Source organism: Girardinichthys multiradiatus, chromosome 19 (genome assembly GCF_021462225.1).
Source record: "Girardinichthys multiradiatus isolate DD_20200921_A chromosome 19, DD_fGirMul_XY1, whole genome shotgun sequence".
Classification (NCBI taxonomy): Eukaryota; Metazoa; Chordata; class Actinopteri; order Cyprinodontiformes; family Goodeidae; genus Girardinichthys; species Girardinichthys multiradiatus.
In genome coordinates this window covers 38,684,546-38,794,982 of record NC_061811.1, presented here as the reverse complement: position 1 = coordinate 38,794,982, position 110,437 = coordinate 38,684,546, and the positions used below count along the sequence as shown (strand labels likewise).

Below are 110,437 nucleotides of genomic sequence, written 5' to 3'. Positions count from 1 at the left end.
CAGCCTGCCACCGGAACTGCCTGCCATTGCCACAAATTGAGCTTGCTGTCTCTCCTTCCTGCCCACTAAAACTGCATAGAAATCTCAACAAGTAAGCAACAATTTTCCATATGAGCTCCTAACAAGGGCGGACTGGGACAATCCAGGCGGGAATTTGATACCATCCCAGCGCACCACCGGCGAATATTAAAACCACCAAGACAGAGATTAGCCTAATTGAGCACACTTTGAATGCACGATGTTTACCCACAAAATAAATGTTTCTGCTGTGTGCTGAAATCACATAAACTGAAATTATGTTCACCTACATCATGCTATGTAAACTAACAAGGAAGATGACAATCAATCGTAGTATCATACAACAAATGATTTGGAATTATTCTTTGATTTTGGTGGTACTAAAAATATAAACACAAATACTTGGGAGTGAGGGCAGGAAAATGATCAAATGGCTTCTCTTGACTTTCTCTTGCTTAATAAAATGATTTACAAATGTGTCCTTTAATTGTAAAAAAACAACAACATTTAAATCAGAACTTTTATTAATGTATTTTTGTTCAGAATGTTAATGACTACCAAAATTAAATACATATTTTCAAATCATCAGCTAATACTGAGTGAAGCTGAGTATTTCCGACTACATTTGAAAGCAGCAGACAGTCAGAGCACGGCTGGCAAACGCTGATTGAGTTTAAAGCTCACCAGTAGGCAGACAGTCAGTTTACGCTAGAGGCATCTCTAGTTTATAAATCGGGGATAGATAGTGAGCTGGAGTCGGGATGAACACGGAGGAGACTAATGTCGATGTGGAGGATGCTCAGACCATCAGCGTTGAGCAAAAAGACGCTCTGGATGCAGCTCAGGTCGCTGTGGATGCTGATGCCACCGAGGCTGATGTAAGCGAGGCCGATCTGGACCAGGAGGAGCAGGAGAAGCAGCCGATGACCACCGGCGGAGACCGACCAGCGGTAGCTCCGCCTGAAGTGATGGAGGAGGTGGGAGCGGAGAAAAACGGCTCCGTGAAGCTGAAGGTCCTGGATGAGGCGGAGGAGAAGTTCACCGGCCTGAACAAGGAGGAGCTGCTGCGGGTGGCGGGGACTCCTGGGTGAGGACACTCTGTACAGACACACGGGCTCATTCACAGGTGTGGCCCTGCCGTCGGGCAGAAGAGCTGGATAACTGCCTTTATGTGATAAATTATGCTGGGAAAAAAATCGAATAAATATGTTTTTCCAGAAATACCTGTTTAAATAATAAACGAATTATCAGTCGGAAATAAAATGATGTTTTAATGATGTGAAAGAACACCTCGCCCTGTTATTGCACAGCATATATTCCATTTGGTCCCCATGTACAGGTCCTTCTCAAAATATTAGCATATTGTGATAAAGTTCATTATTTTCCATAATGTCATGATGAAAATTTAACATTCATATATTTTAGATTCATTGCACACTAACTGAAATATTTCAGGTCTTTTATTGTCTTAATACGGATGATTTTGGCATACAGCTCATAAAAACCCAAAATTCCTATCTCACAAAATTAGCATATTTCATCCGACCAATAAAAGAAAAGTGTTTTTAATACAAAAAACGTCAACCTTCAAATAATCATGTACAGTTATGCACTCAATACTTGGTCGGGAATCCTTTTGCAGAAATGACTGCTTCAATGCGGCGTGGCATGGAGGCAATCAGCCTGTGGCACTGCTGAGGTCTTATGGAGGCCCAGGATGCTTCGATAGCGGCCTTTAGCTCATCCAGAGTGTTGGGTCATGAATCTCTCAACGTTCTCTTCACAATATCCCACAGATTCTCTATGGGGTTCAGGTCAGGAGAGTTGGCAGGCCAATTGAGCACAGTGATACCATGGTCAGTAAACCATTTACCAGTGGTTTTGGCACTGTGAGCAGGTGCCAGGTCGTGCTGAAAAATGAAATCTTCATTTCCATAAAGCTTTTCAGCAGATGGAAGCATGAAGTGCTCCAAAATCTCCTGATAGCTAGCTGCATTGACCCTGCCCTTGATAAAACACAGTGGACTAACACCAGCAGATGACACAGCACCCCAGACCATCACTGACTGTGGGTACTTGACACTGGACTTCTGGCATTTTGGCATTTCCTTCTCCCCAGTCTTCCACCAGACTCTGGCACCTTGATTTCCGAATGACATGCAGAATTTGCTTTCATCCGAAAAAAGTACTTTGGACCACTGAGCAACAGTCCAGTGCTGCTTCTCTGTAGCCCAGGCCAGGCGCTTCTGCCGCTGTTTCTGGTTCAAAAGTGGCTTGACCTGGGGAATGCGGCACCTGTAGCCCATTTCCTGCACACGCCTGTGCACGGTGGCTCTGGATGTTTCTACTCCAGACTCAGTCCACTGCTTCCGCAGGTCCCCCAAGGTCTGGAATCGGCCCTTCTCCACAATCTTCCTCAGGGTCCGGTCACCTCTTCTCGTTGTGCAGCGTTTTCTGCCACACTTTTTCCTTCCCACAGACTTCCCACTGAGGTGCCTTGATACAGCACTCTGGGAACAGCCTATTCGTTCAGAAATTTCTTTCTGTGTCTTACCCTCTTGCTTGAGGGTGTCAATAGTGGCCTTCTGGACAGCAGTCAGGTCAGCAGTCTTACCCATGATTGGGGTTTTGAGTGATGAACCAGGCTGGGAGTTTTAAAGGCCTCAGGAATCTTTTGCAGGTGTTTAGAGTTAACTCGTTGATTCAGATGATTAGGTTCATAGCTCGTTTAGAGACCCTTTTAATGATATGCTAATTTTGTGAGATAGGAATTTTGGGTTTTCATGAGCTGTATGCCAAAATCATCCGTATTAAGACAATAAAAGACCTGAAATATTTCAGTTAGTGTGCAATGAATCTAAAATATATGAATGTTAAATTTTCATCATTACATTATGGAAAATAATGAACTTTATCACAATATGCTAATATTTTGAGAAGGACCTGTAGAGTGACAAACGTGGTGTTTTTACAATGTCTCAGCTTCAGTCTTCATCCTGCTAATTTGCACAGAGGTTAGAGGTAGATTAATATATTGCAGAGTTTTATTAGGATAACTTTGTAACAAAAGCTCCTTTTCACTTTATTTTTGCCCCAAATGATCAGCTAACTTCATCTCAGTAAAGTCATCATTAGCACAGGTAATCTCTGAAGAGTCCAGCTGAAATCACTCCCTCAGTTTAATTACTAGATGTCTGGACAGGGTCCTCGAAAGGAAAGTGTGCAGTCATCATTGCTTTGCAGCAAAATGGCTTCAAATGTAGGAAAAGGATACTAAAAACAATTTTCTGAATCATCAAGGATTTCAAGGCAAGAGCTTTAGCTTTAATGAAGAAGACTTCAGGAGGTTAAAGAGTGTCCAGCAGGACATGCATAGTAATGTGCAGATTTTGTTGCTTTCTGACAAAAGTGGGAGCGAAGACCCACTTTTTACTAAGAAAAATATCAAGGACAGACAGAAAGTCTGCATGAGGTACAAGAAAGGACAGCAGAAAGCTGGTGCAAAGTTATTTTCTTTGATAAATCCTCTCCCTGATTGTTCGGGACACTTGAAGAATCACTTGGTGGAAGACTGTGTGGTGTCAACAGTAAAGCATTCTGATACAGTCTATATGTGGTGTCACTTCACATTCATGGGAGTGGATGTCCTCCCAGTTCTGCCCCAGAATACTGCTATGAAAACAGAGTTGGATTTAAGTTGCAATATTAGTTAAGGAGTTTAAGGATTTGAATTTAAAAAGCAGTGTGAAGGGGTGGTGGCCCAAATACAGAGGCTGTTAGTTCTCAATCTGAGGTTCCATTGCTGAACATGAAACCTTGCCACCCCAGCCTTCTCTCTGTTCCTTTCCTGTCTGATTACTGTGAGGAAAGGCCACAACCACCACAAAAACTATTTATTTAAAAAAAAAAAAAGGCTGTTTGCCAAGGGGGGGAGTACCCAGTGCAGTTCAGGTTTTAGACACAGTAGATTAGGTTAAAGATCAACTTGTGACCAGAAAAACAGACATGTGCTCTTGTCTAAATGAGGATGAAGATCTGACAAGAAACTGCCAAAGAATGGGACTGAGAAGAATAACAACCGTTATCAGCTAAATAACCTATCCCATTATCAAAGGGATAAATATTAGCTGGGAAAATCCATGTTGTGGTTGTTTCCGCCAGGTCAGATCTAAACCATCCTCAGCTACTAGCTCTGCTGCCCAGCTTCCATCTCTGCCAGCTGGTTCAGGTGTGGGGTTCTGAGTAGAAAGCAAGAATATTAGAAAGAAATACAAGAACGTAAGACAAGGAAAAAATTGTAAAGATGATTGTATGGTGCTATTATAAGTCTGGTTTTGTTAGTGTAGCTGTGGGCTGGAAGGTTTTAGTCTGTGTTGAGTGCCATTATTCTGAAAGGTTGAAAGTCAGATCTGTAAGCAATACATGTGTATAAAACTGTACTTGACATTTTCTTACACATAAACGGGTGTGCTCTTAAAATGTAAGCAAAATTATTTAGATCTAACCCCACAGATTCCACTCTGTCATTCTTTTTTAAACACAGATGGTGTGAGGTGACAGGGCTGAGTTTAGGTTAGATCCAGTTCCTGTATAAAGCTCTTCATAGTTAGCGTTAATGGAAAAAGGTACAGAAAACATATCAGCATGAGAGAATAAAGCAACTCCTGCCAAATTATGCAGCCAACCATCCATCATCTTCCGTTTATCCAAGATTGGGTCATGGGGCAATAGGTCCAGGAGGGAAGCCCAGACCAGCAACATCCTCCAGTTTATTCTGGTGGGTCCCAGGATGGTACCAGGTCAGATGGGATATAAAGTCCCTACAGTGAGCTCTGAGTCTTCCCCAGATCAGATTCCTGAACCACCTCAAATGTCTCCTTTTGAAGCAGAGAATAAGTGGCTCTACTTTAAGCTTCCTCTCACTATAGAGGAAACTAATTTCAGCTGCTTGTATCCGTGATCTCGTTCTTTTATTCATGATCCATATGTTATTATAGTAGGTGAGGGTCTGGGCAGAGGCAGAGGGGTAAATTGAGAGCTTTGCTTTTTTGGCTTGGTTCTTTCATTACCACAACAGACCAGAGCACCATCTGATTTACTGCTCCCTTTCGCCTCTTGGGCTCCTCTGCTTGAAGCTGAGACTGACACTCAACCCAGAGTTAGCAGTTCACCTCGTTTCTGCCAAAACATCCTTTCAAAAATTACTTATGGTGAAATCTAAACATGTTTGCTCTTTAAAATTATAGTGCTTGTGCATTAAGATCACTATCGTGCATGTTTCCTCCTGGTAAGATCAGAGCTTAGGAGAAAATACAAAAGGAAGGGGCAGTGATTAGTGGCCTAAACCATCTGGCCACACATGCCTGAGAGCAGAGGACTAGTTGATAACTGTTAGTAAACTTGTGTAAATAAAGGAGTAAAAATTGTTAAGCAGAATACAATACACATGTGAAACAAGAACATTTGGCAGTATTAGTGTCAGGTTCTGCCATTTTGGTCTTTGTTTTTGTTTACTTTGCCATGTTTTCCCTGTTCTTCTGATTAGTAGTCTTACTGATTAGTTTACTTTTGTCTAGTTAACATTTGTTTAGATTATTTAGTCTAGTTTAGTTCCTCGTGTCCCTGTTTTCCCAGTTAGTATTTTGATCCATGTATTAATGTTTATACTTTTCCTTAGATCTGTTTCCCTGAGTGTCTTTAGTCTAGCTTCCCCCATGTCTCTGTGTTCCCCTGCACCAGTAACTTAATTCCCTCAGTTCCCTCAGCTGGTCTTCACACCTGTCATTAATCATCTGATTACCTGCCTCCCTTCCCATTGGTTCACATTGCACCTCCCTCTGTATATTAACTTACCGGTTCTCCTTGTTCCCTGTTGGTTCCTCCGGTTATCTTCCTGTGTCTCCTGCTCCGTGTCCTCGTGTAAGTCATTTGTTTATTTTTCATTAAAGAAGAAGATTCCTAAACTATGTGGCTTCCAAGCTTCTGTCTGCATCCCGGTCCTGACCAACCACAAACTGTGACAATTAGATTATTAATAACACACAATAAATAAATTTGCACAGGACATAAAAGAAGATCTGACCAAAGTTGCTGAAATACTCCAAACACCACTACTTATTTAAAACGTTATTAAAAGTGACCAAAAAAGTTGTCTACCAGAATGCTGTTACTTCAGAATCAAACATGTTACCAAAGATCAAGACCACAATTAACAAGCAGTGTGAAATGAGCTCTTACTTCTGTAGACTCAATAATGATCATTCTAGTTGAAACATTTTCAGGCCTTATGGTCGTTGAAGCTCCACTGAATAACTTTTTTTTTTCTCAGCTGGGTGAGAACCCGCTGGGCGCTCCTGCTGGTGTTCTGGCTCGGCTGGTTGGGGATGCTGGTTGGAGCTGTCCTCATCCTCCTTCAGGCTCCTGGCTGCAGAGAACTGCCAGCCACCAGCTGGTGGAACGAAGGCCCACTGTACCAGATTGGAAACATCCAAGCATTCACTGACATGCACAACCTGAAGGGTGAGCTCCTGATTATCTATCTATCTATCTATCTATCTATCTATCTATCTATCTATCTATCTATCTATCTATCTATCTATCTATCTATCTATCTATCTATCTATCTATCTATCTATCTATCTATCTATCTATCTATCTATCTATCTATCTATCTATCTATCTATCATCAAATTGGTCAAAAAATAAAAATGTAAAAAGAAATCAAAAATTTTTTAGCAGCTAAAATATTTAAAACATATGCCGAAGATAACCAAAAGAGATATCCATTCATGGTTCCATTTTCCTTCATGGAAGGTCTGGAGCAGAAGATGAACAGTTTGTCCCAGCTGAAGGTGAAAGGTTTGGTGGTTGGACCAATTCATGTTGCTCCACCTGATGAAGCCATCAGCTTGAGGTTTGAGGAGATTTCTCCTGATGCTGGAAACCTTGATCAGTTTAAAGGTGTCATCCAGGCTGCTCGCCGAAAAGGTGAGAAACTATTGTGAAAAATGTTTGTAAGTCAAATGTTTCTCAGAACCATACTTATTTAAGAAAAGACATTCACAAGTTCCATTTTTTTTCTTTGGTTCAGTCTGTTTTTCATACAGATGGAGATTATATTTACACCAAGTCCCAAAAAAAACAAAGACTCTTAATATTACATTAGATTTGATATTCTGTTAAACATAAACACTTGGTAAACCCTGCAAAAGTATAAAAAACATCAACTAAAGGACTTCATTAATACCTGGTGTTCTTAAATGAATACAATCCATAAAAACTGATGTCACCTTTTTTTCTCATTGTCTGACATAAAATCAGATCTGGTTCTTCCTTGGGTCTATTCCAGAAACCCGAAGGTCCCACCTTCGTTTGTTCAAACAATTATATAACAATTATATAAGGATAAACAGCGCAGGAACGTCCATCAACGTACGGTTAAGGAAGGAGACGGGTTATGTATCTCAGAGATGGGTGTGTTCTGGTATGAAATGTGTGAATCAACCCCAGAGCAAAAGTTAAAGACCTTCTGAAGATGCTGCTGAGACTGGTCAAAGAGTCTCATTTCCAAAGTTAAACAAGTCCTGTACCAACACTGGCATGAAGGCCACTCAGAGAGGAAGACGTCACGACTCCAAAAGATATATAAAAAGCTAGATTAGAGTTTTTGCAAATTCTACCAAACTAAGGAAATTTATGTAAACCTCTGAATATAAATAAATAAAAACTTCAAAAAATGTCTTGCTCCCATTATTTTGGCATTTAGCAAATTCTTTAGTTTCCTAACTTTTTTACTTTTTACAGAAAAAGTAAAAAAAAAAAAATAAATTTCATTTGATTTAATGTCAGACTGTGAGGAAGAAAGTGTCTTTTTTACACAATATGTCAATATTCGATTTAATTCAGTTCATTTATATCACACAATAGTTCAGCCTTGAAGTAACAAATACATGGATTGTCACTTCTGGACAGGATATTTCTAATTCTGGCAATATTCTGGAGGTGAAAAAGGAAATACTAGACACCTGCTTAATTTGAAATCTATATGACTTGTCCTGGTCAAAAATAACACCAAGGCGTATTGCCAGAGGCCAATTAAGTGACTGACTGAGCAGTTTCCATTTCAAACACTCTAAACCAAAGATGACAACTTCTGTCTTGTCTGAATTTAGAAGCAGAAACTGTGAATTCATCCAAGTTTTTATGTCTTCAAGACATGCCTGTAGTCTAAATGGTTGGATTCAACAGAAGTTATGGATAAATGTAGCAGAGTATCGTCAGCATAACAGTGGAAATGTTTCCCATACTCCGATAATTTCATCAGTTGGAAACATATATAAAGAGAATTTCCCCAAGCACTGAACCTTGTGGTACTCCACAAGTAACCATGAAGTGTGAAGAAGACTGATCATTTACAAGAACAATCTGGAATATGTTGATATAAACCAGCCTAATACTGCCCCTTGATCCCTACAGCATCTGCAAGCGTTTCTAAGAGTGATATCTGGTTGTTTTCTGTTCTGTAGGAATTTCTGTGGTTTTGGATTTGACTCCAAACTACCAGGGATCATCTGGACCCTGGTTCTCCAGCAACAGTGTAACAAATGTAGCAGAGAGACTGAAGGTAATGACTTACTTCTGTAGCCATTTGTGGACATGCTGGAAACCAATATGACCTAAAAATAAATGAAATTAGAAACATATGGTAGAAGTGAGCTGAGACATTCACTCTAAACTATGCTAAAACAATAACGAGCTATAGGTTCTTGCTAAAGTATTCTCACTCAGCTTGAATTTTGACTAAATATGACAAGGTACAACCACAAACTTCAATGTCTTTCATAGTCTAAAACTTAAAAAGTTTGACATACATTTGTATTCAGTCCCCTTTACTCTTATACCCCTTAGATAAAATCCAGTGCAAACAATTGCCTTCAGAATCTTAAGGACACCGCAAACACTTGGAAGAGGCCACCCTGGTCAGATGATACCAAAATTTAACTCTCAGGTCTACATGCAAAACATAGGTTTGTAGTATGTGTGTGTTAACAGTGGGGATGGTGTGTTGAGCACATCTCTCTGAACGCACCATCCTCATAGTGAAGCATTGTGGTGGTAACATCATGCTATGGGAAATGTAATTTTTATCAGCAAGAACAGGGAAGCTGGTCAGAGATGATGCAAAAATGGATGGAGCTAAATATAAAATAATCCTGGGAGAAAGGTGGTAAACAGGTCCAGACCTGAATATAAGTGAGAATCTGTGGGAAGACATAAAAACTGAAGTCCACAGATGCTCTCCTTCCAATATGACTGAGCTTGAGTGTTTTTGCCATGATGACTGGGCAAAAAATATTGGTCTGTAGATGTGCAAAGCTGATGGCGACATACAGGTCCTTCTCAAGAAATTAGCATATTGTGATAAAGTTCATTATTTTCCATAATGTCATGATGAAAATGTAACCATCATATATTTTAGATTCATTGCACACTAACTGAAATATTTCAGGTCTTTTATTGTCTTAATACGGATGATTTTGGCATACAGCTCATGAAAACCCAAAATTCATATCTCACAAAATTAGCATATCATTAAAAGGGTCTCTAAACGAGCTATGAACCTAATCATCTGAATCAACGAGTTAACTCTAAACACCTGCAAAAGATTCCTGAGGCCTTTAAAACTCCCTGCCTGGTTCATCACTCAAAACCCCAATCATGGGTAAGACTGATGACCTGACTGCTGTCCAGAAGGCCACTATTGACACCCTCAAGCAAGAGGGTAAGACACAGAAAGAAATTTCTGAACGAATAGGCTGTTCCCAGAGTGCTGTATCAAGGCACCTCAATGGGAAGTCTGTGGGAAGGAAAAAGTGTGGCAGAAAACGCTGCACAACGAGAAGAGGTGAGGAAGATTGTGGAGAAGGGCCGATTCCAGACCTTGGGGGACCTGCGGAAGCAGTGGACTGAGTCTGGAGTAGAAACATCCAGAGCCACCGTGCACAGGCGTGTGCAGGAAATGGGCTACAGGTGCCGCATTCCCCAGTCCTGGGCTACAGAGAAGCAGCACTGGACTGTTGCTCAGTGGTCCAAAGTACTTTTTTCGGATGAAAGCAAATTCTGCATGTCATTCGGAAATCAAGGTGCCAGAGTCTGGAGGAAGACTGGGGAGAAGGAAATGCCAGAAGTCCAGTGTCAAGTACCCACAGTCAGTGATGGTCTGGGGTGCCGTGTCAGCTGCTGGTGTTGGTCCACTGTGTTTTATCAAGGGCAGGGTCAATGCAGCTAGCTATCAGGAGATTTTGGAGCACTTCATGCTTCCATCTGCTGAAAAGCTTTATGGAGATGAAGATTTCATTTTTCAGCACGACCTGGCACCTGCTCACAGTGCCAAAACCACTGGTAAATGGTTTACTGACCATGGTATCACTGTGCTCAATCGGCCTGCCAAGTCTCCTGACCTGAACCCCATAGAGAATCTGTAGGATATTGTGAAGAGAACGTTGAGAGACTCAAGACCCAACACTCTGGATGAGCTAAAGGCTGCTATCGAAGCATCCTGGGCCTCCATAAGACCTCAGCAGTGCCACAGGCTGATTGCCTCCATGCCACGCCGCATTGAAGCAGTCACTTCTGCAAAAGGATTACCGACCAAGTATTGAGTGCATAACTGTACATGATTATTTGAAGGTTGACGTTTTTTGTATTAAAAACACTTTTCTTTTATTGATCGAATGAAATATGCTAATTTTGTGAGATAGGAATTTTGGGTTTTCATGAGCTGTATGCCAAAATCATCCATATTAAGACAATAAAAGACCTGAAATATTTCAGTTAGTGTGCAATGAATCTAAAATATATGAATGTTAAATTTTCATCATTACATTATAGAAAATAATGAACTTTATCACAATATGCTACTTGTTTTAGAAGGACCTGTAAATGAATGCCACATTTTTCAGATTTTTTTATGTAAAGGGAATTTTAAAACATCTATCATTTACCTTCCACTTCATGATTATGCACTATTGTGTGCCTTTGTATCAAATACAATACAATAAAGTTTGTTGTTGTGAAGTCACAAAACTTAAAAGTTCAAGGGGTAGTTTTATGTTTTATGGGACTGTATGACTAAATTTTGAGGAAAGACTGTAGAAATTAAAGTTGAAGGTGAAGCATATATAGGTCAAATTGTCTAGTTTTACATTTACGTCACTCACTGTCTCCTACTGATTTCATCTGAGGACAGCATGAAAAATAATTGTAAAGAGAATATTAAAGTATTCAATAATAAGATCTCAGAGAAACTGTGTGAAATGTCTGGAAAACATTTTCCAGTAAAATGTGTCCATGTGCTTTCAGTCTGCCCTGGTATTCTGGCTGAATGAAGGTGTGGATGGAATCCAGCTCTCAGGAGTGGAGCAGCTGGCCAACATGGTTCCATCTCTCTGGGCTGACATTCGGGCCATCATCCACAACGGAATGGACAAGGATCCAAAAAGGTGCAGGATTCATCTTTAACCTGTAATCTCTGATAGGATGATCCCTTTTTTTCCAAATATAATTCTGTTTTCACATGAATGGAGCAAATTGTAATGTTTCCAGCTTGTTTTGCTTTACATGAATGGTTCAGAGCTGTTATCATTATCTTCCCAGATCACATGTCTGTTAAAGGAATCTATTAATGATGTCCAAAATTAAATATTAACCTCTGGTTTTTATACCAGTAAATAAATATTGTCTTTTTATATCAATTCTGATCTAAATATTTCAATAAGAAATGAAACTGTCAGGTTTAAACAACCTAAAATACTTATAATCATAAAAAAAAGAAGAGAAAGACAAAGAATTACCGTAGTTATTTTACTCGCTGCGAGGAGAACGGACAGAGACGTGCTTTCAGTTACAAATCTCCTACCGCTCTGAAAACCATCTGTCCGTACCTCTCTTTTTATTATCTTTGGGGGTCCCTAGTTACAATAAACGTTGCTCTCTAAGGATGGGAAAAACAGCTGCAACGTATACAGGTCATAAACACCATTACCTTGTAACAACACACTTCCACAGTCTCCCCCCATCTTAAGATCAGTGTGTCTTCTGTTCAGCACAATCAGCCATCATCTTTATGACCTCCTCATCTGTGACTGCTTCCTTCTCAGCTCCACCTTTGATCCTTGCCTGCAGACAAACTCATCACATCCTTACTCACACATACATCATGAAAGGTTATAAAGATCAAATTGTAATGTTAATAGAAAAGGAAAAAATATAAGATAAATCTCTATACAATTATTCCAACAGAAACCACAAGATAAGGTGGCTGAGAATGACTCTTTCTGTTGCTCTTTTTAAACTCTGAAAGATTCAGCCAAGAATAAGCTTGAACACCTCAAAGCTTTGCAGAATTATGTATTTTTGAAAACAGTTTCATCATCTGCAGAGTCAGTGAGATTATTTCCTTAGGCATGAGAGTAATGACCATTTTTGACATTGGCTCAACATCTGTTTTGACTCAAAGTTTAAAAATACATCCAGTAGAAAAATATGGTGCTTCCCATCTAAGTTCTGGGTTTGCTAAGTGAAGTTGTGGCTGTGTTTTTCAGAGTTCTGCTTGGTATCACAGAAATCTCCTCTGCTGAAAATGTGTCTGCCCTTCTTTCCTCAACTGGAGTCGACCTTCTGATATCTAACGTGCTGACATCAGGTGACCCTGAGCCCACCCGTTTCGCTGAGACCATCCAGCATCTGTATTCTAACCACAGTCAGACAAAGCTGGCCTGGAGTCTGGGGGGACGAGTTGAGGGTCACTTGGCCTCATTAGTTAACCAAGCTCATGTCAAACTCTACCAGCTGCTGCTGCTGACCCTGCCAGGAACACCTGTCTTCAGCTATGGAGATGAGATTGGCCTGATGGATGGGGTGAGACAAGTCCTAGTTGATTCAGCTACAATCAGAGGAACCTGTTTTTGAGTTTTTGTCTAATGTCAAATAAATTCTAAAGTTCTTTAAGTTGCAATAAAAGTAGAGTCTCTGACTAATTGCTGACTGGTTTTGAAATGGAAACTTTTTATTTTTTGTTCCTATTTACATTAGGATTCTAAGTTTCCCAAAATGCTTTGGGTCTTTGAAGAGGAGCTTAATGGGACTCTGCAGGTAAACAACTTATCTAATACCTATACGGTGCACACACAGCAGTGTAGTTTCTCAGATCTTCTGGGGGTTTGTCAATGATGAAATTCTTATTTACTTTTCTTCTTATTTTATTGTTTTAAACTTAACTTAAAAATCAAGGCTCATGCCTAAATTAATACAGCTGGAGTATTAAGCCGACTGGTGTCTGCATGCAGTTCTGGACACAACCTGTAGGAGTGGACATTACCCTTTGGGCTCATATTTGTCTAAATATGTATTTAAAATCTCTAAATCTTTAAAACAAACAATCCTATCTCTTGGCTGGGATTGAGGAAGTTTTCATCAACATTTGAAAATGTATGCAGGAAAGCTTGAGGTACATGTGTATTTAATATAGAGCAAACAGCACAGGTCACACTTAAATCCCATTCTCCTCTCTCTGTTCCAGGAGGAGCAGACTGAGCAGCTGTCATTTCGCAAGTTCTTCTGCTCTGTGACCGAGTTGCGGGCTAAACAGCGCTCCCTCCTTTATGGAGATTTTCTCCTCCTGTCCAACTCCTCTTCCTCTCTGGTATATCTGCGGGTCTGGGATCAGAATGATCGTTACCTGGCTGCCTTTAACTGGGGGGCAGAAGAGGAGACAGTGTTGCAGATGAACAATCCAGGACTACCCCGGCATGCTGCAGTAGCCCTCAGCACCAACAGTAGTGCTCTGCCTGAAGGTAGCAGTGTGGACCTGATGAACTTGCGGCTCGGTCCAGGGCAGGCTGCACTCATCAAGCTTCCCTATACTGGATAGAAGTAATGCTTACAATGTTTAAAATCTCTTTATTTCCTTATTCATAGTGTTAAAAGTATCTCTAAAGCCCTGTTAAGACAGGTTACCAACAGAGAATGAGGTCATAGAGCACTGAATTAGGGCCAAGTTGTTGTTGTGACTTCTGTGTGTTGTTGCTAGATCACCATTTCTCTAGAAGAGTAACACTTTGGAGCTGACAGTTCTGCTATTGTAAAGAGATCTGTGAAAGTTGTTTCAGCTATAAACAGGAGCTGCTGTCTAATCATTGTATTACTTGCACAAAAATCTATCTTATGTAAAAGTATATTAATAGACAAACAGGCCACTGATTAACAATGACCATGGCAAAACAAAGTGAGTTTATTTTGAGTTAATGAAGAGAGGACAAGATGATCTGACAGCTGAGCTTCACCTGAAACATCTCAGCACAGGTTAGACTTTTCTTCTGAGATGACAATTACCACTAAGGACCCCTCTAATACTCCCACCCCCGACCCACAGATGGTACCTTAAGAAAAAATAGACAAACGTATATCAATAGCGAAGTCGTGTTGATGGAGAGTGATTTGAGGTTGGCGCAAGGAATGCAGAGGATGAGTAGGGTGAAAATGACTAGGAGGATGAATGAAAAGAAATAAAGATGGTAAATGCAAAGGCATGAGAAAGTTAATGAATGGGATGAGAAAGGGTAGGGATGTAGAAGATGAGTGGGATGCAGAAAGGTCAGGATGAGGAATGGATGAAAGTTCGAGAGTAAAAATATGGTCAAGAGAAAGAGACAAACTACTATAGCAAGGCTGACAGGAACTACTGAAATCACTTCAGCTCTGTCCTGTTACTGATCTGTCAAATAACAAATAGGCTTCCTTGACTTCTTTGGTCCAACCTCTCCGGGAGGTTTGTGGGTAAAAGGTGAATCTTGTCTGTATCTGTAACACACTGTGCACTTATGTATTGCATTCTGTGAAAAAATAAAAATAAAAACATGAACTGATTTAAGGCAAACAGAGATTCCTGATATCTAATATTTATAATTAGAACACATTTTATCTAGAGGCACAGCCTCTTGCAAACGGTCTAATATATCAAGATGTTATAAAACCGATCTGGTCATTGCCAGGTTCTAAATTATTCAAATCTAACCGTAAGTGCGCAAAACACAAACCAGTTTCCACACATCATTTTATAAGCAAAGATCAAACCAAAAACGATTACTCTCAATTTATAGAGGGATGTCAGCTCATTCTTTGGCACTAACGGCCTTTATTTTTCATTTTTCGACAGTAGGTAGACAGGAAAGAGGGCAAAGACATTTGGTAAAGATCGCCGGGTCTGGGACTCAAACCCTGGACAGCCACATTGAGGACTATAGCCTCTGCACATGGTCGCACACTTAACCCCTACACCACCAGCGCTGCGCCGAGCTCATCATTCTTTACAACATTGCTTTAGTTCACTTAAGTTAATCATTTATACTGAGCATTTTAATAAGATTTAAATTTCTCAGTTTCTGTAGCTGCAAAACAAGCTTAAATCAGTTGGTATAAACTGATTGTGGTGGCATAATGTGTTTAACTGTGGTCTACTATGGTCTCCTCTCTGAAAAACAGACCTAGAAGTGTTGTGGTTCAGTCAGGTCCAACTTTACAAACGTTGCTCTCAGGACTAAATAATAGGTTCCGCATTAGATGATAAAAGACAAGTTATTAGATTTAATATATAATAAAAGGAAAGTGTTATTTAATAAAAAAAAAAAAAAAGGTATTGGTACTTTTGGTGTCATTTTCTTGTGAAAAATCATAGCAGTTATTTAATAAAAACTAATAAACTTCTAAAACATGCATTTGTTATTAGTTTTATATATAGAAACTGTTGGTTCCTCATCATTTTTGCCCAAGTTATTAAAGCCATCTTGGAAGGTCCGAAGAACCACTTGCAACTCAGGAGCCACAGGTTGCAGACACCTGGCCCAGATAATCAGACCTCCTGACTTTCTTGGATCTAAACTTCCCAAATCTCCCTTTTTCACGTTATGTCGCTCATGTGTGCAGTGCTGAAAAATATTCTCATTTCCTGAAATTTCCAGACATCCAAATTATTTAAAAAATGAAATTCATTAGAATTCAAAGACAGCATATTATTTTCAAAGTTTGAGACAATCTTTAGTTACAATCAGATCTAAAATAAATACACAAAATAAATCTAAATACAAAAACCTTACAGGCTGTTTGGTGATGATGAAGTTATGTTCGGATAACAATGCATCAGTCCAATGGGAAAAGGATGTCTCTAGCACTGAAGAGCTCTGCCTGTATTTTAATTCTTCATGCCATGTTGTTCTGAATAGTGTGGGCCTGATTAAAACCAGACTATCTAAGCTCAGTTCGGATCTTTAGTTAAGTGACCGTACCCTTGCCATTAGATGCAAGTGCAAGAGGAATGAGCAAAGGTGGAAAAAGAGGAAACTGCAAGTCTCTTTTGAGATTATCAGAGCTGTTAAAACTGTTAGACCTAAACATTTCTCTGACATCATTGCTGCTAACTCTCACAACCCCTTGGGTCTGTATAATACAGTTGATGCTGCTCTTTATGCTAATGAACACGTCCCTCTGGAAGCTTCCAGAGAAATCTGGGATGAATTTCTTAATTTCTTTGTGGACAAAGTGGAAAATAACATGGCCGCCTCCCCATGGCCCATCCATATTGGTCCCCTGCCCGCTGTCTTTGATAACTGGGATTTGATTTCACTTTCCTCTAGAGAAACTGGTTACCAGTATGAAACCATCTGGCTCCCCCTGTGATGTTGCTCCTCTACATCTTCTTAAGGATTTTTCCCATCTATTGGTCCCTTTCCCCTAATGTTCTCAACAGTAGTTTGGTCTCCTGAATTGTGCAGAGTACTTTAAAACATGCAGTGGTGCAACCCTCGTTAAAGAAATCAGGCCTTGATCCTTCTGCTTTATCAAACTTTAGGCCGTTCTCCAAGTTACCTTTTCTGTCCAATCTGAAGGCCTTTCTGGATAAATCTAAACTTTTGGAAGTGTTTCAGTCTGAGTTTAAATGTAACACAGCACTGAATATGCTCTTTTACTAGATTTTAATGATATCTCTTTAGTGATTGAGGCTGGGAACTGTGTTCTACATTTAACAGCTGCTTTTGTTCAATTCAGTTTATTTATATAGCGCCAATTCACAACACATGTCTCAAGGCAATTCACAGCAGACCATGACATTCTCCAGAATGGACTAGTGGGTGGGCATCACTGGCTCAACTCTGCTATAGTTTAGGTCCTACCTCTCTGACAGGAGCTTTTGTTATGATGGATGGTTTTACCTCTGCTTCTCCTGCCCTCTCCTGGGGGTACCTCAGGGCTCCATTCTGGGTCCTCTTCTGTTCTGTCTTTATTTGCTGCCACATGTTATTTTTTGCCATTTAATTTATATGCTAATGAATGTCAAGTCTATTTCCCTGTAAAATCTCTTTGATTGGCTTGTTGACATCAGGAGATGGATGGCACTAAATTTACTTAATTCTAATGTAAAAACAGGTGACGTCATGCTTTTTAAATTCAGTGACTCCAGCTGTAAACCTTCTTTTGACGTTTCCCCTTTGGTATTGTATGAAAAATCCAGCATCACTAATTTAGATGTGAATTAGAACCCCAGCATAAAACCCGGCTCACATGTCAACACCATGGTTGAGTCCTCATTCTTTAAGTTGAGCTGGCTGTTAAAAATTAAGCCCCTCCTGTCTAGATACCACCTAGAGACACTGATCCATGCTTTTATCAAGTGAGAAGATATTATTTAGTAAGGCTGATTTGCTTGCTGGTAGGTGAAGGAGTTCAGTCCGGGACGGAGGGTAAACGGTTGGAATCCGGGAGCCTGGATGAGGCGCTGAATGATGAGTGTAGTCAGCTGTGGGAGTTTGTTCCTCTGAGGTTGAGGGATTGCCAGTAGTGAAGTTAGTGGTACAGTATTGTGACCCTTAATGGTGGTTTGCCGGAGGAGGAACTTGGTGGGTGGTGTGGACATCGAAGGGAGAGCAAGGTTCGGTTCCGGAAACCAGTGAGTCCAAAGAGGCTTGAGGCTGTCTGCTGGAGCTTGAGTCGACAATGGAAACTTGAAGATTTGGAAACTTGAATCATCAGGAGAAGCTTGAGGGCTTGAACCGGGGATTGGAGATAACCTGAAAGGAGTACACGAGAAGGTCAGTAACTTTAAGTTATCAGGCAAGGCTTAGGACTTTGGCCAATTAGTTACCATGAAGGCAAACACTCAGGCGTTGAAGTGCTGACAGTCTGCTGCCTTTATACAGCACTGGAGATGAGATAATGTGCTGCACCTGTGCTCCTCCACACCGCGGCTCCGGTGACCTATAGTGTCCAAACAGAGTTAATAGCAGCCAAAACAAACAGAAGCTCCCAGACCCCAACACTGATTGGTCTTGCCCCTTCCTATTTCTCTGAGCTGCTACACATTACACGCCAATGTGTGCTTTTAGATGGGCTGACACAAAGCTTTTGACTGTCCCAAAGACATTTTATAAATCTAGAGGAGTTTTTGGCTCTTAAAATATGCAATGAGCTGCTGCTACAGGCCAGGTAGACTCCAGCCCGTGCTGTTTTTAAAACACATTTTAAAACACACTTTTTCTCACCAGCTTTTACCCCAGTGTGAGTTGTCATCTGTGTCCTAATCTTTTACCCATTGTATGTACCTGTGCTATTTTAACATTTGTATAGCTCCTATGTATTAACTTAGAGGGGATTTTGTTTTACTCCTGTTCTCTCTCATATATTTTTTGTACAGCATTTTGGTCAACTATGTTTTTCTTAAGTGCTTCAGAAATTAAGTGGTATGGTATTTTACTGTAAACCGTTGTTCAGGAAAGCCAGATCAATTAAACCTTTATGATGGAATTAAAACTAAGGATGCCCAAGACTCCATCTTGCTGATTAATCCACTGCTATCCAAAATAGTTGGAGCATTGCTAAAAAACTTGATTTTTCATTTGTGAATTTAAGAAGCTGCTACAAAGCACAAAGTAATTATGATGTATTTGTTCATATTTACATGCTTTTGTTTCTTAGCTTTTGATAAATCCACAATTTTACCTCATCTACAAAAAGATGAGTTATTGACAAAAATGTTTTACAATGCAAAATCGTTCACCTGTTAAATAAAACTGTTTTTCATCATACCTGTGATTTTGTTTAATTATATTATCTTATAGTGTATTACGGCTGCACGGTGGCGCAGTTGGTAGCACTGTTGCCTTGAAGCAAGAAGGTCCTGGGCTTAATTCCCGGCCGGGGGTCTTTCTGCATTGAGTTTGCATGCGTGGGTTCACTCCAGGTACTCCGGCTTCCTCCCACAGTCCAAAGACATGCCTGTTAGGTTAATTGATCACTCTAAATTGCCCTTAAGTGTGTGCATGGTTGTTTGTGTGTTGACCTGCGATGGACTGGCGACCTGTCAAGGGTGTACCCTGCCTCTTGCCCATAGACTGCTGGAGATAGGCACCAGCTCCCCGCGACCCACTATGGAATAAGCGGTAGAAAATGACTGACTGATATTATATTATATAGAATACTTCATATATTCATTCTGTATTTGTATTGTAAGTGTAAAGGGTCTGACCCTCGTTGGTTATTACACTGATTGGTCGTTTTCCACAAGGTGTCACTAAGTCAACTCTTACGATACAGCTTGCAACATTTAAGAAGAAGAAGAAGAGAAAGAAGGAAAGAAAGGAGCAGAAGTAGTAGAATAGTCATGGTGATGATATAAGTTGGCCCGGTTTCTCTCCAAGGTGCCAACACGTGTTTTCTGCACTATAACCACAGAGAGGGGCAGAATATTCGGCTTGTTCTTGGTGGTTTTACTGGTTCACAATGAACTTCGGTGATGCCAGGATGAAGCTGCGAGAGCTGCTGAGCACGGTGAAACCCCCAGAGCTTCCTAAATTACTGGATTGGATGAGAAACTCAGGTAAACACCTGCATATCCTCCCTCCTATTTCTCGCGGGACTTAATTGCTGTTAGCCTTAAATTGTAGTTACACATGGTTCTGACAACATGAATGACCTGTGATTATTTACTTGATCAGTACATTAAAAAAGGTTCTGCTGCACTTCAAAACTCAGTTCAGTACTTTATAACAGGTAGGACACTAAGCACACTGTACACCAGTCGTGCTTTTATAGAGCTTCATAACCTCATAGCCAGGTCTAACACTGTGATCACAAAGTAAAAATCACAATAGTTCGGATAGGGAATATGGAAGCAAATCGTTACCATATTTATGGTTACCACCATAAATGTGGCTGCATTATTTGACCCATAAATAAAATTAGTAATAAATCATCCTATTTGCATTTTATGCCATAATCAAAAAGAAAACAAAGCAGACATTGCTTTTTCGTTTTCGTGGTCTGCCCGCAAAGTACTGCCCAGAACTCGAAAACGAAAAAGCATTCCGAGCGGCGGGCGCAACAGAGTGACGTCAGCAGCCGCTGCCACAAATTGAGCTCGGCCCTGCTGTAATTCAATCAATTTCTCGGCACGTTTGCAATGTAATGCAATGCAGACGTGCACAGCGCCCCCTACCAAACAAGATGGGTATCTCAGTCAGCAGGGAGCTGAGGAAGAGCGGCTGCTGACGTCACTCGGCTGCGCCCGCCGTTCGGAATGCTTTTTCGTTTTCGAGTTCTGGGCAGTACTTTGCGGGCAGACCACGAAAACGAAAAAGCAATGTCTGCTTTGTTTTCTTTTTGATTATGGCATAAAATGTGCAGTCGTGAAGAAGAAAATGCAAATAGGATGATTGATTATTAATTTTATTTATGGGTCAAATAATGCAGCCACATTCTTAAAATGAAAAAGCATTTCTGGAAATGCTTTTTCATTTTCATATTTTACATTTCAAATTGAATTTTGGTATCTATTTGCTGGGGTACATTTTGAAAAATAAATCTCAAATGTCTTTTTCATTTTAATTAAGTGAAAGAATGAGCAGTCTTGTAGAAGAAAATTAAAATGCAAATAGGATTATTGATTACTAATTTAATTTATGAATCAAACAATGCAGCCACATTCTTAAAATGAAAAAGCATTTCTGAAAATGCTTTTTCATTTGAAATATGGTAACGATTTGCTTCCATAAGGGGAAGGGGATGAAAACCTTTCGGTCCATTAGGTTATCTACCATTAGTCAAAACATGACATGTAAAACTATTAAAATAAATTTTACTGAAATGTTCTCAGGCAGTCTCACAGAAAATATCAAATTATCACAGAAAAATGAAATGTCCCGTTTCGTCAGTTAAGTCTGTACATGTCCCACTAATAGTCTATGTGACATAAAATACAAATGAACTCAGAAATTATACAGTAATATAGTGTTTTCAATATAAACAAACTGCAAAAGAGCAATAAAAACATTTACTTGACCACTACGACAATATATAGCCAATATATGCCAGGTAGCTCTTCAGAAATATCATTTCCACTTTTTCTTTTCCCTTTCAGTCGTGTTCAGGCTAGTACACATAATCTGTCTGTGGTTTTACTTGGTGAGGGTTTAACTGCACTACAGTGATGCAGCTGTCAGAAACAGCATTCTTTGTGTCAACAATAGGACACGATCAGTCATGACAGTTAGTTTTCTTGCATGTTTTTTTGGCCTTAAGTGTCACTTCAAGATAATGGCACAAAAATAGTGGTTGGAAGGGAAGTCAATATATATATATATATATATATATATATACGAATGTTCGTTCGTTCGTCGTCTTCCGCTTATCCAGGACCGGGTCGCGGGGGCAGCAGACTCAGCAGAGACGCCCAGACGTCCCTCTCTCCAGACACCTCCTCCAGTTCCTCCAGGGGGAGCCCAAGGCGTTCCCAGGCCAGCCGAGAGACATAGTCCCTCCAGCGTGTCCTGGGCCGTCCCCTGGGCCTCCTCCCGGTGGGACGTGCCTGGAACACCTCCCGAGGAAGGCGTCCAGGAGGCATCCGGTATAGATGCCCGAGCCACCTCAACTGGCTCCTCTCGATGTGGAGGAGCAGCGGCTCTACTCCGAGCCCCTCCCGGATGGCCGAGCTCCTCACCCTATCTCTAAGGGAGTGCCCGGCCACCCTACGGAGGAAGCTCATTTCAGCCGCTTGTATCCGTGATCTCGTTCTTTCGGTCATGACCCAAAGTTCATGGCCATAGGTGAGGGTAGGAACGTAGACCGACCAGTAAATTGAGAGCTTTGCTTTTCGGCTCAGCTCTCTCTTCACCACAATGGACCGGCACAGCGCCCCCATTACTGTGGCAGCTGCACCGATCCGTCTGTCGATCTCCCGCTCCATTCTTCCCTCACTCGTGAACAAGACCCCGAGATACTTAAACTCCTCCACTTGAGGCAGGAACTCCCCTCCAACCTGAAGAGGACAAGCCACCCTTTTCCGGTCGAGTACCATGGCCTCGGACTTGGAGGAGCTGATCCTCATCCCAGCCGCTTCACACTCGGCTGCGAACCGCCACAGCGCATGCTGTAGGTCTTGGCTAGAGGGGGCCAGCAGGACCACGTCATCCGCAAAAAGAAGAGACGAAATCCACTGGTCCCCAAACCAGACCCCCTCCGGCCCTTGGCTGCGTCTAGAAATCCTGTCCATAAAAGTTATGAACAGGACCGGCGACAAAGGGCAGCCCTGCCGGAGTCCAACATGCATATATATACGAATGTATATATATATATATATATATATATGAATGTATATATATATATATATATATATATATATGAATGTATATATATATATATATGAATGTATATATATATATATATATATGAATGTATATATATATATATATATATATGAATGTATATATATATATATATATATGAATGTATATATATATATATATGAATGTATATATATATATATATATGAATGTATATATATATATATATATATATATGAATGTATATATATATATATATATATATATATATATGAATGTATATATATATATATATGTATATATATATATATATATATATATATATATATATGAATGTATATATATATATATATATATATATATGAATGTATATATATATATATATATATATATGAATGTATATATATATATATATATATATATATGAATGTATATATATATATATATATATATATATGAATGTATATATATATATATATATATATATATGAATGAATATATATATATATATATATATATATATGAATGAATATATATATATATATATATATATATATATATATATATATATGAATATATATGAATATATATATATATATGAATGAATATATATATATGAATATATATATATGAATATATATATATATATATATATATATATATATATATATGAATATATATATATATATGAATGAATATATATATATGAATATATATATATATATATATATATATATATATATATATATATATATATATATATATATATATATATATATATATATATATGAATATATATATATATATATATATATATATATATATATATATATATATATATATATATATATGAATACAGCTTGGAGGAGTGTTTGGGGTCATTGTCCTGTTGAAAAATAAATGATGGTCCAACTAAACGCAAACCGGATGGAGTAGCATGCCACTGCAAGATACTGTGGTAGCCATGCTGGTTCAGTATGCCTTCAATTTTGAATAAATCCCCAACAGTGTCACCAGCAAAGCACCCCCACACCATCACACCTCCTCCTCCATGCTTCACGGTGGGAACCAGGCATGTAGAGTCCATCCGTTCACCTCTCCTGCGCCGCACAAAGACACGGTGGTTGGAACCAAATATCTCAAACTTGGACTCATCAGACCAAAGCACAGATTTCCACTGGTCTAATGTCCATTCCTTGTGTTCTTTAGCCCAAACATGTCTCTTCTGCTTGTTGCCTGTCCTCAGCTGTGGTTTCCTAGCAGCTATTTTACCTAGAATGCCAGAGAAGACAAGGTTGTCCCGTGTACCCCGAACCTGTATATCCAGGATGGTCTCCTTAATTTTTTGTTTTCTCCAAATAGCTGCGTCATTCTACCGGTAAATGTTTCCATGTTATCCCTCAGTACTGTGAGCGAATCGAGTTGTTCCTGGCTAAACTCCAGAGACTCCCTCAGAGCTTCAAATTCCCTGTGGAGAACTTCCACCAGGGCGAGACGAGCATCCAGGCTGGTTAGCTTCTTGTCGATAGAGTCCAGGACATCAGCGTAGCTTTTCTCTGGGGAGATAGTGGAGGTGCTGGCCGAGCACTCTGAATGGGTGCTTTTTGATGTTGGTGTGGCCATGAATGGAGATTTTTGTGGCTTGCCCAAGAGAATTTAAGTACACCCTTTCATCAAACTTTTTGACAGGTGGGTGGGACTTCCGGTGAGGGCGGGATTTCCGGTGGGGGCCATGTGGTTGCCATGTGGGCAGGAGGTCACGTGGTCAAGCAGGTGGTGTGTTCAAGGGGGCGTAACAGTGGATGCTGATTGGTTGTCGTCATTAGGGGCAATACCTTAAATGAGTCAATTAAAACACAGGGGTGTGTTTGTTATAAATAGAACAAGACAAATATGGTATTATCGGAAACTGTTTGGCATCAGCACCAATTAAAAATAGAGGGGGTGTGTTTGTTAGCATCGTTAAACCTCGAATAACCCAATGAAAACAATAGGGCGTGCCTTAGTGTTTACTTTAAATACAGAGATAAAACTCTGCACTTTACATGCAGCATTCGTTGGAAAAAAAAAAGAACACCCGTTCAACAATGGCTAGAGTTAAGAGAGTTTATCGTCAAGCGGAGGAGAAACGCAACGCGTGCCAAGATGATGATGATGAACAAGCAACTGCATCATATACTTCCTCAACGGAGATACCTATCGGAATTCCCGTCGTGACATACTCTACCGATGATGAGGATCCAACATCAACTTCAACAACCATGGTTGAAAATCAGACCTCGGTTCGGCCAAGAGGTATGTCAGTTCTGTGCGAAACCCCAGTGACCGTCTACCAGTATTCATCCCGTGAATTGAATGCTCCTAAGAAATCAACATACTACATCTGCAGGGTACAAAGACCCCCGTTCAAGACTCTGCAGGAAGAATGGTCTTTGGAGCCATATGGCCTGGTTGGCAGCTGGGGTTATATTTTCATGTATGAAATAGGAGAGCTTTGCCTGTATCAATTGGATCAAGATGAGGTATTTAACGGATCACTGGCTCTGTGTACACTCACCCACAGCGACTGGGCTGTGTTAAAGCTTGCAATCCCGCACCTTAATGATAGCCCTGAAACAGTCTCAAGGCAGGAGAGGGAGGAAGAAGAAGAAGAAGAAAATGAACTGTCTCCTCGACCTGTAAAACGGGCGAGAATGTTTCATATACCATCCGATGTTGAAATAGCTGAGAGAGAACCTCTCTTTAGCGCAGTGTGGGGGTCAAAAACCACAGCAAATGGCCGCTGGTCTTTTCGGGCAAGCAGACGCAGGAACAACCGTACGAGTCCCTCAGATCTGTTTGTGTTGGAGGCTTTCAATCAAGACTGCGGCGTATTCAAGACAATGCTGGCTCTGCCGTTTGAAGCTTGGGCAGAGAAGATGAGTGAAATTGGACATCGTCTTTCCGACCTTTTCCAAAAGTCACGAAGTTGGATCGATGTCATGTCAGTGAAAAAAACGCTGACGTTTCCTGTTTTACGTTTAGAACGAACCCTCTTCTGAGGACACGCCCCTTCCTATGATATATATACGGGGGGATAACTGCAAGCTCACAGACACAGAATCGTATCATGAGAATGAGTGGACCGACACCATACAGGGATCTCTACAACCACCGAGCAGAGATCCACTTCTCTCCTGAGCACGATGAAAGCTTCAACATTGGACCATATCATCCGCCTTCCCCTGACCTCTTCTCACCATCCACCTCAACATCCTCATTCTCAGAGAACCACTACAGTCCTGCATCACCTACAGGATACAACATGAAATATCTACCGCTTTCTCCAGACCTCTGCTCACCATCACCGCTATTCATGGCTGAGTCTGTAGACGCGAATGTCCTGCCTGAAGACATGAAGGTGGTCGTGGAGGAGGAGGTAGCCACCGGCTACTCACCCTCTACCGAAGCCCCTACACAAACCCTGGAACCGATGGAGGACCCTCAGCCTTCAGCAGAGGATGAGAGTAACCAGGAGGACGAAATTGACGGTTGGTTCTCAACCACCCTCATCAATACGGTGAAAACAGCGATACTTCATTTATTCAACATAACCTCTTTGAACTATCTCAGAGAAACCTGCTATGGATGTATAACGAACCACCCAAGCCAGCGTCAACACCATTGCCTGGAGGTACTGGGGGAGGATTATTACCAAGTCAACTTTCAACGCATCGTACGACGACTCGTAACCCCCAAACTCATTCCTGCTATTCAGAATCTTCTGGTACTTCGAAGCATACAAGCGGATGACTTCAGAGTGAAGACGATTGCCAAGACGGTTTTATATGAACTGAAATCGGTACAAGGCATCCACAGTGCAATAGCGCACGTTTATGATCGCATGGTCGATGAGAAACATCTCAAACAACTTAACTCTGTTTCAGAGTGCTATGGACTGACAAACTGATCTCACATGTTTGATGACTTGTTGTATCATTTTTTTTTTTAGTATTCCAGTACTTTAGTTAATCTGCATTATATGATTTTCCTTCTTTTTTCTTTTTACTATTAAATACAATTAAAGTAGGAACATAGTAACCTTTCCCAAAAGTGTTGTTTAAAAAGCTAGTAGTGTTTGAATTCATCTGCATTTTATCTGATTTTGTTTTCTGGTTGTTTTTTGTTTATATTAAATAAAAAAAAATAAATAAAAATAAAAATAAGGATAAATCTACCCTCCTGTGTGTTTTTTCTCATTATTTAACAAGTAATCGGCAGAGTGAGCATAAGGCAGAGATGGCAGGAAGACGGCTGATGAAGAAAGTATATTATAGCCCTTCAAATCCGGGAAGTTTTGGGGGTGTAGATAGGCTGAGGAGGGTTATGCAAGATGAAACGGGAAAGAAGGTTGCGGTTGAAAAAGTGAAAGATTTTTTATCAGGAGAAGATACCTATACTCTACATAAACCTGCAAGAATAAAGTTCCCGAGAAACAGAGTTTTTGTCACCAGACCATTGAGGCAGTTCCAGGCTGATCTCTGTGACATGCAAGCTCTGGCCATGGAAAATGATGGTTATAATTATTTATTAACAGTCATTGACATCTTTTCAAAAAGGGCGTATGTACGAGTTTTGAAGAGGAAAACAGCCGCTGAGGTGGTAAAGGCATTTGAATCAGTTTTTACAGAAAGTCAGATCCCCAAAAAACTTCAGACTGATGCCGGTAAAGAATTTTTTAACAAGAAATTTAAAGTTTTAATGGAGAAACACGGTATTGAACATTTTGCCACAGCGAGTGAAGCAAAAGCTTCAGTGGTCGAGAGATTTAACCGCACATTAAAAACAAGGATGTGGAGATATTTTACAGCTAACAATACCCGGCGGTACGTCGATGTACTGCAAAACCTAGCTAGAAGCTACAACCATTCCTACCACTCCAGCATTAAAATGAGCCCTATGGAAGTGACCCCAGAAAATGCCTTTCAAGTGTTTCAGAATCTGTATGATGTCAAGTCCAACAGATATTGCAAGGACTCAGTGACAACGTTTAAACAAGGGGATCTTGTCAGAATATCCAAGGTCCGTGGAGTGTTTGACAAAAAATACAAACAGAGTTTTACGGATGAAGTGTTTACAGTCTATGACCGGATACCCCGTTCTCCTCCTGTATACAAACTCAAAGATTTGGATGGAGAACCTATCGAGGGTTCCTTTTACACTGAGGAACTTCAAAAAGTAAAAATATTTAACGACAAGATGTATCAAGTGGAAAAAATATTAAAACGACGTACGGTCAAGGGAGTCAAACAGGTTTTTGTAAGCTGGAAAAACTGGCCTGAGAAATTCAACAGTTGGATCAAGTTTGATGAACTTCGAAACGTATAAAAAAGGTTTGCACTAAACCTCACAGTTGACACAGCATCATGAACCGTCAGGTAGAGGATGATGGCTTTTACGTTACTCTTCCATCTAATGCTAGCATGGAAGTGTTTAAAAATAATACCAGTTCAAGTTTCCGTGTAAATTTAGCTCAACATATTGATTTAGAAGGCCAATGGATGGTTGCATTAGCCGAGATTTCATACCCTCATACATGGCATAATTTACCGGATTATGATGCCTACTTTGAATGGAGGAAGGTTGGTGATGTGGAGATCAATACGCAAAGGATCAGAAGTGGCTACTATAACAGCGTTATTCAACTCGAGACAGAGATGGAAATGTTTTTCAAAAAATTGAAATCGGGTTTACGCATTAAATTCAGCAAAGTTCAAAAGAGATTTGCATTTCAAGCAAATAGTCCGTATGAAATACGCTTCTTCAGCACTCTAGCTTATATGATGGGCGTGAAACCAGGGGAATGGATTCATGTTTCTGAACCAAAACTGGCTCCTTTTCCGGCGGATATAAAGGCTGGTTTCTATCACCTATACTGTTACAGCGACGTGGTCAGCCCACAAATAGTAGGCGACACTTTTGCACCTTTACTGCGGACCGTCAAAGTACAAGGCACATTCAGTGATATGATTACTCAGACGTTTAACCCCGCCCACTACCTTCCAGTCTCCAGAAGACATATTGAAAATATCAATATAGAAATTAAATCGGACCAAAACGTTCCTGTAAATTTCGTCTATGGAAAGACCGTCATAAGACTACACTTCAGACCGGTGATATCACAACGTAGCCTGAGATAAATTTTATTTGTATAAACTATTCCAGAGATATGTATATAACCTCTAAGATTGATTGGTTATCATTCATATTACGCTGGTCATTCAACACTGCATCAAGCAGGCAAGAGAGAACATGGCACATCTAAGTCTGAGACGTGATCCAAATCGCTTTGTAAATTACTATGTAAGTCAATCAGGCGGTAATCTGCCAGGGTTTTATGGGGCCCCGGTCATGTACGGACGCGGAATTGGATAATTATTTTCAAAATTATTCCGCTTCGTATCCCCTCTGGTTAAAAAAGGATTTGCAATTGCAAAACCCCATCTTAAAACGGCTGCATCAAATATCGCTTCGGATGTCATCGGTAGAGCCGTGAGTAAAATGAGTGGTTCTACACACATCGACGGTCAAGAAGGTTCAGGAATTATGGTTTTATCCAAAAGACCCAGAACAAGACCCCCTGGTGATCGTTTAAGGACGGTTAAAAAACAACGACAAACGCGAAAAAGGAGATCAGTCGCAGCTGACAAACAAAGAGGAAGGAAGTCATCCGCAAGTTTTGATATATTTAAATAATGGCTCTTTTACATAACAAATCATCAGAGTGCACGCTGGCAGAGTTGGACTTATTTTCTGCCCCGATGACGCAGCTATCGATCGAAGATAAAATTTACACCGAGATCCAGCCTTTATCAGCAATCACTGATGGAGGGCCGATCGAGTTTTTCATTCCGGGAGACGGAGAAAAGTATCTGGATCTCAACGATACGCTGTTGCATCTCAGAGTGAAAATTACTAACGAGAATGGAACAAACCTGCCAGATGATGCACCTGTAGGGCTCATCAACTACCCGTTAAACACCATCTTCAGTCAGTGTGACGTCACTCTCGGAGATCGAATGATTTCACAATCCAGCGCTACACATCCATATAGAGCCATGATTGAGACATTGTTAAACTTTTCTGAGGATTCTTTAAAAACCCAGTTTAGCTCTGGTCTTTTTTATAAAGACACTGCAGGTGCTCTGAACTCTATTGTTACAACTAACGGCCCTAACCAAGGTCTTAACAGCAGAGCAGGCTTTACGGCAAATTCCAGGGAGGTACATCTCCTAGGGTTAGGGAGAGACTTCTTTTAAACTCTGTTGACCTTAAAATTAAACTTACAAGAGCCAACGATGCCTTTTGTCTCATGGCCGCAAGAGACTCCACTTACAAACTCAGGATATTAGGAGCATCTCTTTTTATCAAAAAAGTTACTGTCTCTCCAGCTGTACGACTGGGGCACGCTTCAGCTTTAATGAAAGCAAATGCTCTGTATCCACTTTCACGTGTGAATGTAAAAACATATTCCATCCCTGAAAATTCAAGGGTATGCAACCAAGAGAATCTTTTCTTAGGCGTCTTTCCAAAGTATGTGGTGATTGCGTTACTGGATCATGACGCTTTTACAGGAACACGCAATCTCAATCCGTTTGACTTTAATCATTTTGATATGGAATATTTAGCTTTGTGTAAGGATGGCAGACAAATTCCTGCTAAAGCCTTCCAGCCAAATTTTAACCAAGGTCATTCAGTGAGAGAGTATTACAACTTGTTTACAGCTACAGGACGACATCTAAAAGATCTTCCACTGAGTATAACACGTCAGGAATTTAATCAAGGATACTCTCTATTCACATTTAATCTTAACCCGGGCGAGGACACAGATGCTCTATCTCCAGTTTCTAGTGGGAATTTAAGATTGGAAATGCGCTTCAGAAACCCGTTGCCTCATACCACCACGCTGATCATCTACGCTTGTTATGATTCTATTTTAGAGATTGATTCAAAGAGGCGTGTGCTGGTGGATTATTATTAATCTAATCAGGCATGAATAATCATGAAATTGAGAGCCTGATGCGTCATCTGCTGGGAGATTTGTTTTGCGGTGTGTGGCCGTGCGACCAGCTGCCGCTGCTAGCTGACAAATTCCCAGGGCCGGCCTACTTTATTGTGAATACACATCCTTCACACATGCCGGGGGAACACTGGCTAGCTCTGACATTGGATGAGAATGGTCAATCCAGCTTTTTTAACTCTTATGGATTCTCTCCGGATTTCGAGTTCTACCCATCAAGCATCGTAACATTTTTAGAAGACAGATCCTCAAAAATATTGTATCATAATAATCAGCTTCAAAACACTCTGTCCACTGTGTGCGGTCACCATTGCATTTTTTATCTATGTCATAGAGCGTGCGGATTATCAATGCAGCAAGTGTTGTCGAAATACACCGGAGATGTGATTAAGAATGATTTAATGGTATCTAACTTTGTGAAAAAATATCAGAAATGTGTCATTAATCAAAGTTCTACATTTTATACTCACGGAACATGCTCTTTGGAGATGTTTCTGGATTGTTATGGAATTTAAAATGTCTTTTTTTTTTTTTTTCATTGTTTTTTTTTTTTTCTTCTTATGATTTAATATTTGTGTAATGATATCATATGTTAGTGTGTGAAGAAGAGAACAAAGTTAGACTTGAAAAATATAATCAATAAATATTTTATTGAATAAAAGAAATAGACTACATGTTTCATTTTCTTATAACGGTTTATGGTGAAAACGTAATCCATCGGGGTGGTAGTGTCGTCTTAGGAAGAGACCTTTTTGATCTCCCATCAGCATTTTTTGGATCTTCCAGCTCAGATCTCGACCAGTAGGGAGAATGAGTTATCTGCCTTCTTCTTCTTTTTCTTCTCTACTTAACGCTGGGGGGTGTACCCCCATTTTCAATCGATGTACCCTCTGTTTTGAAACGTCTATATTCTTCACGAGCATAAGGGTTAATGACTGAAGATATAGGTATGTTTACTTCTGACATGGAGTGTAGAAAATCAGACCATCCTCGGGTTTGTGATGCTCCAGATTTTTTAAACGGAAGCATGAGATTTTTCAACAAATCAATCATGTGGGACCCTTTTATAACATTTCCGTTAAATACAAATTCACCTCGCGAAGTCCAACTCTCACTTCTTTCGGATAATTTCTTCAAAATGTACTCTGCATTTTTACGATTGTGTTTAGGAAGGCTTTTCAGTACTTCCGTAAGAACCTGATCCTTAGGGGCCTCGTCCTGCCCTGGGCCTTGTTTTTCTTGGGACCGCTCATGTTCAGGAACCTCTGTGTCACGCTGCAGCATTAAACTGACCCGCTGTTTTTCTTCTTTGACACCTTGCTTAAGTAAAGTCAGATACCTCTGGAGAAGAGCATCGTATCTCTTGATTTTTTCATAAGAAGTCAAACCAAGCTCGTTTAATATCGCTCTCATTTCAGCATCCAAATTCTCCTCCGCCGTCTGTCTGATGGACGTGTCTGACTGGGTCAGACGCTTGAATTGATGAGGTGAAATGAGAAACATCTTCTGCGATGTTCTGAGAGACATTATCTCCTGATGATTCCACCCACTAGATCACCGATCAAGGGTGCAAGAGCCGTTAAGATGGGGAGAATAAAACCACCTCGTTGCTTTTTGAGAGCCAACTGTTTAGTTTTTATCCCGGTTCTTTTATCACCCAACAATCTGATGATATTTCTTTGTTTCTTCAATTGTCGGTGTTGAGAGGGTGATAGTTTAATGTTACCTTTTAGGATATTCAGTGCAATCTCGCACAGAGCCTGAATAAAGTCGGGAGAGCAGTGTGCGAGAATATCTTTACGTTTCTGTGGACAGGCCTGGTACAAAGCTCTGAATAATGGTAAATTCCTTTTTATACGCGCAGACATGATGACTTACTTTGTTCTGGGTACGTACACAGCAGGCCACTGCTGAGGAAGTATCCCCGTTCTCAGTCTGAAATGTTCTGGGCAGGTAGGCGTAAAATCGATGATTAAATATCCATGAGCTTCTCTCGTTGCGTCTTCAAAACTCTCCAAGAAGAGACCCTTTTGAGATGGAAACATTTGGCGGGCCAGTATATTCAGCTGGAGTTTATCTCTCGGGTTCTTAAACAACACCATATAATTACAGTTCAAACTAATAGTGCGACTGAACTTTCCCTGATGAAAAACATTCTGAGTCAACATCATAACACTCATATTACGATGGTGACGAAACTGGGTAAAGACCTTCATCACGTTTTCATCATCTGAGGCTTGAGCAATAACATCGTCTAGAATAATCAGATGATTCTGATCAGGAGGAAACAGGTTTTCATCTTCAAAAGAATGAGGCAATCCTTCCACAAAGGTAATATTTTTATTCATCTTCTGCAATTCAGCATACATGGGTTGAAAAGAAGTGTAAATCCACACAATATTTTCTGGAACAATATCCATGACATGATTACAGTTTTGTAAAATACTTTTTACAAAGAAGGTTTTCCCGCAGCCGCTTGGTCCAACTATCATACATGAGAAAGGTGCTCTAAATCTAGGATCAAAATCAATCTCCTGTAAATCCATGTGACTTTTTATTGTATTTCTTCTTCAACTCTAATAACCGAAAGGCAGAATTGTCCCGTCAGAAAAAAGACGTCTCTTATCATACACCAGTCGAAACTTTTTAAGAAATGTCGCGTTTGTCAAACGGAATCTCTTTTTATCCCTCCTGATCGTGTGCTGGGGGATTTCAATGACACCCTCACTTGACCCCTGTAAGTAGCCCTCGACCAGCCCTTTGATGCTGTCAAAATTGACCCTCTCGCTGCATTCATGCGTCTGAGTGATGCCTTTAGCACGTATCATTACATTTTTACGGTTTTTGGTCTGGTATGCATAACTCTTGGGTCCTGTCGATGCAAACTCCGAAATGCTGTCACCATCTAACTCGTCAGTAAGATCACCCAGATAATTCCCCAATTCCAGAGGAGTTTCACCACTTTTTGTCACATAAATCAAACTGTCCGTGTCAATATAAATCAATCTGTCCTGTAACTTCTCCATGCTGCTGAGAAGTTTTAAACGTGCATAAGCGGTGGTGAATGCTGCTATAAACACATTATTTGTCTTACTTGGTGGATATATGACACGTTTGCTGTAGTTCCACTGCACTACACACATTTCAGGGTTGAAAAAATGAAAATAGTTAACCCTGTATTTACTCGAGAACATGAAGCTGAAAAAGTCTTCAGGGTTAGTGATGACTGTGGTCTGAGACAGATCACTTCTTTGCGCAAATTTCCCCCAAAAACTGTTTAAACACAATTTTGCAACCTGCCTTTTGGCAGGATTCATCTCGATTTTCTCAGGGTCTAATTGGATGCCCTGATGCAGTTTGTAGTCGCTTATATACTTTGACTTACTCTCCTGATCCACTGCTTCAGACGGATAGCCTGAAGCCTCCTGCTTATCCTTTAAAAAGCAATGAATGTAACCTTTAAAGATTGTATCACTTCTCTTTTCAAAATGCCACACCTCTGTGATTTTAGCAAGACGATAACTACACTCCAACGCTTTACAGAGTTCTACACTCGCCCATACTCCCATCAAAGCTCTTTCTTGATCATTATGCATGCAGGGACCTGACTGGTTATTTAATTCAGCGCATGAGCGGCAGAGAGTGAACACAAGTTTACCTTGGGATGTTCTGTAAGGTAAAACAGGGAACAACAGGTTACGTGGTGGGTAGACCACAGCTTTGATTATACCGAAGTAGCTGCTGGGGTCATCAAAATCTTTGTAAATGATGGTGGGGTGTCCGAGGGGAAAAACGCAGTTGGCGTTTACATAAGGGTACAGAGATGTGTAATCCACATAGTGTACAGTTTCATCCGGTTCCGCTGTGTACCTCAACTTCATAGGACAGGTGCGTCCACCATACAGCGCATCCCGGGGGGATAGCGGTTCGGGTGCATTAACTTTCTCAAGAAAGCTGATCACCCCTGGGTCTGATTTTTTCATTTCAATCCACTCATGCTCCCATATGACTTCGAGATGAAGGCCGTACACAGTTTGTAACACCTTGCTTCTCTCAACAGTGGCTGCGTAAAACTGTTCAAATGCGACCCCTCTCAACGGACACTTGTCATGAGGCATGTAACACTTTTTACAGCCGTGGAAAAAACAGCCATAAAATTCAAACGCAACTTTGACACCGTTAATCTCTGCATACCCATCCACTGAATATGGCCCGATTTTCTTTTCACCCCTATTTAATGCATGCTTGATAAATATGGCTCTGCTGTCTGCAATCCAGCCGAGCCATTGAATGGACGCGCTGGAGAACGTTTTACTGCTACGTCTGTAGTCCAGAGGTGATGGAATGGCTAAGGTTTGAGGAGGAAGGAAATTGGTTACAAAAATCTTCATGCAGGCTGATGCTATTGTGATACTTTTAAACGGATCCACACTTGTCTCCTTAAAGAACTCGTCTCTGAATTTTAAGCATCCTTGAAAAAGAATTTCAACGTCATTTTTACAATAACGAATAGCTTCTTTCTTAAAGTCAAAGACCTCTTTGCTCGCTTCTCTGTACCAGCTGCTAAACACCTGTTGTTCTTGAAGACTCATGCGTTCTACAGCGTAGCAGGATGGAGGAGGAAAAGCCCCCACATACTGGAGATGTTGTTCAGAGGAAAATAGGTGGGGGAAAAAACCCTTGCTTTGATCGGTAAAGCCTAACGCTTTCGGCATGGCACTAAGCTTCATGCACATGAAGGACAGGCTATCAATGTATTTTAACCTGTAATCAGGGTCGGTTAAACAGAGAAGTTTACTCCCTACCATGACGATATGAGGTTTAATGCCTAACTGCAGCATTGCTGTGAGAATCAGGTAACCATCGTACCCCCGCGCATTGTGCGCTATTAAGGTGTAACCTTTGTACATTGGCCTCCTGAAATGCAGGAGAAATTTTTGGGTGCAATTCAGTCCATAAGCGTACCATTCATCACCTTTCAACGTTTTAGCACAGACCAGAAAGGGGGTATGCACGCCGCTCTCATTGACGAGGCATTCGAAATCATAAAAAATCAGTTTATCATCAAGCTGATTAATTGCACTGCAAGGCAGAATGTAACACTTATGATCATCGCATGTAATGTCTAGGCTGGGGGGTACATTTTCACCGCAAATACTGCATTTTACATTACACACGTGTGGTTTATTCGGTTTACTGATTGGAATAACGTATATCCGTTTGCATACTTTACACAGTTTTACCAACTCACAGTCACTCATAGGCCTTTCAGCACTATTTCTGATGCGCGGTTCCCTGTGTCTGCTGAAACATGAAGAATTACGACAGATTCTTTGACAGCCCGCACAGCTTACAGGATTGCTAATCTCTTGCATACATTTATATGTTCGACACACTGGACAATAACCTTCACAATGGTGTGTATTGGCATTCTGATAGCTGGCGTAACAGTAATTACAAATATATCTGCACCCCATAAAACCTTTGAGATTTTTTATCCCATAGTAATGACCTTGAAATAACAGCAAAAACAGAGGGTTTGAACGATCGGGGAAACTGGTCTCAAATTTACACAGAGCAGTAGAGCCCGTGGTTCTGTGAAACACTACAATTTTTCTCTTCAGAATGGTTTCAAATTTACCAATATCACTAAAAGTAACTGCTGTTTGCTCGTCGAGGCCTGCCTGATGCTGCCATCTCCTCCCCAGTTCTACAGCACGGTGATCCGTGAGCTCAGGATCAGAGACGTGTGCGAGGCTGATTGCAAAACATAACTGATTACCGGTATTGTTTATAATATACAAATGACGCATTTTCTTATTAAACAGTTCACAGTCTAACGTTCCTGCAGCTTTACGCTTAGAACCTCTTGCTGGGTCATTAACAACCTGAAGAACAAATTCCATGTTATTATCTACAGGTATATTTGCATTCGATTGTACTAAATCGTCGAGGAAGTTTTCGAAAGCAGGCAGGATCATATTTCCATCATCTGTAACAGTAAATGTGATGTGACGATTGAGATTTTCACCCACTAATTCCAGCTGCACAACGTCGTTACGTCTGGTTAACGATCTCGCAGCGTCGGCTAATTCAATTATAATACGCATGATGTCTGTATAGAATGCTGCTAAATCTGGAACGTTACTTGGACAGGGCGGCGGTATGGTAAAAGGTCTCCTTATTTCATGGTTATTAAAATGTTCACGTTCAACCACAGCTGGAGGATCTCGCTCTATTTGATCAGAACTAACTGCTACGTCCGTATTGAAATGACCCCCGTGATGATCTGCGGCGTGTGACGTAGAAGGATTCTGACGAGTGTCAGGTGAATCATTTTCCTCAATGCTGCTGTGTGGAGACGGTTCGCTGTTCAAATCGGAAAGAGCCTGATTGATTACGTTTAAAACGTCACCGTGCCGATCTGCGGCGTGTGACGTAGAAAGATTCTGATCATTTTCCTCAATGCTGCTGTGTGGAGACGGTTCGCTGTTCAAATCGGAAAGAGCCTGATTGATTACGTTTAAAACGTCACCGTGCTGATGTTCATTTATTAAATTTTCACTGTTAGCAGGAGATGCATTAACGGGGATTTCGTTAAGTTCATTAACTAAATTTCTTATTTCATCCAGGGCAAGTCTGATTACTTGATCAGAACTAACTGCTACATCCGTATTAAAATGACCCCCGTGCCGATCTGCGGAGTGTGTCGTAAAAGGATTATGATAATTTTGCTCAATGCTGTGTGGAGACGGTGTGCTATTTTCTTCTGCATTAACGGGAATTTCGTTAAGTTCATTAACTAAATTTCTTATTTCATCCAGGGCAAGTCTGATTCGGTTATCCATTTTCTATGAACATAAGAAACAAAATAAAAATAAAACTAACCTACGAAAAAAAAAAAAAAAAAAAAAAAAAAAACACAGTGATCAGTTCAGTTTAAAATCACCTTGATGTTACCAAAATGCTTCTTTAACAGAATCTGACATGCTGCCAGAAGCGTTAACGATGAGGCCTTATTACGAAGATTCCGTGAGGCTGTAGAGACTGTCTTCCTGTGTTGTCCGTTTCTGTATCCAATCTGTCCTGCCATCAACGTTACCTCTGTATGGAGAATGAACAAAAAATAAATAAATAAAAATATGTAATAATGAAATAATCACATTAAAGCTGAAAAAAAAAAAAAAAAAGGGGAATTCAAATTAATTCAGTATGTATGTATGAATTAAAACGTACCGTTCATTAAACCACTCACTAGCGTTGCTCTGCTTTGTAGCGCAAAGAGTCGCTGTCTTTTGGCCGGGGTTAAATATTCTGTAAAAACAGAAGACAATAAAAGTTATCTTACGCTGCGCAGCACAGCGTTCATAAATAAAACTAAAATAGTTTTTAAAATACACAAGTTTTTTTTTTAATCTTACTCCGATTCTTTGCGGTAAAACCTCCAGATTTCACTTCTTGTTGGACTGAAACTGTGCCGTTCTGCTGAAAGCTGTCTTGATCTTTGAAAAGCGACCTTCTGGTGGGCGGATTCAATGTGGCATCTTTGGATGTATCTGTAAACAGGTTTATATGACATTTTATTGAACTATGCTTAAAATACATATATATATATATATATATATATATATATTGTTTTTATTTAATTTTTATTTCCTTACCTTGCTCCTGCTCGACAACTATGTCTTCCACAGAGCTCTCAGTCGAATCTGTAAACAGTTTTTTATCTGAGGTTTAAAATACATTCACTCTCAAAGAAAAAATAGATAGTTCTTAGGACTTACTTACTTTCTGGTGGTGCCGGTAACTTATCCGGTGTGTCTTCAGGGGAAATGATGATAATTGACGGGGGGGTATTCAAAGAATCTGTCGTAATTTCTATGTTAAAAGAAAGTTCAGTTGTTGCGAGTTTTTCTTGTTTGGAAATAATTCGCCTTCTCAATTTTGACTGTCGATTCCAGCCGCTGAACCCTCCAACTTGATCATTCGGGTTTACCTCTCTCATCAAATCTATAAATTGAAACATTGTCAAGGGTTAACTATAATATATATATATATATATATATATATATATATATATATATATATATTTTATTGCATTTAACATTTACTTACCATAATCTGATTGTGTCAAGATGAAATCATCAAGGTCATCAGCGGTGGGTTCTATGACAAAGAAACAAATATATATATATATATATATAAACAATATATATAAACAAAATTTGAGAACATTCACATGCATTTAATGATACTTACTTACTTACGTTTTAAGATGTCATTGTGCTTTTGTGAATTATCAGAAGAAGAAGCCACAATTTCCGGGTTTCCTGAAATATTTACCGACATTTTATCTTGTCAGTACTGGTATTTTTCAATGTAACAAGTGTTATGGTTCAAAGACATTCAGCATTTGAAGACCCTGACACTGAGGTTAACCAATGAAACAGAGCCCCAACATTTACACACAGTATTTATACCAGAACATGACAGTGTTATCTCAACTGCAAAGACTATGTTTTTAAGACCAAAACCCTTCCTGAGTTCAAAGGTGATATGTTATCTAAGAAACAGACGTAACTGCCCCTTCCTGACATCGCCCCTAACAGTTGTAACCCTGTAACTCTAAGATGAAAAAGTAAAATGTTATTTAGAAAAGCTACAGGTAACTAAAATTATCATTCCTTTTTTTTTTTTCCTAAAATGGAGTCTCTCATGATTCAAAAACAAACACATCATTGCTAGAGTCAATTTGTAACTTGGAAACAGTATACTGAAGTTCTTTTTTTTTTTCTGTTAATCTCATATTCGTCTTACCTATTTCAGCTGCTTTTCCAGTATGTTGACGCAGAAGCTGAAGGTTTTTCTCGTTCCATCGATGTAGTGAAGCACAAATTTTTTTTTTAATTTACTTTTTTTTAGGTCTTTTCTATTTTGAACGGATTTAGACTGGCTCATATATTCAACAAATAGGTCCTGCTGTAAAGCAAAATTAACTTACAATTCTGTCAGGTTACACAGTTCCTTTACAAAACCCTTCTTGAGTTCAAAGGTGATATGTTATCTAAGAAACAGACGTAACTGCCCCTTCCTGACATCGCCCCTAACAGTTGTAACCCTGTAACTCTAAGATGAAAAGTAAAATGTTTTTTAGAAAAGCTACAGGTAACTAAAATTATCATTCCTTTTTTTTTTTCCTAAAATGGAGTCTCTCATGATTCAAAAACAAACACATCATTGCTAGAGTCAATTTGTAACTTGGAAACAGTATACTGAAGTTCTTTTTTTTTCTGTTAATCTCATATTCGTCTTACCTATTTCAGCTGCTTTTCCAGTATGTTGACGCAGAAGCTGAAGGTTTTTCTCGTTCCATCGATGTAGTGAAGCACAATTTTTTTTATTTTATTTACTTTTTTAGGTCTTTTCTATTTTGAACGGATTTAGACTGGCTCATATATTCAACAAATAGGTCCTGCTGTAAAGCAAAATTAACTTACAATTCTGTCAGGTTACACAGTTCCTTTATTAGGATTTCATGTGATAGGTCAACATTAAGTTGATTATACCTTTAAAAATATAAAAGGATGCATGTCTTTTTTTTTTGTTTTGTTTTTTAGATGTATTAACGCCTGAAAAAACATACAGATTATTAATAACACCCTTAAACACACCCCTGTGTGTTTTTTAATTGGCTCATTTAAGGCCTTCCCCGTAACACCCTTAAACACACCCCTGTGTTTTAATTGACTCATTTAAGGTATCGCCCCTAATGACGACAACCAATCAACATCCACTGTTACGCCCCTTGGACACACCCCCCTGCCCACATGGCAACCACATGGCGCCCACATGGCCCACCGGAAGTCCCGCCCTCACCGGAAGTCCCGCCCACCTGTCAAAATGTTTGATGAAAGGGTGCACTTAAATTCTCTTGCCCATTCCAATGTTATCAAAACATTCGTCCATGTAGCTCTTCAGGCTGTCCAAGGTTTCCTCTTCCTGTTTGTTTTATTTGGAAAATATAAGACAGTAGTTAGTATTTTTTTCCCTCAATAATTTTATTGTCTATTTTCAGAATAACAAACGATATACAAATAAAAAAAAATCATAAACATCCAAAATAGGAGAAAGTAAGTGAATGAAAATAAAAATCAGCAAAAAAACTAAATTCATGACATAACATACCAACATCATGTACAGAGAGCCTTAAAGTAATAACAGAACTAAATGACCACTTAACTATATCACTTATGTCATAATAGATGACCTTCAGTGGGGTCAACTACAGTTTTAAATAGTCCAGGATAGGTCTCCATACATAAATAGAATTTTTGCAAGTTGTCCAATATCTCGTGTCTCAGTATTTCAATATGAAGGATTCCTATCATCTCTCTCAGCCAGGTCTGGAACCCAGGTGGCAAGTCCGATCTCCACATTTTTAAAATGCATCTTTTTGCTATAACCATACCAGAAGCTACTGCAATTGTAGCATTTTGGCCCATATTATCCAAAATATAGGAAAAGCCAAGTAATGCAATTTCAGGGTCGGGATCCAAGTTAACTTTTTATTTTTTTTCCGGCACTAGAGGCCTTTATTATTGATAGTAGGTAGACAGGAAGGAGGGGCAAAGAGGGGGAGACATTCGGCAAAGGTTGCCGGGTCCGGGACTCAAACCCGGGACAGCCGCTTTGAGGACTATAGTCTCTTAACATGGTCGTGCGCTAAACCCCTACACCACCAGCACTGCGACCACAAGTTAACTTTTAATCAGAATCAGCTTCATTGCCAAGTTCGTACATACAACAAACAAGTAATTAGACTCCGGTACACTTTGCTCTCTGGGTTTCTTTTTTTTTTTATGTTATAAGATATATTCTGCATATATCTTTATGTCCTTAAATACATATATACAATATACACATATACAAGGTGGAATTGTGACTTCAGTATGCTGTTGTTTGGTACTCTATTAAATGTTCATCCGAGAAACAGCCTGGGGGAAGAAACTGTCTCTGTGGCAGCTGGTTTTAGTAAACAGTGCCCTGTAGCGGCGGCCTGAGGGTAAAAGTCTAAACAGTTTATGTGCAGGGTGTGTGGGGTCTGCAGAGATTTTAGCAGCTCTTTTCCTGACCCTAGACCTGTATAAGTCCTGGTCAGCCCTGATTATTCTCTCTGCAGACCTGATTATTCGTTGCAGTCTGGACCTGTCCTGTTTGGTGGATGAACCAAACCACACTGAGATGGATGAAGACAGAACAGACTGAATAATGGCAGTGTAGAAGATGACCTGCAGCTCCTGTGGAAGGTTGAACTTCTTGAGTTGCCTCAGGAAGAACAGTCTCTGCTGGGCCTTCTTCTGAACACTGTCTATGTGTGGGGACCCTCTCAGGTCCTCAGAGATGGTGGTTCCTAAGAACCTGAAGTGGTCCACAGCTGACACAGTGTTGTTGAGGATGGTGAGGGGGATGTTCTTCAAAAGTCCACCACCATTTCTACAGTCTTGAGTGGGTTACGTTCCAGGTAGTTCACCAGTGTACCTGCTGTCTGTATGCAGACTCATCACCGTCCTGGATCATGCAAACTTCAGGAGTTTCACGGACGAGTCCGATGAGGTGCAGTCATTTGTGTACAGGGAGAAGAGGAGTGGGGATAGAACTCACCCCTGGGGGTCACCAGTACTTATTGATCTGCTGCGGGAGAAGATGTTCCCCAAAGCAAACTGCAGGGGAGCTGTGATGTCTTTCAGGTGCTCCAACACCAGCCGCTCAAAGGATTTCATTTGATGAAATGAAATCATTTAATCGTAGGATGGTGGGTTTCTTGGGCACTGAGATGATGGTGGATCGTTTGAAGGAGGAGGGGACCTCACACGTCTTCAGTGACTTGTTGAAGATCCGGGTGAAGATCGGAGCAAGTTGATTTGCACAGGCTTCCAGGCATGATTGGAGACGTTATCAGGACCTCCAGCTTTCTTTGTTTTCATGCGCTCAAAGAGCCTATTTACATCTTCCTCGGAGATCTTTAGTGCAGGCAGAGGATCTGAAGGTAGGAGGTTGGTTGTTTTACGGGTCAAATTTGTTCCTGAATGGGATGTGGAGGAGATGATTTGAGGTGTGAACGGCTTCCTGTCATGTTTGCAGTAGAAGCCATTCAGACAGTTCGCCAGGCGGGGATTCTGTTCAGGATGGGTGGGGGGGCTCCTATAGGCAGTCAGGTTTCTCAGACCGGTCCATACAGCTGAAGCGTCACCAGTAGAAAGGCTGTTCTTTAGCTTCTCACTGTAGCTTCTCTTGGCTGCTTTGATCTCCTTTGTTAGTCTGTTCCTGGCCTGCCTGTACCGCGCCCAATCTCCACTGCTGTGAGCTTCTTCCTTGTCCTTGCACACATTCCTGAGGTTTGGAGTAAACCATGCCTTGTTGTTCACAAAGGTGCAGAAGGTCTTGGTCTGCACACACATGTCCTCACAGATACTGATGTATGATGTCACCACATCAGTCAGTTGGTTTAAGTCAGTGGCTGAAGTTTCAAAAACAGTCCAGTCCAGAACCGTGGGTTTGGAAGCTCTTAGTTTCTGTCTGTAGGTTGACATGAGGTGGATAAGACAATGGTCTGAAAAACCCAGAGCAGCCCTGGTAACAGCATGATGTGAGTCCTTTAAAGCTGTGTAACAATGGTCCAGTGTGTTTATATCTCGGGTGGGACACTTACTATGCTGTCTGTATTTGGGGAGTACATTGGAGAGGTTTGCTCTGTTAAAATCTCCCAGTATTATGATGAAAGAGTCCGTGTATTTTTTCTCCACGTCTGTAATCAGCTCAGCGAGATGTTTTTCAGCGGCAGAAGTGCAGCCATGCGGTGGAAAATATGAGCCAATTATTACAAACGAGGAAAACTCTCTCGGTGAATAAAACAGCTTACAGATTATGGAAAATGACTCCAGATCCGGGCTACATGTTTTCCCAGCACTTTTACGTCTCTGCACCAACCTTCATTTATATAAAAGCAGATTCCGCCTCCTCGCCTCTTCCCCGATAGCTCCGTGCTGCGATCCGCTCTGAGCAGCTGGAAGTCCGGCATCAGCAGTGCGCAGTCCGGGATGTTTCCACTCAGCCATGTCTCGGTGAAGCACAGAATTGCTGATCCGCGGAAGTCTGTGGTTTTACTGGTGAGAAGAAGCTCGTTGATCTTAGAGAGCGGACATTTGCCAGATGGATTGAAGGCAGTGGTGTGCAAAGTCCTCTTTGGCGGAGCTTTACCAGCACGGCTCTGCTCGTCAGGAGTTCGGTGAAGATCGGATTGATGAATGATGGTGAAAAAATCTCGAGAGAGGGCTCTCTGATGTTCAGAAGTTCCTCTCTGTTGTATGACCCAACAGAAATGTGGCCTGACACAGTAATGTGGCTCAAAAAACATAATAACACACAAAATACACAAAGAAAAAGAGAGCGAAGCTCCGAGACTGCCATCGTCGGCGCCATCTTGATGTACATTGGAATACCATCTGTAAGAGCCATATGATTGAAATAAGTCATTCTTGATGTGGCAGGAGCTTTGACACTTGGGTGGTGGGTGTGTCGAGGTGGGCGTGACTGTCACTAAGGTATAAATGGGAGCCATACTGGCGTGCTGGTTTTGTATGTATGAGGAAGTGGGTGCGCCGGTGGTGGTCGTAATTTCTGTTGACCGTGACATGACCTCGTTGTATTGTTGGCACCGTTGTATGGTTTAGCCTGGTCAGTATGTGTCAGTCCTGTAAAGAGAAGTATGGCAGTAAAAGTGGAATAAATTGATGGTTGCAACATACAAGAAGCGGCCTGGAGAGTATTAGAAGCACGCGTCTGACAGTCGAAATTCACCGAGTTAACCCAGTGCGGTCCTCTACAACATTGTTAGTTTGCCGCACAGTTACCATCTAAAGATCAAATCCCCAAAACGCTGAATCTCAGGGCACAACCAAACTTGGTGGCCAAGTGTGCCATCAGATTTCTTACACCTTTCACATAAAGAATGGATTTGGGAGGAAATCTTGTATAATTTGACCTTTTGAATAATGTAATGTATAACGTTAAATTGTATCAGCTGTAATCTAGCATTAACTGAACAATAATGAATATAATTTACGGCTTGTTTCCATATTTTATCTTTAATCTGAATATTAAGGTTGGTCTCCCACATTTGTTTAAATTTAAAAGCAGGTTGTGCAAGTTTATGAGAGAAAATACGAGCCAGTTTTGAATCAGACCCTTTGTCTCTAGTGGGCCAAGTAAGAGCTTAAAAATATAATTTTCTTCAGGTAAAGAGTCAGATGATGAAATATTTTGCCTTATATAATGACATATTTGTAAAAACCTAAAGAAATTTGATTTTGGTAGGTCATTTTTTAAATATTTCAAACAAACATACATTTTTATCAATGTAAAGGCCTTTTATGGACCTTATTCCTTTCCTATTCCACTCCTTGAAAACTGCATCTGTATGCAAAGGAAGAAAAGCCTGGTTATGCCATATAGGAGCATGTACTGAGGTCTTTGGAAGCTGGCAAAATTTTCTAATCTGCATCCAGATTTTTTGAACATTGGTTATTCTGTAGTGTTCTGCCTTGCAGGAGGCACCTTGGTTCTGAAAAAAAAATTGCCCTAAGGGATGTTTTTTGGGGGAAAGTTTGTTCTATTGCCAACAAAGATGGTATATCTTTGTTGGCACTAGAACAACAAAGATATGCCTTGTATCCCCAGATAAATGGTAAAATCACAGTCAAATCTTTTTGACGGAATAAAAATTGGAATGTTTAGAAACAAATAAAGAAAGCGAGGTAGAGAAACCATTTTGATGGTGTTTATACGACCTATTAATGACAGTGTTCTCCATTCTTCAATATACTTTTTTAGAACAATTATAAAATGTACGTAAGACAAGTATTGAAAAATGAACTGTCAAGAAAATAAACTGCCGTAAATTTAAATTTAACTATGGTTACCGCCATCCACAGTCTCTCCCGGGGCATCTCTATGTGGCAAGATTGTCTGGAAACATCTTTGCTTCCTTTGGAGTGTTAAATGTCGAGGTGACATTTCCATGGGTGATTCTCAGTCGGGCAGGATAAATAAATCTTGTGCGAAAGCCAACCAACTTAATCCTTTTCCCGGTGTCTTCAAAGAGTTGACGTCGTTTCATAATTTCAGCCGGAAAGTCCGGAAAGATATGGATGCGATGGCCCTGGTACATCAGTGGAGATTGTTGTGCTGCAAGCCTCATAATGAGCTCCTTAACATTATAGTTATGTATCTTGACTATTAACACACTGGGTCGGAGTCGGCTAGGATCAATAGCAGACTGTCCCCCCAGTCCATGTGCATAGTCAACTTCTATGTGCTTCGGAAAATGTTCTTTCCCCAGCAAATTTTCAATAAAGCTGGCCACCAACTCAACCGGGTGGTTCAACTCAGCATTTTCAGGTAAACCTATAATCTTTATGTTTTTGCATCTGGAACGTTCCTCCAGGTCCACCACTTTATCTTGTAGGGTCTTGTTAGCATCCCTCAGATATTTAGCCTGAAGTTCGAGTGCGGCTAACCTGTTGTTGTGGTCGCTGGTCATTACTTCCACTGCATCAAGTCGAGACGTGTGTTCTGCCAATGTAGATTAGGTAGCCTGCAAAGATTCTTCCAGCAAGTCAAATCTCTCATCCATTTGTTTCCTCATCCCATTTATAGCGGAGAGAATAGCTGCACTTTGTAATGAGGGGTTAGCCACCAGCTCAGTTGGCAACTCTGTCTCAGAAGGTACCAGACATTCTTCCTCGGGTTTCTTCATCGTTTGTTTCTTTGGAGCCATCATTAGAATTATGCCATCCAAGTTTAACGAACTTCTCCTTATTGTCTTTGGTCCGAAGTGGTGTTTTTATAGAAAAATTTGATTTGTCGGAACGGAGCCTCGCTTAAACACATCTAATCTGACATGCGCGCTCTAGTGCCCCACCGTGGTTATTGTTTTAAACATTTCTATATTTGGCTTGAATTTTACCTGAGTGTCGTGTTTGTTTGTTTACCATTATACCGCCATATAACTTACTCTGTGTGCATTTGTTATTGAGTATCAGACTGAGCACTGTTCAGTCCATCTGAAAAATGTTTGTATTTGTGAAAACTTATTGTGTCTTATCGCTAATGAACCCAAACATGAAAACCTTTAATACAGAAATGTTTGCCAACTGAGAGTATGACCATGTACAGTATTTACAGTGTATACACTCAAGCGTGGCATGGAGATGGTCATGTGGTTCTGCTGCGCTGTTCTGGAAGCCCATGTTGCTTTGATAGCAACCTTCAACCCATCTGCATTCTTGGTTCTGGTGTCTCTTATGTTCCTCTTGAAAACATATCCTCTGTGGGTTTGAGGACAGGACAGTTTGCTTGTGTTACCATGATATTTAAAGCAGACATTGGTACTATTGGCAGTGTGGGCCAGTACCAAGCCCTGCTGGAAAATAAAATTAGCATCTCCATAACACCTGTCGGCAGAAGGACGCATACAGTGCTCTAAAATTTCTTGGTAGATGTCTGTTAAATGTGAAGTTTAGAAAACCCAGTGGAACTACACCAGCAGATGACATGGCACCCCAAATCATCACTTGTTGTGGAAATGTCACACTGGACTCCAAGCAACATTGATTATGTGCCTCTCCACTCTTACTTCAGACTCCGGGACCTTGATTTCAAATTTAATGCAAATTTTACTTTCTTCTGAAAATGGGACCTTGGACCACTGAGGAACAGTCTAATCAAACCTAGTGTTTTTCCTTAGATCTGATAAGACTCTTCTGACGTCTCTGGTTCAGGAGTGTGACAGTTGTAGCCTATGTTTGGGATACATTGGGTAGATGGTATCAATAACTGTCTGCTAAACAGCTGTCAAGTTAGCAATATTCAACGCAACTGCATAGACCATACATATAACATTTCTGTATTATAAATAGTTTTTACTGGCATATTGTAATATTAAATTAAAAAAACAAAAACTAATTGTGGATTTGCATGGTCGCTAAGCTCTGATCATCAACATTAGGGGAATTAAACTACAGTCTTGTATGCAATAAATCAATGAGTTTGACTTTTTACATTAAATTATTGAGTTGCAATTTAATTTTCAATGATCTAATGTATTTAGATGCAGCTTGTAGACATGCAGTACACTTTACATCAATTTTATTGTGAAAATCTGTCATAAACCTGTTCTTTGAGGTTCTGGCCACACAGGCAGCCAGTGCAAAGACGCCAGTATGGGAGTATTGTGGTCTTGCTTTCGTTGTGTTAGTTGTAAGTGGAGCAGCAGCATTTTGGACTAATTGCAGTCAGCCAATCTGTGACAGTCCAATGCCAACATAAACAATACTGCAATAGTCTAGGCAGGCTGAAATAAAGGCATGGATGACCTTTTCAAGGTCACCAAAATAAAGGTGGCTCTCAGGATAGCATATATCTGTAAAAGTTTAAGCTGTTATTGAGAATGACTCCCAGGTAGAGGCTCTCATATTATTGCTTAAAGCGCCAAAATCTAGGTAATGTGTAAACCTTAAACAACTGTTTGCATCCTTCTTTAGACGAGCTGGATCAACTGCTGGTTGACAACAACAAGGTGTTCCTGCAGAGTATTGCAGAAGACTTGAGAGCCAGACTGCCCATTGATGCCATGCTACCATCTGAGACTGCTGCACAACATAAGGTTACTCCAAGTATTAATTTACCGTTGTCTCTTAAATTAAACTAACACCCCATTTCAGATCACATATTACTGAGCTACATTTGTCTGACACTTACTGATGAAAATAAATGACAAAAATATTCCTAAAAAGGTTGCAGTCTGTATTCAGTCTTTATTATGCTGAACACAAATACTGCATACATGATTGAATTAGGAGTTTTCATAGGGCTGTCTAATGTTGTCTAGCTCAGATCATCATCATGGTATGGTGGGTTACATGTCTGTAACATGGGTTACATGTCCTAGGTACAGACATCTGTACACAGATGTGTCATCAGAGAAGACGGAGACTTAATACTTTGTTGGACCACAGTGGACAGATTGAATATGGTAACCAGTGGTTGAATTAGTCTCCAACAGGAACACCGTGGATGATAATTATCACTCATGCAAAGAAAATCAGCAGCATTGTCTTCAATGCTAAAAGATCAGAATATGACTACTGGTAGGTTTTGCAACCTGCTGATGACACTCTGTGACCCTCTAAGCTCAGTGGCCACTTCTGTCTGAGAACATTCTGTTTGAAGCCTTGCAATTATAAGGTACTGTTGATCCGTTGTTGGGTGTTGCCTTGGTCTCATGGTGTCAGAATGTGAACATCATGACAAGGAGGACAGTTTAAATACTCTGATTGAACCAGGGAATTTCTTGGTCGCTTCATGGATCAAACACCTGCTGTGAATTTAGCCTTTAAGCTCCTTGTTGGAGAACAGTAAGTTGTGCAAAACACCGAACAGTTGGACATGTGCATTCAACAGTTTAGGGAAAGTCACATTAAGTTCACCTGTAAAGGTTATGGTGCATTTTAGGTTCATCCTGAAATTTAACTCAAAACCAGACTACCGCTAACTTTTTGCTAGTGTTGTATTAGATGCACACTATAATCCTAAAGAAACCCTCGTTTTTTAGATGCAGTTGCGGGAAAAGCCCACAGTTCATGTGGACGGCTTCCTGTACAGTGACGAGCAGGTGGATTCTCTGTGTGAGGAGGGGGCCATGAGCAGGAACTACTGTCTCACCTGTGGATCCTTCAGGACTGCACCCCTCGGTAGGAGCCCATCTCTGTCCTCTATCTCCAGGCATACATATGTTACTGGAACATGTAGTTTTTTTTATGCACAAAAGGACCCGAAAATGCAAAATGTCAAGTTAGGCGCAGAGATAACTAAGATATAATTTTGTATAGTTTGGTTTAAAAACTGTTTGATACAGACACATTTAGGTTGACTTATCAGTGTCAACGTAGTTCCTAGATATTCCTTTTAATTATGTAGAATCTCTGTTTAAAATGAACTCAAAAGATATTCCAAATGTAGATCTTAAGTTCCTGACACTCAAGTTTGAATCCTTGAATCACTTCATTATCACATATGCCTTTTGACCCAGTGCTCCATCATGCTGCAAAGTCCACAGGTCACCTCCAAATTGTGTCTTGGGCAGAATTGTACAGTAGTACATTCCCCTGGATAAGAAGTAGTCCCATGCATGGACTGTATCAGGATGCTTTACTGTTGGTATCAAATAGGACTCATAGAAGTATTCAATATTGAAACGGTCTTCTGCTTGAAGTTCTTGAGGATCTAGAAAACTGTTCTTTTATCTCCAATATTAATTTCCAGCATGTAGGAGTGCCTCATGGACCATTTGGCTATTCTCTGAATAATGCTGTCCTTGCCCTTTTGCTGTGTCCACTAAATAGCTTGTGTTAGATTGCAAAAAAATACTTCTTATGGCTTTCTATTAAAAATTGCTTTCTTCTTGTCACTCTTTCATAAAGGCCTGGTTCTCCAACCTGAGCTATTTGCAGCTCCTCCAGAGTTCTTATAGGCCTCCTGGCTGCTTCTCTGATTAATGCTTTTGGTGAACGGCTATGTCTTGGTGTGTTTCTCATATGTAAGAGAACACAAACATAGGAATGCCAAAAGAGTAAAATGATCAAACAAATCAAGATCAAGCCAGAGACTGCGTTGCGTTCTTTGGACAGATAAAAACTATGATCAGTTAGTACTAGAGGTATCTTTACGAAATTCTCTAAGCAGCTCTGACAGTATTAAGTAGCTTGTTTCACTATTGTAGAACACCAAGTAAACCCAAATATTTCTGAAATGAGGTTTCAGGTTCATAGGGCGATGGTACCAGAGACTGTTGTGAAAGAAATTCATTAGTCAAAAGCATCCTATTTGTCCCTATCTACTTTGATTTTAGACCTGTACACTGAGCATTTCTGACCCCTGTACCCCACTGCATTTCAGTCAATTTCTCTTTTTATATATGCATATATTTTTGTTTAATTTCATGTTATTTCCTGAACGCAATTCTATTTTGTATAGGCTTCGCCCTTTAAGGCTATCTTTAGTGGGTTTATCCCTTCTCATGCTGCACAGGAAACTTTTGTTCACACCCACCTGCTGGGTGGGCTTCACCCCGGTCGGCATAAATTCCGCTCAGACTGGGTAATTGGCTCCCATTTTTTCTTCAGTGTCAGCTAAGAGTACTGATTCCTAAAATTCTTAATAGCAAGAAGAATGACGAGCAGCAGCACCATCCTCCTTTGCCTGGCATTTCAGACAGGCTATATCATGAGCTATGACCTGCATGCCACCCGGGTCTGACCCGATCCCCGCAGCCTACCTGCTCTTTCTGCAGGTGCCTCCCTCTGGAGGAAAAGCAACGGCAGCTCACCACCTTCTCTCCGCTAGAAGGGGAATTCCCCATAACAGACTGCTACCTTCTAGATGTAGTGCAGATGTCCATGATGTTAGGCGGGAATTGGATGATTCCAGCTCTGAGGCGGGAACTGGTAGCACCCCTGCTCCCTTCTCCAGATGGAGTAACCAGAGATAGTTGCACCATCAGCCCATCCTCAGGGCCTCTCAATGTAGGCAACCATCCCTCTTCCAGCGATGGGCACGCTTGTTAGCACACAGCCAGACGTCATAGCAAAAGTAGCTAGTGCTAAATATCTAGGCCCACTTCCCACAGATGACCTAGCGGGTAAATTAGCCTCAGCGCATCCTAGCCAACGAGGCCCTTATCTAGTCCCACTTGCCAAAATGTTAAATGTTTTGGAGTAAAACATTAACTGCCCTCTTGAGTGAGGTTTCTGAAAATACCGACTCAGCCAGATCGCTTAATCCTGCTGTAATCTCCCCACACACATCCTCCACACAATGTCAGACGTGAAAAAGCTCCATGATCTCACGGTTTCCAAACAGCTCTTTTCTGCTTCTCCATCTCTCCAACTCAAACAAGAGCCCAAGAGAGCACCCCATGCTGCTCATGTGGAGCCCACCTCTAAACTTTATCTCTCCTGTTTTCCCCACCTGTCAGTGGGGAGAAGATGTGCAACGGGAAGCCCTTTCTGAAACGGTACCGCACTTATGCACCTGCTCAGTATGCAGTTTCTCCGGAGTCAAGCAGCGAGCCCTAGCCTAAAACTCCCTGCTGAGGCTGATCTGCAGCCCTTTCTAGTAGACCCCCTCATGGGTTCCCTCTGAGATTTCCAAGGCGGGTTTTAGCGGCATGTCCATGAAGTTCACAACATGGCAAATGATTTGGCCTCCCCTCTCAGACCACTATTTAAAGTGGCAGCGCTATGTCCCCTGGACAGATTGATGGACGGACTGCCAGACAGCCCAGAAAATATTTTGAAATAAAACAAAAACTTTTCTCTGAGAGCAAGACTGATCAGCAAGGGTTACTGCAGTTCCTGTCACACCCTCCACCGTTCAGAGGGATTGCGGAAACAGTTATGCCATCTCCAGAACAGAACCCTACTCTCCAGTCAGAACTGCAAGAACCCCTGGCAACAACGTTATTTCCAGGGTTCCCCAAGCAGAGGAAAATACATTTTTTTTCCTTAATCTCCTGGTTCCAAGAAAACAGGAGAAATGAAACCCATTCTCAATCTGTCTCTGTTCAACAAACCAATCATGGAGAGACTATTCCACATGCTGACAACCTGGCAGGTGCTGGAAAATGTTCACCAGAGAGACTGGTTTATCTCCATAGATCTGAAAGACGCATATTTTCTCATCCCCATCATTGTGAAACAACACAAACATCTGTGTTTTGCCTTTCAGGGGAACCCATATCCGTACAACCGCCTGCCGTTTGGCTATTCTCTCGCCCCACAGTCTCCAAACGCGTGGAGACTGTGTCCCAGCTGCTGCACACAGACGTGGTTCTACTAGCTTGCTTCAGAGAGGAAGCAGCTGTGCAGATGAGGACACTGGAGACACATCTAGCAAACTTAGGCTTTGCCATAAACTGTTCTTCCATTCCAGATCGTCATTATCTGGGGTTGTCATTATCTGGGGTGGAGTTAAACTCAGCCACAATGAGAACTTGACTCTCACAGCTGAGAGCAGAGGCACTGTCAGCGCTTCTCCACTGTGTCAGGCCTCACGGTGTGTTGAAAGCCCGGTTAGTTATGCAGCTCACGTGGTTGTTACATTGGGTCAGCTTCATATGAAATGCCTTCAAAGATGGGTTACCCACCTGCGCATAGATCCTGTGCGCCAGAAGAGGCAGATGATTTCTGTCCCTCCAGTATGATCTGATCTGGCCCACTGGAGAAACCCCCACATTCTGTCAGTAGGGAGGGACATGTCTGTCCCAAGTAGTGGGAGGAAAGTGACCAGATCACACTTCTCTCCACATAAATGCTGCGGTATCAGCATGTTCTGATCCACATTATTGCAGCAGCTTATATAAACCGAAAAGGGGGTGTGCACTCAGCTCAGCTGTTAAACATTGCCAGACAGCTGCCATGCCGGGCACGCATGAACCTGCTCTCTGTCAGAGCCATTTACATCCTTGGGGTTCTGAACAGAGGAGCAGACATCATGCCCAGGATGGGGCCCCAACACGGAGACTGGAGCCTCCATCCTGACCTGATCTGTCAAATCTGGAGCAGATTCGAAAAAGAAGCAGTGGATCTGTTTGTGACAAGGGAGAAGACAGGTACCCCTTTTCAACCAACACGGTTCGGAGCCTGTTCCAATTCCCAAATACGATTTCCAACCGGTGACTTTTTTCCACCAATGAAAATAGTTTCCAAAGGGCGAACTCTGGTTCAACTCGGGCACCGCAGAATACAAGGTTCTTCTGCATGAACCGTAACATCACTCGTGGGCGCATCGAGGCTGCAGGCAATAAAAGCAGCAAGTAGGGTGGCGAAGAGGAAGAAGGTACCGCATCTAACATTATTTATGTTTTTAAAAACACACTAAACATGCAATCAAGTTTCTGTTAGACTCAGGGATGCTGAACATATGCAAATGAAAACATTGTACATACCATTGTTCTTCCAAGGGGTCGCCGTCTTCTTTTCCATACTAACTAGTTTATGGCTGCTTTCTTTTTGCCCTAAAAGGAACACTTCACGCAACTCAGCAAGCTCCTCTGTGTCGCTACCTGCTGTCAGGCAGCTGCCGTGGAAGGAGGATGTGCTCCTCCAAACAGGAGGGGGATCAGGAGCTAGAGATAGGTCAGCATCTCTAGGTCTTCCTGCTGAACAGAAGTGCTTAGAGAAGACACACCCAGTGAGGCATAGACCGTATCCTGCTTCACCTTTAACCCTCTAGCGGTAGGCTTAAGCCTATACAAAATAGAACGTCGGTTACGTATTGTAACCCCAGATTCTGAGTTTAGTTCCTGAATGGCTGAAGAAAAAACGTTATTTGTGAGCCGATTACCCAATCTGAGCGCAATTTTTACAGATCCGATGAGGCCCACCCAGCAGGGGGGTGTGGACTAAAGTTTTCAGTCCTGTGCTGTGCATGTAAACCTGGATGTTTACACCTGTTTTCTTCTTCTCCTGCAGATTTCATCTCACACTCGTTCTCAGTTTCAGAACTTCAGTTCCTGTTCCAGAACGTTCTGCCGGACCTCAGTGGTCGGACTGTGGTGGATGTTGGTTCCAGACTAGGAGCAGTGCTTTATGGGGTCAGATTTTGCCTTGTCATTATGGAAACATGACAGATCCATAAAAATGTAATGCCAGACACTTTAACTTGGATTGAATTGAAATATGTGTAACTGAATGTGAATTGGTTTCTATGATTGATGTGATTCTATATTTCTGTATATAAATTGGGTCTGTTTGTCTTATAATGTGTTGGGTCAAAATAATCGAGGACAGACCCCCACATTTTCAATAATATACAGTTTAATTCAGTTACTTCCATACGAAAAACTGAAATGTCCATTTTCCATTTTGGAAATTACTGTTTTTTTCCATTTTTTTGTAGTAGTAGTCTTTTAGCGACACTCATTCCCATAGTTAAAGGCATTACTCGGGTTTTTGACTGTGAGCAACCAAAATGACAATTCAGCCTCTGGGTGAAAAGTCCTTCCATAAAATGTAGTACAAGTTAAATAATTTTTATCAAAATCCAACAGGACAGGGACAAAACCAAAAAGAGAGCTCCACAAAATTTGACATACAGTATGTGGGTGAGACTGAGACGGGATGATGCATGTTGTGAGGTCAAGACTTTGTAAAATAGGAATGTTGTGTTGTTTTAAACTGAATCAGTTGGTGTCTGTCTCACATTTATTTGAATGTCCATAGACAATTCCTCTTTCCAACACTGAAACAAGGTTATTCATCAAACAAACTTTAATTTGAGCTGTCTAACGTATGTTCAATAGAGAGAAGTACAAAATGATAAATCTTTGAATATATATATATATTGACCTTTTGTGGTTAATATATATCGTGTGTTTAGGGTTATGTGTATAGTTCAGCCTCACAACTCATTGGACTGGAGCTCAGCGAGGACTTTGTCAGGCTGCAGAACGACATTCTCCACAAATACAGACTGGCTGACAGAATTCAGGTTTGTGTCTTTGAGTGTTCCTCAGCTTTGCTCTTGCACTCCAACACACTTTTAATAAAAACCCCTTTATCCTCTGCAGGTTTTCCATGCAAATGTCTGCACTCAACAGGTTCTGCTCCAGGACACTGATGTTCTGATCATGAACAATGTCTTTGAGTACTTCATAGAACCCAGCGAACAAATTGGGTAGTCAGTCTGAGAGTCCACAGGAAATTTACAGAAAATACAGACTGTAATTCTTAAAAGGAATGTTTGCCTATCTGTGTGTTCAGGGCATGGAAGTTTATCATGCAGACCTTCAGAAAAAGAGGATCTCTCCTGGTTACTGTTCCCAGTTTGCAAGAGAGTCTGGATGCTCTGCAGGTAAAGTCATTGAAGGCCACTTGGAAACAAAACAGCAAATGTTTCTTAGCAAACATAAATCAAGCTCAGCTCATATTCAGTCAGCCTTTAAAAACAGCTGTTAGTTTTTTTTACGGTGTTTCTTTAAAAATGGTTCGAGTCTGGATCAGAACTGGTTTCAGAGCAGAATTTGAACTAGTTAAATGAAACACAGCAAGAACCAGTTTAATTCTCCACAGCCAAAGAGGCAGCTTGGAGCCACTTTAGTATGTTTGTCATGCTGATGTTTGATCCTTCTTCTGATAGATTTGACATTTCTTATTCCTGTAAACAGATGTTGGTCACTTATAAACAGTCTTTTACACAACATGAGTTGTTTGTGGAAGCTCATTAGGATTCTGACCAGTATTTCTACGTACTGGTTAATCCTGTTTATTAAAATATTCATAAACACCAGCTGGTGACATTGAATAGCCGGAGCGTGTTTGAAAGATTCCGGGTCAGCTCTCCCATTTTCCACCTCCTCCCCTGATCTTGAACCCACATGCTGCCATTTGGTCCCTTCCTACTTCTTTTTCATACCTGTGATCCATTTTGTACCCATCTTCTTAACCATTTCATATACATTTTATTTTCTTTGGGGTCAGATATTTTATTCTGTTATTGAGGTAAGAAGTAGTACGAATAACTTTGCTTACCTATGTAACCCCAGATTCAATAGGTAACCTACCCCAAGGTAAACCCACTAGCAAAATAGCCTTGTGTGTTGTACGCCTTTGAAAACCGTTTTATCAGTGGTTGGTTACTGTTCTGTCACCAAAACCCTCATGACAGGAGGAATAGCTGCAGCATATGTTTTAATTGTGGTGAAAGCTACATTTCTCTACATCAGCTGCTAGAGAAGTGACAATATGTACACCAGCGCTCAAAAGCTTTCCATTTTGATGTGTATAACGCTGTGGTAGAAGTGCCAACTGCGTGCCTCTCTAAGCACTGGCGTTCAACCCCTCCCGCCTGGAGGAGCACATCTCCCTTCTATGGCAGCTGCCCCCGGCGGCCCAGCTGCTGCAGGATTGGAGACCCTGGCTGTGTGCTCGGGGGGCCGTGAGCATCACTGACAACTGTTCCTCCCGTACCTGATCCAGGAGCCGCAGAATCAGCAGAACTGGAGGAAGAGTGTAAAGGAGCATCCTTGGTTGCGAACTGATGACAAAGGCTCAGTGCGAACCACAGCCTGCACAGCACGTTCTCCTGTGTAGTGAACAGATCCACTGCTGATCTGCCTAGTCTGCTCCAGATTAGGGCTGCAACTATCGATTATAACAGTTGACTGTTCTATCAATTTCTATTTTTTCAATTAGTCGACTAATTGCAATTATTTTTTATAATATCGCTTTGTGACTGAAACAGTTGTAAAAACATTTTATCCCCCAAGCAGTTAATTGTAGCTACATTGGTCCAATGCAAGCAGCCGTCACAATGCTGTGCGTTTTAAAATGCACATATACCCCTCCCTCTCACTATCTCTACTCCGCCCAAGAACACAAAGAATCACTGTTAAATTGACTTTTTAGCAAAACCAAATGATTTCATTTAAGTGAGGCAGGGCTCCACAGGAGAAACAAGTAGAAAACCCCATTCTGTAATCCCCTCCACCTTAGATATCAGCACGTAGGTGGAAACCAACGCCTTTATTTTGGTGCTGCTGATCTGGAAAAGTATGTCATCAAAGCCAGATAGGGTCTGTCCGGCGAATGTGAGCAAAGCCAAATCTTTCCACCAAATTGTCTGATCAAGGTGGGGCTTGTGGCAGCAAGACAATCAGACCCATCTTCCATCCCTTTCAGTTATGTTAGGCAGGTCGGGGAGGAGCACGTTGACATGGAGAGACCTGAGAAAAGGCAAGTTGTGTAGACATTCAGTGTCTAGTCTCTCTACCTGAGAGGCAGCAGTGGGGCTGCTGTTGCCTTTATCATTATGGGGGAATTGTTGCCTGTCGTCGAAGAAGGTGATAGCTTTGTCCAGCAGATAGCGGTCTGCGATTAGCTACACCTCCTCAGCGGCAGCCGTGATACCAGCATCCCTCCATTGCTTATCTTGCATTGTGAGAAGCTCGCAGAAAGGGCAGGCGACTGAGGAGTCAGTGCAAGACCGAGGCAACTTTCACAAATGCCATGGAGGTCCAAGGTCATGATGTAGCCTGTCTCAGGCGGATGTAGGTGCTGCTGGGCGTTCTTTTGGAAAATGTTTTAATAGAAATCAGCGCACTTCGCTGTTGCTGAAGAAAACATGGGAGCGAACTACCTGGTCTGAGTGCAATTTGTAAGGACCAGGGTGAGGCCCACTCAGCAGGTGGGTGTGGACTAAAGCTTTTAATGCTTCAGTGTGCGTGAAGGGATAAACCTGTTAGCGATAGCCTTAAATGGCGAAGGCTTTATGAAATAGAAGTGAAAGCCAAAGAATGTTCAAATCTCTCTCAAATTGAATAACATGTTATTTTGGACTATTTATTACACCCAATATCTGTTGATTTTGGTTCTTGTCGGTATTTGGACCAGTTGAGAAATTTGAAATATGCGTGCCTATGACTCCTAAACAAAACAAAATGCTTCTAAGGGACATCTTCTATTGTTAAAAGTACAGCTATCATGAAAAAGTTCAAGATTTTTTTGTCACTAATTTCAGAAAGTGAAACACACACAGATTCATCACATATAGGGTGAAATATTTCAAACCTGTATTTCAATAAAAACCTAAAATGCATTGTCTCAGAAAATGTGAATATTTCAGAAGATCAATAAAAATTATATTTTAAACTCTTCTGAAAAGTTTGTTCATTTCTATGCACTTAATACTTGGTTTGGGCTCCTTTTGCATGAATTACTGCATTAATGCGGCGTGGCATGGAGGCGATCAGCCTGTGGTTCTGCTGAGGTGTAATGGAGGCCCAGGTTGGTTTGGCAGCAGCCTTTAGGTCATCTTCATTGTTGTTCCTCTTGACTGTACCCCATAGATTCTGATGCTTCTGACGTTATCTCTGGTTCAGGAGCGGCTTGACACGAGGGATATGACAGTTGTAGCCCATGTGTAGGATTCATCTGTGCGTAATGGTTCTTGATAACGCAGACTCCATCCTCAGTTCACTCTTTGTGAAGCTCCACCAAGGTTTTGAATGGATTTTGCTCGATAATCTTCTCAAGGCTGCAGTTATCCCTGTTGCTGGTGCACCTGTTCCTACCACACTTTGTCCTTCCACTCAACATGTTCCACTAAATTTTTTTTGAAAAACTGAATTTTAGGTTTTTATTATGTCTAAGCCATAATCATCAAAATAACAAGAAAGAAAGGCTTGAAATATTTCACTCTGTAATAAATCAATATAAGTTTCACTTTCTATAATGAGTGACAGAAAGATTGAACTTTTTTCACAATATTCAGATTTTTGGAGATGTAACTGTAGAATGTTTATTTGAGTCAAATAACTAGATAGCCTTACTTATTTTCTAAGCATCAAACATAGAAATTAACTTTATTTATCAATTATTACTAAGGGGGAACAAGACCCGCATGGAGGTTGAAATGAAACCTCCATTTTGTACCCATAAAGGTCATGTGAGAAATGACCAAAAGTACAAATGGCAAAGCGGTGCAATGACCAGCACTGTTACAAATGATATATAAAGGTGTGTTTCCATTGCAGGAATTAAAACAAGGGGCACTGTGTAATTTGTCCTCAGAATTTCCTTTGTGCATCCTTCAGGTACCACTACCACCAGGCTGGGTAGAGGAGCTTTCTGTAGACTACAATGTCTACCTGGGCAGAGATACAGACCCTGAGTACCTCAGACAGATTCATCTGTACAGGGTCTTCTGATGCCGGCAGATCCACCAAGATGACAGCGGACAGAAACCACCCTACAGAGTCATGTGACTGCGAACAGAGCTTCTTGGAATGGAACATATCACTATAAACATCCACCTGAACAGTCGTGTGACTGGAGACGAATTCACCCATGGTAGATCAGGTGACTTCAAAATGGAACACCTGCTGTAGGTCATCCAACCACAGTCCAGAACCAGATGGTTCCAGATCTCACTGGAAGTGGTTTAAAAGGTGTAAAATTATACTGATCTGCACCTGCATGTTGACGGTGTTTATTTGTTCTCAGAATTCAGAATTTCCCAGTTCCAAAATCAACTGAAGTCAGAAAGTCAACTTTACAAGTTAGAGGTTCCCAACAAGCTCCAACCTTAAAATTCAGCATGGCTAATTTATTAATCAAACACAGAAAATGTTACAGTGAAGATCTCACTACTTTTGCATAAATTTTGATTTCTGTTTTTATTCCCTTTTTTCTACATGGAACCAAACTGGTATAAAATATGCAAAACCAGAGGCATAGAACAGATTATTGCAAGATGGTGTTATTAATAAATTAAACTCTTAATCATGCTTTGAATGGGTCTTACTTTATAGCTTGCTTTACATTTAAGAATCACTTTGTTGTGTATATTTTACTTAAATTTTTTCTCTTCTGCTAATTCAGATACATTTCAACTTGTAAAAAATTCAATTCAATTTATTTATATAGCGCCAATTCACAACACATGTCGTCTCAAGGCACTTCGCAAACGTCAGGTACATACATTCCAATTAATCCTAACCATTGAACAGTGCAGTCAGATTCAGTTATTTATTCAAATTGAATAAAAAGTTTTTCTATCTAAGGAAACCCAGCAGATTGCATCCAGTCAGTGACTTGCAGCATTCACTCCTCCTGGATGAGCATGTAGAGACAGTGGACAGTCACGGGCGTTGACTTTGCAGCAATCCCTCATACTGAGCATGCATGTAGTGACAGTGGAGAGGAAAAACTCCCTTTTAACAGGAAGAAACCTCCACAGGACCAGGCTCAGTGTGAGCAGCCATCTGCCATGACTGATTGGGGGTTTGAGAAAACAGAGCAGAGACACAAAGAGAACAAAGAAGCACTGATCCAGGAGTACTTTCTATGGGAAGGAAAAGTAAATGTTAATGGATGTAGTTCCTTTAGTTGTTTGATCTAGAAAGAAAGAACAGAAAAACTTTGAGTCAGTTTTCAAGGTTGGAGTCTGAAAGAGAGCACATATAATTAGTTACAGTAAAACCTCAGTCAATTGCTATATCTAGGAGAGAGAAAGGGTTAAACACTGAAAGACAGGGCCATGTGGATCATCGGTAGAAGGTGAGCATTAAGTTGTTGGCAGCAGAAGCTTGGACGATGCCCCTCTCCAGAAAGGTGTCACAGGTAGACACAGAGCCAAGCCAGGTGTAGCTTCTAGGAAGTGAAAATATATTTTTATTATAAAAAATGGCAGCATTAACTCGTATTTCTTTACATGATCTTGTGGACAGAGGTTGCCTTTTTGGCTCCCTAATATATTTTATGTTTTCAGTTGTGTAGCATGTGAAATATTGCAGCTAGAAAATACTTCTCTTTCCTCGAGTCTTGATATCAGTAGTATTCAAGCCTCTTTCAAAGGAGCCACATCCTAATGCTTCTAAGTGAAGGTGTCCACAAGCATGCTAGACTTAAAGGGGACATATCATGGTATTAAATCATTCAGAATCATACATCCATAACACTTTTCACACTTAAATCATTAGGATGTGGCCTATATAAAGTAGAGCTGCAATGCTTTGGTCTGAAGTCCTTGTTATTGTAGCTTCACAGGCTCCTCTTTTACCTGTTCTGAGGTGCGTGTGAGAGCAACTCGTTTCGATGCCGTCTCTTTAAATGTTACTGAGGCACTTCACACCCGTCCCGCTCCAGGTCAATATGCGCTTCACTTTGACCCGTTTGGCCATTTTTGTAGTTTGATAAGAATCATCTAGCGCTGCAGAAACAAGACAAAAACAGCAAAAACAATGAAAAACTGTTAATGTAGGCATACTTGAGCTTGGACTACAAAATCACAGCAAGAAATACAATTGGCTGATACGGGAAATTGTTCAGCCAGAAGTCCATGACCTTGTTTAGCTGTACTGCAGCAAATACTGTGATGTAACAGTAGAAAAAATGTAACAGATGATAGAGAAAACTGAACGTACTGAAAGATATAACTCAAAGTATAAAGATATCTGCAGCACCTGGAGAGAGTAAATTCAACCTTTCTGATGTCCTACAGACTCCAAGTCTAAAAGGCTAAAAAAGTGGGTTTTGCATCGTTGCCTTTATTGGGGCTTGAAACTACAGAGCATTCCAGAAACGAGGCCTACTTATGGACTTGGACCTAAATTTGAACATCCACATGGTCTGCCTCAAATTATCTGGGACTTGCTCACTGTTTCCTGGACCAGAACTAAATAAAAGGAGACAGCATGAAGTTGCTGTCTGCTTCCCAGCTTTATTTTTTACATTTATTTTTTGTTTTAGTCCTTTAGCTGCTGTTTTCCTTGGTCTTTGTGATGCTCTTTGTTCTCGAATGTTCTCTAACAAACCTCTGAGGCCAGAAACAGAACAGCTGGATTTACACTCTGCTGGACTGGATGTTATTTACTACTTAGGTGTTTTCTGAAGGCAATTAGCACTGGGTTAGATTAAAAGTGCTGAATACAACACCACACTTCTCATTTTTTGGGGGAAAAAATATTGAAACCTTTAATTTTTCTTCCAAGTCACAATTTTGCCCTACTTTGTGAGGGTTTATCAAATAAAACCCCAATAAAATACATTGAGGTATGTGGTTCTAATACGAACCACACAAAGTTTAAAGGGTGTGAATACCTTTGCATAGGTATTTACTCTTCATTTATCAGTGCTTCTACCATAGAAGCAATCAGAAGAGCCACCTACAGAAAGAAAGAGGAAAAAACGGGGCATTGAACAAAGCTAACATCTTTGGTTGGAACTTTCATTTTATTTTAAATTTATTAGACCTGAAATGAAGATGGAATGTACCAGCTACATATAATCATGGCTTTTATGCAACTTGTTGCTGTTTGTTATGTTTTCTCAGAATGGCATTAAAGCAGTTTGCTATTAGTTTAAGAGTAACACCAACTTATCTCGGCACCCAAGTATGTTGTCCTGACAAAACTTCTAGAAAGTATACACTGGTGCATCCTTGCTTGCGGCTCTTCCTAAAATGTTCTCTCCTCATTCCACCTGCAGTGCAAATTCAGTGATCTTGAAAAATGTTTTGCAGAGGTCAGTTTCTGGTTCTCCAACAGGAGAGAGTGGACAGAAAGGCCCAAATACAAAAGTTGTATTGTTCATAAAGAACATACAGCCTTTACTTAAGAAGTTCAAGAAATTGCCTCAATCCTCTGTGTACAGTTATGGCCAAAGCTATTCAGACAAGAGGGGTCTTCTTCCCAACAAGCACAAGAACACTACCATGAATGAAAAGTGGGAACAACCATCCAGCATAACTGTGATTTAGGGTACTGTGATTTAATTATTTTCCAGCAATTTTGAACACTGAATCACAATGTTAAAGTGCTAGAGTGGCTGAAAAGTTAGACCATTTTGATTTTAAAGCTGTGATTAGAAACCCCCCAGATCACAAATCCACAGCCTCAAAATGCAGCTGTAGAAACAGAGACCAAAAACCTTATAAGACAAGAACAGGTCACCATTAGTCTGGAATTAGTCATTATATAATATCCATCATCTATTCATCCATTGTCTTCCACTTATCTAAGATCGGTCACAGGGGTAGTAGGTCCAGGAGGGAAACCCAGACATCCCTCTGTCCAATGACATCCTCCAGTTTATTCTGGGGATCCCAAGGCATCCCCAGCCCAGACGAGATAGTCCCTCCAGCAAGTTCTGGGCCTCCTCCCAGTGGAACAAGCCAGAAATACCGACAAAGGGAGGTGCTGGGATCATCCTGATCAGATCCGCAAATCTAATAAAAAACCTAAAGTCTTCGGGACTGGAATCACACAGGTTTTCCACAGGACAGAGGCTCAGGTGACCACGTACATGACTACTTCTCAAAGCTGACCAGCCCAGTCCTGAAGCAGTTTGGGGCTGATGCTGTCGGGTCCTGCAGCTTTCCTGGTCTTCAGCCACCTCAGTACTTTCCTCACCTGCTCAGATGTGATGAGGGAACATACAATTGTGTTGAAAATAATGGTGCGTTTATTCCCTTATATACAAATTGGATTAGGAAAGGGCACACCGCAATAGTTCAAATTAAAACATCAAGGAAAAAATGTACAGAAATTAAGAAAACAGAATATTCGGCTGTTCAAAAATAGTTATTCACAAACTCAAATGTATACTGTATGAACTGCAAAACTTCTTTAAGATTTAGCTGTTTTGTGAATCACTAAAATAGTTAATTGTTTTTGATACATTGTAACTAATGTAACCAAAATGGTTAAAATGTATGACAAACATCCCCATAACATGATGCCTTAGCCACCATGCCTCAAAGTGTTTGGGAGTCTTCTGATAAACTCTGCAGCCACAAGACAAGACAGACACAATACTGAATTTAACACGACTTAGTGAAATACATGGAAAGATGTATTGCACCAGGTTATAATATATTTGTCTCTTTTGACTCTGGTCATTTGGTTGAACAGCATAATGTTCACAATGTTTCATGTAAATGAATTTCAAAACTGACCAGTCCACTAAGGATTTCAATACAGATAAAACAATGTTTCTACATCAGAAAATGTTGTCTTAATCAGTCCAAAGATGGTGCTCCATTTCTCTTTAGGTCAGTCAGTGTGTGTCATGAAATGGTGAAGAGCTGAAACCAAATGCAGGGAGATGAAAATAATCTGTTTTACTTACAAAAGGAAATCAAAAAACTAAAATCAAGGGAATCTAAAATAGTAACCTAGAATCACAGGGAAGCAGTCTGTTTGAATAACATGATGAAAAGAGAGATATTTAAGCTGGAGAGATGATTACTAGACAAGGAGCAGGTGGTTGTTTAGAAATAGAGTGCAGCTTGAGGGAAGCCAAGAAACTGAAGTTGAACTGATAAAATGGCTGATAGAACACCCAGGGACAAAGGAAACAGAATATTAATACATATGAAATAATAATGTACAGAACAAAAGCACAGGTGACCCTAAAACTAAAGAATAAACTGAATATGAAAAGCAAAATAGGACAAATCCTAAAATAAAACACAAAACCAAAGTCCCAAAGATTATAACACTGTTCTTTAGCAAACTGTATTTTATTCCAACAGTGGGACTTTATCAGGGTTTTTTGTTTGTAGCTTGTCCTTAAATGGCTGTCTTGTAATGGTTACAATACACATAGGTAAATAGACTTCTTTGATCACCGTTGTGCTGATCATTGGAGGTTACTTTGCCAATCTGGCTATTCTTCAATCTATTGGAATTCTAGTTTCCATTTTGATATATTGACTTTTGGTTTCTGTTTCAAAAGATCTGAGGTCATCTTAGCAGTGCAATCTTTTTCTGTTCTTCTTTATATGTTCTTCATTTCTTTGAAATGCTTTTTTTCAGACTTACTGTTGGTTTCCTTAATGCTAACACTGAAAAGAGTTTACATTTTATGTAAAACATATATTAATCAGAGAAATACACAGTCAATGCAGCTGTCCAATGCATCTCTGACTAGTACAAGATGTTTCGTTTGATTCAGATTTATTTTTTTCTGAGTTATGAACAGGGCCAGCTCAAGGTGTAATTTAATTCCATTCAGTTTTATTTATATAGCGCCAATTCACAACACGTCAGCTCAAGGCACTTTACAAAGTCAAATAAATTGAGCCATACAGATTTCAAGTCAGGTAAATACATTCCAATTAATCCTTACTATCAAACAGTGCAGTCAGATTCAGTTTATTATTCAAATTGGTTAAAAGTTTTTCTATCTAAGGAAAACCAGCAGATTGCATCGAATCAGTGACTTGCAGCATTCACTCCTCCCGGATGAGCATCTAGCGACAGTGGACAGTTGCTTGGATTGACTTTGCAGCAATCCCTCATACTGAGCATGCATGTAGCAACAGTGGAGAGGAAAACTCCTTTTTAACAGTGAGAAACCTCCAGCAGAACCAGAACCCTCCCTGAGCGGCCATCTGCCACGACCGACTGGGGGTTTGAGAGAACAGAGCAGAGACACAGAAGCACTGATCTAGTAGTACTTCTGTAGGAAAGCAGCTTAACTCTGAGCCAGTTTTCAAGTCCAGTGTATGAAAGAGAGCACATACAGTTAGTCAAAGTAGAAGCTCAGTCAGTAGCTATGTCTAGGAGAGACAGGGTTAAACACTGAAAGACAGGGCCAAGTGTATCATCTGTATAAGGTGAGCATTAAGTCGTCAGCATCAGCTTGGCCGATGACCCCCTCCAGGAAGGTGCCACAGATAAACACAGAGCCAGGCCAGATGTAGCTTCTAGAAAGAGAAAAAACAAAAATGAAAGAGAACATAAACTTAAAAGCTGAAATAACAGCAAATAATACAAAACTGGAAAGTAGTATGAGAATGTAGCGAAGAGAGTGAAAGTGGTCATTATGTCCTCCAGCAGCCTAAGCCTATAGCAGCATAACTACAGAGATAGCTCATGATAACATGGCAATGTTCAGTTGAAACTTAGCTCTTATTCACAACAAATGTCATCTCTAGTGACTTTACTTTTATACCCAGAATTATATAATCAACTCAAGCAGTTATATAAAAAGATTAAAATCTAGATTCATACATTTCCAGTTCATTTTTAGTTAATATACAATAAGATCAAGATCAGTTTCCAATGCCAATTGGTTAAAACAAGCTAATTACATAAAACAGAGAGGGAACATAAAAGTAAAAGCTGAAATGACAGCAGATAATGTATGATTAGGGTGTAGTTGAGTGAGGGATACCCTTATGTCCTCCAGCAGCCTAAGCCTATAGCAGCATAACTACAGAGATAGCTCATGATAACCTAACCCACTCTAACTATAAGCTTTATCAAAAAGGAAAGTTTTAAGCCTAGCCTTAAAAGTAGACAGGGTGTCTGCCTCACGGACTAAAACTGGGAGCTGGTTCCACAGGAGAGGAGCCTGATAACTAAAGGATCTGCCTCCCATTCTACTTCTAGAGACTTTAGGAACTACCAGTAAACCTGCAGTCTGAGAATTAAGTGCTCTGCTAAGAACGTATAGAACAATCAGATCTCTAATGTATGATGGAGCTAAATCATTAAAGGCTTTATATGTGAGGAGGAGAATTTTAAATTCTATTCTGGATTTAACAGGGAGCCAATGAAGGGAAGCTAAAATAGGAGAAATATGATCTCTCTTTTTAATTTTCATCAGAACTCTTGCTGCAGCATTTTGAATCAGCTGAAGGCTTTTAACTGCATTTTGTGGGCATCCTGATAGTAAAGAATTACAATAGTCCAGCCTTGAAGTAACAAATGCACGGACTAGTTTTTCAGCGTCACTCCTGGATAGGATATTTCTAATTTTTGCAATGTTCCGGAGGTGAAAGAAGGAAATCCTAGAAACCTGTTTAATATGGGATATAAATGACATGTCCTGGTGATACCAAGGTTTTTTACTTTATTATTGAAGGTCATTTTAATGCCATCCACATTAATTGATTGACTAAGCAGTTTCTTTTCCAAAGATTGTGGTCCAAAGATGACAACTTCTGTCTTGTCTGAATTTAGAAGCAAACAATTTAGAGTCATCCAAGTTTCTATGTCTTCAAGACATTTCTGTAGTCTATCTTATTGGTTGGACTCATCAGGATTTATAGATAAATAAAGCTGAGTATCATCAGCATGATAGTGAAAGTGTATGCTGCCCGATAATTTTACCTATAGGAAGCATAGTAAAGAGAATTGGCCCAAGCACTGAACCCTGTGGTACTCTGCAATTAACCCTGGAGTTTGAAGATGATTTATCATTTACATGAACAAACTGGAATCTGTCAGACAAATAAGATTTAAACCAGCCTAGCGCTGTTCCCCTGATCCCTACAGCATTTTCCAGCCTTTCTAAGAGAATATTGTGATCGACTGTATCAAATGCAGCACTGACATCTAAGAGGACAAGTACAGACGCAAGTCCATTATCTGAGGCCATAAGAATATCATTAGTGACTTTCACTAGTGCTGTTTCCATGCTATGATGAGCTCTGAAACCTCACTGACACTATTCAAACAGATCAATACTGTCTAAATGCTCACGCACTTGATTAGCAACTATTTTGTTAAGAATCTTAGATAAAAACGGAAGACTGTTTATAGGTCTAATATAGTAAATCATCTTAATCAAACGAGGGTTTCTTTATTACCTACCTTAAATGTCTGTGGTACATATCCATTCACTAAGCACACATCTGTGGTTGCATAGTATAGTTTTAACCAAACTAAATGAGATAAACGACCAACAAAAGTCAACAAATCCTGTTTTAACCGTGTACGTTCTATGACAGAGGTGGTGTAACATTTCAAAAAGCTCTACACGACACTTTATTCCCAACTTGACTAAATGCACCCTGTTGTTGCACGCTTACCGACATTTTCCCTTCTTACAATCATGAAAAAAAGCGTAGGCGAAGCACTGAAATTTCCCAGCTGGTCGTGGGTCCGTGAAGTGGATGAAAACTTCGTCAACAATCCGCCAGTGAGACGGCTTAGCCCGGACTTCTTCCTCCTCATTTCGGACCGTCTGTTGTCGCTTCATCGTTTCACAACTTGGTAAAGACTGGTCGTTTATATCGGTTACTGTGTCTGTTTTAGTGTATTGGGTGTTGGAGGTTTGAATTTGTGAGCTTTGTGTTGGATTGACTCAGAGTTTAGTGTTGGCTGGGAGATAATGAAGAGGAGCACTTCCATGCGGGCAGGATTATCGGCGCGTGTAACAAAAGACCCGCTCACCTCCTAACTCCTGCTGTTCTGTCGGGCTTCGGCCACATTTTAACCGGGGCTCTGTTTCAGTTTTAAGGTTTTAAGTTGATACGTTTCACTAAAGTATGGTGTTTTATTCGGTAACGGCAAGTGACCCGGTTTCGCTCCTCTTTCTTTTAGAGTGGAAGCGGAGTGAAGAGATGCCGCTACTCCACAGAAAGCCCTTCACCCGACAGAAACCTCCGGCTGATCTGCGACCAGAGGAAGAAGTGTTTCTCTGTAAAATCACTCATGAAATATTCAGGTCCTATGAGTAAGTAGCTGCCTCATCTCTGAAAACCGTTTAAAGTAAGTTTGGAATGTTCTATGACTGACAGACAAACTTCCACACTAGACATAAAAGCTAACTTTATTATGAATTAAGATTAAAAAATAACAGACTTTTTTTTGTTTTACCAATGTGCCAGTGTACCATGGTAAGTGGACAGCAGGGAGCCGGTTAAAGCAGGTAGTAAAAGCTAGAGGGTACTGTAGGAGCGGGGCAGGTGTACGGTTGGCTAGCTAAAGTGTCTGTTAGCTTGTTAGCAATCAGAGCTTAGCTCGAGGAGTTTAGCCCAGAAAGGCAGTTCGGTTTCATTTGCACACTTCTGTTATTCAGATCTTCTCTCCCCGTATAGCTGCTCGTCTCATGGACAGGTAAGGGGTACTTGTACGAAAAAATACATAGAAATGTGAAAATATTGACTACTTATGTGGTGTTCCATTAACCTTTGAAGTTGGATCTGAGAATGACATCAAACTCAATTTAGTCATGATTTGGTTCCAAGATTGGAAACCAGTGGGATGTACTAATTATTGTTCTCAGTCTTCAGGGTAACTGCCACTAACAATAAACATTAATAATGATATAGTTCTAAAAATGTTGTGCTTTCAAACACTGTATCTCATTTTCATTAGTCCCCTGGGCCTCCTCCCGGTGGGACGTGCCTGGAACACCTCCCGAGGAAGGCGTCCAGGAGGCATCCGGTATAGATGCCCGAGCCACCTCAACTGGCTCCTCTCGATGTGGAGGAGCAGCGGCTCTACTCCGAGCCCCTCCCGGATGGCCGAGGTCCTCACCCTATCTCTAAGGGAGTGCCCGCCCACCCTACGGAGGAAGCTCATTTCAGCCGCTTGTATCCGGGATCTCGTTCTTTCGGTCATGACCCAAAGTTCATAGCCATAGGTGAGGGTAGGAACGTAGACCGACCAGTAAATTGAGAGCTTTGCTTTTCGGCTCAGCTCTCTCTTCACCACAACGGACCGGCACAGCGCCCCCATTACTGTGGCAGCCGCACCAATCCGTCTGTCAATCTCCCGCTCCATTCTTCCCTCACTCGTGAACAAGACCCCGAGATACTTAAACTCCTCCACTTGAGGCAGGAACTCCCCTCCAACCTGAAGAGGACAAGCCACCCTTTTCCGGTCGAGTACCATGGCCTCGGACTTGGAGGAGCTGATCTTCATCCCAGCCGCTTCACACTCGGCTGCGAACCGCCACAGCGCATGCTGTAGGTCTTGGCTAGAGGGGGCCAGCAGGACCACGTCATCTGCAAAAAGAAGAGACGAAATCCACTGGTCCCCAAACCCGACCCCCTTCGGCCCTTGGCTGCGTCTAGAAATCCTGTCCATAAAAGTTATGAACAGGACCAGTGACAAAGGGCAGCCCTGCCGGAGTCCAACATGCACCGGGAACAGGTCCGACTTAGTGCCGGCAATGCGGACCAAACTCCTGCTCCGCTCGTACAGGGACCGGATGGCCCCTAATAAAGGGCCCCCGATTCCATACTCCTGGAGCACCCCCCACAGGGCATCAACGCTATATAGTACCGTTTGTAGAAAATATTTAACGTGAATTAACTTGTCAGAAGTGCAGATAAACCGTTTTTAACTGTGACTGGTGCAAGGCAGCCATATTGGATTTTGAGTAAAGTGTGAATTTCGCCACCTACAAACTTAGAGGTTCCAGCTTCTGAATAAAACCCCAGTGCATATTTAAATTGCATCAATAAGTCAGGCAGACGCATGTTTTGTTTTGTTATATCACAAGAAACTGAAACTTCTGTTGCAATACTGTGTAAAACTTGGCCTATACATTTGATTCTGAAAAGATTGTGGTAGGGAAAACCGGGTATTAACTGAGGTTTTACAGATCATAAAAAGTGTGAGAACCACTGTTTTAAAGAGCTCTCTTAAAAACAGAAACTCAATAAGTATAACACAACTACCCGTCATGCTCATCTTTGAAAATGCACATTGGAAGATCTCACATTCACCTTTGTTTAACATAGTTATTAACCATTTTGTGCAAAAAAACATCTGTAAGATAAATAAAATATATAAAGACAATGTCAAAACGAAGTGTAAAAAGGGGGCACACAGTTTATTGCTGCAAGTTCCCGTTTTTATTTCTTGAAAAAAGTATATAACTGAAAACTGATAATTTACAAACGGAGATGTCCAGATTTGATCCTGAAGATCTCCACTTTCCTATCAGCAGCTTGTATATAACCAGTCTTATTTAATGTCTTCTGACTGGAGTGTTGCAGTGTGTTGTCTACTTCTCTGCTATAGATGCATTTCTGCAGTTTAATAACACTGCTTATAGACTTTAAAAGATCAAACCAACATTAAGAATTGGCGTGAGTTGAGATTTCCATGGTAAGATAATGTTAACAACATTGTGTTTACACGAAGATAGTCTTACCCAAAAATTTTAAATAAACACAGAATGCAAGTCACATTAGTTATTAAGGCTCCATTTCTGCCTATTGTGCAAAATATAACTAACTTATTGCAGTTCTGCTCTTTACAGGGCAACACTGAGTGTCTAATAAGCAGATATTAGCTGATTAGTTGGGCTGTCTGCTCTTGTACAGCCTGCAGTCAGCTACTTAACAGAGATCCTGCTCATGGTTTCCAACTGTGGCTTTAAAGTAGTATTATCTGAATAAACTTGAGTCTCCACATCAAGGTTTTGTGTTTTGGAATAGAGAATATTTCCAAATTTAAGCAATGGAAAATGAATAGGAGCCTTCTTTCTGCCAGCTTACTGGCAATTTGTACTCCATTCAGTTGGAGAAATTATATTGCTCTCTGGAATCTCACGACAAGGATTTGAAAAAGTATGATGGGAAATCTTTGTGGTTTGGAATCCGGAACTTTTTAAGATGTTGTTATTCCTTGATACTGGTAATCGGCCAATACCTAATCAGGCATCCATGGTGACCAAAGCCCCTGCCCTGTCACTTGGCAGCCAGGAGACTTCTAGACAGTCTTCAAAGCCATTCAGCAGCTAAATACCTGAATTTCCCCTTTGTGGGATGATGAAGAATATTTCTATTTTATTCTAAATTGATGAGTGGGTTTTAACTGTTCTGAAGAATGAAAGGCGATTGTGGCTCAGTAGGAAGAGTAGTCGTCTTGCAATCAGAAGGTTGTGGGTTCAATTCCAGCTTCCTCCTGCCATACATCAATGTGTCCCTGGGCAAGGCACTTAACCTCAGGTTGCCTACTGATCTGCGTATGAGTGTTAGTGAGTGCGATTGGGTGAATGTGGCTCTAGTGTAAAGCGGTCTGTATGACTGGAAAAGCACTATATAAGTTCAGTCCATTTACCATTTGATATCCACTTACTTGTTCTTCAATGTAGAAAAATGATGTCCAAGGACTTTATTTTTCATGAAAGAGTGACACGCTCAGCATTGTGTTGCATAATGAAAAGGCCAGATCTTCCTGTCAATTAATGTAAAAGAGGTATGCCTATCTAGTTCTTGGGCCTCTGTTAAGTCTTCATTAATAAAAGATTTGTCATTCAAGCTAATAAGATTTCTATGTGCACATTTAGTTTTTTCATGTTTTGCATACATTTCTTATAGGAAAGTAATGCAGTTATAAGTTACATTTAACAATTCCGGTTTGTTTTGCCTGTCCTTTACTCCATCGTTGGATCACCGTTATTCTTAACATTTTTCTGTAACAGTTTGAATCAGTTCTGCTCTCATTAGTCTGTCATATTTGTCTGTATTTAAAAAAAAAAAAAAATGTACATTTTTGTGTGTAGGGCAACGCATGATACATCCAACATCGCAAACATTTGAATCACATTTTTTCTTTTCCTTCCTCCCACCCACAGTGAGTTCTTTGAGAGGACCATCCTTTGTAACAGTTTAGTATGGAGTTGTGCACTGACGGGGCGAGCAGACCTCACCTACCTGGAGGCTGTGGAGAGCGAGCGACGAGCGAAGCAGAGTCTGCAGAGCTTCCCTCAGGCCCTCGTAGTGCCAATGCTCCACCTTGCTGCTCTGAGTGGCCACTGCAGGCTGTCGGAGCTCTGCGAGGACGTTTATGCCTTTGTCAAAGACCGTTTCTTCCCAGGAGAAATAGTGGATGTCAGCGGACGCAATGGTGCTAGGTACAGACGAGTAATCTAGTTTTAATGTTCATCTTTGGGCTCCAGCAGTCGCCATAATTTCTTTTCTTGTTGGTTTTAAATTAGCATATAGGTGCAATAAAGTGATTACATGAAACCCATTTCAACCAATTAGACTATTATCAGTTCTGATGCAGGTACGTGATGTGTGTGTTTTAGGCACATGTGTAAGGTTGTGCAGGTGCTGTCGCCTTACTCTAGTGCTAACGGAGCAACACCCACTAACAGCCAAAGCAGACCAGCAGACGGCGACACCATTGTGATTAGTGACAGCGACGATGAGAGTGACGCCTTCCAAAGTCCCAAACCACAGGTCAACGGGTCAGTAGATAAAAAATCACCTGAAACCACTTCTACACAGCACATTATTTAGACCTCCAGACAATTCCTTGGTCCATTTGATTTATAAAACAATTAAACTGGGATTACTTGAGGTATGTAAAGGTAGGACAGGTTTACCAGATTTGATCCACATTCACAGAAAACCCTTTTAGTGTACATTTTAGCTTTTCCAGTTTCAGATGTTTCATACTTTCTCTGAGGATGTTGTTATGAAAGGAGTGTTGTTCTTGTTTCCAAGCCTAACTTTGCATGCTGCAAGGTAATAAACCCTGGTACAATGATTGTGCTAATTAAAAACCCTTTAAGTGACAGGATTCATGTTTGCCATTCTGGGATGTGCAGCTTTAAAGTGAAACAGAGTTATGTTTGCATATGATGCGCTTCCTGTATGTCTCTTCTTCTGGTTTTATTCCTGTTGTGTAATAGTGATGTGGAAATTTCCCAGTTCTAACATGTACAAATTTCCACATTTGAACACTTGGCAATATCAAATACTGAGATGAGTACTAATTAATGCCATTACTCTTCTTTTTTTTTCTTTAGTTTGCTTTTTTGTTTTTATGAGAACATGTTTTGTTTTCAGTCACATTTAACTTGGACTACATTTTTACTTAGACCACACTTCTGTACAAATGTTACAATATGTAACACCAAAGCACCAGATGTTCGTTTTATAGTGGTGGTAGAATAACGGTGGGTAACGCTGGGTAACCGTCACTGCTGAAACCCTCGCCAGTGCTCCTTCGGCTCGTTCGCTCACCCTCATCATTCACACCCAACGTTCCTCGCCACACAACCAAATGCATCATAACCTAAAAGAGACATCAATAGTGAACACAAGAATAATCCCTTAAGGATCATTACACTGCCTCCACTCGCCCGACAATATGTTTCAGTTAACGTCACAACAGGAGCTATACGGATCTTAGTGGATGAAATAGATTGAGGGGAAGGCGGCTCCTGCTGTGAGTCCAATTGTGTGGAGCAGTGGGGATTTGCAAACATCCCTCAAGGAAAGGTGGAATAGAATGTCCTCTGAAAGGTGCTATAATGTCTGTGCACGCTCTTTTCTTCTCTTCGGACTATAGACCCACATCAGCTCTCCAGCACTGAAGTGCCTCCCTTTTGCAGTGACAACGTGGACTTGTTGGAGTCTGGACTGGTGACCTATTGGCTATGAGGATGAAGTTCAGATGGGTGTCACAGTCCCGCAGGTGTTCTGAGATGATGGATTCCTGTGCTGGTCTCTTGTTTAACCTCCCCACCAGCCCATCACTCTGAGGGTGAAGTGGGGTGGTCCAGGTCTTTTAAATCCCAAGGACTACGGACATGGGTTGGAACTCCCTGTTCTCAAGGTTTGGTCTTGGGGATATAACCGTTTCCCCTATCTGTATGGGCCATGATGTCCTCAGCAATTTGTTGCATTGGTGTTCCTGCTGGTTGCTGCTTAAGCTGAGCACCGGACTGGTCCAGTGGTCTGCTGCTGATCCCAGTAGTAGCCCTCACAGAGACGGTGCAGGATCTTGGGAACACCAAACTGGCTGGAGCCTGTGTCCACATGGCAGGCTTCCTGCACAGCTGACCTCAGTGACCTTGGCAAAACAGCCTGTTGCCTTTTTCCCCCTGTGACAGGATGTTTCTAGGCAGGTGCAACTCCCCCTCGTTCAGCCTAAGAGGATTGAACTTGGTACACAGTCCCTTGGTGGCAATAGAAGGCCCGGTGACCTCATCCCAGTGGGGTCCTGTTGCCAGAAGGACTGGCAACAGGTCTGTGTCTAGCTCCTGCTGTGCCCTCCACTCTGCCATGTCTACGACAAGGAACGCCCTGAAGGAGAGCTCAATCAATAGATAAAATTTTATTTATATAGCACTTTTGAGTAATCAGGTATAAACACAAAGTGCTTTATAGAGGTTAAAAACCTGACAGAAATTTAACTACTAGAGATGCACAATAAAATGATCAAATCAAATAAACAGATGGATAAAACAAGTCATTATTGGTAATGAAACAAAGAATTGAAAGCAAGAGAAAATTAATGATAGGTTATAAGTAGCTTTGGAAATGTAATTGTGTAAATATTTAGTATGTATGTAGTTAGTGTTTATAAAATATATAAAAACACTTAAGTTAAAAACATGCATAGTAAACATACCAAAACACAACTAGCAAACAATGTCTAGAGCAGTAAAGAACACAGACACACAACAACGTAGAAAAAGTTGTTTTCACTTTTAAGAACTGAAAAGATGAAATTATAAAAATTAGGTGCTAACTAGAAATATAGTCGACATCGACAAATTGTGGCAGTCCTATTCAAGTTGTTCGTAGGCATCAGTAATTCAGTATGTGGTCTGTCATTTAGTAGGCATAAGCTCAATGTGAGACATTAGAAATGACCTCTACATGCTCTAAGAGGCAGCACAAGCGCAAACTCTACCTGATCTAGCTCATTATTCAGTAAGAGAAAAAGGATGAGCATGTGGACTAACCTTGATAAGACTAACAGAGCAGCATGGGTAGATGAAGTATAAGTTTGTGTAGCCAATATCTAAAGTATTATTGTATGTACAAGATATATATTAACTTCTCCAAATATTACCGGACGTAGAAAATAATGTCAGAACAAGGCAGGTTATGTGCTTGGAAGATATCATGCTTGTGACCAGAGGTGGGTCGAGAAGCCGAAGGTTGTACTTAAGTGAAAGAAGTGTTACTTTAAAATTATGTTTCTTAAGGAAAGGTAAAAAGTATGGTGAAGGAAAACTACTTTTTAAAGTACTCCTCACCCCAGAAAAGTTACTAAGTGTAATGGAGTAAATGTAACACCTTACTACCCATCTCTGCACAGTAAGGGTTTTGAATGGAACCAGCTTTGCCCTGTAGAGCAGCACTCAATGGGGGCAGTTTTGCTATGAATTTAAGATGCATTACTTTATGTCTGTAATGATTAAAATCACATCAGTTTGTTTCTTAAATGTGTTTGAACTGGTTCATTTTTACAGGCATGCACTAAAAAGTAAAGCTTTTTTAAATGATTGTGGCAGAATAGAAATCTTGTTCAGCTCTTCTCATGCTGTGCGTGTTGTGCGTTGGTACTGTTTATTCTGAAGGAACTCTTGCTGCTAAAAATGTCTCTGCAGATAAATGTAATGACACGTTTGTTTGTTTGTTTGCTTGTCAGTGGAAAGAAGAAGCCCCTGAACCCATCAGCTTTTATTTACAGAGTAAGGAAAATCAAGGATGAATGCAGCGAACCTTTTACGGTCAAAGGCAATCAAATCAGGTAAAAATCTTTTAACAAAGGTAATAATTCATTTTTAAAAACAACTGAAGACATTATCATTTACTGTTGTTTGGTAATTTTGTAACTTTGTGAGAACATCTTTAGAATACCACAAGTAGGGGTTCACCAAATGTATTAACTGTGAATATAAATGTTCTTGTGTATTCCCTGTGGAATGCTGAGCCTTACCTTAGTTCTAAGAATTCCAAAATCCAGCCTGTTCCATAACCATGGCTGAAAGCTCAAAAGGGTAAAACATGTACACCATTCAGCCTTCCTGTTATCTCCTGAAAAGTGATGCTCTTACACATCCACAGATGTCTTGACGCGCCTTAGGGAAAATGGTTTCCTTTTTAAATAGCTGCTTATTTTTCTGTGCACTTTCAGGCCTTGCTTAGAAGCACCTCACTGACACAAAAATGACTAGCTTTCAGTGTTTTTTCCACAATAACATCCACTCTGTAGAGTGTTTTCTTGACCTGGTGGTGTTGAGGTGTGATGTGTTCACTGATCAACGTGAAAATCACCAGATTCAACAGTTTCTTCTCAGCCAACTTGTTAGTGTCTCTAGATTTGTTGTACAGAATTGCACCACTGACTGAAGAAAAGGGGGCTAGTGTTTATAAAAAAATAATTGGATACATTTCATTTTAGCTTTTTATTTTTATTTGACTTTTTTGACATGAGGCTCTGTGGAGTTGGAAAGTAAATACGTCCTTAGAGTGGTAGAAGCCAACAGCTAGTCATCTACAGTTAGTTTTAGCTGACTTTAGCAACTGGAAACAACTCAAGCTGAATATGTTCATGAGTGGATATTAACAGTCAACAATTTCAGAGTGTACCGTTGGGTTTGGATGCAGTTGTTTTTTTTGTTTTTTTTTTGTTGAACAACAACCGTGTTTCAATTTGGAGCTACCTTGGTTGATCTGGTGGACCAGAGTCTGCTGGAATCATTTTCACACTGATCTGTGGGAATTTTTTTCTTACAATTCTTAAATCTGATAGATGATCATTACTTTTACATTTCTAGTCTAGGGCGCGGCGCTGATGGTGTAGGGGTTAAACGCGCGACCATATAAAGAGGCTACAGTCCTCGAAGCAGCTGTCCCGGGATCGAGTCCCTGACCCGGCGACATTTGCCGAATGTCTCCCCCTCTCTCTACCCTTCTTTCCTGTCTGCCTACTGTCAAACAAATAAAACAAAGGCCACTAGTGCCAAAAAAAATATCTATAAATTTCTAATCTAGTTCTTAATCTTTTTATTTTTTTTATCAGTCGAAAGAAATCTGCTGTATCCAGAGAAAGACTGAAACTCCTCTTCAAGCAGCATTGTGAACCTCAGAAGGGAAGCATTATTCTTAAGGTAGGAGCTACATTATAGTTACTGGTCAGATCCTTGCTGCATAATCATGTCGCATAACTAACTCGCACCAGTTATATCTATTTGTTTTTTTTAGCCCTCCACGGTGAAGAAGTACAGGCTGTCTGAACAAAGCTTCTCTCAGTTCTTTCCGGATGAGCCCCCCCTTCTCCCCTTCAGCCCTCACTCTATTGGCTCTTCTGGACAGGTATGTGTTTGCGCAATACATGATGTTAAGATGCAGCAGGTTCCTCTTCTTTTGTCAGATTGGGCTTTGTTTTTTGTTTTTAGTGTTACTATTCAATTCAGTTCAGTTTTATTTATATAGCGCCACTTCACATAACGTCGTCTCAAGGCTCTTCACAAAGGGTTTGGAACGGTGCGGGGTTGTTGGGGAGGTTAGATTAGACTGCTGAGTGTTACAGTTTGGTCATTTATTGAATGGGCTATGTGTAGGGTACTAAGTAAAATAATAAACTGATAAAGTGTGTCCATCTGGAGCCCACTGGTGGCCATTGTTATACTAAAAACCACAAAGATTGGAGGTACCTCTCTGTCCATTGGATAAGAGAAGGGGTTGCATTGGTACTAGAGATAGAGGGTGTGTTTGCACCTCAACCATAACTGAGCCTGTTCAGGCTAAACCTGACTCCCCCTTACTCCATCCAACAGGGACGGAGGAAGGCAGAGGTAAAAATAATTCGACTATCCAATAATATTAAGAATCCTGAAGCCTATTTAACCACTGACTTAAAGCAGCACACTGTCTGTGCGGGTCAGATTTGACCCATCACTGATCCACAGACTTTGTCTTTCACCACCACCACTGTTGCTATCTGAACTGTCCCTAAAGTAAAATTTAGAGATGCACCAATCAACCAGCTACAGTTCGGAATTGCCCAATTGTCCCTTTATCTGGTCTGATTAGTGAAACTTCCCTAAATCCCCTTAATCTACTATGCCTAATATCATCTTTTCTTGTTGGTTAATTCTTTATTATTTGGTAATTACTGCTTAAAGAAAACTATTAAACATGAGTTGTCTTGTCTTCAGATATAACCCTTTCTGGCAGAATGCTGAACCTGAGGTTATGAAATGTCAGTTCCAGTGGCCCTGTTCAGACCTGGTATTAACATGCCCTGGCTTATGCAGATACAAGTAGACCGCTTTGAAGGTTTACATCTGCTGTTAAAACACGCACCTCATATTCAGAGGCTCCAGCCCATCGCCGGTTCAACTCCCAGCCAGGGACCTTTGCTGCATGTTTTCCCCCTCTCTCCACCCGTTTCCTGTCAGCTTACTCTAAAAAAACTGAGGCCACTAGTGCTACAAAAAAAATATTGGGTCAAACGATCAGAGCTGTTACCTGCTCTACAGGCAAATAATCAGTGTGCCATCAGCAAGCTTTGTTTCTGTTAAATCACAAACGCATTCAATTACCTGAGTTGTATTATTCACACATTACCATGGCTTGGATTCACTCACATCAGATGTTTTCATGGCTAACACTAAAGGCTAATTAAATGAGCTGAGAGAAATAAAGAAGCATTAAATCTGATTTAATTAAGCTCAGTGTAAGTTATCCAGTATAAGTCCAACATGGTACATAGTAAAGGCTGGCAGACAGTAAGGAACGTTTTGCTTACATAACCAACAGTCTATATAAGAAGGGCCAAACTGTTTTACTCCTCTGATTGTTGGTAGGAATTTTCCAAAGTTATCTAAAGTCATTAGACAACAGACTGAAGGAGGATGATTGTCACATTTCTTTAATATTTTAAAGTGCAGTGTTTTCAGTTTTTTAAAGAAATATCATGGCTTATCTTTTTATTGATTGAAATTGATTTCCAGGTGTCGTCAATAAATGTGCTGGAGGAGAAGCTTAAGATGCTGCAGAAGCGGGAAGAGATGGCTACTGCAGTCTATGAGAAAGCGCGGTTGAAGAAGGAGAGGGAGGAGGTGCAGGAGGCCAAAAGGAAGGAGCGAGAGGGTAAGGACAAGCTGAGGGAGGAGCAGAGACAAAGGTTTGAGGAGGAGAAGCAGAGGAAGAGGGAAGAGAGGGAGCGCAGGAAACTAGAGAAAGAGAGGGTGAGTAACTATAAACATTGATGGCAGTTTTACAGTTTGGGAGGAAATGTTTGATTTGCAACATTACCAACTGATTGACAGGAACGAGAGAAGTTGAAGGAAGAGAAGAAGAAATATGCTCAACAACTGAAGCTGTGGAACAAACCCAGAGAGGATATGGAGTGTGAAGACTTAAAGGTCAGTGAATGCAGAAGCTTTAATGTGGAGCTTTGGACTGATAAATGGAAATCTTGGCAATACTTTAAGACTTTATCATTTTTAGTACAGTAGGAAAATAATAAATTAGTCGACATCCAGTTGTTTAATACTGCTACGGTGTAACTTGTTTTTCTTGAGCAGCTCTGATGTTTCTACATAAAAATGTTAAAGGTCATTCCATACAGATATGACCATATTTCAGTTTCTGTGAGAAAGTTTAGCAGCTTTCTAACACAGAGGTCAGAAGTATTTAGTATTAGGTCAGCTCTTGTTTCTGTTCTCTAAGGGTTGTTTCTTAATGAGCACATTCAGTAATGCAGTTAACAAGGAATGGTGTGAGTGTATCATGCTGGTTTATCTTAACATTAGGGCTAAGCAATATTAGAAAATATGCAGTGGTGATAATGGTAAAAAATTGTGATGATGATATTAGGTGCGATATCTGCCTATTTTCTTCTTTCCTCTCCTCCTCATTTGTGCTTCCATCTCTCTGTGACCTGTAGTATTCTGGGTAATGTCATCTATGCCTGGTGTGAGCATCTGCTACCTTGAGACTCTGTCCAACTAGCTAAATATTACATTAGCATAAAAATGATAAAAGGTTCATGACACTTGAAATATTTTAGTCAACAGGTCTTGCACTCCAAACAGTCCTTTGCAATATAAATATTGCACACAGTGATGTTACAATTACGGTATAGTCACTATATATTAGGCTGTCCTTCACTTTTATAATCTGTACATGTTGTTTCTAAGAGTCAAACGGTTCACCTTGAGAACTGTAAATACAAATGGAAACCAAACCCTTACCTGTCACTAAAGGACATGAAAGTTAATGGATGGTTTCATTTCCTTAATTCCCTTTATACAAATGTAAAATTATCTTTTGCCATTTTAAGTGCTAAATTTTTGTGTCTGTTCTAAAAGGAGTTACCCAGTCCAATGCCAGTGAGAACTCGTCTTCCTGCAGAGCTCTTTGGAGAAGCTCTGATGGTTTTAGAGTTTCTGCGAGCTTTTGGTGAGGCCTTTAACCTGAAAGATGAGTTCCCTGAGGGCATTACTCTGGGTGAGAACATACATGTTTTTTTTTTTGTTTTGTTTTTTTTTTTCAATTTTGGAAAAATGTTGCCCTCTAGGTGGTTGAAATGAAAAAAAGTAATGAAATAATTGTTTCTATAGTTATGCTTTATACATTATAGATTACTCCACTTTTGAGTGAGTTTTGTTTTTATTCTCATGAAGTCTCAGAGCTTTTTCTTCTATTGGAGGTTGTAATGCAGGTTTATTGTGTTCTTACAGAGGTTTAGTTAATGATGTTGCTCCTGGTGATAATTCTTGTCATCAGGCAGTATATTACTTTTTTAACGCCTTCTCTAAAAACTAATATAAAAAACTTGGGTGTCACTTTCGACCCACTGTCTATGCTTTGAACATCATTCTAGACAACTGGTCCAAAATTGTTATTTGATTTAAGGAACATTTTAAAGATGGGGTTATGGCTGTCTCATTTCATTTAGACTTTTGTTGATATTCCCTTTGCTTGTCTAAGCAGATCTGCTTTAGGTCACCTTCAGACTGTACAGAATGCGGCAGCAAGACTCTTAATGAAGACCAACAGAACACATTACTCCTGTTCTGGCCTACATGCACGGGCTCCTTATTCATTATAGGATGCATTTTAAAAGTTTGGTCCTGACATTCAGAACTAGTCATGGCCTAACTCCTAAATACATTCAGAACTTACTGGAACCTCATGGTCTTTAAAGTCATTTGACCAGAGGCTGTTGGTGGTACCATAGACTCACTTTAAAACTCGTGGAGATTGGGCTTTTCAGGCCATGGCTGTGAGGCTCTGAAAATCTCTCCTACTGCCCCTGCGCTGCATGAACTCCCCTGTCTCTTTTAAGAAGCAGTTAGACATTTTTATTCCAACTAGACTGCTACACTTAATCTGTAATGTATATTTTGTTTTCTTGCTTTTTTGTTTGTCTTTGTGAAGCACTTTGTGATTTTTAAAGTCTGTAAAAGGTGCTATATAAATACAGTTTACTTATTTAAATCATGGAGTAGACTGTCACTCTTCGGTGTTTTAACAGACGAGACAGAGTTGGAGAACTCCTGCATCAGTGTGGTTACTCACATATCATGTAAATGAGTAAATCCACTGAGTGAGAGTAGCATCTTAAGTCAGAGCTGTGTGTTGCATCAATGCCTTGTTCCATCTCTGTTTTGGAGATGCACTTATCCCCCTGGCATGGTGTTCTGCAATGGAAGCACATCAGTTCCTTAAAGTGGGTTTTAAACAGTCAGATCTCACCGCAGTGCTGGGCAATAAAGCCAACAATGAACTAAAGAACAGCCTGTATATTCCATTGGTACCATTTGTGATTAAATATTACATTATCTCTCATAATGTTGAAGTCTGTGAGGACTAAAAATAAAATGTTGAAGTTTATGATTTTTCGATGTTGCATTTGTGCCAGCTTCCTTAGTATTTTTATATTGCCATGGGCTTCTGAGGATTGTTGGTTAAAAGAAAGTCCAAGTTCCAGGGTTTGACCTTTCAGTGAATAATAACAATGATCTAGTCTTTACCAGATTCCACACTCTTTTAAATCTAACCTGAAGCTCAGTAAACCACACAGAAGGTTTCAGTCACTATTTATCTATTTAATCAACAAATATAAAGCCAAAATTAAAAATGTGTATAATTAAAAAAAAAAGTACACCTGTGATTCAGCAGCTCTAGCAGTAATAATTCTCAGTAGTGGTTTCCTGTCTGACCTCATCAGTCTCATCATTGCAGGTAGGGGGGAATTCAGCAAAGGTCCCAAGGTCAGGTATTGCTCCCTAGACAGCCTGATGGAGGACCAATAGCCGCTGTACATTGGGTGCTTGCTCCAACACCATGCACCACCGCAAATATGTCTTAATATGTAAACACTTAAGAGGGTGTACTTTACTCTTACTATATATCATTCTGCCTATATATTGAGTTTCCTGATGTGGCTGTTGATGTTTGGCATTATGTAGAAAAACAAATTTCTTAAATATAGTTCTGATCCACACTGCAAATCATTGTCTTCTTTTATTCAGTTTATTTCTAGATAATGTGGTCTGTCTAAAACATTTTTGTTCTTCCACAGAGGTTCTGGAGGAGGCACTGGTCGGCACTGACCCAGAAGGTCCTTTGTGCGAGCTCCTTTTTTTCTTCTTGACAGCCATATTTCAGGCTCTGGACGAGGAGCAGGAGGAGGTGGCCAAAGATCAGGCTGAAGGTTGGACACATATGAATTAGGCAGCCAGAGCTACAGAGAAGTCAATATTGACCAGTCCAGATTAGTACCCATTCTTGATGCAATTCTTTCTCATGTTTTGTTTTAAATTACGAACCATTTAACAGCTAAGCCTCTGCATGCCCATGTGGCTTTATACTGGCACTATACTTCTGTTTCTATGTGTCCTCACTGCAGACCTGTGGGAGGCTTTAGACGATGATTCGGATCCCACTCAGTCAGCTCTGACTGCCGTCGCCTCATTGGCTGCAGCCTGGCCTCAGCTGCATCAGGGCTCTGGTCTCAAACAGCTGGACCTGGATAGCTGCACACTGTCAGAAATCCTGCGCCTCTACATTCTAGCCTCTGGTGCCGATTGTAACCATAGCAACGCTAAGTTCCGGTACCAAAAACAAGGTGGTTTCACAGTCATGGATGACCCATGTGTGGGACTGCGAGTGTCTGATCCAGCGCTGCTGAAGAGGTTGTCCTGCACTCCAGTGTATGACCTTTCACCAGGTCAGTAACTTAGCAATAGGGTTGCTAGTTTGAAGTCTGTATCCAGTACAGATAAGGCTTCTGTTTGGAAGATCAGTAATGATGAGGTGTAACTGCTCTGAACCCCAGATAGAATCTACAATGCAGACAGACTGATGGAAAAGTCTTACCCTCTTAAAGTCTGACGTGTTGCTTTTAGCATTGGTGCCTGCAATGGAGAGTTGCTTCTCTACCTTTCTGAATCAAATCTGTCCATATTAAATGTGCCTTAGGTCAGTCTCCAAAGAATCCTAAGAAATGGCTTTGATGGTGGCATCATTGAATCCCATGTAACTGGTCATCACTTGATGTTCCCTATATTAATTAGTCCACCCTGCAGTTTATAGAGATTGTTTAGATATATAGTGAATTTAAAAATCATTAAAATAACTTTTGTTTCTTTCTTTTTTTGTCGGCAGGGGAAAAACTAAAGATCCTTCAGGCTCTGCTGGGGAAGCTGTTGACTTTGGCATCTTGCAGAGATCTCATTGAAGACTGTGTGGATGAACAGAAGGCTGCCAGACAGGAACTACGAGAGATCAGAGCTGAACAACACCGCCGAAAGAGGGAGGAGATCGCACTAAGGTAGGGCTGACATCCTGGGGCTGTGCATTTCTAGTCTGTGGCCGATACAACGCGTATCTTTATGCTCTGCCAACAATCCCATTCATTTTAGAAGCACAGATGGAAAAAGCGATACAACATGATACTATTCACCCCGCAGTCATGTGTTGTGCAGCAATATGTTTGTTTTGGCTATGAATAACTATTAATAAGTACCAAGGCAATTATTAACAAAGAAAGAAATTTTTATCAAAATGACCAAGTCAGGGCACCTGATTATCAGGAAGTAATTGTCAATCAGCTCTCAGTCTCTGTCAGTTATTGTTTTCAATTCAATTCAAAGATACTATATTGATCCCCGAGGGGAAATTAGAATTCCAGTACAACCCATCCAAACATACATCATGACACAAGACAAGGGGGGGACGGGTCACCGAGGCTTTGCTGCCCACTCACAGGCGCTGCCCTTGCTAGATGAGAAAAGAGGCCACATTAGGTAAGTAGAGAAAAAAAATAATATTTCACACTTTATCCTTAGCAGGATACAGTTTGAGATTGCAAAAAACCTCAGCACAAAGAAGCAGCAAGTTTACAAAACAACATCATGCCGGGAACGGTGAAGGTGGTGTGAGGGGGTGCATATGTTTATCTTGAGCGTGTGTGTGTGTGTGCAAGTGATTGTGTGCAAGTAAGTCCATGAAGCACTATCACAGAGGCCATTGTCCTTGATGGTTCGTTGGAATGTACATCAACCGGCCACAAAGTTCTGAGCAGGTCCACAGGTGTCCTCAGGGAAGGGAGGGGGCAGAGGGAGCAGAGCGTCATGTTTACATAACTTCCAGGAGAAGTTGAAGATAGCCAGCCATCAAGGCCGTGCAGGGGAGCCAGATTCAGAAAAACAGTAATTATTTGGGTTAGGCTGACTCTTAATTTTCCGTCAGCCTTGAGAGTCTCACTGGTGCTTCTCAAAGGCGAATCCAAACAGCCAAATTCCTGGTCTTTCTGCCAGATCCGAGCGAACAACTTTCTCCAAGATTTATCCCATTTCACCCCTGAGTCCAGGAACCGCAACCTTCCTGCGATCCTAAGGATCACATCCAGTCTGCGATTCAGCTCACGTAACATCTCAGTCTGAGTGCTGATCGCCCTGAAGATCCCATCACACGTGCCAAGCAGCCTTACAATAGCCAGAACAGCTGCTGACACTCCGGATTTCTCGATATGCCAGGTAACCGCTGACTCCAAAAAGCAGAAATCCTGATATCAAACATCCAATTATATACACATCTTCCACATCCTCGACTGACATTATCGACAAACACACAATCCTCAACTTCTGCCAGGAGTCCATTGTGTATCCAGAGAAAAACGTCCAGTCCGGACAAGTTGGGCTCTCCTTCACCCTGTCTTCTCCTCGAGAAAATTTGATCAATTGCATTGAGAGACCAGCTGACCAAATCCATAACTCAGAATTTAATTTGGAAGATATGCAAAAAGAGGCTCCAAAAAGAAGACAAGACACAGAGCTGAAGCAGGGCAGATATGGGAGGGGGTGCTGGAGACAGAGAAAAAGCGTCCTCCTCCACCGAGAGCAGAAAGAAAAGAGGAGAGAGAGCACCTGCCTGGTGAGGGGTGGTATTAAAGAACAACAGATGGAGTGAATTCATGCAGTGGTGTTGTCTAACAGCAAGCTCTGCACACACATACAGAATAAACACAAACAACTTCTGTCCAAAATACAAGAATTAATTAACAAAATAACAACACCAAGGATAAAATACGTCAATTAACAAACTATTTACCTAGGCCAGTTACATTCAACAAAAACTACAAAGTCATAATGAACAGAATGAGGAAAATGAAAACTATGAAGAAATTGTAACAAAGGAATCAACCATAACCAGAAAAATGATGCAGTAATATAATAGGTCTGTCTGTTTCAGAACCAAGGTTTGTTTTCAGAATTCAAAATGAGGTCAAATTAATTTTAAAACCAATTAAGAACAACAGTTGCTGTGTTCATCCAACCAGTTCACATTGCAGATCAGAAGGGAAAATAAGTATTATTTCAATACCGTAATAATTTAAATGTATTATTTGCCAAATAAAAAAATCGATAACCTTTTGGTTACCAATTGATTGGTAATGTTAACTATCCATCGCAATGATTTTTTTTAATGGAGTGATGGACTACTAACATGGCGGCCTAAAGTGGATGTATACTCACAGTTTGACCTTCGGACTTAAGCAGCGTGATGATGTCACATCTAGATTAACAGCTCAGATCACATAAGTAATGGGAAAACAAGCTCACGTTGTCGGGCTATCAGTGTTTAAACTTCTCTCATTGAAATAAAGTTTGTCTTGCCTTTAAAACAAAACCCACAACAATTTTGTATCATGACTATGTAGCCTGCAAGAAAATGGTTAAGCACCAGAAAGCAAAACACTATAAAATAAACAATATTTAGTTTTATCAAAAACACTTTTCTCTTCCCAGTCACAACCTCTTTCGTGAACCGTTCTGATAAATCGGAGGACATGAGGTCTCGGGGCCGGTGAGTTGTGTGGCAGCCCCTTTCAGCAGCGGCTGGGAGGAGGAGCGTCTTTTTGGGAAGGTGTGCGGTGCTGCTGTTCCTATGCAGTGTGGTAAAACTGCTTCTGCGGCATAGTCATTGACATGTAGGGACTCAGTTCGGTACTTTTATAGGTACCCACCGAATTCTGTTGGTGGTACCAAGTACTGATTCACGTAAAATCAAACGGTACCATGTTTCGGTACCATAACGCATCATTGTGACACTGAGGGAGTGAAAGAGTGGGCGATTTTCCATGCCGGACATGAACACAGCATAGCACACACAAGAGCGTAATGACGTCAGTAGCCACTGGTACCGTCAACAAGTCATGGCTGATAGAAAGCGCTCGAAATTATGGCTCCACTTTTCAAAATGCGATGCAGATTACGCTCGCTGCAATATGTGTGACGCAATGTGCAAGACTAGCGAGGGGAATACTTCTAATCTGAGGAAGCACCTGCAGCGTTTCCCCTTACCACTATTCAAGGGCCAACCAGACCCCCCCAAGAGGATTATGGCATGTAGTTATAGTATGTTTTAAGAGTTAATGTCGTTCGTTTTAATAGATCACGTCGTGAAGGATTTCTGTCCCTGCGTGGTCGCTACTCTACTTTCTATGGCCAAACTTGACAAAAGCTGGACGAAAACACACTCCTCATACTCTGTGTCACTGACGCACTGAGTTACCTGCACTCGCACGCTCCGACAGCGGACAGAAAAACATGCCGCTAAAACCTAGAAAGCAGGCAAGGATATCTGCGGTTTTAAAAAGCGCAAAATTTATTTTTGATGGCAGCACTTCCTCTCCTGCGAGTAGCAGCAGGGCTAACTCTTCTCCTCCTGGTACATATGGCAAAGCTACAAGTACACAAAATAGCCCAAGTGTTTCATGCCCTGCCCCTGACAGCATCTAAAGTCCAGTCAGCACCCAATAAAGGTTTTTGACCTGGCTTGGCTGTCAGAGGTGAAATTATCCCCCTGGATCTTTAAGACTGAGCTTGAGCTTGGTAATTAATTACATAATAAATAGATAGCTAGATAGCTAGCTAGCTATCATATCTATAGATAGATGGATAGATGGATAGATAGATATGGTTAGGATTAATTGGAATGTATGTACCTGACTTTTGTGAAGTGCCTTGTGACGACATGTGTTTTGAATTGGCGCTATATAAATAAACTGAATTGAAAATATATTCATTAAAGTTTATATATTGAAGAATAAAAAGAAAATGTTTGAGATTTTATTATTAAACAAATGAAAATGTATTACCACAAACACAAAAAAGTACTGAAAACTGGTACCATTGAGTATCTGGTACCGTTGAGTATCCCCAAGAAGTGACGTGTCAATGTCACTTCTTGGCGAATCTTTGTCTTAAATTAATTTCTGCTTAAGCTCGAGAGAGAGGTTAAGGCGACTAGTCTTATTTTCATCCGGGATACGGGTACGCAAACAACAGACCATGTTTTGCTTTGGATCCAAGATGCTACCTTTTACCTGGGGAGACAGGTCCAGACATTTCTGTGCTTGTCTTTCTGACTGGCCGCGGGTATAGGAGGGTGAACATTGCTGCGCGCACGTCAGAGTTTCCAGATCTCTGACTTCACAGGAGCTGTGCAGGAGCATTGGTTAAAACTGCATTCTGAGATTCAGAATTTTTACCAGTCTCTCTCGTTCTGTGTGCAGTTCAGATGTTATTTCATCCTATGGCTGGCCCAACACACGTTGTTTTGATGCACCTATTTTTGAGTCATTGTAGTACAATTTGATGCAGTTTGTGTTGGTGCTAAAGTTTTACCTTGTTTGATGTTGAGAAGTACATGTCAACAAGAGGAATAACCTCCAAAGTCAAGTAATTGGGTAGAATGTGTTTCTGAATAAAAAGATTGTATGTCAGTGTTTGTCATACACTTGCTTCTTCCACGTGCATGCATACTGATCCGAATGGGTTCATCTTAATATTCCTGTCACATACAGGTGAGATTCAATCATATAGAATCCCATTAAGTCATACAAATACAATTAAATCATGAAGTCAAATTTTGCACACCGTCCAATCCAATCCTGATTTAAAATACCATACAGTCAAATTTAGTCTGTGCCAATTGGTAAAAAATGTTGTTGAACAAAGATGGCCAATGCATCAAGTCATTGACTTTGCAAGAATCCCTCCTCCTGAGCAACCAAAGCAGTGTTCAGAAGGATGTTGAAAACAACTTCCTTGCAGCAGATGTAATGTTAAGGTAGCATAAGGTCTTTCTGTGAAATCAACAGGGAGAAAGCAGGTGCTGCTTCAGAGATTATGGTTATGGCTGAATTCCAAGAATCATTTCTTGTTGATCAAAAAGTGAACCTCTCTCCTGTTGATAAAGACTGAATAAAACATGACAGAGCTTCACAGGAAGATGGGATGTGTGACAATATAACTATACAGTTGGAATCTTTGTTTAACATTCTGATGAAGAAGTGTGTTGTTTCTAAAAGCACATTAAGTTTTACTGATTGTGTTGAGTTAAATTATGAATTAATCACCTGATGTGCTTACATTTTAATTTTCAGGGCTCGTCTTCGAAAGGAGGAGAAGTTGAGGGAGCAGGAGCTGAGAATGATGGGAAAAGAGGAGAAACTGAAGGAGCAGGAGGTGAAGGAAAGACTCCAAACTAATGGGTATGGAACGAAGCCTTTCTCTAGAGTGAGGCCATGTAACATTGCTAGCTGTATTGCCTGTTGCTTTTGTATACAATCAACATATAGCTGCTCCATCTCTTATAGACTTTCTTCAGCATTCCCTTCTCTTTGTGTGTGTGTGTGAGGTTTTTCTGCCTGTTTCATTTAGAGTTTTTGTTTTTAAAACTGTTTGCAGAATATAGCATTCTACCTTCTCCCCTAGCTGGTCATTGTTTTAAAATATGTAAATACAGAAAATTGGTTTTCGGAAAAGCACTGTATGCATTTGGCTGTGTTTTAGTGCTGTTATGACTGGGTATTGAATCACTTCAGGAAAGAGGCAGAAACCTGTAAACAGTAGATTAAAGTGGTATTATAGTCTTATGTTTCCTCTGTCATTAGTGACACTGGGGGAGAACATCACAACAAGAATGTTAAAGAAAATACTCCATCCAGTACCATGAAGAAAGGTAAAGTCTGATCAATTTAAATAACAATATTGCATGGTTTATTTTAGGTTTTCAGCTGTCAGTTCTGCACAAGTTTCTTTTTACACTTCAAAAAGCAGACTAATTGCTTAATGCATATTTAGTCAGATTATGTATTAAAAGGCCTTCTGTATCAAGCAACAGTTCCACACTCTTCAAGCTGAAAAATATCGTTTGATTCGTCCCAGGGGGAAATATATTCATTTTGTATATGTGTTCCACAGCCAAAGGAAGCCAAAATGAAGAGCTACAACAACAGCAAACCAATTCTGATTCCAAACCCTCTGGCTTTGCTTCCAACCTGAATGCAGAGGAGCTGGAAAGCGAACAGGAGAAGGTCTCATATTCACCTTTTTGAAATGACCACAATGGCACAGTGATAGAGGCAGTCAGTGTGTCTAATATGCTCCTTCCTGGCAGGTTCGAGGGTTGCTGGAACAAATTCAGAAGGCAGCGGCCTGCACTTGCCTGCTTCCTTTAGGTAAAGACCGGCTGTACCGTAGATACTGGGTCGTCCCCTCAGCCTCCGCTTTGTTTGTGGAGGAGGACTTTTTTGGCCTGACAGAGGACATGCTGAAGCCATGCCCAAAACCTTCTGAAGACGCTGCAACAAATGGGGAGGATAACAAAGTTGGGACAGAACCAACCAGCGAAAAGTGGGTTTTCATCAAAGATCACTGACAGCTTAAAAACCTCAGAGCTTTCTTATGGTGATTAAATATTTTTTCTTTCCTAACCTGATAGTACTGGTTCAAGCCCCAAACCCCTCAATGCACAAGGTGTTCTGGTAAACCGGCCCAACCAGTGGTACTTCTACAGCTCGATAGAGGAGGTGGATCAGCTGATCGAAGCTTTGAATCCTCGAGGTAACAGAGAAAGCTGCCTGAAGGAGGCGCTGGTACAGGACAGAGACAAGCTCAAACAGCTGCTGCAGAACTGTGACCAGAAAAAATACAGGCTTCTAACTACACAGACAGGTACCAAATAAATTACCGTAAATTCCGGACTACAGAGCGCACCTGATTAAAAGCGACATGCTCTCACTTTAGAAAGAAAACCAATGTACTTGTACAGGCCGCACCGGATGTTAAGCCGCGGGTATCCCACGTTGTAATATGATTTATACAGAAAGATATTACATGTTAGGAATTTTTAACTTAATCTCTATGGTAATATAAACAAATGCATATTGCAAATGCTTTTTTTCGAATAGTGGCTGTAACCTTTAAATATACGTTCGTTATCAGTAACACACAAATTTCATTGCTTTTTTACTGAACAGAGCACGAACAACATTTCAATATCTCCTAACTGATATCCACTGCAGCCTACCAGGTCAAAAGTCATTGATCGCCTTCTTCATCTTCTTCCTGTGCACTGAAACCATCAAAGTCCTGTTCTTCAGTGTCCGAACTGAACAGCCTCAGGATCTCGTCACTCACTTCAGCCTCTTCGTTGTCGCTCACACTTGAGCACACCCGGTCGCCTTAATCACGCAGCAGTCCAGCCTTTCGAAACCCGTTAGTGATTTTCCATGTTGATGAGGGTGAATATAAATGTCTGATTTACAATACGGGTAATTGAATTGGGAAAGTGCTCTTGATTTATCGCACAAGTTCATTGGACCTCTTTGAACTACTCATCAATTTGATTGGTCTACTGTTACCAGGCAAAATGTTTTTGGCGGCATGAAAAAAACATGCATTAGCCGCACCGTTGTATAGGCCGCAGTGTTCAAAGTGTGTGAAAAAAGTAGCGGTTTATAATCCGGAATTTACGGTAAACATTTCTGTTCACATACAATGAGAGACTACCTTGAAACATCTGGATTGTTAACTCTTAAACATCAATTGTGTTTCATCTGTATGTCCAGATGAAGCTGAGCGTTCACCTTGCCCTGCACCAGCTAATACCCTGATGGATGTGAGGTTAAGAGACCTGCTGCTGGACTTGGAGGACCGCATCCATCAGGGGTCCCTGGGAACTCTGAAAGTAGGTTCAGCTGCCTACAGAGGCAAATATGTAGCTTCTGAGAGATGCTACACTCAGCTGACTCATTTTCCTGTTGTTAAGGTGATGGGCAGACAGATTTGGCGCTCTGCACTGGAAGCGGGAAACTACGAGCTTCTAGGAACTGATGGCAAAGATAATGCCATGATAAATGGACAAGTGGAGCCTATGGAGATGGACTCTGTCCAGTTAAGAGCCAGAGATCGATGCAGTGACAGGTAGTTTGTAAATTCAGCCTAGCTTGTTGCATGTTTGTGGGATTCAATTCTGTTAACTTGATAGGAAATTTGTGTTTGTGTGTCAGGCTGCTGGAGCTAAAGTCTGAAGCTTCAGCCACCTGTGGGACCAGTGGCAGCGAGACTCCTCAGGTGATCAGCAGTTCAGTTCGAATTTTGGCTCAGGCCCTTTGTCATATTGAGCAAGGCATTGAGAGACGCTTCCTCAAACCTCCACTGGGTGAGTCTGCAGACTTTGAAAGGTCTTGTCTAGTGGTCATATACTTTAACTATATGTAGACCTGTAGATGTAAATGGCCTGCACTTGTATAGCACTTTATCAAGTCCCCAGAGACCCCAAATCGCTTTACACCGCAATCAGTCATCCACCCATTCAAACACGGGTCTGCATCTACAGATGTAGACCTGTGGATATAGATGTTGGCTGCTTCTGATTTCTCTTGGAAAATTTTAATTTAGCAACGTTCAAAATAAGGTCAAAGTTGAATTTCTTTGACAATAACCTGTTAATGCAGCGCTTTTCTCTCTGTTGGAATCCTTAGTAATAAAATACAGTGAAATTCTCCAAGTTATGGGAACAGTATAAACTCCTTTTTATAAGGCAGTTTATAGCTTATTGACTTTCTCTTTGTTGGTACCTTTTAAAACATAGAACAAGATGTTCCTTTTTTAAACTACAGGATAATTTGATGTGTAAGAAAAAACATCTCAGACTTATCACGAGAGTTGTTTTTGTTTTTTATCAAGTATTTAATTTTTTATAGCTATGCAGGAGCCATTCCATGGTGTACATGGTGTTTCATGATGGGTGGAATTGGACTTTTCTAAATACATGCTTATAACTGTGCAGGTGATGAAGACTCAAAAAAAGACCAGAAAATTAAGAAAAACAAAAAGAAAGAAGATGACCAAGCATCTGATGGTATGACTTCAAATAAATATTCTACTGGTACATCCCATTTCAAGGAGTGAAACTCTATTACATAGATTCATTACACAGTGAAATATTTTAAACCTTTGTTTCTTGTAATGTTGATGATTAATGCTTACAGATAATGAAAACCTAAAATCAAGTGTCTTACAAAATTAGAATATTACATAAGATCAATAAAAAAAACAATTATATGTTCATTTCTAAGCACTCATTACTTGTCTGGGCTCCTTTTGCATGAGTTACTGCATTAATGCGGTGCTGCATGGATCAGCCTGTGGTTCTGCTGAGGTGTAATGGAAGCCCAGGTTGCTTTGATAGCAGCCTTCAGGTCAAGTCTGCGTGGATGCTAGTGGGAGCCAGGACAATGATGTAAACGTTGGATTGGATACGTAACTGATTTTGTACCACAAATGAAAGTGGCAAAATTAGGAGATTTTTGATGAAAAAAATAGGAATTGGGCCATTCTGCCTGCCTTGAAAAAGCTGGAAATGGTTTGCATATGGACAAAAGAAATTTGACGTGGGCCACATTGCCTGCAATGTGAACGTAGCCTGAAAGACCACTTGGAGGTTTAGGAAACCTTTGCAGGTGTTTTGAGTTTATTAACCAATTAAGTTGCGATACCAGGAGATTCCAAGATTTAACTGTTTCACAATATGCTAATTTTCTGAGACTCTGAATTTGGGATTGTTGTTATCTGTAAATCATAATCATCAAAATTGCAAGAAATGGTGAAATATTTCAAGCCTTTGTGTGTAACAAATTTAGATGAGGCACTTGGTGAAATGAGTGACAAAAAATGCTGAGTTTTTTCACGATATTTAGTTTTTTAGATATACCTGTAATCGTCGTCTTTTTTGCTCTTTGTTTCTGTGAATTGAGTCTTATGTTGGTGGGGTCTCAGCATCACATGAGCCAGTCTGATTAAGGCTTCATCTTCCTCTGCTTTCTTTGTTAGATGGTAGCAGTGATGGTGGTCGGGTCATTAAGACGGTGTTGGAGCGATGGAGGGAGTCACTACAGTCCTGTTCAAGCTTGTCTCAGGTCAGAAGTTTTCTAAGTGTCATGGTTGAGAAGGTCTCAACATCCAAACTGTTGAGTATACACGTGTTCTTTCTTCTATCTTTTCAGGTTTTTGTACACCTGTCCAGTCTTGAACGGAGCATTCTCTGGTCCCGTTCAGTCCTCAATGCCCGCTGTCGCATCTGCAGACGCAAAGGAGACGCAGACAATATGCTGCTGTGTGATGGCTGTGACCGAGGACACCACACCCACTGTCTGAGGCCCCGTCTTAAGGCAAGTCACATTTCTTTCTTTCATTTGAAACCACTTTGTCCTTCTGACAGCAGCAAAGATATTGATACCAGTATTTATTAACTTTTATGGGGAAATTACCCAACTCTCCTTCAGTATGTCCCAGAGGGCGCCTGGTTCTGTCCAGACTGTCGACCCAAACAGCGATCCACCCGCATACCGTCCCGACAGCGGTCTTCTATAGATGAGGAGGAGGAGGAGGATGACAAAGAGGAGGATGACAAAGAGGAAGAAGAGGAGTCAGAAGAGGAAGATGATTCTGAGGAGGAGGAGGAAGATGAAGAGGAGGAGGAAGAAGAAGAGGAGGAGGAGGAGGTAGTTGTGAGGTAAGTATGAAACGGTTCCTGTTTGTTCTTTTGTAAGACAATCAACCAAAGTGTGTCTGTATGCTCTCTACAGTGCTAGTAAGAGTCAGGCCGCTACTCCCAAAGGCAAAACCCAACAAGCTCTGCCCAGGAACAACACTACTTCATCAGGGAAAAACTCTTCAGCCTCCAAGTGCGAATTGTCTTGTCAAAATCCTGATCCATGTTTACTGTTTTTCACATAATTAACAACTGTCCCCAAACACAGAACCTCAGGAAGGAAAGCCTCTGCATCTACATCCAAAGCCAACATGACAACAAACGATAAAGCTTCGTCCCGCTCAGGACACCGCGGCAACGCCCGTCTAAGTAATGAGGTCCTCGCCCCAAAGAGCAATGTGAAATCCTCACCTGGTCAGAGAGAGGTCAGCAAGAGGCCCTCAGCAGGTGAAACATCAAATTACCTCACCAGCTGGCAGTAGGCTGGGCTCAGTTTCTACAGTGCCTTGCGAAAGTACCCGGCCCCCTTGAACTTTTCAACCTCTCGCCACATTTCAGGCTTCAAACATAAAGATATAAAATTCTAGTTTTTTGTGAAGAATTAACAAGAAGTGGTACACAATCGTGAAGTGGAATGAAATTTATTGGATATGTCAAACTTTTTTAACAAATAAAAAACTGAAAAGTGGGGTGTTCAATATTATTCGGCCCCTTTACTTTCAGTGCAGCAAACTCACTCCAGAAGTTCAGTGAGGATCTCTGAATGATCCAATGTTGTCCCAAATGACTGATGATGATAAATAGAATCCACCTGTGTGTAATCAAGTCTCCGTATCAATGCACCTGCTCTGTGATAGTCTCAGGGTTCTGTTCAAAGCGCAGAGAGCATCATGAAGACCAAGGAACACATCAGGCAGGTCCGAGATACTGTTGTGGAGAAGTTTAAAGCTGGATTTGGATACAAACAGATTTCCCAAGCTTTAAACATCCCAAGGAGCACTGTGCAAGCAATCATATTGAAATGGAAGGAGTATCAGACCACTGCAAATCTACCAAGACCCGGCCGTCCCTCTAAACTCTCATCTCGAACAAGGAGAAGACTGATCAGAGATGCAGCCAAGAGGCCCATGATCACTCTGGATGAACTGCAGAGATCTACAGCTGAGGTGGGAGAGTCTGTCCATAGGACAACAATCAGTCGTACACTGCACAAATCTGGCCTTTATGGAAGAGTGGCAAGAAGAAAGCCATTTCTCAAAGATATCCATAAAAAGTATCGTTTAAAGTTTGCCACAAGCCACCTGGGAGACACACCAAACATGTGGAAGAAGGTGCTCTGGTCAGATGAAACCAAAATTGAACTGTTTGGCCACAATGCAAAACTATATGTTTGGCGTAAAAGCAACACAGCTCATCACGCTGAACACACCATCCCTACTGTCAAACATGGTGGTGGCAGCATCATGGTTTGGGCCTGCTTTTCGTCAGCAGGGACAGGGAAGATGGTCAAAATTGATGGGAAGATGGATGGGGCCAAATACAGGACCATTCTGGAAGAAAACCTGTTGGAGTCTGCAAGAGACCTGAGACTGGGACGGAGATTTATCTTCCAACAAGACAATGATCCAAAACATAAAGCCAAATCTACAATGGAATGGTTCACAAATAAACGTATCCAGGTGTTGGAATGGCCAAGTCAAAGTCCAGACCTGAATCCAATCGAGAATCTGTGGAGCTGAAGACTGCTGTTCACGAACGCTCTCCATCCAACCTCACTGAACTCCAGCTGTTTTGCAAGGAAGAATGGGCAAGAATTTCAGTCTCTCTATGTGCAAAACTGATAGACACATACTCCAAGCGACTTGCAGCTGTAATTGCAGCAAAGGGTGGCGCTAGAAAGTATTAACGCAAGGGAGCCGAATAATATTGCATGCCCCACTTTTCAGTTTTTTATTTGTTAAAAACGTTTGACACATCCAATAAATTTCATTCCACTTCACGATTGTGTCCCACTTGTTGTTGATTCTTCACAAAAAATTTGAATTTTATATCTTTATGTTTGAAGCCTGAAATGTGACAAGAGGTTGAAAAGTTGAAGGGGGCCGAATACTTTCGCAAGGCACTGTATTATCAGGGTATACCAAGAAAGTTGAGGATTAAAACTACCAGAATTTGAAGTCATACCATTACTACGGTTTTAAAGTTGTTAACTGGGGATTTGTCCAGCTGTATGGACCAGAGCAGTGCTGTGTTCCCCCTCCCTCACCTGTTTCTGCTTGGTGTTAGTCATGCCTACCCTTTTTTCCTTGCTTACTAGAAAGATGAAAAGCTTCAAAGAAAGATGAAGTCAGCTGTTTAAAAAGTAATGGTGTGGGAACTAAAGAAGCTCCGCCCATCATGTTTATCAGGGTAAACTTAACGCTCTGGCTGGTACTGACACCTTGAGCTGCCAGCCTGACTAATACCCAGCTGATATCAATTGATTAGACTTCCAGTGTTGCTGTGTGAAGAACAGAATGCCAGGAATTGATCATATTCTGCAGATTAGAGACATTTACTCAAAAACTAAATTCTGCTGGTCTGGCCTGTATTTTCTATTGTCTCCTACTAATTAGTACATCATTTCAAAGAAAAATTAACTACAGTTTGTAAATTGACATCAAGTTTTAGTTCCCACTGAACTACCATTGTGGTTGAAGTGCAGTTTAATTGTTTTTATTCTAAAAATCTTTTTAAGCAAATGACAAATCATTGTCAGGAGACCCTAAAATAGATAAGTGATTTATTTATTTTTTTCCTTTGAATCTGTCAAAATCAAAATAACTTTCTCGTTATTTTTGTTCTTGGGGGGGGGACAGTTCTATATATTATTTTTACCACTGACGTTAGGTGTAAATAACTGACGTATCTTCAAACAGAACAATCTGCACATTAGTTAATCATAAACAGGATTCATTGCTGTCTTTTTACCATTTAATCATCTAAGAAGGCTCAGTGCCTCATACAGGGTTAGCTATCAGTGTCATACAGTCTGCAGAGGATTGTGTAGTTATTGGTTAGCCACTTCCTTCCCATCAGGGGCTACAACTTTCAGACCCTTTGCAGAGATCAAGGAAGGAGGCACTCTGGGTTTCAAAAACCTCTGAAATACATTTTTTTTCCCTGATCTTGATAAGTATGAAAAACATTTGTATTTGTAGACTTCATTCCCTATCCCATTGTCTAAGTTCAAATAAAATGAAAGCGGCAAGCAGCATTGAAGGCCCTCGCAGCGACCACGGGAGCCTGGCATCACCGCCTACGCGCCACCGACGAGGCTGCCATTCAATTCCACACAATGCCACTAGGTGGGATTGTGAGCAACATGTCAGATGATGTTTGGACATGCAGAGTTCTGGTCTGGCGAGAAACATTTAAAATTTGGGGGAAATCCGACCTTCCAGATGGAAGCTGCATTCAGTAGTTTATTAGTGGGCGGAGCTGAAACAATGTCATGAACTGACTGTGGCAACATGTTCAGCATTGATCCCTGATCATGTTTACTACATTTGAAGTGGATCCAATGATGTATGAGGGAGATGGAGCACTTAAAATGTCCTAGGGGGCACTGTTGATCCAAATTTCAATGTAATCCAATAGAGCTGTTTGCGGGCTGACAAAGATCAACCATATTATGTTTGGCTCTAAATTACACATGCATGGTCTGATTTATTCCAAACGTATGGGGGTGGCGTGACATCAGAATTCGCCACACCCTCCAGCTAAAGCAGGCAGTACTGGCGACTGTCTTAGACCATCATGTTATCTGTTACTTGGGACAGTTTCACATTGATTAGGTGAAGGACACCAAATATAGACCTTCAAACGGAAAACATGACACTTCCTGTTCTCAAGGGGTGGGGCTTCGATGGTGTCAGCATCTGATCAGTGAATATTGTTCAGGGCCAAATTAAAACCAAACGTATGGCCATGGCGTGACGTCCAACTTCGCCACGCCACCACGGCCACGCCCTTTTATGAAAAATCACTGTGCTTCAAACAAAGTTAGACCCACTAGTTATCAGTCACCTGACAGTTTCAGGTTGATTGAGTGTAGACGGGCAGATAGCCACCTTTCCCAGTAAAAAAAAAAAGTGACTTCCTGTTCTGAGGGGGCGTGTCTTTGATGATGTCAGCATATGACCCGATAGGATTGTCGGGAACCCAAAAGTCCTCCTTCATGCCAAAATTGGTGTGATATGGCATTTCTTTTGGAAAGTTATTGCATTTTATCATTTTGGGCACGAACACCATTTTCATGCCCTGGCCACGCCCCCTAAACATGGCAGAAAACTCACGATTTTGATAACTTTTAATCCTCCAATGCCTTAACTACATATTGACCAAGTATGAAGCCGATAGCTCAAAATCCCTAGGAGGAGTTCGTTAAAGTTCGAGGTGAGTGAAAGTGAAAAACGTCCAAAAATATGCATTTATTCCAAAATGGCCGACTTCCTGTGCATTTTAGAGCATACCCCCAAGAGACTTTTTTTCTTGGTTTGAGGAGCTCTAGCTGTGTGCAAAATTTCAGATCTCTACGACTTACGGTTCAAAATCTCAAATTACTTTATTAATCCCAAAGGGAAATTAAATAAAATCAGTGATTTCCTAACAAAGAGACTGTTTAGCACTTATACAAACTAGATGAAGCTTTAGATGACAAGATGAATTTAAAAGCGTCATACGATGCTTTTCTGCAGATTATTTCCTTTTGCCCAGTGAATTTATAGAATTACAATATTGCATATATCTATATTGTAATAACTTATGGTCACGTTTAGTGATAAAATGACTGGCTTCATATAAAAAAATGATGAACTGACCCATTTTCAGCGTGAAAGACACATTACCTGGAGCATGAAGAGACAAAGGATGGAGGAAAAATTGCTGGAAGAAAAGTTCATCTCTGGACAGATCGACTCTCTTTCAGCAACATTCAGCTCATTGTCACAATAAACAGCTGCTCATCTTTGAAATAAAAATAGAATCAGGGAAAAAACTAAAATATCTGGGCTCGATGTCACCCATCGAGCATGTTTGGGATGTTCTGGATCAGTGTATGACAGTATGTTCCAGTTTCTGCCAATATCAATCAATTCCACACAGCCATTGCAGAGGAATGGACCAACATTTCACAGGCCACAACTAACAAACCTGATCAACTTTATGTGAAGGAGAGGTTTTGCAGTGTATGAGACAAATGGTGGTCATACCAGATACTGAAAGGTTTTCGTAGCCCCCCCAATACGGTAAAACTACACATTTTAGAGTGGCCTTTTATTGTGGCCAGCCTGAGACACACCAGTTAGGTGAATGGATTATCTCTGCAGACAAGGATTCACTGGCACAGATTCAGACAGATTTGTGAACAATATTTAAGATAATAAAGACATTTTGTGTCCATAGAAAAAGTCTTTGATCTTTGGCTTCAGCTCATGAAAACTGGTTTAATAAAGGCCATTAGTGCCACAACAAATCTTAAAAAAGTGTTGCATTAATATTTTTGTTTATTGTAAATATGTTTTGGTCAATGCACATTCCCACATACATAAATGCCACATATGGTATACGATTGCACCTATGAACTAAATGGCTGGGAGTTCCAGCTTTTAGTTGTACAGGTCCTTCTCTCAAAATATTAGCATATTGTGATAAAGTTCATTATTTTCCATAATGTAATGATAAAAATTTAACATTCATATATTTTAGATTAATTGCACACTAACTGAAATATTTCAGGTCTTTTATTGTCTTAATACGGATGATTTTGGCATACAGCTCATGAAAACCCAAAATTCCTATCTCACAAAATTAGCATATTTCATCAGACCGATAAAAGAAAAGTGTTTTTAATACAAAAAACTTCAACCTTCAAATAATCATGTACAGTTATGCACTCAATACTTGGTCGGGAATCCTTTTGCAGAAATGACTGCTTCAATGCGGCGTGGCATGGAGGCAATCAGCCTGTGGCACTGCTGAGGTCTTATGGAGGCCCAGGATGCTTCGATAGCAGCCTTTAGCTCATCCAGAGTGTTGGGTCTTGAGTCTCTCAACGTTCTCTTCACAATATCCCACAGATTCTCTATGGGGTTCAGGTCAGGAGAGTTGGCAGGCCAATTGAGCACAGTGATACCATGGTCAGTAAACCATTTACCAGTGGTTTTGGCACTGTGAGCAGGTGCCAGGTTGTGCTGAAAAATGAAATCTTCATCTCCATAAAGCTTTTCAGCAAATGGAAGCATGAAGTGCTCCAAAATCTCCTGATAGCTAGCTGCATTGACCCTGCCCTTGAAATAAAACACAGTGGACCAACACCAGCAGCTGACACGGCACCCTAGACCATCACTGACTGTGGGTACTTGACACTGGACGTCTGGCATTTTGGCATTTCCTTCTCCCCAGTCTTCCTCCAGACTCTGGCACCTTGATTTCCGAATGACATGCAGAATTTGCTTTCATCCAAAAAAAAGTACTTTGGACCACTGAGCAACAGTCCAGTGCTGCTTCTCTGTAGCCCAGGTCAGACGCTTCTGCCGCTGTTTCTGGTTCAAAAGTGGCTTGACCTGGGGAATGCGGCACCTGTAGCCCATTTCCTGCACACGCCTGTGCACGGTGGCTCTGGATGTTTCTACTCCAGACTCAGTCCACTGCTTCCGCAGGTCCCCCAAGGTCTGGAATCGGCCCTTCTCCACAATCTTCCTCAGGGTCCGGTCACCTCTTCTCGTTGTGCGTTTTCTGCCACACTTTTTCCTTCCCACAGACTTCCCACTGAGGTGACTTGATACAGCACTCTGGGAACAGCCTATTCGTTCAGAAATTTCTTTCTGTGTCTTACCCTCTTGCTTGAGGGTGTCAATAGTGGCCTTCTGGACAGCAGTCAGGTCGGCAGGTTTTGAGTGATGAACCAGGCTGGGAGTTTTAAAGGCCTCAGGAATCTTTTGCAGGTGTTTAGAGTTAACTCGTTGATTCAGATAATTAGGTTCATAGCTCGTTTAGAGACCCTTTTAATGATATGCTAATTTTGTGAGATAGGAATTTTGGGTTTTCATGAACTGTATGCCAAAATCATCCGTATTAAGACAATAAAAGACCTGAAATATTTCAGTTAGTGTGCAATGAATCTAAAATATATGAATGTTAAATTTTCATCGTTACATTATGGAAAATAATGAACTTTATCACAATATGCTAATATTTTGAGAAGGACCTGTATTTACACCAATCTTGTCTCCTTCCTGAACAGTATAATGGCTGGACATTGCCATTTCATTTATATAGATGAACCCGACACCTTCAAGTATCTGGAATTTCAATTTCAAAATAATTCAGAATGTTATAACCTTGATATGTTATTTTAGCAGCAAGTGGAAAAAAACAAAATAATGAACTTTATCACAATATGCTAATATTTTGAGAAGGACCTGTAGTTTACTGGAGTAGCTCTCCAGGGAATAAAGGTTGGAAACAACAGGTCTGAATGCTATATTCAACCTCTCATTCATCTATGAATTTATCATCTCTGACTGACTAACTTAAAGCCTAACTAGAAATATCTAACATATATTAATAGTGTACTCTCATGATTACACTAGAATGATATAAAAAGCAAAAAATGTATGGGAACTCTGAAAATTACACATCATTGTCTTCAGCCTAAAAATACATTTCTGAGCTGTAAACGAGTGAAGTAGAAACACACTGAGAAGCTTTTTTCAAACATCTGCCCACACTTCCACTTAAACCAACAATGGCTTCTAAGGTGAAACTTGACTCTTTAAGATTTTTTTGGTTGCAAGACAACAAGGAAAAACGAGAGATGTTGTAAATGGCTCTGATGCCTCCATGTCAGTGCAACTAAACATGTTGTGATCTGGGCAGAGGTGCGAGGAGCACCATGATATGTTTAAACAGGTTAAGTGCATAAGCTGAACTTAAGAGAAACCCAGGGAGCTGATCCTTTGAACTAGAGCCTGTAGACTGAAATCTTGTGTCCCTGATTTCTCCCACAGAAGCTGCACCCCCCAAACCATCAAAAACGGTCCTCCCTGTTCTCTCGGCAGCATCTTCATCCTCCAGTCGACGTTCCTCGGGAAGGAATCAGGGTGTACACGAGCTGTCAGCCTATGAGCAGATGACCGTTGAGTTGGTCAGACATGAAGACAGCTGGCCCTTCATGAAACTAGTGTCCAAGAATCAGGTACACAAAGCTTTTAATATAAACCATTTTTATCTTGTTTTATCTTGAGCTTAGTTTACAAAATAAGAATCAATAAGGTTAAGTTAAAGAGGGTCAAGTAATTTATTTGGAAAAATCTAGAAATTTTATCAGGTAATCTGAAGTGATGTTTGGTGCATAAGCACAGACAACAGTAGGGACCTTCCCTCTTGTGTCCTGAAGATGAGCCTCTTTAGGTCTGACTGGGGAAAACCCACATTGAGACACTTTGCCGCAAGTTTGTGAGTATCCCCACACCCTCCCAACTCTCTCTCTGGGTAACTGATGAGTCGGAGAGACAGTCCAGCCCCTCTCCAGGAATTGGGTTATGGTTAGCACCACAAGGCCGATCCCTGCCCACTTCTGCCCTGCCAAGCACCAGGAGCCAAGGCTTGAACACATGAGTACATCTGTTCTCTTTTTCTAAGTTTCCTCCATGTGTGTCTATAGGTTCCTGACTACTATGATATCATTAGGAAGCCAATAGCTCTGAGCACCATCAGAGAGAAGGTCAACAACTGTGAATATCAGACAGCAGGTGAGTAAGAGCACTTTGGATCATTAGATCTAGGCTCTTTTTGGCCTGCAGTCAGTTCAGAAATAAGCTCAGAGAATTTAACCAGCTCGATCATTTCAGCGCAGTGTAAAGTGTGTAAATCGTTTAAGTAAAGAAAATAAAAAATTCATGAAATTCTTACAATTTACATCCATTTACAAAGTTTCACCATGGAGAATAAAATCAAGCTCATTTGTTCATGATTAAAAACAAAGTTGATGTCACAGCTGCACATACACAGTAACATAGTAGTGTCTGTTTCAATGACTGTCTTACTCAGACAAACCAAAGTATGTGTCAGAGTGAAACCACTGGCAAACTAACAACTTGCCTTCCAAATTTTGTCAATCAGTAGAACTGTACACAAGTATTCCCAAAATCGTCTATTTTTATTGTCCCATTCCATCTTCATGTGCAGTTCATATTTGCATGGTGTCTTGTGTCTTCAATTTCCACTGCTTTTTAAAGTAGGTTTATCACACCACATGTAAAGTTGTGTTAACACCAGAATACTTCCCAGAGCTCTTTATCAGACAACTAACTAGATTGTTGCATTTTAAGTACAGTAGCTTTATTAAGTTGTTGTGCCTAACTGCTCTTGGCATCCACATATCATCAGTGTAGGGTATCATTAGCCAAAGTAAGAGCGTTGTGCAACATGAATAACCTCCCAGCCACAGTCACAGTGCACTAAATAGTTTAACGGTAATTAACAAAGCCTCGAGGCCGATAATTTGTCTTGAGAATCGTTAGTAATCGAGGTATTTGAGAAACCGTTTCAGTCCTAATTGAATCAAATAAATGCTCTTTTTTGACTTAATGGTTATTATATACAGGTGCTGGTCATAAAATTAGAATATCATGAAAAAATGTATTTATTTCAGTAATTCCATTCAAAAAGTGAAACTTGTATATTCATTCATTACACACAAACTGATATATTTCAGATGTTTCTGTTAATGTTCATGATTATAACTGACAACTAATGAAAACCCTAAATTCAGTATCTCAGAAAATTAGAATATTGTGAAAGGTTCAATATCGGAGACACCTAGTGCCGACTCTAATCAGCTAATTAACTCAAACACCTGACAAGGCCTTTAAATGGTCTCTCGGTCTAGTTCTGTAGGCCACAATCATGGGGAAGACTGCTGACTTGACAGTTGGGGAAGAAAGGGAAGGAGAAGATGTGGTAGAAAAAAGTGTACAAGCAATAGGAATAATCACACCCTGTAGAGGACTGTGAAACAAAACCCAGTCAAAAATGTGGGGGAGATTCACAAAGAGTGGACAGCAGCTGGATTCAGTGCTTCAAGAACCACCACGCACAGACAATGCAAGACATGGGTTTCAGCTGTCGCATTCCTTGTGTTGAACCACTTTTGAATAAGAGACAGCGTCAGAAGTGTCTTACCTGGGCTAAAGACAAAAAGGACCTAGGTGCTGCTGAGTGGTCCAAAGTTATGTTCTCTGATGAAAGTTAATTTAGCATTTCCTTTGGAAATCAAGGTCCCAGAGTCTGGAGGAAGACAGGAGAGGTACAGAATCCATGTTGCTTGAGGTACAGTGTAAAGTTTCCATAGTCATTGATGGTTTGGGGTCTTCTGTTGGTATTGGTCCACTGTATTTTCTGAGGTCCAAGGACAAAGTAGCTGTCTACCAGGAAGTTTTAGAGCACTTCATGCTTCCTGCTGCTGACCAACTTTATGGAGATGCAGATTTCATTTTCCAACATGACTTGGCACCTGCACACAGTGTCAAAGCTACAAGTACCTGGTTTAAGGTCCATGCTATCCTGGGACCCTGTTCTTAATTGGCCAGCTTTTGCCCCTTTTCCACTGGCTCGATTTGGCCAGCCCAGAACAGCGCCGCACGGCTCTGCACGTTGTGTGTTGCATTTCCATAGACCCGCTTTCGCTCCACTGAAGGGAACCCCTCCAGGAGGCGCGACTTTAAAGCATCATGTGTCGTGCTGTAGAACCGCGAATGAAACACCCAACCGCCAATGTAAAGAAGAAAAGACCGAAATGCGTTACAAAAACAAGAAGTAGCACGTCTATTGCCTGGGGATTAAATCTGCTGACTGCATTGACAATTAGATTTGATGAGTAGGATTTTGACATCCGTTTTATTATTATTATTAAAGATTTCACTTTCCCTTTAAGAGACTTGGAAAGATTTGAATTAGGTCCCATTTTATTTGTAATAGTTGTTGCCTATATATTTATTCAGCTGCCACTGAAAATTGCAGTCTCCTATGATCGCCAGAAAGGCTTGCACCTCGTCATTGCTCCAAGGGGTGACTTTTCCAGATAACAGTGCGGACTCCATCATGTGTTTCTCTCACTCGCTTGAATGCATGCTTGAAGCTGGTCGACTCTGACGGCTGTCCGGGCCCATGGCCAATCAGTGAACAGCCGTTTGTTCACGTCACGTACAGTACCGACTCGGCCTCGCTTAGCCCTGCTAAGAAGGAGGTACCAAGAAGTAGGTACTGGTACTGAAAATAACAGTAATGGAAATGCTCGCATAGCGAGCAGAGTCGGGCCAAACAGAGTGGCAATACTCACCTGACCCTAACCAACCCCATAGAAAATCTATGGGGTATTGTGAGGAGGAAGATGCAATACACCAGACCCAACAATTCAGAGGAGCTGAAGGCCACTATCAGAACAACCTGGGCTCTCAACACCTGCGCAGTACCACAGTTTGATTGACGCCATGCCACACTGGTGCAGTAATCCAGGCAAAAGGAGCCCAAACTAAGTATTGGTTGCTGTACAACCTCATACTTTCCATCTTCATACTTTTCAGTTGGCCAACATCTCTAAAAATCTTTTTTTTTTTTTTTATTTATCTTAAGTAATATCCTACTTTTCTAAGATACTAAATTTAGGGTTTTCATTAGTTGTCAGTTATAATCATCAAAGTTAAAAGAAATAAACATTTGAAATATATCAATAATGAATGAATATAATATACAAGTTTCACTTTTTGACTGGAATTACTGAAATAAAAACATTTTTCATGATGCTCTAATTTTATGACCAGCACCTGTACAACGCTATGAGCATTATCCCCATTTGCTTTTTTGTCCCACCTGCTAATTTAGGATTATCAAACACATTTTAATATCAAAAATGGTTACCTGAGTAAATATAAACTGCAGTTTTTAGATGATGATTACTTATTTATCGATACCATACCATGACCTCACTTACTAAGTGAGCATATAACCACCTCCATGATCTATGGGAGACCTTACAGCAGCTGACATGAGACTACATACTAGGTTTGTGTGAAGATGCCACCATTTACATATGCAAATAGATGGAAATAATCCCTGCACATGAGATTCTCCTGGCTGCATGGTCAGCAACTACTAATATTTTAGTTGCATAATCAGACATCTGTTAATGATGTTCACCGTTGACATGAATAACATGCAGTTACTGTAAATGAATGAAGAAGGGCGCTGAGGTAAAAGTGTGGCTGCGCCATTTTAAAATGTATGCATATTCATCCACATAAATGCTGTGAACACAGAGGAACTCGGGCGTTCTATGTCATTTTGACACACTAGTTAACCAGTTAAAACAGGAAAAAACTGTATTGGCAGGTTTCCACACAGCTCCTCCTGATGTGGGTTTAAATTAAAATGTAGACACAGATGGATGGATATAGCCTTGGAATTGCCTAGACCTAATCCTTATTAAACATTCGAATTCAGTTGTCAGTACACTTTTTAAACTAACTGATTGAAATGCATCATAAAATCCCAAAATTAATGTCATTCATGCCCATTAGTGAATGTAAACTTTTGACTGCCATTGTGTTTATTGTACCTGGCTTTGCATTTGTTATTGAAGTGAACATTAGCTGTAAATGTAAAGTGTTTTTATGAGTTTGAATGCGTTATAATGAGACATGAACAATAAGCTGTATTCCTCTGGGTGTCTGCAGGCGAGTACATCTCAGATGTGGAGTTGATGTTCTCCAACTGTCTTCAGTATAATCCTCGTCAAACTAACGAGGCAAAGGCCGGAGTCCGCTTGCAGCAATTTTTCCACTCTGAGCTCAGCCGCCTTGGCCTCAGAGAACGTTGTTCTGCTCCACCTGCAAAACGCTCTCGACAGTGACCTCATCACTGTCCAGTCTGCTGCGTACTCCTGGGCCTGAAACATGGGCCACTCCTACGAGCTGATACCTTGCCTTCTGACTCATGCAAAGTATTGATGTTGTGTTGAGGTTATTCTTTGAACTTTGGTCCTAATTAACCGATTGATGCAGGCTGTTAGAAGGTGGCCAGAGTTAAAAATAAACAAGGCATTAACATAACAGTAAAACTTTCAAGTTGATGAGCAAATGTTCCACAAAGGTGGAGTTGATCTTAGACTTTATCCCCAGTTATATTGGCTCTGCCATGCTCTAGTTCTCAACTGGAGAGTATTACTTTTGTTGCATCTGCTGTGTGTTGATAACTTTGTAGAAAAGCTGTGGGGTCCTTCCTGTGGTCTGCAGGGCATTTGTTTTAGACTTTGTCAACAGATGTGTTGAACACACAGACATGGTGCTGTAGGACAGTAGAGTCCCTTCTGTTTTCTCCTTTGAAATGCAAAAACCACTGAGGAACATTTGCACTGACAGTTGAACCTAAAACTCTGATGAGGCTTTTTATGTTTGCTCAGGGACAAAATCTTAGTTTTAAATGGAAACTTCTTTGTATCAATGCAGAAACATTTCCCTCTGTTGTGGTACTGGTTTCTGTGTTCAGATATATGGAAGTCTGATGCTGCCATAATGGAAATGATGAAATGTACATAGGTGGGAACTGGCCTGATTGTGTATGAGAGACGGCACTGTTTGCCTTTAACAAAGTCTTTCATAGTTCATTGAATAGTCACTGTTTAAGTAAAAAACTGAGTGGACATTCTTATTAGTACTAATAAAGTGTGGTTGTAAGAATATTTAGTATTTAAAAATGCAAAACCTGACGGTGAGAGTATTTTTGTTGTTTGTGTACTTCTCTTCTGTTTCTCTCTTCCAGAATACAGAACCAGGATCATATTTTATCATAGTTGCCTCAGCCTATTTCTAAATGATTTTCTGATGAACTGTATGTTTTCAGAATCTGTAAGCCTAAACTATTGGAAACCACTGTATAAATATACAGAACCAGTTTGCAGTTTAAAAAAGTATTGCTTTCATACTCTAATTTTATTTTATCAGCAAGGTAGCATTATCAAGTGTACATAAAGGAAATTAAAGTGGAAGCCATACGTTATAGAGAGATGTCTGTCCAAATATCTTAGAGATCAGATCCTAAATAATTTTGTTCTTTTTAAACAGAAGTAGATAATGACTAACAACTAAACTTTATGATTTAAAGACATTTAGTTTTCCTCAAACAGGCTGTTGGATTACCATTGTTTTTCTTCATGGAGCATTAATATGCAGCTCTGTCGAAACATTCAGGCAAACCTGGTCCCCCCTCTGAAATAAAAAAATGTTTTTATACTAGACATATAAAATTGTTATATCAAGCATTAATGTAAGGAAACCCAATGTTCTGTTATTCCTTTTTTTTAAATACTACTGAAGTTAGTTTTCAGGAAATAAAATTTCCCTCAAGATGACATGTTGATAGAAAAATTAAAGAGATGTAAATGTGAATAAATAAATTGCAATTCTAAAAACCAAAGTGAATTTATTTTAGGAAACAGTCTGACACTTGAATCTCAGACACTCACCAGAATTAAGAACACCAAAAGTAGTAGCTGAATATCTGAAGAGAACTTGTTCTTGGTTGGACATTGCCATTACATGGATTAAAATGACTCTCCTTACAATGGACCACCCACGTCTGAGAGATTGGTGGTCTGGTGTTGATTCAGATGGAACTGCGATGTTTAGCAGACTGAAGACCTCTGGTTATTTAGGATCTGGGTTTTCTGTAATACAGTAAACTATTACAGTATATTATTGGACACCCATGGCACTGCAGTTACAAGCTTTTTACGAGTATTACCGTTTTAAAATAAAATTGAAGACTTATAAAGTTAAAAGACATCAGGAACACATAGCTGACATTACAGCCAAACATTAAAAGCTGGAAGAAAAGCAGCTCTGCTCATAACCTCGGTTTCTGCTGTTATATTGGTCTCCAAACATGTCTGTTTATTTCCATCTTGACATATTTTCATTTTGTTTTTGACATTCCTTTTTTAAATACTAGTTGAGGGTAAAGTTTGCCATCTCCTGCTTACAACAAAGGTAAGATCATTCTGAAATGATGGATTGTTCCTTTAAGACCTCTAGCAGCCATAGCTATGGGAAGAAACTTGTGCCATCAGAAACTGAATTTGAATTGCTCTGACTGAATCTGTATTTGTGTAATTTGAAATTAAATACATTGGTTTGAAAATGAATTTCACTAAACTGAAACTGAATATAAT

At 40.6% G+C, this 110,437-nt stretch overlaps 3 protein-coding genes and 1 long non-coding RNA gene across 6 annotated transcripts; 3 read left to right on the top strand and 1 right to left on the bottom strand.

Annotated features, from left to right (window-relative positions):
- Positions 1–646: 646 nt before the first annotated feature.
- LOC124855833 (4F2 cell-surface antigen heavy chain-like) lies at positions 647–14,953 on the top strand. The gene is made up of 8 exons (XM_047345938.1): positions 647–1,105; positions 6,347–6,537; positions 6,832–7,005; positions 8,544–8,641; positions 11,380–11,519; positions 12,621–12,936; positions 13,111–13,170; positions 13,598–14,953. Exons 1-8 carry the CDS (start codon positions 780–782, stop codon positions 13,946–13,948), a joined length of 1,656 nt encoding a protein of 551 aa, XP_047201894.1. The 5' UTR covers positions 647–779; the 3' UTR covers positions 13,949–14,953.
- A 2,396-nt stretch (positions 14,954–17,349) lies between these two features.
- On the bottom strand, positions 17,350–19,114 carry LOC124855834. Its single transcript, XR_007035163.1, has 2 exons — positions 18,212–19,114; positions 17,350–18,137 (listed from the first exon to the last, which is right to left on the bottom strand). It is a non-coding gene; the product is annotated as an uncharacterized LOC124855834 (long non-coding RNA).
- Positions 19,115–19,486: 372 nt separating this feature from the next.
- zgc:109986 (uncharacterized protein LOC553566 homolog) lies at positions 19,487–60,142 on the top strand. 2 transcript variants are annotated; one of them, XM_047392963.1, is made up of 9 exons: positions 19,487–19,754; positions 19,792–19,942; positions 48,342–48,463; positions 49,412–49,550; positions 54,330–54,451; positions 55,237–55,347; positions 55,427–55,533; positions 55,620–55,710; positions 59,450–60,142. In XM_047392963.1, the coding sequence occupies exons 2-9, from the start codon at positions 19,846–19,848 to the stop codon at positions 59,561–59,563; spliced, it is 903 nt and encodes a 300-aa protein (XP_047248919.1). In that variant the 5' UTR covers positions 19,487–19,754; positions 19,792–19,845; the 3' UTR covers positions 59,564–60,142. The 2 variants fall into 2 exon arrangements, with proteins under 2 accessions (XP_047248919.1, XP_047248917.1); XM_047392961.1 differs by having other exon boundaries at positions 19,488–19,942.
- Positions 60,143–68,239: 8,097 nt separating this feature from the next.
- On the top strand, positions 68,240–109,678 carry baz1a (bromodomain adjacent to zinc finger domain, 1A). 2 transcript variants are annotated; one of them, XM_047345487.1, is made up of 31 exons: positions 68,269–68,362; positions 68,458–68,609; positions 68,693–68,825; positions 72,687–72,965; positions 73,143–73,304; positions 76,508–76,609; positions 77,885–77,972; positions 78,067–78,177; positions 79,821–80,057; positions 80,139–80,234; positions 81,183–81,321; positions 83,402–83,533; positions 83,729–84,049; positions 84,487–84,652; positions 89,774–89,881; positions 90,284–90,351; positions 90,594–90,706; positions 90,790–91,025; positions 91,114–91,346; positions 92,243–92,361; positions 92,443–92,597; positions 92,684–92,835; positions 93,466–93,537; positions 94,509–94,594; positions 94,682–94,846; positions 94,961–95,190; positions 95,264–95,362; positions 95,438–95,616; positions 103,221–103,408; positions 103,877–103,964; positions 107,946–109,678. In XM_047345487.1, exons 3-31 carry the CDS (start codon positions 68,713–68,715, stop codon positions 108,119–108,121), a joined length of 4,413 nt encoding a protein of 1,470 aa, XP_047201443.1. In that variant the 5' UTR covers positions 68,269–68,362; positions 68,458–68,609; positions 68,693–68,712; the 3' UTR covers positions 108,122–109,678. The 2 variants fall into 2 exon arrangements, with proteins under 2 accessions (XP_047201442.1, XP_047201443.1); XM_047345486.1 differs by lacking the exon at positions 68,458–68,609 and having other exon boundaries at positions 68,240–68,362.
- Positions 109,679–110,437: the final 759 nt, after the last annotated feature.

Coding starts and splice junctions, on each gene's coding strand:
- LOC124855833 (XM_047345938.1), top strand. CDS start 780: ATGAACACGGAGGAGACTAATGTCGATGTGGAGGATGCTCAGACCATC. Junction 11,520..12,620: donor ATGGACAAGGATCCAAAAAG/GTGCAGGATTCA, acceptor TGTGTTTTTCAG/AGTTCTGCTTGGTATCACAG. Junction 13,171..13,597: donor AGCTTAATGGGACTCTGCAG/GTAAACAACTTA, acceptor TCTCTGTTCCAG/GAGGAGCAGACTGAGCAGCT.
- baz1a (XM_047345486.1), top strand. CDS start 68,713: ATGCCGCTACTCCACAGAAAGCCCTTCACCCGACAGAAACCTCCGGCT. Junction 90,352..90,593: donor ATCCAGTACCATGAAGAAAG/GTAAAGTCTGAT, acceptor TGTGTTCCACAG/CCAAAGGAAGCCAAAATGAA. Junction 91,347..92,242: donor GCTTCTAACTACACAGACAG/GTACCAAATAAA, acceptor CTGTATGTCCAG/ATGAAGCTGAGCGTTCACCT.
- zgc:109986 (XM_047392963.1), top strand. CDS start 19,846: ATGAACTTCGGTGATGCCAGGATGAAGCTGCGAGAGCTGCTGAGCACG. Junction 19,943..48,341: donor GGATTGGATGAGAAACTCAG/GTAAACACCTGC, acceptor ATCCTTCTTTAG/ACGAGCTGGATCAACTGCTG. Junction 48,464..49,411: donor AGACTGCTGCACAACATAAG/GTTACTCCAAGT, acceptor CTCGTTTTTTAG/ATGCAGTTGCGGGAAAAGCC.